The sequence below is a fragment of the Tenrec ecaudatus genome, chromosome 3 (assembly GCF_050624435.1).
Source record: "Tenrec ecaudatus isolate mTenEca1 chromosome 3, mTenEca1.hap1, whole genome shotgun sequence".
In the NCBI taxonomy this organism is placed as follows: Eukaryota; Metazoa; Chordata; class Mammalia; order Afrosoricida; family Tenrecidae; genus Tenrec; species Tenrec ecaudatus.
Genome location: NC_134532.1, coordinates 154738595 through 154882773, shown reverse-complemented (window position 1 = coordinate 154882773; position 144179 = coordinate 154738595). Strand labels below are relative to the sequence as shown.

At 40.4% G+C, this 144179-nt stretch overlaps 1 protein-coding gene, 1 non-coding gene and 2 pseudogenes across 3 annotated transcripts; 3 read left to right on the top strand and 1 right to left on the bottom strand.

Annotated features, from left to right (window-relative positions):
- Positions 1–7528: 7528 nt before the first annotated feature.
- Positions 7529–7663, top strand: LOC142444076 (U8 small nucleolar RNA). The gene has a single exon (XR_012783751.1). It is a non-coding gene; the product is annotated as a U8 small nucleolar RNA (small nucleolar RNA).
- A 32710-nt stretch (positions 7664–40373) lies between these two features.
- LOC142443631 (UDP-glucuronosyltransferase 2A1) lies at positions 40374–138919 on the bottom strand. 2 transcript variants are annotated; one of them, XM_075544938.1, is made up of 8 exons: positions 138748–138919; positions 86845–87609; positions 77263–77892; positions 52523–52671; positions 51581–51712; positions 49936–50023; positions 49000–49219; positions 40374–41400 (listed from the first exon to the last, which is right to left on the bottom strand). In XM_075544938.1, the coding sequence occupies exons 2-8, from the start codon at positions 87560–87562 to the stop codon at positions 41121–41123; spliced, it is 2217 nt and encodes a 738-aa protein (XP_075401053.1). In that variant the 5' UTR covers positions 87563–87609; positions 138748–138919; the 3' UTR covers positions 40374–41120. The 2 variants fall into 2 exon arrangements, with proteins under 2 accessions (XP_075401053.1, XP_075401055.1); XM_075544940.1 differs by lacking the exon at positions 77263–77892.
- LOC142443089 (proteasome subunit alpha type-1 pseudogene) lies at positions 54725–57614 on the top strand (annotated as a pseudogene).
- On the top strand, positions 73910–74596 carry LOC142443088 (proteasome activator complex subunit 1 pseudogene; annotated as a pseudogene).
- Positions 138920–144179: the final 5260 nt, after the last annotated feature.

Sequence of the window (144179 nt, the reverse complement as noted above, 5' to 3'; positions counted from 1 at the left end):
ACTTCTCCAGATGGAACACAAAGAAAATAAATTGACTACAACAGTGGGATGTGATGATGGAGAAACTCAATATCAGCAGCTGAAGCAAGGGCAGGAGCTGATTGTGGAACAGACCATCAATTGTTCTTATGTAAGTTCAGGTTGACGCTAAAGAAAATGAAAACAAATCCACGAGAGCCAAAATGCAACCTTGAGTTTATCCCACCTGAATTTCAAGAATTCAACTAAAAACAGATTTGATGCATTGAACATTAATGATAAAATACCTAATGAGCTGTGGAAGACATCAAGAATATCATTCATGAAGACAGCAAAAGGCCATTAAAAAGACAGGTATGTTAGGCAGGGTTGACTAGAGAAACCAATACAGGGACACTCATATATTTATAAGAAAGAAATACTCCAAGCCTGCTACCTAACAGGATGCTATCCCCACTCTTCTGGCTGTCCATGTGCATTTCATTCCTCTCTCCCTGGTGACTCACCGGCGCTCAGGTGCTACCAGCTCACAGGCAGTCCATGTGTGTGTTTTCCCCCATGCTGGGAGAAGGCCCAGCATAGACAATTCCTTTAGGGTACCACAAGGATGTCCGTGTGGCCTTTTGGAGGTTCTGGATGCTGGAGACCCCTCTAGTCATCAGATCTTGACCCCTATTTGGATAGTCCCAGTGCCTACCTCCTGCACATCCCTCTAATCACAGGGCAGAGCTAGTCCTGCCAGATAGATAACTCCAGCTTTCTAGGGAGAGACCCAGCCCCAGTGTCAATAGAATCACCTTAAAACCACGGAGTCACTTGCTACAGGTAGCTCTTACATTTATTAACCTTTGAGATAAAAACCACAGGGATTTTCCCCTGTGTTGTATACACCACATGAAATATACTACGCCCCAGCTCCACCGAAAGGCCACACAGACTATAAACAACAGCAGCAGTTACTACACTAAATCAAGAGAAACTAATTGCAATACCTGAAGAGGATCTGAACCTAGCAACATACATAGTAGAAGCAGACTTTGAACTACCACAAAAAAGAAGTCTTCAGAATTCTGTTTAGAGTAATACAGGATATGGGGGATTCAGTACAGAAGAATGATGAAAACTAGAGAGGATAGAGTTCACATACTGAAGGGAAATACGAGTTAAGGGACTATGCATCTGAATAAAAAAATGTTAAGAAACCTCATGAATAGGTAGGAAGAAATGGAGAACCATATCAGTGACCTCAAAGATATCCAAGCAGAAGTCAGCAAATGTGAAAAAAAATCAAACAAGATAATTATAGAAGCTTCAGGAAACTTGAGAATATTGAGTTATGGTATGAAGAAAAACAATATCTGAATAATTGGAATACCAGAGCAAGATAATGAAGAAACCAACAGCCATAATAGTGAAGGAATTCCTGAAATAAAACTTCCCCAATATAATAAAAGTGGATTTGATAATCATCCAGGAAACAGAGAGGCACCAATCAGACTGAATCCCAGGAGGAACACACCAAGACATTTATTTGTCAAATTATCTAACTTTGAGGAAAAGGAGAAAATCATAAGAGCAGCTAGAGCAAAAAATGTCACCTGTAAGGGTAAACAGATAAGAGTATGCTCAGATTTATCAGCAGAAACAATGAAGAAGAGGCAAGAGTGAAGTAGCATCTTCAGAGAGTTGAAGGAGAGTAATTGCAGCTGAAGAATCTTCTACCCCATGAAACCTCCATCCAAATAGAAGGGCAGATTAGAGTTTTCTTGGATAAGGAGCACTTTATAAATTATGCAGAAGACACCACCCAGCACTACGAAGATCACTTTCCAATTCACTTTGGAGAAAAGATCAACATCCAGTGAACACAAACATAGACCAACACATACTATCCAGAAGTCATTTCACTGAATGCAATGCCCAACAATATTTTGACCCAATGGAGGAGAAAAGGCAAGTATGAATCCTCCACACATACATAACATACAGCTAAGGAGGGAGATAAGAAAATGCCTAACACAAAAGGTCCAAGATGACAGCAAGGAATTCACAGATGGATGTAATTGCTCTGAATGTCAATGGCATGAATTCAACCTTTAAAACAAAAGCTAGCAGACTAGACTAGGAAACAAAAGATAGGAAGGAGCAGTCCTCAATATCCAGGATGAGGGATAAAACAGGGGACATTACAACATAGTATTACAAAAGACTATACTCTAATAAATTTAACAACTTGGAGGACATGGACAAATACCTGAAAAACAAGCCCTTCTCCAAATTATCTCATATGGATCTCAAGATCTTGAATAGACCTATAGCAAAAGAAGGAAAAAACAAGGTTATTAAAGAGCTCCCAACTCAAAAAAGCCCCGGCCTAGAAGGCTTTACAGGAGAATTCTACCAAGAATTCAGGGAAGAGCTGACACCAATGCTACACAAGCTCTTCCAGAACATAGAGAAGGATGGCGAACTCCAAAACTCATTCTGTGAAGCTTACACTCACATACCAAAGCCAGGCAAGGATCCCAAAAGAATATAGAACAGTGGTTCTCAACTTTCCTATTGCCGTAACCCTTTAATAGTTTCTCATGTTGTGGTGACCACCCCCAACCATAAAGTTATTTTTGTTGCTACATCATAACTGTAATTTTCTACAGTTATGAATCGGGTGACCCCTGTAAAAGGGTCGGCCGACCCCCAAAGGGGTTGTGACCCACGAGTTGAGAACCACTGATATGGAATGACAGGCCAATTTCTTTAATGTACATAGATGCAAAAAATCCTCAACAAAATTTTGGCCAATAGAATACAAAGTATATAAAAATCCACCATGACCAAGTGGGGTTCATACCAGGGATTCCGGGATTGTTCCGCATTTGAAAAAGCATCAATATTGTCCACCAAATTAACAAGAAAAAGGACAAGAACCACATGACAATATGAATAGATGCAGAAAAAGCATTTGATAACATTCAATACCCATTCCTAATTAAGACACTCAGGAAGATAGGACTAGAAAGAAATTACCTCAATATAATAAAAGCTTTATATAAAAAATAAAAAGCCACCATACATTAGTGGAGAAAAGACAAAACCATTACAACTGAAAAGGGGGACCTAACAAGGATGTCCCGTATTCTCATTTCTATTCACAATCATCTTGGAGGTCTTAGCTAATAATATAAGGTAGCGGAAGGATATTAAAGGTATACATATAGGGAAAGAAGTTAAATTATCATTATTTGCAGACCATATGGTTTTATATATTGAAAACTCTAATTTCTCCATGTAGGATTGCTGCAAGCAATAGGGAAACAGTAGAGTGGCAGGATATAAAATCAACAAGAAGAGGTCAATTGGGTTGCTATATACCGCTGATGGTATTACAGAAATAGAGATCAAGAAGGTGTTAGTCTGTGTTAGTCTGGGTTGACTAAAGAAACAAATTCATAGATCCGCATATGTGAATAGGAAAGAGCTTTATATAAAAGAGTAATTGTATATTGAGGAAACATCCCAGCTCTGTCCAGATCAAGTCCATCAGTCCAATATTAGTCTCTAAATTCCTCTTCAGACTCATGCAACACATGCAATGATGCTGAATGCAGGAAGATCACAAGCCAGTTGGTGCAAAGTCTTGTAGATCCAGTGGTGGTGGAAGCATCTCAGCACTGGCATGGGTCTCCACATGGTTCCTTTAGCGCCAAGGCTCTGCTGCCATCAGCAGAGCTCCATGTGGCTAGTCAACATGAAGGTGAAGCAGAGAGAGTCTGGTGACCAGAGTGCTATTTATCTCTTTACTGCCTCTAAATGAAGTCATCAAGCTGTGACCTGATTGACAGGCTAGACTCAACCCCTTCACTAAAGTTGACAGGAGATTATGTAACTGCCACACCTACACAATAGCCAAGTATAAATTGAAAAGGATATACCTTACCAAAAAAAAAAAAAGATCTGTACAAGGAAAAGTACAGAACATTTTAATAAGAAATCAAAAGCGACCTTCAAAAGTGGAAGAATATCTCATGCTCATGGATCTGAAAAATCAATATTGTAAAGATGTCAATCCTACCTAATTTCAACACAATCCGATACAAATTCCATCATCATTTTTTCAAAGAAATGGAAAAACTGATTACCAACTTCATATGGAGGAGGAAAGAGCCCAGGATTGGCAAAGAACTCAAGAAGAACAAAGTGGGAGGGTTTGCACTACCTCATTTTAAAACTTAATTGTACAGCCACAGTTGTCAAAACAGCATGGTACTGCTACAATGAAAGATCATTGAACTAATGAATAACAACAGAAAATCCAGAAATAAAAACAGCAGCATACAGACAACTGACTTTTGAAAAAGGACAAAAAAAATATCAGATGGGAAGCAGATGCGCTTTCAAACAAATGGTGTTTGAAAAACTGGATGTCAGTGGTGCAGAAGAATGAGAAAAAGATGCTATTTACCTCCGTTTTACCCTACTCCCCCTTAAGGATATTCCCTCATGCTCCTAGGTTCTACGACTCACTGCACTGTCCTACAGAAAATAACTAATATTTGAGGAAATGTCCCACGTTGGTGGTGGGTGCTGTTCAGCCCCACATCCAAGAGGCAGTATTGAGCCAAATGCAGGGTTCAGAGCCAGGAAGCCAAAATGTCCAAATTCCAGAGTAGATATTCTTGATTCTACCAAATCTTGGTCACGTAACAGTCTGGCTTTCCATGTGAGATGATGTGTGTAGAAATGTATGGTGACACCACTATATATTCAAGGAAAACAAATGGTGTGGCCTGGTTCACACCCATTACTAAAGCGAGATCTTAAATAAGCCTTCAAGGAAACATAGGATGTGGCTCAGCCTACGTCCTCCATCAATATCAGGTCACCATCCCACCACACTCCTATAAGCATAGCAAAGAATGCCCTGCAAAATGGAATAATAGTCACAGGCATCTAAAATCTGGAGTCATAATAGACCACAAAAGGAGCCATGGCTAGAAGGGCCCCATTAATTGATAATAGCTCAAAAGACACCAGAAAGTAATGTAAAGTTATACATAATCTTAATTAAAGACAGATTTATGTTGCAGATGTATGATCGATGTTTTAGTTTTCTTGTGAAGCTCTGGTAGTTATGCATTGGGCTGCTGTATTAAGTCAACAGTTGGAACCATCAGCGCTTTCTCGGAAGAATGACGGCGCTTTCTACTACTGTAAAGACCTAGTTTTAGAAACTCCTATAGGATCACAAAAAATCAGCATCAACTTGATGGCAGTGAGTTTAAGGACTTTTTTAGTGCTTCGGTAACAAATGTCAAACGTCGGTGGTCTTAAAGAACAAACGTTTATTTTCTCACAATTCAGGAGCCTAGAAATTGACATCAGGTACGAACTATAGGAGAAGCCTCTTTCTCTGACAGCTCTAAGGGAAAGACCTTGTCACTGTCAGCTTCTATAGCCCCAATAGGCCACAGTTTTGTTTTTGACTCCTGTGTGATCTTTAAATGGCATCTTGCCTTGGTTGTAGTGATTGGTTTTTTATGGTGCTGCTGACTACAAGATCCCGGCTCTAATTTAGCAGCCACTCTAGAGAAAGATGAGGCTGTCTACTTCCATGAAGATTTACAGCCTTCGGAGCTCACAGTGGCAGCTTTCTTTGTCCTATAGGGCTGTTATGTTGAAATGAACTCAATGACAGTGAGGTGTTTGGTTTGGTTTTGTATTTTGCCCCTTTATTTCATTTATTTCTATCTCTAATCTGCTCTTTTTATAACCCTGAAAAGTTTATGTGTAGGATATACCCTAACCTGAAGTAGTTTTTTGTAATGTAAAAAAGAAACTCTTATTCCCAAATAGATTATATTTATGGAGATATAGGGGTTATGATAGAATTCAATTTATAACAACAAACTTTTAGGCATATTTTCTTGGTAATTATAATTTTATGTACTTTATTTTAATAGTAAATGCATAAACTTAAGCATAAATTTATCTTAAAAAGTGTAAAATGGGGTGAAGATCACATCTGAGGTCCTCTGATTACGCAAAGGAGATAATAGTAAACTCAACATCAGTCCAAGGATGATTCTTAAGGGTTCAAACATAACAATTGTTAAGGTGGTGCAGGGCAGGGTAGTGTTTCTTTCTGTTATGTATAGGTTCACTGAGAATCAGAGCCAACTTTGTAGCATCTAATAACAAAACTGATACAATAGTATATATGGACCAATGGAATTGAATTGAGAGTCTGAAAATAAACCTATACATTTGTAATCAGTTAATTTTTAATCAGGGTGTAAAGTTCATCCAATGAGGAAATGATTGTCTAATATATGGTGTTAAGACACCTGAATTTCTACCAAAAAACAAAAAGAAAAAAAGAATAAACTTGGGCCACACATGAAAACTGACACAAGATAGGAGATTTAATTTTGAGACCTAAATCAATTTATAGCAATAAGATTTTGGTTTTATTTACTTGATAATTACAATTTTTATGTTCTTCATTTTTATAGTAACAAATACACAAATTAAGTATAAATGAATGTTACGGAGTGTAAAATGGGTGAGGCTCAAAAATGAACTCCTCTGATTTCAGTTCAGAAATGAAAATGAAATGAAACCATAAAACTATGAGGAGAAAACAGAGGTGATGCTTGGGAACCAAGTCGACTCATTTTTTAAATCAGTTTTATTGGCTTATCTATCTATCTATTTATTAATGGTTTTATTGGGGGCTCATACAACTCTTATCACAATCCATACATGCATCAGTTGTATAAAGCACATTTGTACATTCATTGCCCTCATTCTTAAAACATTTGCTCTCCACTTAAGCCCCTGGCATCAGGTCCTCATTTTTCCCCCTCCCTCCCTGCTCCCCCCTCCCTCATGAACCCTTGATAATTTATAAATTATTATTTTGTCATATCTTCCCCTGTCTGATGTCTCCCTTCACCCACTTTTCTGTTGTCTGTCCCTCAGGGAGGAGGTCACGTGTAGATCCTTGTAATCAGTTCCCCCTTTCCAACCAACCCTCCCTCTACCTCCCAGTATCGCCACTCACACTACTGGTCCTGAAGGGATCATCCACCATGGATTCCTTGTGCTTCCAGTTCCTATCTATACCAGTGTACATCCTCTGGTCTATCCAGACTGGCAAGTAATTTATATATATCATATAATTCAATAGTTCAATCATATCAAGAAGAATTGTACAATCACCCTGACATCATGTTTTTAGAAAATTCCCTACTCCCCTAGTTACCATAAATCGCTTTCCAGATGAGTTATGCAATTACAATCAATTCTAATTCTCCCTCCCCTTCCTGGTCTTCACCCTTTACCCTTACCCTCCCCATCATCCCTTACCCTCCCCGTCATCCTTACCCTCCCCATCATCCTCCCCACTCCTGTATTCCCTATAAGTCCTTTCATCAGTTATTCTAATTATTCATTCACTCCTCCTGTGGTTCACAGATAGGAGACCCAACCAAACCAAAGCAAACCGAACTAAATTACGCTAAGGTGCTAAGGATAAAATATAATAGTATCGTCAGTAAAGTTAATCCTTACCTGTTCCTCCTCTTGGAGAACAGAGATAAAATGATGATCGGAGCTCTCATGATATGTGATTAGCGTCTCCTTGTGAGCAGGACTCGCAGCGTCCTGTTTGCTCCTGTCTGATTTAAAAAAATATATATAGTATACAGACAAATACACAAATAATGCATAGAAAGGACAGACCCCCAACAACATTCACAAAGCCAGGGAAGAAATTTCTGTAATTGGACATCTAAGAGATATTTGCACCTAGAACAAATTTAGGTAGTGTCTATAGGGTGGTTTACTGGCCAGGTGTCAAGGTTGATTGAGCATAAACAAGAAAAAATTGGTCTCTGCCTGATAGTAAGGCTATTTGAGAATCTTGTCTGTGGCTAGAGTGGATCTGCCAGTGGCTCAGTTGGACCAGATACTCTGCTGATGGGTTTTGAGCTCTCACTGTCCCCTTACCCCTCCCCAAATTCGGTGTTTATAATATTTGCTCTGATGCCTTTCTCCTCACCATATTTGAATTTATGATTGACATCTCTGGATCACACAAACTGGAGTCCTTCTTCTGTGTGGACTGAGTTGATTCCTTGCTTAGATGGCTGCTTGTTTGAATACAAGTTTAAGGCCCCAGACACTATTCTTATCGATAGTTGGGCACTATCCACTTTCTTCACTATACTTTGATGTAATACCCTTATCTTCAGTGACCATTTCATGAAGGTAAGTATGGAGCAGGACCATGATATGGGAAGTAATTATTCTTAAGTTGGAGCTAGAATTTAGTGCAAACCCCAAACTCACTCCTAGATCTATGCCCTTTAAAAAAAAATACGGTAACTTGGGAGCCAATACATACATCATATATTCCATAACCCAATCATGTCAAACATAATTGTGAAATTTCTTCCATAATTTTACATACATTCAAAAACATAGTGTTAGCCCAGGTTGACTAGAGAAACAAATCCATAAACAATCATATATATGTAAGAGATAATTTTATATCAAGAAGTAATTATACATCAATAAAATATCCCAGCCCAGTCCAGATCAAGTTCATGCATTCGATGTTAGCCCAATGAATTCCTTTTCAGACTCATGCAGCACATGCAATGATGATGAATGCAGAAATATCACAGGCCAGTGGGAGGAAACTCCTGGGGGGCAAAGGCGGTGGATGCATTTCCAGGGCTCTGGCTACCATCAGTGTTACTCTGTGTGGCTTGTCAACAGGAATATGAAGCAGAGAATGTGTCCTGCTTCCAGGGAGGCAGAGAATAAGTCCCAGAATCCTCATTAGATGGCCACACCCACAAGGAGGGATCACCATGCTGTGACCTGATTGACAGGCTAGACTATACCCCTTCAATCTTATTTATCAAATTAACGTGAAATTGTGTAACTATCACACATACTTTCCCTTCCTGGACTTCTTGACCTCATTCCTTTCTTACCTCCTCCTTTATATTCCCCTTACCTCCAACTCCTGTTATAGTTATTTCCCTTCAGGCTCAACATCCCTGGGTTTCATTTACCAAAAAACAAGGCAACAAATCACACAACTTCCATTGGGGTCACCGTCTTGGAGTTGTATTACTTGTTTCTCTGTTTTTCGATGAATGACAGCAGGGACATTGAGCCTATAGAAAAAGAACCCATGGGGGAGGGGCGATAAGGAGGGGTGGTCGAGATAAGAGGGAAATGACAACAAGAAGTCCATAAAGGAAAAGTATGTCTGGAGACTGATTATGGAAGAAATTGCATATTTTGAAAGAAATGACATTTATAAAATTCTAATATGGTGAAAAGAAAAGTATCAGAGCTAAAATTATGAACACCCAACTTGGAGAAGACTGTGGAGGACAGTAGAGGCAGAGAGTGTCGTCAGACTGAGCTGCTGGAAGATCCAAAGGCAAGAGTCCAGAACAGGCTTACTATCAGAGAGGGACCAATGTAATTCTTTTTATGATAGAAATGGGAGCCAGGCCAGTTGTTCTCCTTATAGACAAGACCTGCTTTAGTACTGGGTGCAAGTATCTCTTAGATGCTTCATAACAGAAATTTCTTCCCTGGCTTTTTGAATGTTGATAGGGGTCTTCTCCCTTTTACAAATCATTTCTAATTTTGCTTTTATACTTATATGATCTTATCCTTATCACCTTAGTGTGATTTGTCTTGCACTATTTTCTGTTAGGTTTCCCAGCTGGGAAGCACAGGAGGAATGGATGTATGGTTATAATAACTGATACAAGGTCTTGTAGGGAATAAAGGGGTTGGGGTGGGCAATGGGGAAGGAAGGGGGATTTTAGGAGTGAACAGTGAGGATGGGAGGGGAGAAGGAGCACTAGAACTGATAGTGATTGTAAAGTGCAGTTGGAAGGTGATATGACCACGGGGGCTACGGGGGGGGAGGGGGGGGCGGGGAGGTAGGGGAGGAGCGGTGGAAGGGCTCTCTGATAGATGTGGTGGTGATTGTACAACTCCCCTTGATGTGATTGAACAACTATCCTGAATGTGATTGAATGATTGAACAGTTCAACTGTATGATATGTGAATTACATGCCAATAGAACTGTTGGGAAAAACAACAACAGCAACAACAAAACCATAGCTTCAAGAGGGTAAACCCCGAGAGATGACGCACCTCCAAGATACACCCTAATGTAATGAGCAGAGACAGGATATAACAGAATGGCACCGGTCTAGCTCTTTTCCAAGTTGTGTGGCCCCCCACCAGAAGACTGGATGGCATGCAAGCTTGAGCTTGTGTTCATGCTACTGCTTGCTCCTACTGCAGTGAACTCATAGTATTTGCCCTTTTGTGCTTGACTAACCTCACTCAGCATAATGTCTGCCAGAGCCCTCCGCTTGATGAGGTGTTTCACGATTTCTAAAAATCCAATGGCAAGGCTGTTTGCAGTTCTCAGCCAGCTTTGATCCTCTGCTATTTGTTTGTAAACAAATCCATGCTCCCTATCTCACAGCCTGCAGACGTGAGTGTCCACCAGGGGTGCAGAAAGATCCAACAAGAAAGATGCACATGAGCCCTCCTGTCTAAAAGAGTTGTAGACATCCCAAAGACTTAAATCCCCGAGATCATCCTTTGTTCTCTCTTGCTATAAAGCTCGCTCTCTTGCTGTCCTTTGCTCTCACCCTGCAGGCCCTCTGAGATACCCCCTACCCCCCTCTCTCTGTTTCTTTATCTGCTGCTATCTCCTAGTTGACGGCAGGCAGTGACAGCAGCCAGGGAAGACCCCATTTACTCCTTCTTCACCAAACTCTATTGTAGCTTGCTAGTGAGTCTGTATTAAAACCCGTTTCTCTCCTTTTCTGTGCTACTGAAGTTCTTGTAGCCTTTATACCTTATAGGCCAGGTGTCTCCTTTTCAACCTCCCTCAACTACCCGAATCCCTTAATCTCATTCCCTTTGATTTCTGTAATTCCCATGATCCCTAAATAAAACTTATTAACCAATACTCGTGTTTTGTCTTTCAAATCTCATCCCTTGTGCCTGAAACTTTACATACATTGGTACCAAAACCTGGGAAGAATGTTTATGGCCAGAACTCTGCAGCACTAATCTCTCTTAAGCCACTTCCCTGGCTGCCTGTTCCCAGTCTCTTTGGAGGGAACTTTTTTTCATTTTGTCTGCTTTAAAACTGCTTCTTTTTAAAAAATCCTTTTATTGGGGGCTCGTAGGACTCATCACAATCCATCCATCCTTGGTGTCAAGCACATTTGTTGTCAGCATCATTTTCAAAACATTTTCTTTCTACTTGAGCCCTTGGTATCAGCTCCTTATCTATCCCCCCTTTTGTCCCCCATGTCCCTCCCTCATGAACCCTTGATAACTTATAAATTATTATCATTTTTCATGTCTTACACTGATTTCTTAAAGAGACATCTACATATGAGATTAAGACCTTGCTTCCACACTTCGATGAAAAGCTGGGTGAGTAAATAGTGAAGTCCTATCTCTGGGTCATTCTCTTCTTTTCGGCCTTAATTGACCCTCTTCTCAAAAATCCTAAGTACTAAGGTCTGACGACTCTCACCCTTTGGGTTTGGTGGGGGGCAATCAGGAAGGGACGCCTTACTATTTTTTGCTATCCCTACTTCTCCCTTCAAGGGACTTGGGTTAACAGATTTAAAGGGAGTGCTCTTTGAAATATGTCTACCTCTTTGGAAACATAAATACTTACCTTCAGCGATGGGTTATAATACATCTAAATCACCTGTTAGTTTGGGTTGACTAGAGAAACAAATTCACAGACACTTATATGTGTATAAGAAAGAGCTTTCTATAAAGACGAATTGTATATTAAGAAAACATCACAGGCCAGTCCAGAACAAGTCCATAAATCTCATATTAGCCTATATGTCTGATAGCAGTCTGTAAATTCCTCTTCAGATTTACATAACACATACAATGATGCAGAATGCAGGAAGATCACAGGCCAGTGGGTGGAAAGTCTTGTGGATCCAGTGGTAGTGGAAGCATCTCAGCTATGGCGTGGGTTTCTACGTGGCTCCTCCAGCTCCAGGGCTATGGCTCTATCAGCATAGATCCATGTGGCTGTCAACAGGAATATGAAGCAGAGTGTGTGTCTGGCCTCCAGTGAACTATTTATCTCCATCGTGCCTCCAAATAAGGTCATCAAGAGGTGGCCTAATTGACAGGCTAGACTCCACTTTTTCTCAAGTTGACAAGAGATTATGTAACTGCCACACTGCCCAAAGATACTTCACTCATGCAATGTTTAATTACAAATCTAAAACTTGGTATCCAATTTATCATAGAGAAAAAGAGACTGGTTTACCTATGTACCGAGATCTGGCCTAAATAAAAATTGGACAATAATTCAATATGGGCTAGTGATGGTTCACTTGATTTAAAAATTCTTCAAGACTTACAGAAGGGTCACAAAGAAGAGATGAACCAAACATACAACTTTCCTCTAGTTCAGTGGTTGTCAACCTTCCTAATGCTGAGACCCTTTAATATAGTTCCTCATGTTGTGGTGACCCCCCAACCATAAAATTATTTTAGTTGCTACATTATAAACTGTAATTTTGCTACTGTTATGAATTGGGTGACCCCTATGAAAGAGTTGGTTGACTCCCAAAGGGGTCGGGACCCACAGGTAGAGAACTGCTGGTCTAGTTCTCTAATTCTCCCGCACCCCCCCTATCATGACCCCCATTCTACCTTAAATATCCGGCTAGATCATAGCATGTACACGGGTACAGATAAGAGCTGGAAACACAGGAAATGCAGAATAGATAAACCCCTTAGGACCAATAATGAGAATAGCGATACCAGGAGGGTATGGGGAAGGTGGTAGGAGAAAGGGGGAACTGATCACAATAATCTGCATATAATCCCCTCCCCAGGGGGACAGACAACAGAAAAGTGGGTGAAGGGAGAGATTGGTCAGTGTAAGACATGAAAACAAATGATAAATTATCAAGGGTTCATAAGTGAGGGAGGGTGGGTAAGGGAGGGAGGGAAAAAATGAAGAGCAGATACCAAGGGCTCAAGTAGAAATAAAATGTTTTGCAAATGATGATGGCAACAAATGCACAAATGGACTTGACACAATGGATGTATGTATGGATTGTGATAAGAACTGTATGAGCTCCCAATAAAATGATCTAAACAAATTCTTCAAGATCTCAATAATTTTTGCAGGCGAGAAAATTTATTCTTTGAGATACCATACCTACAAGTCTCTCTATCTCCTTCGTTTCTGTCTACACCTCAGTCAAGGTTGCTCTATTCCTCAATGCTTACAAACCCTGGAAAAAATTCCCCTTTTAGAGAAAAGAAAATTCCTTAAGTCCTTCAGACCACTCCAAGTCTTCAGCAACTTCAGTCCCCCTAGGCTCCGCTCAAATTTCTTCTTCATAGTTTTCATCCTCTCCTCCTTACAAACTTCCTCATCTTTGTTCAAAACCCCTCCCACTTTTCCTTCATCACCAACCCTTCTCCCAGAAAGACCCTCTTCCAAGATATCCTTACCACTTCCTCGCACTCCAGTCTGGTCTCAACCTGCTCCCACCACCTCTCCTACAAGCTGTAATCGGATACCCTCTACGCTGTTAAGTCTTACAGCTTCTACCCAAACTCCTCCCTCTCGCTAATGATTAGTGTCCACTCTGTCAACAGTTTCCCACCCACTGCCGGCCAAGTCTAAGAAATCTGACACCTCTCCCCCGCTGCCAGCACCATTTCCTCCTGAAGTTTCGCAGCAGTTCTGCACAAAGGCAGCTCCTTCAAACCTGAAAGATCCAGTCTCAGGTCCTGCCCTCCTTCTCTGTGAAGTCTCCTGAGCTGAGGAGCTGGGCTAGCAAAGGTTCACATCCCTTTTTTCTTTAATTGATTTATCAGTTAAAAAAAAGCCTCAGATGTTATTCATTTGACCCAGACCCTTATATTAAATCATTTAAATAACTCACTCACCTGACCTTACCTGGCATGATGTCTATAGAATTTTAATAACTACCTTGACCCCCGAAGATAGGGAGAGAGTCTTTACAGCTGTAACAGCAGAGAGGACATGTCGTGAATGTCCCAACCAAGAGAAACCCGGGGCTTCCACACAGTCCCCAGACACATCCCTAATTGGAATGATCTGACAGGTCATGGGGACTGCATTCTTGCAGATAAGATTTTGAATTTCGTTGGGGGTTTTCAGAAAGCTGCAAATAAGGCAGTCAATTATGACAAAATATTAGGGAGACCATTCAGAAACCACATGAAAATCCTGCCAAATTTCTATCACATCTTTCAGAAGGTTTGCTTAACTATTCCAAGATAGACCCCACAACACCAGAAGGGATCATTGTACTTCCCTCAAATTTCATCTCACAATCAGCGCCTCCCTTTAAAAGAAAATGTCAGATTAGAACATGGTCCCTCAGACTTCACAGCAAGATCTTCACAATGTAGCATTCAAAGTTTTCAACAACAGGTAAAATCAGGAAAGGTTTTACAAGCTGCAAAGAGATAAGGCTAAATGCCAAATGTTTGCAAGTGTCTTCCAGGTGGGATGGGTATGTTTAAATCAGTTAATATTGGACCACAATTGGGTGAGCCCCAGAATCCTGCTTTAAATGTTCCCAAATGGGACATTGGGCAAAAAAAATGCCCCATCCTCGCCCCTGCCTAGGCCATGCCCTTATTGCGAACACGGGCACTGGAAAGCAGATTGCCCAATCGGATGGAGAGCAAATGGAACAGTTTATCCCACTGGACCTCTGGAACAACCTGCACAAGAGGCATCGTTGTCAGGGTTACTTGGTTTGGTGATGGAAATCTGATGGCGCTCAGATTAAGCGACCCCATCGGAGGAAGACACCCATCTCAAGCCCAGGGTAACTAGTGTAACCTCAGGTAAGCTCACTTTTTCTCTATAGGCCCAGGGCCTGCATATATTCTATACTCCTTAAACCTTCCAAATAGAGTTCTTCAGCACCCATCACTATTGTGGGAGTCACAGGCATGCTGTCACAATCACTCATTACACATTAACTCTTGGGTAGTCATTACAAAGTACAGTTTACACATTAGTCTCTAGTCACCCCAAGGTGCCTCGTGCCTTTACTAAACTAAGAAAGTCTTACTAGATTCAAAACAGTAATATGCATACTATTGACAGTAGGCTCAAAGCCTCCAAACCTATTATCTTTCATGCAGGTTCACCAGACACTCTACCTGTCTTCATTTGTCCCCAAGGTAACTTCGATATCCTAGCAATCCCCACCAACTCCCTTCCTTTACCACCTGTTCTGATTAATATGTTTGCTGTAATTCATATTTCTGTGCTTTGGACCCTGTTTATTTTTCTGTTAGGAGAACATAACCTTGTGCCAAGTAAGATAAAAAAAAAGAATTTACTTAATCCGATTGAATGATTCTACTTCAATCTCTACCAGAGAGATGAGAGCCCTATTCATAAGAAAGAAATTCCTACATGAAGAAAAAAGTGTTAAATTACACTCCAACTACTCCCTACCACCACCAGCTGGGGACAGGTAAAAATTGATAAAGCACAGGACTCATAGGCTTCTGACAATAATTAAGAAATGATACTGTCACAATCATTGATTTGGGGCCCCATGATAAGTTTCTAACAAATTGTTCTGAAGAGTCTGGCTCTATCTCATGTGACTATGTCAGCAATAGCAAATGGCACAAAACCTCTAATGATTTCCTCTTCACTGAGTCACAGTTAATGGCTGGGTGTGAAGCTGGTGTAGTGCCCCCAGGTCCTCATTTTTTTTAAGACCCAAAGAGGGTCCTGAGAAGTGGGACTTACAGAAAGTACTCCTCGATACCAAACTTTAGTAGGGTATGTAGGAAACTTTAGTATTTTTGGTAATTATTGGTCTATCTACTCCTTTAGGAGCAAAATATGATCCATAGATTCCTGTGTAAAAATGCCCCATGTATTCGCTGTTGGAAATACTGCAATGGATGAGACCACACATTGCCACATGTTCTAATTGTAAACTATATGCATGCCTTAACCATACTTTGCCTATAAACTTCTCTAGAGACAGTGTTCTCATTCAAACAATTGACTGGGAGTATGGATCCCAGTTCAAATGAATAGCAGATGGGCAAGCAGTCCTGAGGCATCCTTAGTGTTCCAGGGAATGTCAGAAATGTTCAAAAGACCTCACAGGTTCATAGGTGTGATCATTGCAGCCATCATTGACCTCAAAGCGACAGAATCACAGCAAGCTGTCCTTTGGCTTGGAGATCAAATAATGAACTTGCAACATCACGTAATGTTGCAATGCAACTGGAATATAACTGTTTTTGTATAACTCCTTTTCCTTATAATGTAACCATACACGATTGGGCTTTGGTCAGAAATCATCTGCAGGAATTTAAGGGGAATTTTTCCTTAGATATCATTCAGCTTGAAAAGGAAAATGTCCGTGCACTTCAGAATAAGTTAGAGGTATCCCCTAGCTCTACTGGGGTTGGTTTTAGTCTAACTGTTTTGCTTTTGCTCATAATCCTTGCTCTTGTCCTTACATGCTGTTTCTATAGGAAGCGAAGGAGTATAAAAAGAACAATTTAACCTCAACAGTGTTGCATATGGCTGGATTCCAACCTGTAAAGCGCTCGCCGGACTCTGCAGGAATAGGACAATTTTAGGTTGTTCATTGCCCCTGTCCAGCAAGAAGTAATTTCATAAGATGAGACCTCAGCCCCTATTCCATATATTATCAAAGGCAGGAATAAAGAGCCCAATAGTGAGACTGTTGGCAGCTTGCAGTCACCTTTAAGCCTCCGCTATTCGTTCACAAACAAATCCGTGCTCCCTATCTCAACAGCGCAGTCTTCTGGCAAAACGACACCATCACAGCCTGCAGATATGTGTCCACCAGGGGGCGCAGAACAATTCAAACAGAAAGATGTGCTCCTGGGCCCTCTGAAATCTCTCTTTCTCTCTCTCGCTCTCTCTCTCTCTCTCTCTCTCTCTCTCTCTCTCTCTCTCTCTCTCTCTCTCTCTCTCTCTCTCTCTCTCTCTCTCTCTCTCTCTCTCTCTCCCTCCTTCTCTTCCCTCCCTCCCCTTTTCTCTGCTGCTATCTGCTAGTTCCTCCTCCCCCCTCCCCCCTAGGTTCCCTGTAATAGTTGCTCTCTGCTATAAAAATGGCAGGCAGTGACAGCAGCCAAGGAAGACCCCATTAACTCCTTCTTCACCAAACTCTATTGTAGCTTACTAGGGAGTCTGTATTAAAACCTGTTTCTCTCTTTTTCTGTGCAACTGAGGTTCTTGTAGGCTCTATACCACAAAGGCCAGGTGTCTCCTTTTCTTTCATTCGACTCCAACCTCCCTTGACTACCCTAATCCCTTTTATCTCATTCTCTTTGATTTCCGTAACTCCCAGGATCCCTAAATAAAACTTATTAACTGATACTCATGTTTTGTCTCCCTTTCCCCTTCTTTATGTTGGACTCACATGTACCGCCCGGGTGTGGTCTGCCCTTCCCCCTACTACCTATGCTTCCACCGATTTACTGCGAGATAGGTGTCTATTCTTCTATTCCTGTCATGCTGAATGTACTTACCTCAGGGAACTCATGTTATACCTGTCCTTTTGAGACTGGCCTACCTTGCTTAACATGATTTCTTCCAACTCTTCCCATGAAATGATGTGTTTTATGTGATTGTCCGTGCTTTTCAATGCTGCATAGTACTCCATTGTGTGTATGTGCCAGAGTTTAATAATCCATTGTTCTACTGATGGAAACTTAGGCTGCTTTCAATTCTTTGCGATTGTGAATTGCACCACAATAAACACTGGAGCACAGATGACTGGTCTTGTTTTGTTACCTCCTCAGGGAATATGCCCTGTAGAGGGATGGTTGGGTCATAAGGTAGATCAATTTCCATTTTATTTAAGTATCTCCAGATTGCTTTCCACAGTAGCTGTACAAATCTACATGACCACTAGCAGTGGAGAGGGTTCTTATATCACCACAACCCTCCAAAACTTATAGCTCTCTGATTTGCGCTAGCCTCAGGGGTGTTAGATGGTATCTCATGGTTGTTTTAATTTTCATTTCTCTTATGGCTAATGACCAGGAACACTTTCTCATATGCTTGTTGGCCATATGGGTCTCCTCCCTAGTCAAAGTTCCTTTCAGTTCTTTTGCCCACTTCCTTCGGGGGTTAACTGTTTTCCTCTTTTTGCAGGTGATGAGGGTGTTATAGATTTTAGTAATGAGCCCTTTATCCGATGTATCATTAAAAAAAACCCTCTCCCAGTCTGTGGTTTGTCTTGTTACCCTATTGGTGAAGTCTTTTGAGGTGCACAGGTGCTTTATTCTTATTAAATCCCATTTGTCGATTTCCAGTTCACCTGTGTGTGTACACTTCCCTATTGCAGTGAGCCTGTGAATTTTCTGGGCCAATGATCTTAAGTTTGTCCTGATTCCCTTCTTGATGTTCCTGATGGCTTGGGGTTTTGCTTCTAGATCTGTGTTCCACCTTGAGTTTGTTCTTGTGCATGGGGTGAGGTAAACTTTTTGTTTCATTTTTCTATATGTGGATATCCATTATTTGCAGCACCACTTTTTAAAAAGGGCATCCGCTTTCCACTTGATGATTTTGGGACCCTTGTCGAAGATTAGTTGTCTATGTACTGATGGTTTTATTCCTGGGATTCTTATGCTTTTCCACTGGTCAGAGTATGTCATTGTGCCAGTACCACGCAGTTTTTGACCACTGTAGCAGTGTATTAGGCATTAAAATTGGGTAAGGCGAGTCCTCCAATATCGTCCATCTTGAGGAGTTCTCTGCGAATTCCCTCTCCATATGAAATTGGTGATCAGTTTTTCCAATTCTTTGAAGAAGGTTGTTGGTATTTGAATAGGAAAAACATTAAACTTGTAAAGTGCTTTGGGTAAAATTGTCATCTTTACTATGTTAAACCTTCCAATCCATGAGCATGGGATATTCTTCCATTTGTGGAGGTTGCTTTTGGTTTACTGTAGTAGGGTCTTGTAGTTTTCACTGTATAGGTCTTCAGTTTTTTGGTTAAATATATTCATAGTTTTTCAGTTTGTTTCTAGCTACTGTGAAGGGTACTTCCTTCTTGATCTCTTCTTCCATGGTCCTGTATGATGTGTAAACCTACCAACTTCTGCTTGTTGATCTTGTATCCTGCCACTCTTCCATATTCCTCTCTCGCTGTAAGTACTCCTGTTGTGGAGCTTTGGGAGGTTTCAATGTATAGGATCATATCACCTGCAAATAGCGATAGTTTCCCCTCCTCCCCTCCCATTTGGATCCCTTTGATGTTCTTCCACTGTCTTATGTTGTTTGCTAGAACATCCAGTATGATATTGAATAGAAGTGGGTATAAGGGGCATCCTTATCTTGTACCCTTTTTCAATGGGATTGTTTCTGCCTTTTCTCCATTAACTGTGATGCCGTTTCTTCATTGGCATTTTGTAGATAGCTTGTATCAGCTTGAGGAATTTACCTTCTATTCCTATCTTCATGACTGTCTTAATTAGGAATGGGTGTTAATGCTGTCAAATACTTTTTCTGCATCTATAGATATTATCATATGGTTATTATCCTTTTTCTCATTGATGTATTTATTGATGGATTTTTCAGGTGTTAAAACATCCCTGCATCCTTGGGATGAATCCTACCTGGTTGTGGTGGAAGATATGTTTTATATACTTTTGTATTCTATTGGCCAATATTTTATTAAGGATTTTTGCATGTATGTTCATTAGAGATATTGGTCTTTAATTCTCTATACCTGTGGGGGTCTTTGCTCTGTTTGGGTATCAAAGTTTTGCTGGCTTTGTAGAATGAGTTTTGGGGTTTGCCATCCTTTTCTATGCTATGGAATGCTTTGTGGAGGATCAGGATCAACTCTTCCCTGAATGCTTGGTAGAATTCTGCTGTGAAGCCATCTGGCCTGGGGGCTTTTTCTGTTGTTAGTTTCTTGGTGACCCTCTCTATTTCTTTCACTATGGGTTTGTTGAGGTTCTTTGACCTCTGTCTGAGATAATCTAGGGAGGAACTTTTTCCCAAGTATTTATGTCTTCCACATCTTTGAATTATTCCACGTCTCTGAATTCATGTCTTCCACGTCTTCTGAATTCATTAGAATACAGACCTTCATTGTATTTTGTAAATATTCTTTTAATCTCATTGGGGTCTGTTGTAATTACCCCTGTTTCATCCCTCATCCTGCTATGAAGGTTTGCTCCTTCCTATCCTTGGTCAGATTTGCCAATGGTATATCAATTTTGTTGATCCTTTCATAGAACCAGCTTTTGGCTGCACTTATCATTAGCATCCTTTTTTTGTCTTCCCGCTCGTTTAACTCTGCCCTGATTTTTATTATTTCTTTTCTCTTGCTATTGGAGGTGTTGTTCTGCGGACTCTGTTCTAGTTGTTGGAGGTTTTGTGATAACGTGTCTTTCATAAGCCTCTCTTCTTTTTCATATATGCATTTAATGATATAAAGCTACCTCTGATAACTGCCTTCACAGTATACCATAAGTTTTGATACGTTGCATTCTCATTAGCTTATAGAAATGTCCTAATATCCTCTCTAAAATGGGCCTGTACCCATTCATGTCACAGGAGATCATTGTTCATCCTCCAATTGAATGCCCATACTTTTCTGGACATCCTATTATTAATCTCCAGCTTTATGGCCTGGTGATCTGAGAAAGATATCTGAATAATTTCTATGTGTTTGAATTTACTCGGGCTTGACTTGTCCCAGCATGTGGTCTACTCTTGAAAACGATCCATGTGGGCTTGAGAAGAATGTGAATTTTATTGTGTTTGGCTTCAAAGCTCTATGAAAATTTATCAGGTCTAGTTGCCTAATTACATTGTCTAGCTCTATTGCCTCTTTGTTGAACTTCTTTCTCAGTGATCTGTCTTTGTCTGATAGCAGAGTGTTGAAATCACCTACTATGATCGTTGAATCCATGATTTCTTTTTTCATCTATTTAATAATTTATTTGATGAAATTCACCGCTCCATTGTTGGGGCCGTAAATATTCAATATGCTAACTGGTTCTTGGTTTACCAAGCCTTTGAGCATTATGTAGTGCCATTCTTTCCTCTTTTTATGGTTTGAACTTTGAGGTCCATTTTGTCGGAGATTAACATTGCCACGGCTGCTTTTTTAAGTTGCCATTTGCTTGGTATACTTTCTGCCAGCCTTTTATTCTTAGCTTATTTTTGTCTGTGTGCTTAAGATGTGTCTCTTGCAGGCAACAGATTGATGGATTATGTTTTCTGAGCCAGTCCTCTAGCCTTGTATGGATTGAGTCAATTGGAATTCAGAGTTATTATCACAATCTGTGGATTCATAGTTGCCATACCCTCTCTTGTATTTTGGGTGTTTTCCTATCTCCCTTCATATCAGCATGTTGTGTTTGAGTGGGGAGTGTCTGTATTGTCTTCTTTTCCCTCTGAGACCCTGTTGTCCAGGTAGTTATTGCTAGCACATTGGCTTCTATATGGAGATGGGCCATATGGTGATTTCCTATTTGTTCTTGGTGGAGGTTGATCCTCTGGCCATAGTAAGTCAGCCAGTATCTTCTGCAGGGTTGGGTATCTTGCAGCATATTCATTGAGGCTTTCCTTGTCCTGGAAGACCCTTATCTCCAAGTGTATATAAATGGATAACTTGGCAGGGTAAAGGATTCTTCGGGAGGAGTTTTTTTCTTTCAGATTTTGGGAGATGTTCCATTCTCCCCTCCTCTTCATGGTATCTGCTAATAGGTCTGAGCATATTCTCACCTGAGCTCCTTTGTATGTTACTCTCTTCCTTTTTCTTGTTGCTCTTAAATTTTTCTCTTTCTTCTCAAAGTTGGATATTTTTACAATTATGTCTTGGAGAGTTCTTCTTGGGGTCTAGTCTAGCTGGTGCCCTTTCTACTTCCTGTATGAGCACCTGGTTCTCACTCATTAGGGTGGGAAAGTTTTCTTCCAGAAATTCCTTCACTATCTTGGCTGTTGACTTGTGTGGTGTGCTCCTGTAGGCCAATTATTCGAATATTATTCCTCTTCATAACATCTGTCATTGATCTCAGGTTATTTTCTGCTTCTTTAATTTTCCTATCTGACTGTCTTTTCCACTTGCTTAGGTCTGTTTGAGTGTCTTTGAGATCACTAATACGGTTGTCTGCTTCCTCAAGCCTAATGATAAGTTTTGTAACCTCGTGTGTGGCTTCTGCTACCTCATCTGTTAGCACCTGTATTCCCCTTTGGTATGTGGACTTCATCCCCTCTATAGTGGACTTCATCTCCTCTCTCATTTCATCCTTAGTCTGCATTGCTTCCTTCAGCTCCTGTATTCCCCCCAGAAGAGTCCTGAAGATTTCCTTCTGAGACAGATCTGTGTCTGATTCTTTTATGAGAGTTGATAACTCTGCTACTGTGTTTTGTCTCTCTGATATTTTTTGTTGGGAATGATTTTTCTTCGATCTTATCATAGGCCTCATGTTTCTGGGAGACCAAGGTGCCCTTAAGACCTTCTCTGTGTTATTATTAAGGATGCTTTCAGGGGGTTGCCTATGACCTACTATAGAGATGGGTCAGACTGCCGTGTTGTCAGAGTTCCTTGATGGTTTAGTGGCCAACAGTGATTAGGAGTTTCAGTGACTGGAATGGGGGCTGGAGCATAAATGAATGCCCCTCGGCTGCTTTGACCTGCTCTGTCAGGGCACACTTAGCAGCCTTTTTTTATTGTTTAATATAAAAATGTTAGGATGAAAAAAAGAGAGAAAAGAGGAGACAAAAGAAGTAATAATAATAATGAAAATGGAAAAAGAAAAAAAAGAGAGAGAAAAAAAATTTTTCCCTTTCCCTCCAATTTTTAGAGATGAGTAATAGAAGTTAGAAGTGGGGGAGGCCTCACTGCTACGGTAAGTGGTGTTGGTCTAGGGCTCCAGAGTCAGGCTATGTGATGGGTAAAATGCTCTTCAGATTGAGCATGCACTCCCCAGGTCCTTGCAGACCTGTAATGTTAAGCTGGTAGACAGACAGAGGCTATACTGGTGGGAGACACACCTCAGCAGCGAGCCTCCTGTACCGGCCAGAAGAGAATGGGGCAGCAAGGGGTGCTCCGGGAGATGCCAGCTGAGCGCCCGCCTCCAATGCCACCAGGAAAGGGATGGGGCAGGCAGGCTTAGAGCTAATGCTGCTGGCTCTAGGGTCCCCGGAGGGCACTGCCGTGGCACGAACCAGCCAGAGTAGACAGAGACGGCTCTGGCAGGAAATGCAAAGCTGTGTCATTAGCTTTCTTAGCAGGCAGGAACCCGTTTGGGCTGCCTGTGCTGTGAGCGGCGCAGGGCTCTGCAGTTGCGTGGGCTGAGCTGGGAATGGATAGCGGCGGGGGGGGGGGGGGGGGGGGGGGAACAGAGGGCAATGATCCCCACCCTCTGTACTGGGAGAAACAGGCTGCTGGCAGACAGGCTTAGTGCTCAGAGCTGCCAGTGCTGGGAACTCCGCAGTGCACTGCCGTGGCATGGGCCTGCCTGAAGTGTCTCTGGCAGAAATTCAGGGCTGAGAGTAGACGTGGGATGGGCCCCAGCAAGGGTGCGCGCTGGCGGGAAGTGCCCAGTGCTGGCAGCTGAGAAAGTGTGCCACAGCGCGGCCTCCCAGGCAGGGAGCAGGAGCGGGAGTGAAGCTGACAGAAGTGGGCGGGCAAACAGGGATGCCGGTGACTAGGTCCCAGGCAGCAATGTGCGTAGATCATCCACAGTGCAGGTCACCCAGCCAGCCACCAGTAGATTTCAGGTTAGTTATGGGGGCCCTGGGTCAATGGAGGGAGGGACCTGGGCCCAAGGGTGGATGGCTGCCATGTGGGGAGAGGGTGACAGCAGGAAAGGAAAACTTCTCTCCAGGTGGGGTCCCACGAGTGGGCAGCTGCTGCAGGAGGTCCCGCCACAGCTGCCCATGTCTCGGCCTTGCAGCCAAGCAACTCCTGGTGCGAAAGCCCGGTCTGGGGGTAGCGTGGGTCTATCACTGATAGTAGCAGCAGAGGAAGAGCGCGCTGGAGTCGCTCAGCCTGATGAGCTGAAATGACCCAAGAAGTGGATCCTGGATCATTGAGGCCCTAGCTCAGGACAAATGCATGGGGTTGGGTGCTGTCCCAGGGGGAGCTTTCACTCACCAGAATCCTTCCACTCGGCTACGAGGACACTAAATCCACCTTGTTCTAAAGAGACCCCAGAATGTGTGGCTCACCTGGTCCACCATCTTGACTCCTCTCAAAGTTTCATTTCTTTACTCAATCCTGGATATTTTGCCTTTGTCTTATGGCATTGACTAGGACTTCCATCACAATGTTGAACAGAAGTGAGGATAGAGGGCATCCTTATTGGGTTTCCTTGTTCAGTGGAAATGTTTTCAGCTTTTCTCCATTGAGTGTAATATTAGTGACTGTTTTTTTCATATATGGCTTATATTATATTGAGGATTTTTCCTTTTAATCTTGTCTTCTTGTGGGTCTTTATTGGGAATGCATATTGGATATTATCAAATGTTTTTCTGCATCAATTGATATGATCATATGGTTCTTGTCCTTTTTCTTGTTAATGTGGTGGATTACATTGTGTTTCACATGTTGAACCATCCCTATATCCCTGGTATAACTCCCACTTGGTCATAAGGTTCTATTTTTTTGATATGTTCTTGGGTTCTATTGACCAGGATTTTGTTGAGAATTTTTGCATTTTTGTTATGAGAGGTATCTGTCTATAGTTCTCTATCCTTGTGAGGTTTTTGCCTGGTTTTGTTATCAGGGTTATCCTGTCTTCAGGCTTCATAGAATGAGTTTGGGAGTTTGCTATCCTTTTCTGTGTTCTGGAAGAATTATATAGCATTGGTGTCAACTCCTCTTTGAATGCTTGGTAGAATTCTCTTGTAAAGTCATCGGGACTTGGGATTTTTTTCAGTTTGGAGTTTCTTAATGACCTTGTCTATTTCTGATTTTGCTATTGGTCTATTCAATTTCTTAATGTCTATCTGCATTTATTTGGGGGAGAGAATGAACCTCCAGGTATTTGTCCATGTCCTCCAAATTATTGAATTTGTTGGAAAGTAGTACTTGGTAATTAATCTTTTTACTTCATTTGGAGAGTGTTGTGACTTCCCTTGTTTAATCCCTGATTCTAGATATTGACATCTGGTCCTGCTTCCCCCTTGTTATTGCTAGTGGTTTTTGTAGATGTTGTTTATCCTTTCAACTTTTTGCTCTGTTGATTCTTTCTATTATTCATCTGCTTTCCAGTTCATTTATCTCCACTCTAAGTTTTATCCTTTCGGTTGTTTTTTGGCTGTTCTTTATGCTGTTGGCTCTGTTCTAGCTGCTGGAGGTGTTGTGCTAAGGTGCTGACCATGCTTTTCTCCTATTTTTCATGTATGCATTTTTTGCAATAAAGTGAACTCTGATAACTGCGTTTGCTGTGTCCCATAAGATTTGGTATGGTGTACTGTCATTCTCATTGGTATCTAAGAACTTCCTAATTTTCTCTCTAATAAGGGGTAATATCCACTGGTTTTGGAGAGACATGTTGTTAAGTCTCCAAGTGTTTGTCTTTTTTTGTTCGTTCTTTCTATCATTAATTCCAAAATTTTTGGTGCCATGGTCAGAGAAAGTGGTCTGAATGACCTCTATGTGTTTGAATTTTCTCAAGCTTGCCTTGTGCAACAGCATGTGGTCCCTTTTTGAGTATGGGTTGTGTGAACTGGCAAAAAACGTGTATTTTTTATGTTGGTTGAAGAACTCTGAAAATGTCTATCAGGTCAAGTTGTTTAATTGTGTTGGGCAGGCCTTCATTTCCTTTATAGAGTTTCAAACTTGTTGCCCTATTTTTCTTTGAGAGTGGGGTCTTGAAATCACCTACTATAATTGTAGATCCAGTGATTTCTCTTTTCATCTCTTGAGAATTTGGTTGATGAATTTCAAGGGTCTTTTGTTGGGCACATATATATGTATAATGTTAATGCGTTCTTGGTCTATAGATCACTTGAGCATTATGTAATGTCTATTCTTATTTCTTGTTATGTCATGCACCTTGAAGCCTATTCTGTCTAAGATTTGTATTGCCACCACTACTTTTTTGCTTGTTTGTTTGTTTGCCATTTGCTTGGTAAATGTTTCATCATCCTTTGACTCTCAGTCTATTTTTGTCTTTGAGTTTGAGATGTGTCTCTTGAAGGCAGCTGATTGATGGATTTGTTGTCTAATCTTGTGTGCTACTTTTTGTCTTTTATTTTTTTACCTTTTGTCTTTTAATATATGTATTTAAAACATTAAAATTCAATGTAATTAAATCTAAATGGAGATTAGTTGCTATCATCTCATACTATTTGTGTTGGGGTTTTTTCATTTCTTCTCCTGTGTGTGTGTGTATGGAGAGTTTATTCTTGTCTTTGTTTCTCCATTGGATCTGCATTATTTTGGGTTCTGCTTTCAGTGTGTTGGCTTCTGTGTGGTCCCACTCCCTGTGGTGGTCCCATGTTTGTTGGTTTTCTGCCCATAAAGAACTGGAACATATTTTTTTTGTAATGCAGGTTTTGTTTTTAACAAATCCTCTGAATGCTCCCTTATCAGAGAAAACTTTAATATCGGTTTCAAATTTGATGGAGAGCTTTGTTGGATAAAGGATTTTTGGATTGCAGTTGTGGTCTTTCAACTTTTGGAACATGTTGCTCCAATTTGTTCTTTCCTGACTGCATGGTCTCTGCAGAGAGGTCTGTGCTTATTCTTATCTGTTTATCTTTATATGTGACAGCTTTTTCCCCCTCTGAGGCTGTTCTTTTGAAATTGGATAATTTGATTAGTATATGTCTTAAGTTTTCTTTTTGCCACGTTGGCAGGCGGGGGGGTGGGGTGGGGGGAGGAAATCTAGGTATTCTCTCTGCTTCCTGAATTGTTATTGTCTCCTCCTTTGTGGCATTGGGAAATTTTTCTTTCAAGAATTCCCTTACTATTGTAACTGTAGGTTTATGTCTTTCTTCATGCTCTGGGACTCCAACAATTCAAACATTGTTTTGTTTCATGGAATCCCACACCTTTCACAGGCTTTCTTCAGATTCTTTTGTTTTTCTGTTTGACTGTTTCTCTTGTTTGCTGAATTCTGCCTGATTATCCTTGTGATTGCTATTTGATTCTCCATTTCTGCCACCCTACTGTCTATATCCGTCACCTTTTAATCTATTTCTTCCATGTTATTCCTTAATTCCTGGACTTCTCTTTGGTGTGAGAATTTGTTTTCATGATTGCTCCTTTAATTTCCTTTATGACCCTGAGCAATATTCTCAACAATTCTTTCACTGGGAGTTCAAGGCTGCTGCTTTTAGGTAAACCATCGGGTATGGGTAATTTTTTAATTTTATTTTTAATCATTTTTAGGGGCTCATACAACTTTTATCACAATCCATACATACATCAATTGTGTAAAGCACATTTGTATATTCATTGCCCTCATCATTTTCAAAACATTTTCTCTCCACTTAAGCCCCTTGCATAAGTTCCTCATTTTTCCTGTCCCTCCCCACTTCCCCCATCCTTCTGAACACTTGATAATTTATAAATTATTATTTTGTCATATCTTGCCCTGTCTGACATCTCCCTTTACCCACTTTTCTGTTGTCTGTCCCCCAGGGAGGAGGTCACATGCAGGTCCTTGTAATCGGCTCCTCCTTCCCAACCCACCCTCTTTCTATCCTCCCAGCATCACCAATCACAGCACTGATCCTGAAAGGATCATCTGCCCTGGATGACCTGTGTTTCTGGTTCCTATATGTACCAGTGTACATCCTCTGGTATAGCCAGACTTGCAAGGTAGAATTGGGATCATGATAGTGAGCGGGGGGCGGTGGTGAGGAAGCAATTAGGAACTAGAGGAAAGTTGTATTTTTCTTCTTTGCTACATCGCACCCTGACTGGCTCATCTCCACCCTGATACCCTTCTGTAAGGGGATGTCCAGTGGCCTACAAATGGGTTTTGGGTCTCCACCCTGCACTCCCCCCTCATTCACTAAGATAAGAATTTTTTCCTGATGATGCCTAATACCTGATCCCTTCAACACCTCATGATCACACAGACTGGTGTGATTTTCCATGTGTGCTTCGTTGTTTCTGAGCTAGATGACTGCTTGTTTATCGTCAAGTCTTTAAGACCCCAGACGCTATATCTTTTGATAGCCAGGCACCATCAGCTTTCTTCACCACATTTGCGTATGTACATTTTTCTTCAGCGATCATATCATGGAGGTAAGCACACAGGGTCATCTTTATTAATTGACTTTTTTTTCCTAGTTGGTTTTTTTTTTGTGGTAGCTGCAGACGTTGGCTGCTGCCTGCATCACATCATGGGTGATCCGATAATAGAGGTAGGCTTTTGGGATGTAAGGAGAGACTGGCTCTTTAGGTTAGGGGGGGATCACATAGGTGCTGGAGAATGTATTGTGTGTATATGACAAGGGGGTACTAGTTGGGTGAATAGAGGAATGGAATATGGATGCTTGGGAGTAGGTTTTATTTTGTGGTATTAATCATAGCAAGCATTCCTTGGTAAGTTGAAGGAGAGAGTGTTATTGACGTGGAGGAAGCAGAGTCCAGAGGTTGTCGTGGTTCGTGTATGTGAGGAGTTTATCGACTCTACCAGAGTCATTTATTAACTGTGTAAATTATGTAAGGAGAGCATAGTCCTTCACTTTATTTGTATTATAACAGAAGGCCCCATCATAATACCTTACTGCCCAACTTAGAAATCTCTACTCCTTACTAAGATCCCAGGGTGAAAATAGGTTTGGGAAGGGCAGGGAGTTCTTAAGCACACTCCAATGGAGGAAATCAGAGGGAGTGGGGGTGAGGTGGGGTGGGGAGGGTGTCCTACTAAATGCATGACTAAGAACTGGAGCTTGTAGAGACAGAGCCAAGGACTCTGCTCTGAGTTTTGGCAGCAGAACTTAGGGAGGGAAATCTGCCTAATCACTGACTGCTAAGCTGGTAATAGCAGGGACACAGTCATAGACTCTGCTGTGGGTTTGTGAGGTAAAAGCAGATTCTTAAGTATGGTAATGAAAGCACAAAAAGCACAATAACAACAACAACCAAAACAAAGCAAAAACCAAAAAAACAAACAGAAGAAACAATAGCACTTCATAAAAAGTATAGCCCTTTGATCTTCAAATGACTTTAACAAGAAAATGAAGAGACAACTTAACAAATTGTTTGCTGTTATAAGCTCTGATTCAAAATTTTCCTCCATGCTCTGTGAGTGTTCAGTTATTTTGGAGCTGGAAATCGAGTGTGGACAGTCTGGCTTGCTCTGTAACAGGAGGAGGAGCGTGGGTCATCAGGCTTTCAATAGCACTGGCAGGAAGTGATGGGCATGCTTCGAACTGACCTTCAGAATGACCTGTAATGTTGATTTCAGAGCTGTAGTTTAGGGCAAAAAAGAGGAAGTCCCTCAACTCGATGGATTGACACAGTGAGTGCTACACAATGGGGCCAAACATAAAAGCAACTATGGAAAATATTGTACAGGATCATGAAGTATTTTGCTCTGTTGTCTATAATTTGATTATGAGTCAATGACACCTAATAGCAAGAACAACATATATTGGAATCATAATGTATGTTCCCATTTGTGCAGCAGTTCTTTGTTATTTTCACTGCCATGTTATTTCATTGTAAGATAAGATCATAATTTATCCAAATTATTGGGAAGAAATGAAGTTTTCAAGGATTTAATCTTGCTTGGATTCATAATCACTGCTCATGGAAGCAGCAGTTAAGAGATAAAGTAATGAATTTCACTGGGCAAATGTTGAAGAAGAAGAACATTGCTTTGAGTGCTAAGGTGAGCATGACCCAGGCTACGGTATTTGCAGGTGCCTTTTATGCATATGGGAGTTGGGCACTAAATTAGGAAAGACAAAGGAAAATGGACGGATTCTGTGTTCCCATGTAATCCTAGCCCCAATCCAAGAACACTTTTTTCTTATAACATGGCTTTGCTCAATATTCTTCATGGATACTCTTCATGGATATAAGGGTGCCAGGGAAACGTATGGTGAAGAAAGCAGATAGTGCCCAGTTATTAATTGGAATAGTGTCTGGGGTCTTAAATATTTGTATTTAAACAAGCAACCATGTAAATGAGGCATTAACTACGTCCACATCAAAGAGGCATACCAGCCTGTGTGTTCCAACAAAATCCAAATATAATGAAGGAAAGGTATCAGAGCTTAAAGTGCGAGTACTCAATTTGTAGAAGTCTACGGAAGAACGCGGAGTCCAAAATTCACCCCAGCGTATCTAGTCAGATTCAGCCTCTGCCAGATTTTCTCTGGCCACAGGTGAGGGACTCAAACAGCTTTACTCTCAGACAGAGATGATTGTAAATTTTATCATGGTGGATAGAACTATGGCATATAGGATGATACTTAGTAAGTTGATCCCCCCTCTTGACTCAACTTTAATTTGCTCTATGCTCAAATATTCCTCGCTTGTTCCACAACAGAAATTTCTTCTCGGGCTTTTAAAATATTGTTGGTGGTCTGTTCCTTCCCGATCTTTATTTTTACCTTTATATTATTATTTTCTTCTTTCTGTTTTGTTTTTGTTCTTTATTTCTGTTAGATTTCCCACTTTAGGAAGAACAGGGGTGGATGCATAGAGATAATTGATGCAATGGTTTATTGGGGATGAAGGTGGGGAAGGAGAGGGGAATTGAGGGCAACAGTGAATGTGGGAGTGAGGAGCATCACTAGAATTGATAGTGATGATGTGTATACAACTTTTTAAATAAGCGACTTAACTATGGAAGCATAGGGTATGTGATTATTATATCAAGAAAACTACAAGAAAAGAAAGAAGAAGAAGAAGAAGAAGAAGAAGAAGAAGAAAAGAAATAAACCTAAGTGTGGAAGAAGCTAGCTCCCTCATCCTGCTGGACTTGGATCTTGCATCTGGTTCATTAATCTGCTATTTTGCCTGCCAGTTTCAAGAGTCCTTAACAGAGTGATGTCCTTAGATTTTTTCAGCCACTCTCAAATTTATTAATCCACCATCCATGTGCCTCTAGGCTTCCTTTTTCATCTTCTTGCCTCCTGTTTGCCAGCCCTACAGCTACAGTAGCTAGAAGACTTCAGCTTACCTCTGACCCACAGACTTTCAGAGGACTGAACTTATTTTTACAAAGGTGTGAGTGCTTTCCATTTTTTAAAAAAGTTTTATTGACATACCATTCATGTACCATACAATGTGATGGTTTGAATATATTAAAAAAAAACTTGTGCAATCATCATCACGATCAAATTTAGAACATTTTCTTCATCTCTGTACTCTTATTAGTGCCCCGTTTACTCCCAGTCTCCATTGCCATAATCCTAAGAAACTATTAATCTAGTAATTGTCTTTATAGATTTTGATATCCTATCTTGGATTTCATATAAGAAAATTAAATGAACAAAGAAAATTATACAGAACAAAAGAAAATGCTGAACAATATCAAAATAAAGCAAAGCAAAACCTTAATCCAAAAGAAAGCAGAAAAGATGTTAAAATTTAACCTAACTTTATCTGCATTAATTCCTGTCTGATGCACCCTGTCTGAAGCAACACTATTTGCATCCCTGGTCACTTGTTCAAGGAAATTGGAATGGAGGCTGTGCTAGTCTGGGTTGACTAGAGAAACAAATTCATAGATATTCATATATGTATAAGAAAGAGCCTTATATAAAGAACAATTATATATTAAGAAAACACTCCAGCCCAGTCCAGCTCAAGTCCATAAATCCGACATTAGCCCACATATCTAATACCAATCTACAAATTCCTCTTCAGACTCATACAATACATGCAATAATGCCAAATGCAGGAAGATCACAGACCAGTGGGTACAAAGTCTTGTGGATCCAGTGGCAGTGGAAGCATCTCAACACTGGCAGGAGTCTCCATGTGGTTCCTCCAGATCCAGAGCTGCAGCGTAGTTCCATGTGTCTTGTCATCAGGAAAATGAAGCAGAGAGTATCTCTTCCACTTCTAGGGAAGAAGACAGGTGTTCCCAGAATCCTCAGGAGAAGGCCATGCCCACAAAGAGGCCACACAGAGGCCAGACTCCACTCCTTTGCAAGTTGACAGATTATGTAACCGCCATAGAGGCTTAATTCACATGTGGACTCTGCAAATAACTTTTGGGTTTTCATTGTTGTGTCAGTCACCTAATCTGGTGTCAATTCAGGATTAAGAGTGTAGGGGTGGAGTCTAGCCTGTCAATCTGGAGATAGCCAATGAGACTTCTGGGTGGGCATGGCCTTCTGAGAATTCTGGGAAATCTGGGACTTCCTTCTTAGAGGCGGAAGACTTCTCTCTCGGCTACTCCCTGAGAGACATTGCAGAAGACAAGCCACATGGATGCAACCAGACTTCAGAAGCCAGAGAAGCCACAGAGAGACCCCTGCCAGCGCTGAGATGTTTCCAATGACACTGGATCCAAAGACTTTCTACCCACTGGCCTGTGATCTTCTGCATTCAGCATCATTGCATGTGTTCTCTAAGTCTGAAGAGGACTTTATAGATTGATATCAGATGTATGGGATAATTTCGGACTTATGGACTTGATCTGGAGTGGGCTGGGATGTTTTTTCAATGTTCAGTTGCTCTTGTATATAAATCTCTTTCTTATACACATATGTGTGTCCATGGATTTGTTTCTCTAGGTTACCCAGACTAACACAATTGTCATTGATAGCATTCTGTGAAAGGTGCTCAATTTAAGCTCTCATACAATTCCCTCTGCTGATCTTGGATTTTATTATTTACAATCCTTGGGTCACACAGGCTGGTGTGCTTCTGCTATGTGCATTTAGCTGACACTTAGATGATTGATTCCTTCCCCCCCTCAAGACTTTGCTATAGCACCCATATCTTCAGTGATCTCATCATGAGTGTAAATATTGAGCAGGGGTACATTATAGGAACCAATTGTTATTAGCTTAGGGTGCCATTTCTTGATAAAAATAACTATATAATAATACAAGTGTCATTGGTTTTGCTTCTGTAGAGAACCCAGACTAATACAAGAGGGAACTAAGGAAAGTGAATTAAGCACGTAGTTTCAATTGACTCATAATGATAACTGAAATTGTTTTCTTAGATACAAAGTGATATAAAATGTTTTCCCAGTCTGTGGTCTCTCTATTACTCTTTTGGTGAATTCTTTTGATGTACACAAGTGTTTTATCTTCAGTATATCCTTCTTGTCAATTTGTTCCTCCTCTGTGTTTGTGTCCTTCCCTATTTCTAATAGACGGTATATTCCCTGAGTCAAAGTTCTCAGATTTGTCCCAATTCCCTCATTGATGGTCCTGATAGTTTGGAGTTTTAGGTCTAAGTCTGTGATTCACCTTGAATTTATTCTTGTGCATGGAGTGAGGTAAGGGTCTTGCTTTATATTCCTGCAGATATATATCCATATTTTCCCAGCACCACTTCTTGAAGAGGACATCTGTTTCCCATTTGATATTTTTTGGGGCCTTTATTGAAGATCCGTTGTCTGTGTGCTGATGATTTTATTTCTGGCATTTCAATCATTTTCCAGTGGTCTGAGTGTCTGTCATTATACGAGTACCACACTGTTTTGACCACTGTGACTGTATAATATGTGCTAAAGTCGGGTAAAGCAAGCCCTCCCACTTTGTCCTTCTTCTTGAGGAGTTCTCTGCCTATTCTGGGCTTCTTTCCTTTAAATATGAAGTTGGTAATCAGTTTTTTTCCAATTCTTTGAAGAAAGATGATGGTCCACCCCTATACTTTCATATATCTTCAAATTAATATAAAATTAACTTATCACACCACTCAATCATTTGGTGGGAATTACAAAGTTGATGGAAGAGAGAAAAGTAAGTAATTTCACTTCACATATAGAGACTGAAGTTCTCATAGCTTTCATTTTATTTGAATTCACAATCAATGATCAAGAAATCAAACTGCACATTGTATTGGCCAAATCTCTGCAAGTGGTGTATTTAAACTGTTCAAGAGCAAAGATGTCACTTTGAGGACAAAGGTATGCCTAGTCTAAGCCACAGTATTTCTAACCACTTGGTATGTATGTGAAAATTGTACAATAAATAAGAAATACCAAAGAAGAACCAATGCCTTTGAAATAGGGTGCCTATAAATTATATTAAGTATAGAGTGGAATTGCATAAGAACAAACATATCTGTGTTGAAAGAAGTAGAGCCAGAATGCATCTTAGAACGGAGGATAATGAGGCTTGGTTGCATGTACTTTGGACATGTCTTCAGGAAGGACTGATGCCTTGTTTTTGGTGATGGAGAAGGCCAGTGAGAAGGAGAAGAAGGACCGAATGATAAGATTGGACACAGTGGCTGCAACAGTGGGTCTCAGATACAGTATGATGGTGACGATGGTGCGCGGGCCCAGGCAGTGCTTCATTCTACTGTACATACGGTCATTAATGACTCAAACTTGACGCGACAGCACATAATAACAGGAGTATCAATAGTATAATATCTTTCCTTTTTTGGAGAGTTTATAATAACAGCAGTAGCAATAAAATAATATCTTTCCTTTTAGGAGGGTAGCAACTTATCTTCCATTGTTTATTTTCATAAGTATGCCAACATTTGTCAGAAGTCACATTCTATGGTCTCTTCAGTTGAATTATCTTTGATAAATACTTTTTCTGCCCCATCTTTTCTAAATATATGATCTTACCCAGTCCTATGGTTATACTGAGTTAGATATTAGCCCTCAAGGTTTGCTTTCTAACCCAGAGCTTTTCATTTAATTCTATACCTGATATTTCAACCTGGACGTCGAAATATTAAAAATATAATGCATAATATGGTTACCTTAAAAAACTTCTCTAGTCTAGTGTTAATTTGTGGCCAGAATGGAATGTCACATGAGATCAATTTGAATGTAATTGCAGTGAATATTGAAAGAGCCTTGAGATGCAGTGTTATATACTTAACCAAAAATTAGCTGTTTGAATGCACTAACGCACTGCAGTAGAACATGTAGTGGTCTGCTTCTGTCAGGGTGGTAGTTATACAATCTGGTGTCAGTTTGAGACTTAAGAGTGAAAGGGTGGTGTGCAGGTTGTCAGTCAGATCACAGCTTGATGACCTCATTCAGAGGCGCTAAGGAGATAAATAGCTCGCTGGAGGTGGGATACACACACACACACACACACACACACACACACACACACACACACTCCCTGAGAGACATTCCAGTTGACAACCACAAGGAGACAGGCTGATGGCAGCCAAAGCCTTGGCGTTGGAGGAGCTATGTGGAGACCCATGCAAGCATTGAGATGTTTCTGTCACCACTGGATCCACAAGATTTTCCACCCACTGCATTCCTGCATTCAGTGTCATTGCATGTATTTTGTGAGTCTAAAGAGGAATTTATGTACTGCTATTGAAATATCAGGTAATATTGGACTTATGGACTTGATCTGGACTAGGCTGGGATGTCTTATATCAAGGAGCAATGTACAATTGCTCTTACCAAAGAACAATGTACAATTGCTCTTTGATGTACAACTCTCTCTTATATACATATGAGTGTCTGAATTTGTTTCTCTAGTCTATCCAGACTAACACAGTCATGAAACTGTGTCCCCCCAAATTACATACTGAATTGAATTGGCCATGATTCTCAGTGGCTTGGCAGCTATGGAATTATTCCCCACGATGTGATCTACTGTGATCAATTGATCATTTGTCAAGGGATGAGGGTGGGACGCAGCGCCTTTATTCAGGTCACAGCCCTGAGTCTACCTAAGGGTAATTTCTCTAGATGTGGCCAATATCACCTTTTCCCACAAAGAGGTAAAAGGGCAGATGAATGAGCAGAGAAACAGGGACCTTAGAATAGTTAGGTTTTGAAATGGTTTTCCTCAGGTCTTGCTTCTCTCTGCAGGAAGAATGCTTCTCTATGCAGGAGCACGATTGCATGCTAATGGGAACCTTTCTGAGTGGAAGTAAAGCTTTTGCTAGTACATGCACACAGACAAAAATAGGCTATCTCTGGAAAGCTGAGAGGGCTGTGTGGAGAAACTATGAAAGGAGGGGCAGTGGAACTGATAGAGGGAGAGTAGGTGCCATCTCAGGAAAGGGGGAGAGACTAGAGAAGGGGTGAGAGGAGGTGGAACCAGATAAAGAGGGTTCAGGTTGTGCCTCCGCTTTTATGCACCCTCTCCATGACTGGTCTCCTCCCACAACCACTAGGACGGTGTGGTTGTGTATATTGCTGGACTCTTAGTGGATGCATTCAGACATGTGTGTGATGTATAGCCCTATAGCATTGCGGGCTCTTACTGCATATGCCCAAGCTTCGAGTGGGTATGCATAAGGATGCGTATGACATGACTGGTCCTTTTCTACATAGATCAAAGCTTTGGGTCCTTTACTGAGTATGTCTCTTCCCATTGCATTCGAAGGTGTGCCTGATTTATTTTTTGAAGGACGCCTTCATTTATGGGCATGGCCAACTAATCTTTGCTGATTAGGTCTTTAGAGGACAGCTCTCTTTCCCCTAAGCTTCCTGCCTATCAGAACCTTTAAAAACAAAATTACCCGGAGGGAAGCATGTCCTTTGAACCCGGGTTTCTTATACTAAAAATCTCGTACATTCAGGGGGCAATTGGTGTCAACAAACATGGAGATTTCAAAGGGCGCACAGGCACACAAATGCTAAAATGAGACAAGAGACTCTCCAGAGATGATAGAAAAAGAAAGCCTTCCTGTAGAGATAGCCTCTTGAATGTGCAATTCTAGTCTCCAAACCGAAGGAATAAATTTCTGTTTGTTAAAATCACAGCTTTAAGACATATATAGCAGAACTATATAGCAAAGACAGAATGTACTGCCAGTAGTGGGATTATGCTCTAAGAGGCACCTAAAATGTGGAAGTAGTTTTTGAATTGAGTAATGGGCAGAAGCCTGAAGAGTTATAAGATGCCTAACAATAGTAACAATGTAGACTGCCTTGAGCAGGATGTTGGTGGAATGTGGCCATCCAAGGAGATTCTGATGAAGATTCAGCAGGAGTAAGGCATGTTGCAACACCAAAAACATGGTGCAGATGGTGAGAAGCAGCAGCAGATTAATGGTGGCAGCAGAACCAAGAGACCGGCATAGGACCGTGAGGAGGCCAATGCACAGAGCTAGAAAGCTCAGTGCCTCTGATCTCGGGCTTATTAGTGCAATGAGGTGTCTCAGGGTATTTGTCAGTAAAGCTAAAGAGCTTCATAACACTTGATCAAGCAGGCAGAGTCCAGCCTGGCTCAGGAGCCACGGGTATGAGGGTCAAAGGTCTAGGAACAGGGAAGCAGAAACTGAAGAAACAAAGAGCATGAGAAGCAGAGTCCCTCAGTCTTTAAAGGTGGGCCTTTGACCTCTGGGGTGTCTGAGAATGACGACATGGCCTATGGAGTTTTGGAAAGTGAGATCACAAACATCCATAGTTAAAATAGGCAGACCTTCACCAAGAGTTTAGGGCTGCCATTCATTAGTATCTGGGCGATCGGGGGGAACACTCAGCCCAAAGTTGACTGAGTGCGAATGCATGCCAAAGGACAGAAGAATGAGACCTTTTATGGCCTGGGAGCTGGGCGTTCCACTCAGCTGGATTGAAAGACTGGGTCTACTCAAGTCCAGGAAGCAGATTTGTTATCCCAGTGGGCTTGGGACACCCAGTTTACGCCTAGACCTGAGAGGTCTCCACCCCAAATCCAGAATATGGCCAACACCCAGAGTCTGAATGACAGGATTTGGCCAGAGGACCCCAAGAATACAGAGATCGTTTCAAGTCTTGGGAGCTTATGGAAATTGTTCTGCAGGGGTTTGGACTTGCCTTATATTTCTTATCCCTTCTTTCTTCTAGTTTCTCCCATTTATAAGGGGAAGGTCTACCACGTGCCTGATCTACTCTTATACTTTGGAAGCAGATAAGGTAACATGCATTCTAGATTCACAAATGAAGAGGAATTTTGCCTCAGGATGGAATTTTGGACTTGGAGTTGATTCAAGATTTTTGGGATTACATGATGTGGTGGGAGTGTTTCGCATGTGGCGAGAGCATGGATTTGGGGGTCCCAAATTTGGGGGGGCAAAGTGTGAAAACTCATAATTTGATATTTATATCCCCTAAATATGTGTCATCCTGTTTGGGTCATGAATTTTAGTGTAATGATGTAATTAATTAGTCCCATAAGGTGATTTGAGCTGATGAGCTAATCAGTTGTAAAAGGTTAGAGTCCAATGTTCCCTTTACTCAGTTCCTCTCCCTGATCTGATGGAAGAGGGTCTTGGAGTCTTGGAGCTGAGGACTTCCTAGACCCAGGCGAAGATTTCTGGCAAGGCATAGAGCGAACACCAATGAGTGATTGCCACAGATATTGAAAGGAGACAAGATTCTTCTCCTAGAGACAATGGAAGGAGCCTTCCCCTAGAGCTGACATCCTGAATTGGGTATCTAGCCTTCAAAATTTCCTAAATGGAAAATCAATTTCCATTTGTTAAAACAAATATAGCATTTTTGACACAGAAGTTCTAGAAAACTAGGATAGCTTCTGTTAAAAATTATAGCGTTAGAAACCCTATAGAGAAATTCTACTTTGTCATATAGGGTTGCTGTAAGTTGCTATGAGATGAAATTTGGAATACAGCTACCTTGACAACTGACTGGAAGAGATCCATATTTGTACTCATTCCAAAATGAAGGTGACACAATAAAATATATAATTGTAGAATAATATCATTGATATAATGTACAAGTAAAATTTTATTGAAGATTAATCAACAACAGTTGCAGCAGTACATTGACAGGGAGCTGCCATAGGTTCATGCTAGATTCAGAAGAGGAGGTGGAATAAAGGGAATCGTTAATGATGTCAGATCGATCTTGGTTGGAAGCAGAGAATACTAGAAAGATGTTTACTTGTGTTTTATTGACTGTGCCAAGGCATTCAGCTCTGTGTACCATAATAAACTATGGCTAGTCTTGAGAAGAATGAGGATTTCAGGACACTTCTGTGTGCTGTATGTGAATCAACAGGCAGTTGTGTGAACAGAATAAGTGAATATTGCATGGTTTAACATCAAGGAAGGTGAGTCACCATATTTATTCAATCTGTACATTGAAAAAATCACCAGAGAAGTTGGAGTGTATGAAGAAGAATGTGGCATCAGGATTACAGGAAGACATGTAAACCACCCGCGATGTGCAGGTGACATAAGCTTCTTTTCTGAAAGTGAAGAGGGCTTGAAGCCTTTGTTGATATGAATCGAAGACTGCAGATTTCGGTACAGATCACAATATAATGTGAAGAAAGAAAAATTTCTCACAACTGGACCACAAAGTAATATTGCAACAATTGCAGAAAATATTGAAGTTATCAAGGATGTTATCTTGCTTGAATCCAGAATCCACGCTCATGGAAACACCAGTGAAAGATCAAAAGACACCTTGTTTGGGGCAAATCTGCTGCACGAGACCTCTTTAAAGGGTTGAAGAGCTGAGATGGTACCTGAAGGGCTGCAGTGTGCCTGACTCAAGCCATGGTATGTTCCATTGCCTCCTATGCATGTGGAAGTTGCACACGGACGCAGGAAGAAAGACCACAGAAGAAGCATGTATGTGAATTATGGTGCTGGTGAAGAATGTTGAAAGTGCCATGGACTGGGACAAGAACAAAAAACTCGGTCTTGGAAGAAGTACAACCAGAATACTCCTTAGAAACGAGGATGGTTAGAATTCATCTGAAGTACTTTGTGCATGAGAATAAGAGAGGTCAGTCACATTATAGGTGGTAAAATAGGCTACAAAAAAGTGGAAGACACTTGACATGACAAATTGACAGTGGATGCAACAATGGGCTTAAACAGAACAATTGTGAGGATGGCATAGATCTGGTAGTGTTGGTGGTGTAAACTTGGATATATTTGTTAACTTAATGTAGATCTTATTAATGTATGAATAAATAAATATTACAAAATTTTTCCATGATAAACAGTTGACTATATTATTGGGTAAGTATGTCTTCTAATAGCTTATAGATTTATAGCATATAATTAATTTATGAATAGACTGTATAGAATACATAGACTGGCAAACAGTAGATTAATTATTTATTTTCCCACAGTAAATTTTATTATTGATCATAATTTTACCATTGACTATAGAGAATATACATTGAGAATTTTAGTTATTGGTATACACAATGAATTGAACTGATATCTAGATTTATGATTATAATTGGACGGGTAATAAAAATTTTGTAAAATTAATAAAGTACTTTTATGGTTCAGCTTTAACATATTGCTGAGGAAACTATAAGAAGAAAACGACTCCATTTATTCATGCTATTGTTTGAAGCCACTGCCTAGAACTGTCATTTGTACAAAAAAGGTTTGAAAGGATATAAATTGCTTTACTAAAGGTGAAATTGTATGTTATGGTTATCAAAATAAATTTTATAAAATTATTTTAACCTTTCCAAATGTAATATCCTATAAAAAGTAGTTGCAATAACATCGGGCAAATAGAACATTTCACCTTATTGTAAAAAGGAAATATTTGCTTGTCTCACAGCAAACACAGTTCTGATGCTGGGTTTCGCTTGGATGATCTATGGAGAACTGTGAATTTTACTCATGAATTTCCTACATCCACCAAATTCAGCCCACATTTTGTGCTCTCCTCAGAAGTCACCATACTCTTACTTAGCATATCATTTAAGGTTAAGAAAGGAAAATATTGGTGTTGTTAATAGAACATATTATTAATGTCCCTATCAGGAAAGGAGAATAGGGTAAATCCTGGGAAAAGGTGAACGTAGAATGGGACAGAGTTTATGATCTTTCTGATTTTTAAACCATGTAGTTTGGTTATGTTAGTTCAGTGAGTATTCTACAATATAGAGGTGATACTTTCTTTTTTATTTTTTATTAAGTTTCCTGTGGCTAAAATGAACAGAAATTTCTAAGCGCAAATATTTGCCATATTGCACTAATCTATTCCCTCTTTTTCTTTTTCCCCCCTTTCCCAAGTTTTTTACAAGAAAATAAACAACATTTTGTGACTAAGAATAGAGCAGTTGCCACACAGACCAGTAGAAACCCAATGACGTCGAAGGAATGATACTGGAACCAGGTGAGGTCGTGAGCAGCTGGGCGAAGGTGCTTGGCTCCTTTATGGCGCATGACAAACTCAATCCAGAAGACAGCTCGATCTAGGGGCTTCACAGGTTGATCGTGATGAATGGCTGATAATCTCATAGCGTTCCTTTTATAACTGGAAGAAAACACATAGACAAAAAGGAGAGATGATGTTTTAATATTAAAGTTAAGAATGTGACACATGTTATATGTATTACGTGTCCAAAGTAATACAAACCAAAGCTCTTATAATATTAAAGAAAATCTTAATTATTACTGTAATATTAGCATTGAATAGGATTTTATCAAGTATAAAGGGGAGAGTGAGGAACATGTATATTCTTAGTAGCGTGCACTCAAGTGCTAGTACAAAATTGTAATATACATAAAGGTATATAAATGTCTAAAAATGCAGTAAGTATAACAAAAAATGTAATGTGCCACCTGTGAGTATGTAGCCTATCTTCTAAGAACAAGCCGACAATATTTGAAGTATAGTTTCTAAGACATTCGAAGACTAAAATGAAGAATGATCCCCAAAAGTTAGAAATCTCTATTAAACGTGTGACCTCTAATATTAGACTAGTGGATAATGCCTGACACCGAAACAATGTTGTTAGTTGGCCTTGGAATTGTCTCTGACTGATGGAAACCCCGTGTAAAACAGAGCACAACATCGCCCAGTCCCAAGGTCAGCAGTGAGAAACGACTAGCTGCTGCACCAGCAGTTGGACAGATGAGGCATTCTATTCCTGTACAGGAAAAGAGTGTGTTAATATTGTTTGCCAGCATCACAATTCAAATACACCCATTCTTCTTCGGTCTTCCTCATTCAACGCCCAACTTTACAAGCCTATGAGGTAATTGAAAGCAACATGGGTTTGGGAGAGGGGCACCATAATCCTCACAGTACATCATTGGTCTTCAAACTTGTTCAGATGATTTGCCCACTGCAATATGTCCTTTGATTTATTGACTGCTGCGTCCATGAGCATGGATTATGGGTCCAAGCAAGATAAAATCCTTGACAATTTCAATGTTTTCTCTGCTTATCATGATTTTCTCTATTGACCTGCACATCACAAGTTGTTAATGACCCTTCTTCCAATCCTGATGCTGTATTGCTGTTCACATGGTCCAGCTTCTTGGATTATTTGCTCAGTATACAGAACGAATACGTATCGTGAAAGGATACTGCTCTACTGCATACATTCCCTTATTTTAAATCGCACAGGATTCCTTTATTCTGTTCAAAGGAATCTCTTGGTCCATAGATTCCATAGAAGCACACTGGAGGCTCTGGATTTCCCATTATTTCCAGTGCTATCCATAGTTTATTACGAACAACACAGCCAAATGCTTTGGTGCAGTCAAAAAAACACAAGTAAGCATCCGTATAGTGTTCTATTGTACAGTCATCATTCAAGCCCATTCAGCACCGTCAGGTAGATCCCAACTCATAGCGACCCAATAGGACAAATATAAACCACTTCTGTGGGGTTTTGAGACTATAAATCTTTACAGGACTAAAAAGCCTCCCTTCTCCTGTATGGAGCACTGGTGGTGTCGTGCGATTTGTACCGCTTTGCACTGTGATCTGTATGGTCAGCTGTTCAAAACCACCTGCAGCTCCATGGGTTTCTACGCCCATGGACAGTCACAGTCTCAGAAACCCACGGGGATCGCAATGAGTCAGCACCATGGACAGTCACAGTCTCAGAAACCCACGGGGATCGCTATGAGTCAGCACCATGGACAGTCACAGTCTCAGAAACCCACGGGGATCGCTATGAGTCAGCACTGACTCAGTGGCAGAGCTTGTTCTCCCATCGTTTTCACTGGGTTGCTGAAAACCAAAAAATTTCTCGTGAATAAGCCACTGGCTGTTTTTGCCGAATCCTATCCTTAGATCTCTTCATTATTCCTGTCACCACAGCCACGTTTCATGACTATCGTTTATTCTTTGTCGTGACTCCCTCCCCCGACCCAACCCCCCTGCTACTACATTCAGATTCAATTGCACATCGATCAAATTCAGACTGCAGCCATTTTAAACTCTTACATTTTATTTTTGCCATTCATAGCGGTGTGTACATTTAACTGCTAATGTTAACGGGTCTTCTCTGTAGCTCTCTGGCCCGTAACTTATATAGCAATGTACTGCGGGATAGATTATGAAATGTTATTTTAGACAATTAATGTAATGTTTTTCTTCAATGTGTCATTCCCAGCATAATACCCTATACAATTATGTGATTCACGATGATCAATATTAGCTCATTTCCACTCACTGATGTCTAGGAGTGTGACTTGCAAGCATTCTATTTCATGTGTGATGATTTCCTATTTTCCTTGATTCATTATTCCTATATTTCATATTTTGGTTACTAATGGGTGAATTACTTTTCCAGGATCTAAGATTTTAGCATTTTGGTTATTTTGATTTTTTACACACTTGTTAATTTCTGGTTCAAGGACAATTATATGCAATATGAAGATTGAATGATGATATGTCTATTTTAAGAGATAACATATCCAAATGTAAATATTTCATCAAAATTAAAAAATTAAAAATGAGCATTTTATGACACGGATTAAAATATATTTATATTTCATACATTTCTCTATTCTAATATTTATTAAAATGAACCAAATTATCAGCAACTAATTTTCCCTCCCAAAACAACAACAATAATAACAAATCCCACTAGGCCAAAACAACCTACTTCTGTAGAGTCTGTTCTGACTCATAGTGACCCTATAGGACAGAGTAGAACTGCTTGCTAGGCTTCCAAGTTTGTAAATTTTTAGGGATGCAAACTGCCTCATCTTTCTCAGATGAGTGGCCAATGGATTCAAAAACACTGGACTTTTAGTTAACACTTAACCCACAGCTCTGCCTGAGTTTCTTTCCAACCCTGGGTCTAGAACTAGTCCAATAAATAAGAGACCAAGGTCAACATTTACAAAAAAGCATTGAAGCAAAGCTAGATGTGACTCCTACGCCCTTATCCAGTTCTTACATTTACGATTTTTATTCTAATCCAAGGGTCAGCTAACAAGAGGAAGACCCTTGATGAGACAGATTCACGTATTGACTGGAATAATGGGCCAAACAAAACCAACTAAACTCAGTGCCACAGAGCATAGAATAAGGGGTTTTGAGTCATTAAATCTTTGCAGAAGCAGAAACCCCACTTTTCCCCCCACTGAAAGGCTGGTGGTTTGTAACTGCTGGACTTGTGGTTAGCAGCCCAACACGTAATCTCCTATGTGAGTAGGTTCTCAATGGGCAAACCGAGTCACTATTATGATAATGGGCCAGGATCAGGGAGCGTTTTGTTCTGTTGTCCATAAAGTTGCAAATCCAAAGCGGAACCAATGGTATTTTAAACAACAGAGCATTCTGAAAATTATTATTTATATATGAGCTTTAATAACTCAATCGATGCAATGTGTGTAAGCAGGGAAAATGAGCAAGGCAGTCAGGCTGATCCTTTAGGATGGATACAAGGCAAATACAAAGTGTCTGCCCTGTGAATACGCATTTGGGGAGGAGTGCCTAGAAAATCCCACAAAAAGGGAAATTTTACAGAGGTTTGATACAGCCTAATGGAAATAACTGAACACCTTACTATTGAGCTCCTTCTAACACATGACAATAGAGTAGAACTGTTTTATAGAGTTTTCTTTGGCTGAAATCTTCTCAAAAGTAAATCATCAGGCCTTTCTCTTGTATTGCTTCTGCGTAGGTTGAAAGGTTACCACCCAATATCAAACTGCTTGTAACACCTGGGGATATTTATAAAGCCTGGTTTCACTAAAATGAGCTGCACCTAATTCCATCTAAATTCACCTTCGTCCTTATCGGTGAATGAACCTTTCACATTTAGTCTGAATTATTTGAGTCTGAAACAATGTTGAGAGCAATTCAGCTACATAATACCCGTGCAATTAATATATATACAGCATTAATATATATAGCTTATCAAAGAGAAGATTTGAGGTTGTGAAGTAGTGAATAAAGAAATAAAAATTATATATGAAAACAACAGGTATAAAAAATGAGGATTGGTAAGCTATTGAAGTAAATTCCACTATAAAAACTTCATAAAGAGTTTAAAAATAGCAGGCAGCACTCAGGATGAAAACTCGATTATTAATTTGAAGACATATTCAAGGCAATCAGTGATTAAGAACCATTGATCTCTAAGAGGACAACAAAGTCAAGTAACCTAATATAATTCACAAATGCAGGGGTCTACCTCCTTCTTTGGTGAGTAGCGATCAGGATCTTAAACCTTTTTGAGTGGACAACTAAGGTGCAACTAGTGGCCTCTCACTTTCCAGGGGAAAGAAAGAAGAGCGATGCAACTCAAAAGACACATACAGCAATGAGCCCCATGGACAGAGGAGCCATGCAAAAGGAACAGAAGCCTCAGAACAGAAACACTGGATCCCTGGGCACCACTAGTGATTGCTCTGAAATGGATCACATTCGAAGATCTTGGATAGAGTGGGAGAAACATGCAGAACAAACTCCAACATACAAAAGATCAGGCTTATTCATCAGCACAGAGAGAGACTGGTGAGGTCCCTAAGACTAGGATCTTTAGTTTCCTCTCAGGTTTGGAATTGAACTCACACTCGTGTGATAAAAATCAACCATTTAAGATTAGTAGGCCAGTTCTTCCCAAAGACAATGTCCAGGGGGTTAGGAATGAAAGAGGAATGGAAACAGGAAGCCTGGGAGGAACCGGGATAAATAATGATTCATCAGCAGGAATAAATGGATGAGTTACAAAATACGTCTGAGTTGTTGAATGAAAAACTGCTCTGCAAATCTTTTACCCAATACACAATAAAATATTATTTTAAAAAGTCTATCTCTTAGAATATACAGAAGGTAATAGAGAAAGAGAACAAATTAACAAAAAAATTCAAGAAAACGAAAACCAGATGTCCCGGATGGAGACATAAAAAAGGAACAAAAATGCATTAGAATAAATGACAAACAGTGGAGAGCAAATGCTTTGAGAATGATTGGGGCAGGGAATGTACGGATGTGCTTTATACAATTGATGTATGCATATGTATGGATTGTGATAAGAGTCGTATGAGCCCCTAATAAAATGTAAAAAAAAAAAAAGAATAAATGACAAACAACTAGGATTGTCTGAAATGAACTAGTTTTGTTTTTGTCTGGGACATACAGTGCTTTAAGTCTCCACGCAAACACACACACACAGAGAAAATAACTCTAAGGACACATTGTTATGTTTCAGAATTTAAAAACAAAGGGAGCATTTTAGGAAGCTCATAAAATAATATGGAAGGCTCAGAAATCCTATAGCCACATTACAATCAGAAGATTGTAATAATTCACACTGTTGTGACGATGAAAGGAAAAACATCTAAGTGTATGTACAGAGAGAGTTATTCTAAAGGTAGTAAAGGAACTCTGCCAAATCTGATCTCAGGCAATTCAATACCATGGGTCCTTATTGAGAAAATAATTGAATATTTTTGAAAAACAAAAACAAAGCCCTTTGCTGTTTACTGAACTTCAATTCATAGAGACCCTTCAGGACAGAGTCAAACTGCTCTGAATGGCTTTCAAGGCTGCAAATCTTCAGGGAAGCAGACTGCCTCTTCCTTCTCACTGGAGCAGCGGATGGGTTTGAACCACTAGTCTTTCAACAGGCAACCCAACACTTAACCCACTCTGCCTCTAGAGGGCTGATTCAGTCAAAAAACCAATCCAAAATATTTTGGAATAAAGAATTTTAATCGGAAGGTTGATGGTGAGCATCAAATCCACCACAATCTCACAAAAATAAATAAAAAAAATATGAAGAAATAACTGTTTAAAATGCTGACAATCAGAAATAATAAGGGATAGAGTCTATATACTTTTCAAATTATGGGTTATACAAATTGATATGAGGAACCCTGGTGGAGTAGTGAGCAATGTGTTGGGCTGCTAACCACAAGATCAGTAGTAGTGCAAACCCACAAGCTACTCTGTGGGAGAAAGAGGAAGGTTCTGCTCCTGTGATATTTAAAGCCTCAGAAACCAATAGCGACAGTTCTACTCTACAGGGTTTATTTTGAGGTAGAATTGACTCAGTAGCAGGGAGTTTATTTGAGTTACAATGTATTATTTCTGATCCTTTGTGAGCTCTTTTAAAGGGGAAAAACTGTTCATGGATTAATATCTAAAAATCAGTAAAGCTTATATTTTAATTTCATTTGCTTTTTCGAGTAAATAAAGGAAAATTATATCTAGTGAATACACAAATTAATGATGAATATTTATAAAATTATTGATTTATCAACATCTCTTCTATATGCATATTACAAATGAATGTTAGATACTCAGTGAAAATGTACGATTATCATTTCCACATTTGTCATTAATAAAAAGTTTAAATCTTCAGGTTGAATTGGACTCCACCTCAGGCACACTTGTAATCCAAGAACTTAGGTTGGACAATACACGGTGTCTGAGGAGGTGGAAACAGCTGAACCAAGATTGTTGAACTGTGGGTAGACGGAAAACATGGTCTTGATACATCAACGTCCTGTATTAAGATATCTATTACTCCAGCAAACCTGTGATGGACATTCCGTTTTATTTTATTTTTGTTTGTTCATATTTGGGTGTGTTTCAGAAGTTGTATTATATGTTTTCCTGCTTTTTGGTAAATGAAACCCAGGACTGATAAACTTATAGGGACAGCAAGTGGAACAAGGGTTTCAGGGTTGGGGGGTGGGGTGGGGCACACAGGGATGGTGGGGAAGTGAAAGGGAGAAGATGTTGAAGGAGTCCAAAAGAAAAGTATGTTTGGGAACCAATTGTGGGAGCAATTGTTTAATTCTGCTTGATGTGATTGAACTAGGGAATGATATTTGTATTAACTCCTAATTAATAATGAATTAAAACAACAAAAAAACAAAAAATAACCAAAACATAGATTCAGGAATGGCTTTTGGGCTCACACTAATTCCTAGCTCCAACTTAAGAGCAATTAGTTCTTACATCATGGCCCTGCTTGACACTCATCCTCAGAAAGGGCACACCAAACATATGGGTGCTATAGCAAAATGGGGGGAAGAACTTAGATGGTGCCCGGCTATCAGATAGAATAGCATCTGGGGTCAGCCAGCTACATGAGAGGTCAACTAGGTCCACCTGGAAGAAGCACACCATCATCGCTCACCGAAGAACGGTAAACCAAAGCATATAAACCAAAGTCAAAAGAGGGATTAATATCAGAGCCGAAATGGTGACAATATGGTTTATAGAAGGCTATGGATGACAGACAGTTTTCTCTGCAGATTATCACCCAATTCACCGCCCCCTCCCCACAAACACAAATAAAAAAGGGAGAAAAAAGACGTGCAGCTCTGGAAATGGCGCCGGCTGCTTTACTTACTCTCCTTCAGGGCTGTGACGGAACCATATCACAGCAATGAGCATGATTTTGATTTCACAGACTTGTTAATGACATCGTTTTTCAAAATAGAATATATGAAATGGTCATTTCCCCCAGTTTTGGTAAGGTGCTTCATTCAGGAAATGAAATAAAAGAGTGGTCATGATATTTGTGGCAATGGCTAGAGTTGTGCTGCTATTATAGTGACTACTAGACATCCACCAATCAAAGAAACATGTCCTACTAGGATGCCTAGCACAATCAATGGTGGCCCCGTAGAAAGCAGGCATACTTACGAAGGGTCATTAATGACTGTTTTCAAAGCATCGAGCAGATCCGCACTTGTCATTGTGTTCATGTTCACATCCACAGCGGCTCCTTTGGCCTTCATGTGAGCGATGTTGTCAGGCTGGTCAGCAAACATGGGGACGCCCACCATAGGGATCCCATGATAAATAGCTTCATAGAGTCCGTTTGTTCCACCATGGGTGATGAAAGCTTTTGTTTTGGGGTGACCTAGTTTGAGGGTCGGGAAAAAAGCGGGTGAGGATTTCATGATAAATCTTAACATGGTTTCAGAGGGAAAAGGGAATCAAGAGAATAACTCACTGAGGAATGCAACATTTCTATGAGAGCTGAGTATGGTTGGCCCTCCCTCTGTGGGTTATACATCTGCAGATGTAGCTGGAAAAGACACTAGGGTGCAGGGTGGTCTTGAGAAAAGATGGCTCCTATAAAGCAACTTAGTGATCAAAGCAATCCCTGTAAGCTAAGAAGGAGCATAAAGTGCGATTTTCATAGTGTTTACATTGTATTCAGTTTTACAAGGAGTCTAGAGATGGCTTAAAATATATGGGTGGATGTGTGCGTTTTATATAAAGGACTTGAGCATTTAGGGATTTTGGCATCCGCCTCAGTCTGGAACCAATCTCCCCTGTGGACACGAAGGAATGATGAAAGACAATCACTGCTAGCTGAGAAAGCTTCAGTCCTAGGAGAGGGAGGAATCAACTAGTTTCCTATTGCATGGGAACTCTTACTTAAGAGATGTGGCCTTCATTGAGCTAACATCGGCAAAGGCATGAGATGCTTCACTGAAAATTTATGTTTACCATAGGAAACGTAATTGTAAAATCAATGGTTATTTATTTCACTGTGTATCTTCTAAGCCTGAGAGCAAATTGTGAAAGTCTCAGATTTGAGTGTTTGTTCAATGAATTATTAAACATTACCAAGAAGATCATTCTGGGGTATCCAATCATAGAGTCGAGTATTGGCTCCTAATGTAGCTGGTTTTTGTCCTTTGTATCGCCATAAGACCTGTGCAAAGAAACACATTTATTTCACAGGTAAAAACGGAGAATGTACTTTGCAATGTCAAATGTAAAATTGAAATCCTAGTTTGAAGTTGTTTGTAAACATTGGAAGAATAAAGTTATTTACATGCACTTAACATTTATTTCTACTGAGCTATAATTGACGTACCATTCAAGTCCGTAGCTCAAGAATGAAGAAGGATTGTGCAGTCATCACCACCATCAACTTTAAAACACTTTCTCCCTTCTTGGACCCATTGCTGTTGACCTCCCACTTGCCCTTCCCGCCTCTTTCATGCCCCAGGCCATTCATTATTGCAGCACATGAACTTTTCACATAAAGGGTGTGTTCTAATAGTCTTTGCAGCATACTGCGATTTTGACAATTATTTAAAACTTCTTTTGAATGAGATTAAAAGTGAAGAATTAGAAATGAAAGTTATGTGTGAGTCATTCATCAGAGGATGAGTTTAGACATCATTTAAAAACATGACTTCAGTGTAAGCGTGTGTATGTATGTAATCCTGGGCCATGTTAGCTTAACTTGTTCAATTTTAGTGTTTTACACAAATATAATTTGCTTTAATTTAGGTGCATCTGTTATTTTTATAACAGGTAAATTTTCATCCTCCTTACATTTTCCCTGCATCCTTCCTTTTACATTTCCTTCTTGATTTTGGGGGGCAAGGTAAGATAGGGTATCTGTGTATAAAACCTTTTTTAAAGGAAATATTTGTTATGTAACCATGCCATGCTTTCTCTCTGGGACATCTGTAAGACAGATTTTAGGTGATTCACTAAAAGATGTCTTAGATGCTCAAGCCTCTAACACAAAAGGCTAGAAAAAGAAATCCACTTTCAACATATCCAATTACAAACTTGTTTTATAATGCTTCATGCATTTTACTAAGTATGGAATATAAAAACATCTTGTAGCTATTTCATGAATAGGAGTATTCAAGAGTTGAAATCAGGAGTAAACAAGTAACTAAAATCTAGAGTTGTAATGGCCACCAAATTAAGATGAACTGAATATTATAAATTGAATATATGTGATTCCTACTATTTGGATTTTTAATTAATTTTAAATGGTTTGCCAAACCCTATTTAGGAAACTTAAATAATATAGACTTCTACTTCTACCCCAACTCCACTTGGGTAACGTCCCAAGATATTCTAGAGATGTGCACATTCTTGAGCATGATTTGCTCCATTCTTTGTCACATCAGTTCTCCCCTTTCCTGTACCTTGGAGATAAAATGCTTAAGAACTTTGAGATGTGTTCATATCTCAAATAATATGAGGTCAATGGGAGTGAAAAATGTTTTACTCTGTAATTCATGACAAATAAATGAATAGAAACAGGATGCATATCCATATACATGTTGAAGATGCTCAATGTGATGCAACACATAAATTTACTCTTTTGAGACTTTTACTTAAAACCCTTGGTAATAAAGCTAGTTGTATAATAAGATTCAACCTTCATCTAGAAAGAGTACTCTTGGCAAAATTCTCTAACTGATAAAGTAACATTTCATCAGCGTGGAGTAGTACTGACCTTCTGCGGAATCTGAGCAAGAGCAGAAGCAATAAGATTGGCCTTTTCTTCTGTGAGGTTTTTGACCATTGACCCAAGAGAAAACACCACAATACCATGTTCACCTGAGCTCTGGACAAATTCTTCCATTTCCTATAGAGATAAAATTCCCTGTATTATAAAATTGCAGTGTCACAGGAAAAAATAACGTTATAATGCTAAACTTGAAGAATGAAGTGGAGTTAAAAGGCATTGCTAGACCAGTGCCGAATTCTGAGATATATATATATATATATATATATATATATATATATATATATATATATATATATATATATATATATATATATATATAATCACTTAGAATTGTTAGTGGGAAATGTAAGTCTGAAAGGTATGGGTAAAAATGATAATAGGCATTTAATACTAAAGGCACATGTTGTAGTTAGATAATTTCATGTCAACTTGATAAATAGGTCACAGAGGTGGAGTCTAGCCTGTCAATCAGGTCACAGCCTGACTGATGGCTCCTTGTGAGCATGGCCTTCTCTTGAGAATTCTGGGAGCTTCCTCTCTTCTTCCCTGGAGCCAGGCTACATTCTCTCTCTGCTTTACTTCCCTGTGGACAAGCCACACGGGGCCACGCTGAGGGGAGCCAGAGCCTTGGAAGTGCGTCCACCACCATTGGATCCACAGGGCTTTCCACCCAGTGACCTGTGATCTTCCTGGATTTGGCATCATGGCATGTGCTGCTGAAGTATAAAGAAGAATTTATGGACTAGTATTGGACATGTGGGCTAATATCGGAATTATGGACTTGATTTGGACTGGGCTGGCATGTTTTCTCAGTATACCATTGTTCTGTGATATAAAGTTCTTTTCTATACATATCTGAGTCTACCCAGACTAACACAGCGTGGAATTAAACCACTACACAAAGGGTTAGGTACGAAAGAGTGCTACCTTAGGTAGAGGTTTGGCAGGTTTGCAGTGCAAGCCTCCAACAAATTCAAAGTTAGGTAAGTATGGCCGAGGGAATTCAAAATCCCAGTATGTTCGGATTAGCCAAATTTCAGCTTTCCCCATTGTCTCACATAACGTAGTGGGTTTTCCTGGAGGAAATAAAGAAAGGTGGGTAAAAGGTATAGGCATATTCGTTAAATGGAATTTTTTACATGGAAAATTTTAAAGGAAAAATTGACTTTAGACATAAAGAAAACAAAAATCCTCCCATATTGAAGTTTTCAAAATTCCAGTTTACTTGAATCCATGGAAGTAGTGAAACTCAAACAGCGTTGTATCGGGCATATCTGTTGCAAAAACCCTTTTAGGATGCAGATGCATCTGACCTAAGCAATGGAGTTTTCAGTTGCCTCATGTACATGCAAGCACTAGGTTAATGACAGATACATAGACTAATGGAAGAGAATTTAGAACCCCCGAACCAATCCATCCATCCATGGCAACTGATTTTCAACAAGAGGACAAAGGTTGTTCTGTGGATCAAAACACCATTTCTAAAGCAGCTGGAAAATTGGATATCCCCCTGGAGAAAAATGAAACAGCATTCATATACCTAACACAATACTCACAAATGAGCTCAAAGTGGATCCAAGATCTAAATATTAAATCTAAAACCATAAAGCTCTTATAAAAAGGGCACCAGAGTAACAAAACTATGGGATTTAAGTTTTTAAAATAAAGTTTGCCAACCACGACAATAAATACATGAGCAGCCGAAAGCTAGTTAGATATCTAGGACTTGCTAAAAGTTAAATACTTGTTCTCATCAAAAAAAAAATTATGAAATGAGTAAAGAGACAACCCGCAAACTGACAACATGAGAATTACATATCTGAGAATTTCATCTCTAAAATATATAGAAAATTTCAACAATTAGAGAACAAAATGATAGCCCAAGTTAAAATAGGTAAAAACCAAAGAAATACTTCACAAAATATTTCACCAAAGGGGACATGTTAGTGACCCAAAACACATGAAAGATTATCACTATCATTAGCAATTCAAAAGTAAACAAAACCCAAGCACTGCCATTGTGTAAATTCTGACTCACATCCATGCTACAGGGCAAACAGAGCTGCCCTGCCTGCAAGGTTCTGAGATCCTTAATCTCTAGGAGGTAGAAAGCCTTACCGTGTTCCTCTGCAGTGGCCGGTGGTTCTCAAGCGCTAACCTTTCTGTTAGTAACCCAACATACAACCCACTATGCCACCAGGGCTACTTCCATTAGAGACATACAATCAAAACTAGAGCGAGGAGACATCTCACCCTTGAAAAAAATTGCACAGATTGAAAAACAAAAACAGAGTACAAAATGCTGTAGAGAATAATGGAAGATTGTAACTTTTCCCCATATCTAGTGGAATTGTAAAATTCTATACAAACCTGTTGTGCTTCCTCTGATAACTGGAAAGAGATCTGTTAGGGAGGTAAAAGCAGGACTGGGGGCTGTCCCTCTGCAAGCCTGTCTCCCCTCTTACAGGAAGCTGGAAGCTGTGTAAGGCTAGGGGGGCAGGCTCACATTCAGGTCTTTGAGACAGGAGGCCAATAGACCTCATCTAGGCCAGGTGGTCTTCATTCAGTCAATAGAGTCAAACAGTATCATTGACCACGACTCCCAACGTGGTGGGGTGGGCCTGAAAAAGCCAGAAACGGAGACCACGATGGCTCTCTCCCAGTGGCTCCTACACAGTTCAGCACAAGCGAATGGGCCGCAGTCCTGGGCATAATTGGAAAAGCATAAGGGCAGCAAAACAGAGGCAGGCCCTCGAGATGAATTGACCCAGGGGCTGCAGCAGCAGGCTCAAGCATAGTATCAATTGTAAGGACGGTACAGGACCCTGCAGTGTTTCATTCTGTTGTGCACAGGTGTGCACTGGGGTGGAACCTACTTGATGGCACCCAGCAGCAACAACAACAACAACATGGTCTAGCAATCCTACTACTAGTTATACACCCAAAGGATGTAAGGGATGAAACAAACAGATGTATACACATCTGTGTTCATTGTAGAACTAAAAACAAAACAAGTAAACATATGGAACCCAGTGCTCATTAGTGGTCACCAGGAATGGTGACCTTACACAGTTTATACAATGCCACCGGGATTCCTTTTTATATATACATAGAGAAGTTTATAAGGAAATGGATTACATAATTTTAGAGGTGGACAAGTTCCAAGTGCTTGGATCAGATGTAAGACTGGAGGCGCCTCCTGACTCATGCGTTTACCAGGGCTAATGAACACAAGATCAGCTGGTTTGCCAATAGACTGTTGCCTACAGAGGCAAGTTAGCCCAATGTAAAGGCAAATTAGTCTGATATGATGGAAGGCTACTGATTACTTCTAGGATCAGGGGGCAATTTTTAGGCCTCTGACTAAGTCCAAGGAGCTTGAGGTCAGATGGTGAGCCAACTGCAAGATCCAGACCCAATGGCAAACAAACAGGCTTTTTCACAGCTTCCACACATATTGAGAAAACTTCCTTTTAACTGACTGGCTGCTCATAGCCAATCTCATCATGGAGGTGATTATATTATAGTAGATCACGTGATGGGGAAGATATCTTAAGTGCCAAACCATTGAGAAATGTGCCCTAGTCAAGGTGAAACACACCACTAACTCACACTTCTCAATATAAAAGTTGTAATAAACGAATTTACTGTAGAAATGGAAATACATTTAAAGAAGATATTGTGAACAATTGTGGTTTAAGGTAGGAAAAATGGTTATGTAAAGTTTTATAAATCATGAATATAATTTTTTGTTATTAAAGAAAAAATGAAACAGGAACATCTTAAGCAATAAAAATATAAGGGCACACATTTATTCAGAATTTAAAAAACTATTAGCCAATTAGGATTAGACAATAGCTCTCTCATTCTAATAAAAGTCAAATATCAAAACCCCTCATCAAACATCATCCTTTTAATATTGAGATTATTCCCATTAAGATAAACACAAGTTAATGAAATGTGAAAATGAAAACCTTAATTACACTTTGCTTTAAATGGAATCTATATTTATATTTCGAGATGATATGACTGTCATTTTAAATTTTGTGTCAGTCTTAAAGGCTTGAAGTTAAACAAGTGTCCATCTAGCAGGCAAGCAACAAAAGCCCCCATGGAAGAAGCACACCAAACTGTGTGATCACGAAGTGTCGACGGGATTAGGGATCAGGCATCAGAAGACCCAAAATGTTTGTTGTTCATATCATATTGATATGAATGAGGGGGACTGGATGGAGTGGAGACCAAAGCCCCATCTATAGACAATTGGATATCCCTTGACAGAAGTGTCACAAGTAAGGGACAAGTCACCCAAGGTACAGTGTAACACTGATGAAACACACAAGAATCCTCTGGTTCCCTCCACCCCGCCAGCTACCACCCCATCATGACCCCAGGTCTATCTTACATATCCACCTAGACTGAAGCATGTACACTGTTTCAGATAAGAGGTCTTGACATACAGAATCTAGGACAGATAAGCCCCTTAGGAACAGTAATGGGAGTAGGGATACAATGAGAATAAGACGAAGGTGGGGGTACAGAGAGAAGAAAGGAAGAACTGATCACAATGATAGACATATAACACCACCCCTTCCCAGGGGGCAAGCAACAGAAGCAGGGGTGAAGGCAGACAGTGGACAGTATAAGATATGAAAATAATAATAATTTATAATTTATTAAGCGTTCACAGGGTAGGAAGGTGGGGAAGGGAAGGGAAAAATGAGAAGCTGATACCAAGGGCTCAAGTAGAAAGCAAATGTTTTGACAATGATGATGGCAACAAATGTACACGTGTACTTGACACAATGGATGGATGTATGGATTGTGATAAGAGTTGTACAAGCCCTCAATAAAATGGCTAAAAACAAACAAAATGATTTATTAAAAATGTGTTAGTATGCTGATTATCACATATGAAATAATACTGATAGTGAATTCAGATTTCCTATTAAGATCATGACAAAATTCAGGAATGAAAAAATCAATAATAGTACTTATGATCAGAGGAAAACCTAATCAAGATGATCAAGTTTCAGCAGTGAAGCCATGTGGACCTCACTTCTTGGTCTGCAGCTTTGTCAGAGGCTGCAGCGAAGCCTGAAGCCCCAGCGGGAACCACGTCTTGAAATCAGTATGACAATGATGTCACTGCTTAGAGCCTGTAGGGAAGGATCCATCAAATAGAATATTCAATGGAAGCCATTAAACAAGGTTCAGCCACAGTTGATCTGAAATAAAAAATCCATGTAGTATCTGTTATCCGCATCGAAGAGGGCACAGTCAGAAGATGGTGCTTATCAGAAAAAAAATTTCTTCATGTTGACAGCCGTATTGGTATTTCAAATGCGGGGCTTACTGTGATGCTAGACTGTTCGGTAACTTCATGCGCCAGGAGTGTCTTGATTCAAGGTTTGTATTTGACAGATCCCTTCCTGTGTCTAGTCTTCTGACCCTAATTGGAAGCAAAACCCAGGCATCAACTCAATGAGATGGCCGATGCTTATGGTGTAGGTAGGTGTAGGTAGGGTGATTATGGTGTAGGTAGGGTGCTCATTGGTTATGATGATCTGGGCCTTCACGTTTTCCATCCCGTCCATCTGCTAGCTATTTGGACTGCAGAGCTCTGCCCATTGGTGTTCGGCCTCAATCAGCTTGCATTTACTTGGAGAGAAATGTCTGGGTTTGTGGAGTGCCATTTGAATTGACTGGTTAACAATGATCTGTGTGCCTTAAGAGAAGCCCTTCCTGCCGAGCAGAGCCTAATAACAAAGAATGTCTACAATGGAATTGTTGGCACAGACTTGGAATTTACAATCTGTGATGATGATGATTCTCCATTCCTAGAGGGTGTTGAAGAAGACCACAGAGAAAGGCCTCAACTGTTCAGCCTCCTGATGAACCTGCAGAAAAGGCTGGTGAACCAACGGAGCACTACGTGACCGATGAATCCATACATATGGAATCAAATGTTCAAGAACGCAGGAGCAAATTGCTGAATGACAGCACTCTGTACTCTTAGAGTACCTGTAACCTAACAATCAAAAGATGCAGCGTGGGAGAATGATGTGTTTTAGGCACCAGTCCACATGTGATTATTTTTCCTTCCTCAAGGCAACCTAATTGAAACCACATAATAGATTTTTTTTCTAGAAAAGATCCATATAATTATTTTCTAGAAAGTAAGGGTTTCTGGACCTTGAACTACTAGCAATTTTTCTTTTAATATTTGCTATCTTTTTGCTTAGTCTTTTAAAATTTGTTTTGTTTTTTACCGTGTAAATTTTGTATGTTAGTGGCTTTTCTGCTTATCAGCGTGTCGATGTTGCTTCTGTCAAAGCCATGTTCTTATGGGCCACTTGGGTACAGTCAAAGTCATATCCATTTGTATGTACATATTACTATATCAGCAGGTCCACCTAGACAAGATAGGGTGGACAAATAATGAGAGAAGAAAACAACAGGACCAATGGTCCTGGAGGGACATGAGAGCATGGGAGGTAGGGGAAGGGAGGAGGTGTCGCCCAACACAGAAACAAGGGAACAGCGAATGGTTCTAAACCAGAGGAGGGAGGGGAGGGGAGGACTGGAAGGGAGCGACCAAGAGCAAGGTAACTGAGAGGAACTACTGAATCCAGAATGAAGGCCAAACATGGTAATGGGTTGGGAGGAAAGCGAAAGGAAATAGAGGAAAGGAGTAGGAGGCAAAGTGCATACAGAGAAGCCTAAATACAGACATGTACATATGTAAATATATTGATGTTTATGGGGGCAATAGATTTATATGCATATATTTATAGGTGCAGTAGTAGGGTAGCAGATGGACATTGGGCCTCCTCATGCATAATCCCCCAATACAATAGCACCTCGCCCTGCTAAGCAGCCATTGCAGGATACCCATCTTCCCGACATGATCACTGAACACAGCCGTGTGTGTAAGCAAATGTGGTGAAGAAAGCTGATGGTGCCCGGCTATCAAAAAAAGATATAGCGTCTGGAGTCTTAAAGGCTTGAAGGCAAATAAGCGGCCATCTAGCTCAGAAGTAACAAAGCCTACAGAGAAGAAGCACACGGCCTAAGCGAACACAAGGTGTTGAATGGACCATGTAGCAGATACAAAGGAACAAAAACAATCATTGTGTGATCACCTTCCTCACATAATGGCTGAAGATGAAAGTGTGCATAAGCAAGTGTGGTGAAGAAGGCGGATGGTGCCCGGCTACTGAGAGATATAGCGTCTGGGGACTTAAAGGCTTGAAAGCAAACAAGCGGCCATCTAGCCCAGAAGCAACCGAGCCCACACGGAAGCAGCACACCAACATAGGTGACCATGAAGGACAGAGGAGACCAGGTCTCCAACATCAAAGGTGGGATGGTGGTGAGAATCACTTCACCATGAAAGAGGGGGAGTGTATGATGGGGACCCAATGCCCACCTGTAGAGAGCTGAACACCCCTTCCAGAGGGGTAGTGAGGAGGAGATGGGCCACACAGGGTTCAGTGTAACAACAATGAAACTCAAAACCTTCCTCTAGTTCCTGAACGCTTCCTCCCCTCCCAATCATCATGACCCCAATCCTACCTTGCCTTGCGGACCTGGTTGTACCAGAGGATGTACAGCGGTGCAGTGGGGATCTGGAGGCACAGGGAATCTAGGACAGACGAACCCTTCAACACCAGCGGTGGGAGAGGCGACACCAGGAGGGAAGGGCATGTAGAAAGGGAGAACCGATCTCGGAGATCTATGTGTAACCTCCTCTCTGGGAGATTGTCAAGGGGGAGGCGGGTGAGGGGAGACGCCGGGTGGTGTAAGATAAGATATAATAATTATTTATAAACTATCAAGGGACCAGGGGTGGGATCGGGGAGGGAGGGGGATGGGGAAAAAAAAAAGGGAAACCGAGCTGATTCCAGGAACCCAAGTGGAAGGTGAATTATGAGAGTGACGAGTGCAGCGAATGTATGGGGGTGCTTTGCTCATTTGATGTATGCACAGATTGTGATAAGAGCCTTATGAGCCCCAATAAAAAGATTAAAAAAAAAAGAAAGAAAGAAAATGATTAGGGCAAAGAATGTACGGATGTGCTTTATACAATTGATGTATGTATATGTATATGTATGGATTGTGATAAGAGTTGTATGAGCCCCTAATAAAATGTAAATAAATAAATAAATTTTAAAAAAAAGAAAGTAAGGGTTTCTGTACTACTGTTTTATAAAGAACAAAGTGTTTTTGTGGTTTGAAAGACAACTGAAATAAAATTGTTTCACCATATGGAAAAAAAAAGAATGTAGAGTTACAAAATTTTCATGTATCTTAAGGGCTGCATTTAATCCATGTGTTTATATCTACATTGAGGAACAAGTCAATCCATATCCAGTCCATTCCACCCGTTTGCCTCACAAAAATCATGTCCTTCCACATGTGAAGCACATTCATCCCGAAGGTCCTAAAGCAGCCGCAAGTCCAAAAGTTCATCTTCTGAAATATTGAAATCACATATAGATGAGATTTTAGGCTCATTCCATCCTGGGACAAAAGTCCTGTTTCTTTGTGAACCTGGATGAGACAAGGGCCCGAGAGCACGCAGGATCTACTAGAAGGCTTAATTTCTTGAGACAATAATATATCAGACACTGGCTTCAGTCCAAAGAACTGGAGGGTGGAAGATGAGCTAGATGCAGGATCCAGATCCAACATAAAGCAATCACGTTTTTCTATCACACCCAGTCCCCTTTGAATGGAAACAGGCCATCCCCTGAGGAAATGTTCTTTCAGTGGATTGGATCAGGATTGTGATCTGAGTAAGATCCACCCCAATCTCCCTAACACTGATTAGTGGCTCACTAGCAGATCCCATTATGGGACTGATTCCACTGGGAAAAATCATGCCATCAGGGGTTCCTAGGACTCAACTGCCAAGGGGCTGAGAATCCTGACCCAGCTAAATTGACTGAAAACCTTACCTGTGACCTTCAGTAACACCTCCCACCCCACGGTCCCCATGAGTTGGAATGGCCTCAATGGCAGTGGGTTTTTGGAATAGATTGATATCTCATGCTCAGGTTTGTAATTCTTTTGCCTTTCCAAATATCTTTTATATTCCAAAGAGATTGATTTAAAATATATCCAACACTAATTTAGTCTTATTGACATAACAAAGACAATCTATTCTCTAGTGAGACTACGTATAAGCACAGAAAGTAGGATAAACAACACACACTTCATAGGGACACAATTCAATCTAGAACACAGGGCACTTATGCAGTCATGTTACGAAGCTATTGGCTTGGAATCCTATTAGACCTTACCTAATAATCCCATTAGGGTTTACCTTGGAATCTTCAGTTAACTTCATAAAAGATATCCAGAAACTTCAATTTAAACTTGCTAGGTCTATGACAAATAAAATGCTCCCCAACTTGAGGAGAAAAATTTAGTGAACTACCATGAGGAAGAAAGATTTTTTTTAATCAATGAAATCATAAAAAGCCCCTGCTATCTAAATGATGTGACTTTATGACCAACCCCCCCCCCCCAAAACAAAGACATCGAACCGGAACCAGGCCAGGTTAAGGAGAGAAAAACACATGTTAAGTTTTCCGCTATTTATATAGCCTTTGTGCTACTAACACTTGTATTTATTTTTCACTTAATGACGCAGCTTAAGGAATTTTTTTCACTGTTTTTCAAGAATTTCTTAGGAATGCAAAATCAACCCCAGTATTTCCTACGAAGTTTTCATTTGTATGTGTCAGATAACCTGATCCTCCAGGAGATGCATCGTTTCACAGAATGGAAGCTAAGAAGTTTTGAAAGGAGTTTCTTTAAACAAAGGTTCTCAGAAACAACTAACAAGTGAGCTAGTATTTTTAGTGCTTAATATGATGACTTATTTGTTAATTTATATTTCTGCATACTTCCAAAGATAGGCAAAACGGAAGCCCGCTTGATTTGACAGATTCAGATGATAAGCGGATGTATACAAACAGTAAAATGAGACCACATTTTGGCAAAAACTTTAAGAAGTGGAATATGCATCAATCCCTAGAAGAAGCGCTCTAGTATTTTAACGCCTCAAGAACCAGAGTCTTTTTAAGTTGTCTAATTAGCTTCTGAGTTTTCTGCATAAAACTTTTTCAAGAAATACAGTTTCAGTGACTATCTGTGAGGCTAGATCCCCAATGGAGTTTTTCAACTTTCATCTCAAAAAGTATGGGAGGGAAAAGGTGTCCACGCCCAACAGGAATGTTATAAAATTGAGTCTTTAAAATTTTGTGAAGCAACATTCAGGTTAAGTAAATACCAACTTTGATGTCACTGTTAACCTTTGGTTATTTCAGTTTGATACTGGTGCCAGGAAAGAAAAGATTGTATTTTTAAAACAAATAGCACACACCCTTAACGAACTGAAAACTCACCAGACTGGCTTATTTGTGACCCCTTCACCTGGCAAAACAATACATCTTTCATTGAATTCATGAATATTGTTCTATGTTGGTGTGGGTATGTATTACAGCAATCTATCAAGCATCAAGTTACTGTAAATAAAAAATAATTAAAGTAAAAGATATCTTGCCTTCTTTTCCTGGATAGTCATTAATAATCAGTAAATTACTATTATAGTTTTATGTGAAGTAAAGATTTTAAAAAATGATTTCGTTTCATGTATCTAGATTCTACATGTTTAAAAAGGTCTCCCATGCATCTTTCGGTAGCTAGTTGAGAACAAAAAGCAGAATCGCTTACCTAGTACTTCACTATAATACTGGTCCCAAAACTGAAAATAATTCTGCTGGAGCCAGATATCAACGAAAAGGGAGAACATTACATTTTCCACTCTTTCCAGAAAGGTCATTTTATCTGATAGTACCAGCATGGGAGTAGGTACGTAGGAAAGCGGAGCTGGAAGTTGCCCACAGTATTTCTCCACTGTGCCGCCCGTGGAGATCCTCAGCGTGTACACGAAAGGGATGCCAAGCACTTCCGCGATCAGTTCTCCGCAGGGCAGCACAGGGTCTATAACCATCACATCGTAGTTGCCCTCCTCCAACTTCTTCATGAATGTCTGATTGTAGATCGCACTGTCACACAGCTGTTTCATATATGGAATAGTTTGAACAAAAAACTCATGCAGTTTTATGGTTGATTGCCAGGATGGCAAGCTTGGCATAACATTAACAGCTAAATCCAAAAATTCATTTAGAGAACTTAGAGCGTTATGTGGGTTGCTTTCCTCAGGAATCAATTCGAAGTTCAGTGTAGAAGATTTTCTGTCAATGAGAAAAGTATTTGGAGAAAACAACACTGTCACCTCATGTCCCTTTTCTGTGAGTTTCTCCAGAATGGTCTTCAGGTTGAGCCAATGACTCATGTCGCAGGGCCACACAAGGATCTTCCCACAGTTCCCACAGCCAGCCCAGCACAGCTGCAGCAGGAGAAACGCAGCAACCCACTTCTGAGACACCATGACAGCGACTTCTTCAGACACTGCCCTACAGATGTTTGAGTTTTTGTTGGGCATGAACAGAAATTGAAACACAGATAAGGAAAAAAGTAATGATTAACTTTTAGAGATGTGAAAGGGCCTTTAACGCAGAGAACTTTGATACGACTGCTGACTGGGCGCAGCACTGCATGATATTTTTTTTGAAAACAAGAAAAAATATTTTAAACTTATGAAGAAAATGGTCCTAGCATTCTCATAAAGCTGTTCTAAATTTGTTAAGAAATAGGATATTTTTAATTTGATAATTTCTAAACACAACTGATGGAACAATTTAAATTTATTAAGTCATTGAACAGTGTGATGCATTTTGCTGAACATGAAACAAATTCCTATTGCCATAAATTGATTTAAACTCATAGCAAACATGTATTGAACATAGTTATTGATAAAACAAAAAGGCACCATTCTATGTAAGACACATACATACATCACACAAAAAATAGGATGAATATTGTAAGTACAATAGAAAATAAGACAGTGTTTTAGGACAAAAGACACATCCTGTCACTCTCCTGTAACAGGGGTTAGAAAATATTCTTGAATAGAGGAAAGGAGTAGGAGGCAAAGTGCATACAGAGAAGCCTAAATACAGACATGTACATATGTAAGTATATTTATGATTATGGGGCAGTAGACTTATGTGCATATATTCATAGGTTCAGTAGTAGGGTAGCAGATGGACATTGGGCCTCCTCATGCATAATCCCCCAATACAATAGCACCTTGCCCTGCTAAACGGTCATTGCATGATACCAACCTTCCCGACATGATCACTGAAGACAGACGTGTGTGTAAGCAAATGTGGTGAAGAAAGCTGATGGTGCCCGGCTATCAAAAAGATATAGTGTCTGGGGTCTTAAAGCTTGAAGGCAAATAAGCGGCCATCTAGCTCAGAAGCAACAAAGCCCACAGAGAAGAAGCACACGGCCTAAGCGAATACAAGGTGTTGAATGGACCATGTAGCAGACATCAAGGAACAAAAACAATCATTGTGTGATCACCTTCCTCACATAATCGCTGAAGATGAAAGTGTGCATAAGCAAGTGTGGTGAAGAAGGCTGATGGTGCCCGGCTACTGAGAGATGTAGCATCTGGGGACTTAAAGGCTTGAATGCAAACAAGCGGCCATCTAGCCCAGAAGCAACAAAGCCCACACGGAAGCAGCACACCAACATGGGTGATCGTGAAGGACAGAGGAGACCAGGTCTCAAACAACAAAGGTGGGGTGGTGGTGAGAATCACATCAATGTGAATGAAGGGGAGTGCGTGATGGGGACCCAATGCCCATCTGTAGACAGCTGGACATCCCTTCCAGAGGGGTAGTGGGGAGGAGATGAGTCACTCAGGGTTCAGTGTAGCAACAATGAAACTCAAAACCTTCCTCTAGTTCCTGAACGCTTCCTCCCCTCCCAATTATCATGACCCCAATTCTACCTTGCGGACCTGGTTATACCAGAGGATGCACACAGCGGTGCAGTAGGGATCTGGAAACACAGGGAATCTAGGACAGACGAACCCCTTCAACACCCGCGGTAGGAGTGGTGACACCAGGAGGGAAGGGGGTGTAGAAAGGGAGAACCGATCTTGGAGATCTATGTGCAACCTCCTCTCTGGGAGATAGGCAAGGGGGAGGTGGTGAGGGGAGATGCCGGGGAGTGTAAGATAAGATATAATAATTATTTATAAACTATCAAGGGACCAGGGGGAAGGGGGCAGTGGGGAGGGAGGGGGAGGAGGAGAAATAGGGAAACCGAGCTGATTCCAGGAACCCAAGTGGAAGGTGAATTATGAGAATGATGAGTGCAACGAATGTTTAAGGGTGCTTTGCTCAATTGATGTATGTACGGATTGTGATAAGAGTTGTATGAGCCCCAATTAAAAGATTTATTAATTAAAAAAAGAAAATATTCTTGAATAAGTAAGGCACTTTAGGTGAATCTAAAAGCAAAATTAGCAAAAGAAAGATCATGAAAGTGAATGTAAGAACATGATATAAAGACTGAAAATAAGGACATCATCGTCATGTAAGTGGACAGTCATCAATTTAATATGCATGTAGCAGGAACATAGGACTGGTGCATAAAAGAGAAATTTTAATTAGAATAGCAGGATTAGTAGAATCTCAAATGTTTTCACTGGGCTCAAATTTAACCTTTATAAACACATATCTGTATAACTTGTCAACTCATTTTCAGAAGACCATTTTTTTCTTCAATAAAACTATTCTGATATCTTATTCTGGCATATATATATATGTATGTATATATATACATACATATGTATATATATACATACATATATACTGAATTGTAGAGAAAGTAAAGCAAAAGTAGGGGATATTAGAACAGGATTTAGTGTCATCAATAATATAATTTTGGTTGGGACTAGAAATTCCATAAGATCCAACAAGACCTCTTCTCGGGCTGTATTCTAAAGAACTAAGAGTCATAACACAGACATATGCACACACCTATTTATTGCAGCACTGGATACAGTAGAAAGATGGAATCAACCTAAATTCCCATCAGTAGCAGAATGGATGAAGAAGCTCTGGTGCTTTCACACAGTGGAACACTATGCATTTCTAAACTACAAACCACACAGTACCGCATGGCATGGATGGATGAGGCAAACATAAGTTCAACTGGATGAAATTAGCCAATCGTAAAAGGACAAATGTTATATGAGACCACTGATATAAGGGAAAACAACAGCAAATAACACAAGATAAAGATTTCATACCAAGACATTGGAGACTGTCAAGCAGTGGGGGAGGGCAAGGAAGGAAAGATAAACCAATGGATTAGACTGCTGATGGGTGTTAAGTTGGGTGAAATCAAAGGTAATAGCTACTTGAGGGTAATGATTGTATGCCGCTTCTTGATGTGATTGGACTCTTGATATGTGAATTATATGCCAATCAAACTGTTGGGGAAAAAAATTAGTCCATAAGAGGGAGAAGATAAACAAGGAACTGTTGAATGGTGAACTATTGGGGAGTTTGATTAATAGGCTAAACTGTTGAATACAAAGCTGATGAGCTGATATGTAAATTTCCACCTAATTAACAAGAGATCACTCTTTTAAAAAGGCCAGAAAGTTGGTCTTGAGAGAAAAGATAAAATTTTTATGACTTATGAGAAATCAGAGGTAATTATAGTGTTTCACTTCATGTTTGAGCAACCAGAGCATGATTGTGTCTCTGGCAGAAACAGGAAACACAAAGAGGTGCAGCACAAAATCATGACTATAGTCATTGTCGTCGTCAAGCTGGTGTGACTCATATCTGAACTATGCACAAGAGAAGGATATATTGTCCAGCCCTGCCCTCTCCTCAGAATTGTTCTTATGCCTGAGCCCATTGTTGTAGCTACTTTTAAAATGCGTCTTATTGAGGGCCTTCCTCTTTTTCAACATCGTCCCCCCTCCCCACACTTTACTCAGTATGATGTCCTTCTCTAGAGACTCATCTCTCCTGACAATATGTCCAAAGTATGTAAGACAAGCACTTACCATCCTTGCTTCTAAGTACACTCTGGTCATACTTCTTCCAAGATAGATCAATTTGTCCTTTTAGCAGGCCGTCGAACTTTCAATATTCTTTTCCAGTTCCATGATTCAAGCTCATCAATTCTTGGTATTCTTTATTCAATGTCCAACTATCACATATTTACAAAGCAATTGAAAATACTATGGCTTGGGTCAGGTGCACCATAGTACTCTATATAGGTCATTGGCAGCAGATTGACCTAATATAACATGCCTTTGATCTATTGACTGTTTAATGAACACTTATCGTGAATCCAAGCAAGACAAAATCCTTGAAAACTTCAACCTTTTCTCCATTTATCATAATATTACCTAATGGTCTAGCTGTGAAGATTTAGGTCTTGTTTACATTAAGTCATAGTCCATACAGAAGGCTGTAATCCTTGATTTGGAATCTTGAAGCAAGTGCTTCAAGCCCTTCTCAACTTCAGAAAGCAAGATTATGTTATCTGCTTATTGAAGGCGTTAATAAGTCTTCCTTCAATCCTGATGCTACATTCTTCTTCATATAACCTAGTTTCTCTGTTTATTTGCTCTGCAAACAGATGGAATATGTATGAGCGGATAAAACACTGACACACACTTTCCTTGATTTTAAAAAATTAATCAATTAAAATCATTTGATTAGGGGATTATACAACTCTTATCACTATCCATACATGCATCAATTGTGTAAAGCACATTTGTACATTCATTGCCCTCATCATTCTCAAAATATTTGCTCTCCACCTAAGCCCCTGGCATCAGCTCCTTATTCTCCCCCTTCTTCTCTCTGCCCCATCCCTCATGAATCCTTGATAATTTATCAATTATTTTGTCATATCTTGCCCTGTTCAATATCTCCCTTCACCCACTTTTCTGTTGTCCATCCCCCATGGAGGAGGTCACATGTAGATCCTTGTAATCGGTTTCCCCTTTCCAGCCCACCCTCCCTCTACCCTCCCAGTATCACCCCTCATACCACTGGTCCTGAAGGGATCATCCACCTTGGATTCCATGCATTTCCAGTTCCTATCTGTACCAGTGTACATCCTCTGGTCTAGCCAGACTTGCAAGGTAGAATTGGGATCATGATAGTCTGGGGTGGGGGGAAGAAGCATTTAGGAACTAGAGGAAAGTTCTATGCAACCCACATGGAAGAAGCACAACAGCCTGTGTGATTATGAGGTGTGGAAAGGATCAGTTATCAGGCATCAAAGAGCGAAAAATCATATCATTGTGTGCTCACCTCCCTGATACAATCACTGAAGACAAATGGGTACATAAGCAAATGTGGCGAAGAAAGCTGACGGTGCCTGGCTATCAAAAGATATAGCATCTGGGGTCTTAAAGGCTTGAAGATAAACAAGTGGCCATCTAGCTCAGAAGCAACAAAGCCCAAATGGAAGAAGCACACCAGCCTGTGAGATCACAAGGTGTCGAAGGGATCAGGTATCAGGCATCATTAGAACAAAAAATCTTATCATAGTGAATGAGGAGGCGAGTGTGGAGTGGAGACCCAAAGCCCATTTGTAGGCCACAGGTCATCCCCTTACAGAAGGGTTTCTGGGAGGAGAGGAGACGAGCGAGTCAGGGTGTGAGGTAGCAACGATGAAACATACAACTTTCCTTGATTTTAAACCAGGCAGCAGTATTTCCTTGTTCGGTTTGCACAACTGCCCCTTGTAAAAGTTCCAGAGGAGCACAACAGAGTGTTCTGGAATTCCCCCTCTTCTCAAGGTTATCCACAGGTTGTTATGGTCCACGTAGTCAAATACCTTGGCATACATAGTCAATAAAACACAAATAAATATCTTTCTGGTATTCTCTGTTTTCAGCCTAGATCTATTTGACATCAGCAATGACATCTCTTGTTCCACAGCCTATTCTGAATCTGGCTCAAACTTCTGACCACTTCCTGTCAATGAACTGTTACAACTGTTGTTGGAATATTTTCAGCAAGATTTTACTTGCATGTGATATCAATGATATTGCTTTGTAGTTGGAAGACTCTGTTGGGTCTTTTTTTGGAATGAGTATAAATATGGGGACCACTTCCAGTCAGTTGGCCACACAGCTGTTCTTCAAATTTCCTGGCACGACAAGTGAATGCTTCCAGTGCTTCATCAGAGTGCTGAAACACTTCAATTGTTAGTCCATCAATTCCTGGAACCTTATTTTAGGCTCACCCTTTCAGTGCAGCTTGAGCTTTTCCTTGAGCACCACTGGTTCTTGCTCAGAGGATAACTCCTGAAATGGTAGAATGTTGACTATTTTTGGTAGAGTGACTCTGGATATTTCCATTTTCTCAGAATGCTCCCTGCATCAGTCAATATTTTCCCTATTTCCAACCTCACTATTGACACTTATGGCTTGAATTTTTCCAGTTTCAGATATGCTGCACATGTTCTTCCTGTTTGGTTTTTCTAACTCTAGGTCTTTGCAGATTTCATTATAGTGTTTTACTTGGTCTTCTCATGTTGCCCTTTGATATTTTGTATTCTGTTTTCTTACTTCATCATTTCTCCCATTTTCTTTAGTGACTATGATTAACAGCAAGTTTCAGAGTCTCTTCTGACATCCAAACTGATGGTCCTTCCCCCTATATTTTAATGGCCTTTAACTTTCTTCATGAATGATATTCTTGATTTTTTTCATGGCTTATCAGGTCTTCTGTCTTTAGTCTTCATATCTGTTTTTGAGATATTCTGAAAATTCAGGTGGCATTGACTCAAGTTGTATTTCGGCTCTTGTAGGCTTGTTTTAATTTTCTTCCTTTCCACCCTGAATTTGCATATGAGCTGAGGGGAGTGGTTATGTACTGGGCTGCTCACCTCCAGGCCAGCAGCTTGGAATCCCCAGGGGTTCTGAGGAAGAAAAACTGGGTTTTCAGTTCCACTAACAAGTTACTCAGAACCTCTCAGGGGACACTTTTGCACTGTCCCACAGCGTCACTATGAGTCGCCATGACTCGGTTGCAGTGAATTTTTTTTTTACATTTGAACAATTGATGGGCTGTTCCACTGTCAGCCCCTTGGCTGTCAGCCACCACTGCTCTGTGCGTCTGTCACACTGTGGTGACTTGTGTGCGCTGTGATGCTGGAAGCGATGTCACTGGTATTTCAAATGTCAGCAGGTTACCCAAAGTGAATAGGTGTTAGTTGAATTTCCATACTAAGAAGAGACAATGAAGGATTCAGCTGCCCACCTCAGAGGAAGCAGTGTCAGAACACTGTAAGATACTGGATGCAGAACATTGTCAGAAATAGTGTCACAAGATAGGCCCCTGGGGTCAGAGGACACTCAACATATGAGTGAGGAGTGGCTGCTTTCTTGGAGGGGAGTCAGCCAGCGTGCCGTGAGTGGGGTAAAGACTTCAGGAGCTTCATTTTCTGATGGGGCAAGACTCAAAGTACTAAGGAAAAACTGCAAAAATCTTTTAATGATTGGAGTCTGGTGTGTTTGAAGTATGAATCTAGGAAAACTGGAAGTCATCCAAAATGAAATGGAAAGCATCTAGACTGATATCCTAGGCATCAGTGAGCTGAAAAGGACTGGTATTAGGCCTTGTGAATGAGAAAAATCATGATTTAGAATCCTGGGAATAACACAATCAACAGGTATGGGTTACATTCAATGTCAAAAAGGACATTTTCTTCATTTTGCATTTTCTAATTCTAGGTCCTTGCATATCGTATAATATTTGATCTTGCCTTCTCAAGTTGCCCTTTGGAATTTTTTATTCATCTCCTTTACGTCATCCTTTTCTCCTTCTGATTTAGCTACTCAAGAACTAACAGCAAGTTTCAGAGACTCTTCTGACGTCCACATTGTTCTTATCTTTCTTTCCTGTCTTCTTAATGGCATTTTGCTTTCTTCATGGCCAATGGTCTTTTATTTCCTCAACAGTTTTATTGGTAAGTGATTTATATATTATGTAATTCAATAGTTCAAACATTCAATCATATCAAAAGGAATTGTACAACCACCCCGACATCCATGGTTAAATATCCACTAGATGAGTTATATAATCACAATCCATTCTATTGCTCACTCTCCCTTCCTACCTTCATTTTTTTACCCCTGAAATCACCTTACCCTCCCTATCATCTACACCCCTCTCTCCCGCCGTATCCCTTCGTATCAGTTATTCTCATTATGTACCCACCCCTCCTGTGCTTCACAGCTGGGAGACCCAATAGAAATAACATCCAGCTAAGGAGGTGAGGATAAAAACATAAGATACAGACAAAAATGCAAATGATATACAAGAAGGGAAAGACCACTGATAACATTCAAAAAGCCAAGGAAGCAATTTCCGTCATAGGACCGGTAAGAGATACTGGCCCTCAGAGAAAATTCAGGTAGAGTCCATAGGGTGGTCAACAGGCCGGGTATCAAGGTCCTGAGAAGCAAGGATGGCAAGACTTCATCTTGCATATTTTGGTCATATTGTCAGAAGAGGTCAGATGGTGGAGAAGGACATCATATTTTGTACAGCAGAAGGGCGGCGAAACAAGAGATGCCCTGGATGAGACGACTTGACTCAGTGGTTGAATCAATAGGCATAGACATAAGGAACAATTGTGAGAATGGGTCAGGAAAGTTTCGTTCTGTTGGACATAGGATCACAATGAGCCATTGCTGACTCGCTGGCACCAAACAATATTTGGCATTTTGTCTTGCCTCTTGAAAAACAGCAAGAGATTTCCCCCTAAGCTGGAAGGAATGACCTTTACACTAGTTTTCTATCGCAAAGGATTTGTGACTTTTGTGAACTGACACTGAGTAGTTTTAGTATCCAGATATTTTCTGCCCTGGGATTGTGTGTCCCTCGCCTAGAAGTGCTCAATAGACAAAGCAAGAGAAGTGTCTGCATCCTACCATGAAAACGCAGTGACTGTTACCCACTACGAAGAGGTCGGTCCCTTTGTGCTGCTTACTCCCACCCCCTTGGAGGGGCCATGCCTTGAGAGTGGCAAGGAGTTGTTTGTATGTGCAACCAGGGCTACACAGTTGCTTTTTTCAGACAAAAAGAGAAGCAGCAGGAAGAATGAAAAGAGAAGAAGCAGGAGAGAGGAGGCAAGACATCTGAAAGAACACAGCTGGTCCAATGACTGGAACGCTGAGGACAGCAAGAGACCTGTCAGGGCCTTGCTGCAGGGCCAGCAGTGGCAGGCTCAGGAGAGCCTCACAGGAGCCTGGTAGCGTGAAGAAGACCCGAGAGAGCCGTCTAACTTCGCTGACCTCCTCCATGTTCGCCTGTTGATCCCGATTCTAAGTTGTATCCTGTGTCAGGCGCTGCTTATTAAAGCAAGCAAGCAAACAAGCAAACAAACAAAGACCCTGAACTCTCCGACTCTTAGTGACCTTTTAGGACAGGGTAGAACTGCCCCTGTGATTTTATGAGACTATAACTCTTGACAGGAGTAAAAAGCCTTGTCTTTCTCCCTGGTTATTATTTCCTTAATAAACTGTGTAAGGGTGTGGGGAAGTATCCGCTTTAAAAGCAAATATGAGCACGTGCTGCAACATCCATTGTAATTTTGAACAGGTCTCCTCAGCCAGCACAGCGAGCCCAGGACAAGCCATTAAAGCCCGAAGGATCGCCAGGAAGGATTGCCAGAGGAGCACCGTTATTTTCAAATGCTGTAATTGTTCATTTGAAACGCAAAAGAATCTACAACCAACAACTACCGTCAAGTTGCAGCAGTTCTGAACCGAGTGAAAGTAGCTTTCAATTCCTTTAGTTTTTAGTCCGGAAACTGATGCCAAGTAGATGAAATCAATAATGTATAACTCACCCCCATGCTCCTCAGGGGGACAAATAACAGTAACATGGGCAAAGGGAGACAGCATGCAGAGCAAGATATGAAAACAACAATAATTCGTAATTTATCAGGGGTCCAGGAAAGTGGGAGGGTGGGGGAGGGAGGGCAAAAAGAGGAGCTGATACCAAGGGCTCAAACAGAAAGAATTTTGAAAATGATGATGGCAACATATGTACAAATATGCTCGATACAATTGATGCATGTGCTGTTATAGGAGCTGTAAGAACTCCCTCCAAAATGATATATTAAATAAAGAAAAGAAAAGGAAGAGACAGAAATAACCTCTGGGAGCTCAGAGGAAGGCTCATTCTAAAGACGTTCAGGGAAGTGTTCACTAAGGAAGCCTCAGTTTCTCACAGACTTTTTTCATAACTCGATGTTCTGTCTAAGAAGAGTAATTTTGTTATCCTAAAAGTTGCTATACATATGAAAATAAGCAAAACCATTTTCTTACTTCATAAACATCAACTCCAGAAGAATTAGGGGTGTCAATAATACAAGTCTTCTCTTTAATCTATTTCATAAGGCGTTGTCTTAGACTGGGTTCTCTAGAGGAGTCAAGCTATAGAGCTCTAGAGCCAATATCTCCACAAAGCCTATAGATATATATAAATAGGTGAATAGACTAAACTTTATACCTAAATGGGACATCTTTTTACTGGCACTTGGCAATTCTCAGGCGGTATAAATAGTTAACCTGCTCAAATGCTCATCGAAATGGCCAGTGACCCCGGGGTAGCTCAGAAGGGAAGTGTGGAGACTGACTTCTCAGCAAGCCCAGCCTTGAATACCCCCTGGGGTCCAGTAGTCCTGGGTCACACAGGAGGTCACGAGGGTTTGTGACATGCTCTGGGGCCACTGGGTTTCTTGATAACAAAACCTGTCTTTTTATGAGCATTTGCAGCCATTGCCTTGCTCCTTTCATCTCATCCAAGTATTAGTATTGGGGGTGGGGAGGTTTCGACCATATTTCCACATCATTTTATTCTCACCTATTTTCCCCACCCAGGACTGAAGGAGAGTTCTTGTAATGAAAACACTGTACACAGTCAGTACAAGGAAGATATCTGCCCCATTGCGATATGAGTTTACAGTTCCTAATACTTTATGTAATTGCAAACAAAAGATGGATTTTACCAGCTCTTTTTAATAATATATCTCAAGCTGAGATATTACTTGTTCAGATATGTTTAGTAACACGAAGGGTGTAAAAGGTCTAAGTAAAGAAAATACTTAATTTCTCAAGACGTTGGATTTCTGTAACTCAATAATTATCCGGTAAGGATTAGAAGTTGAGAATTTTCTTGTTTACAAAAGCTTTCCCACACATTACATAATCTGTCACGGCTTCCTTTAAAAAGAAAATTTAAAGGGAGACATCGGTCAGTGTAAGACATGAAAAAATAGCTCTTTGTTCCTTTGGGCCGCATAAGGGCTTCCTCCCCAGCCATGACCACGCTCAGGGTCCAGCCAAGGTGGATGTGTTCCAGGAAAGAAAACCTGCCGGGGAGCTATATCCCCCAAATTTCTGAGTTGGATGCATTTTTTAAAGGAGCCACCTCTCAATGAAGCCAACCTGAGCCAACTCAAGGCTCCATTGGACATCCCAGTGCCTGATCCAGGCAAGGAGAGGGAGGAGGAGGAGGAGGAAACAGCAGGGGAAGGAAGATAAGGAGGAAAAGAAGAAAGGGGAAGATGAAGATAAAGGTCCTTCCCTGGTCTCAGTGAACTGCAGGAAGATCACGGGCTCCTGGAGCTCCTGAGCCTGAGGTCAAAGATGTCATTGACCAGTTCAACCTGGTCACCACCTGGTTGCCACCACAGAAATCTCGGATTGAGGATGGCAACAACTTGGGAGTCGCTGTTCAGGATAAGGTGTTGCCTTCACACCAAGTTGGAAGGCTCCTACACTCAAATCTCCAGGTATTTTCCGGAGCGGAGCGATGCAGTGGCCATGGCGGCCAAGCAGCCCCACGTGGCTGACTACCGGCAGCTGATGCATGAGCTGGATGAGGCAGAGTACCGAGATATCCAGCTGATGGTCATGGATATCCGGAACGCTTATGTGTGCTGTATGGCATCATCCGGAAGAACTTCGCAAAGCTGAAGAAGCCGAGGGGAGAGGCGGAGGGGTAGATTTGTTGAGGGCCTCTGCTCTCATTCTGTGCTGGGGACAGCAGAAACTCTCCTGCCTTTATTGGGGACGTGCCTCCTATGTTTTTCCTATTGGGGTTTCCCCTTACCTTGCCGCCAGGAGCAATAAATATAGTCACACCATTACAAAAAAAGACATGAAAAATAATAATAATTTATAAATTACCAAGGGTTCATGAGGGAGGGGAGAGCGGGGAGGGAGGGAAAAATGAGAAGCTGATACCAAGGGCTTAAGTAGAAAGAAAATGTTTTAAAATGATGATGGCAACATATGTACAAATGTGCCTGACACAATGAATGGATGTATGGACGATGATAAGAACTGTGTGAGCCTCCAATAAGATGATTAAAAATAATAAAAAAAGAAAAAGGAAATTTCGTGTTTGCAACAACTATTTATTTCCAGCAGACATTAATGTACTACTTTTTCATACAGAGCTTTATGGTAGTGTAATGAGTGTTTTGTCATTGCAGGTATCTGTGCATTTTGGTGCAACTAATATTCCAGAAAAGTATAATTCTTGACAATGCACAGAGTATTTCTTCATGTGCAACTTTGCCACCATCCTAATTCCATGAAATCATTTACCTCCTTTTTAAAAGGTAGAAGAACTGTGGTTCAAAAATGTACAGTTCTTGCTTGAGAGCACATAGCTGGCAAGTGGCATTTGAACCCAGAAACTTTGTGCTGGCCAATACCCGCAGCCGTGGTCCTTTCTGTAATCCCTCATTTGAGGAATATAGCTTGTTCGTATTCAATCCATGCACGAGTCAGTGTGTAAGACATATTTGAGCTGTGATTATGACCATCGAACTTATTTGAAATGTCTGGAGATGGATTCATGTGTATAATATCAATACCTTAAGGGAAACCAAGTTTTGAGACACATAGAATTTGCAATGGTGAAAAAAGAAAACACAATCAAGTCACACTATTGAAATGTAAAACCCCAGAGTATGGCTTTCAAAATTCTAATTGCCATACCTTCAAAGGTACATGGAAATTTTAATTTCCTTGCATATATTTTATTTATCTGTGTGATATGTTCAATATCTTCCCTCTAGATCAAGTGTATGAAAAAGATTAGGAGTTTAAGTGGGAGAAAATTGAAGGGAAAATTCCTATATAAGGGTAAGAAACTGTCACCCAAATTTTCTTTACAAGTATAGAGACCCAAGGTCTTTGTACTTGTTTTCTCCTTTACCTAATTTTCTTTTCTTTTTGAGGTTGGATTAGTTCTAACTTCCACTTTTCTCAGATCTTTTCTTAAATAAGACCTTCCTTATTAATTGAGCTAGTCAATGGAATCGATCCTCCTTTCGGACTCTCTGTTTTATTATTTTGCCACATCCCATATGTAGCTGTCTAACATTTTGCAAATGCTGTGTGCTCCTTCTCACTGGGATGCAAGGTTCACGAGGGTCCTATATCGGCAGTTGGGTCTGCACAGAGGAATGTGACAGGCACGGAGGGGTGCTCATGAAATACTTTTCAAGCAAATAAAGCAACACGGAAAGAGGGCAGGGAGAAAGGGAGGAAGGAAGGGATCAGAGAAATAAAACGGAAGCACTAAAAGAAGACAGAAAGGAAGCAGCCAAGAGAGGAGGAAACTCGAAAGGAAGGAAGGAAGGGAGTAGTTTACACAGGAGCCATAATAGCCGTCGACAGTTCACATTGTTCGGTGTGGTCCTAAGAAGTGGTGAGGCGAGGCAGCCAAGTCTAATCAAAGGACAGAGAAAATAAGCGCAAGAGAACGGGATGCACTGCCAGTCCAAGGGCCCAGAGAGGCCTAAAGATGAAGCGACAGGAGGCAGGGTAGACTCAAGGTTTTTTTTTTAAACACCCGAGACTATGCCTTTTAATAAAGGTGTAGTAGTCACTTGTTGGATCAGCAGTTCAAAACCACTCTGCAGGATAAAGACGGACTTTCTACTCCTGGAAACGGTTACTGTCCTGGAAACTCACAGGGGGAATTCTAGTCTGTCCTGTGAGGTCACTATGTATGTATGCGTTGATATAGACTGGATGGCAATGAGCTTGCTTGTTTTGGAAAACAAAGGGAACCAAACTGACTGCCATCAAGTCAAAGCTGACTCACAGTGACCCCCGTGGGTTTATGAGACTGTAACTGTTTACGGGAGTAGAAAGCTCAGGCTAGTTTTGAACTATGGACCACTTCACAGTGCAACCCATGACCACTAGGTCACCAGATTTCCGATCTTGAATCCGGTAATAGAACAGGTCTTTTCCAGGGGTTATTCAGTTTTGTTGTTCACAAATACACATACACACTCATGGGCATGATTTATTATTATTTTGAGGGGAAGATGGCTGTGGACACTATAATAATTATCCTTTTAAAGGTAATTTCATTAAAATTAAAGACTTATTTACACATGAAGTACCATTTTCTATATAGGCACAAGATAAATTGAGTTAAGGGACTATCGCAAACATACATCACCATTTCATTTTTAAGAATGTCTCACAAAAAATTGATCAAGGAACTTTGTAGAACTAAAGTACAATTAATTAGCTTCAGTTTGGTGCATACCATGGCCTGAAATATTTTACCGCATGAATAATAAGAATAAATACATGTATGATAGCCAAAGTCATAAAAAATTAAGAAATTGTGTAGACTTACCTAGAACTTTGCTGTAGTACGAATTCCATTCTCCCCAGTAGGATTGAAATATATAATCTTGCAGAGGATAGGATAAGGTGTTTTTAACCCTTTCACCAAAGGTCATCTGGTCCGTGAGCTCTGATAGGGCTGCTGGCACGTAGGATGTGGGCGCTGGGATTTTCCCACAGTGTCTCTCCACTGTGGAGGCTGGAGAGAACCTCAGTGTGTACATAAATGGAATTCCTAATTTCAGAGCAACCAGATCACCACAGATTGTCACTGGGTCTGCTACCAACACATCAAAGCCACCTTTCTGAAGTTTTGCCATTAACTTGGGGTTGTTCAATACGCCCTCACAGATTTGGATATTAATTTGGAAGAATGCATCTAGGAGTTTCCCTAATTCTTTGTAGAAAGCCCAGAGTGTGAGGGGAGTTGGTCTGTGGTCTATCCATAGCAGTATCATGTGTTCGATTAAAGCATCTATGTGCCTCTTTTTGAAGGCAACAGGTATGACCTCAAAATTCACAGGAGAATCCATTTTGGAGTTGATGAACAGAGTAGCTGATGAAGCCAGTACAGTCACACTGTGGTTCCTTTTAATTAATTCTTCTAGAATGATCTTAATATTTAACCAGTGGCTACCATCTGTAGGCCAAATTAACACATTTCCACTTAGAACAGTTTTAGTCAGAATCCAATTATAAAGCAGTAACTGGAAAAACTTCTTAGGCATGGTGATATTCAAGATGGAAACCATCTTACTGTAAATCTTTTAAAATGAAAACAAAAGCAAAATTTTTGACAGTGAATATAGATTATTTTTCAAATTAACCAAAATTTAGTATAATACTCATTCATAGTTCAACTTATTGATAGATTAAAAAGAAAACAAAAGGAAAATTCTTAAGTATACTAATATTTTTATTGCTGCGATAGAAATAAAATCTGGTCCTATTTTAAAAGAAAACAAAGAGAGGCACTCTATAATGCTGATATATATATGCACACTGCTATAATTACTATCATTTATAAAATGTGTATTCAGTTTAATATATATTTTCAACATGCATTAACATAAAAATAACAGCTATTTTCTGCTAAAGTAATTTTGTCAAAAATACTTAGCACCATCAAATTAGATGTTTTAATTCACAAGGCATTTTTATGTCCATTGTTTATTTATAATAACTCAGTGTAGCAGAAATTATTTGATTCATTTCATGGATAATGAAACCAATGTTGAGTTACACACCCAACATATGACAAAGTAGTCCAATTGGGTGAATCAATCATGATGCTTTACAGGTTGTCTGTAGTATGTCCCATCTCTATACATTTTAGGAACTTTGATAACTCACAAGGACTAGCATTATTATTATCTTCTTATGGCTCAAATTAGGAAGAAAATAAATAAAATGTTCATTTGTATATTAAAGACCAAAGGAGCTGAAGAATGAACATTTAGTTGAAGATCTATTCCTACCCTGATAAAGCAAAAGATTTTTGTTTCTAACCCCATAATAGAAGCATTAGAGAACTCACTCTCTCAACTATAACACAGTTGAGGAGATGCGGTCTCAGGTTCTGAAGCAACCAGTAGTTTTATTCAGGGTTGAGTTAAATTAGGTGGGTCCTGAAATTTAATAGTCTCAGATTCACAGACTGATGTTTTACAGACATTGTGACTCTGAAGAGTTACATAGACTCTCCTAATTGCACAGGTCTCATCTGTAAAGAAGATGATGAAGCTCGTTTGATACGTGGCTTTGTAGATTAGCAATAACGTAGGTAGAACCGCAAAGAAGACTACTTGGTTTCAAGCAAGAGTTTAGTAACATTAGCAGATTTTACTAAATTAGCTGAAGTACTGGCCAGAAAATCAGTGAACTATTGCTACAAGGTTGACTAGATATGAATATGGATATAATTGGTATTCTTATAGTGCATCCAAATGAAACCAAAGTGCCTATATAAAATGCTACTTGGAAGTTAAAGTCATTAGGAGCTGCTCACAAAAATGGTACAGAAGAAATGATGTAGTTAAAAAGATAGAACATAGGAATTCGAAATGCAAATTAATACATGGATTTACAGAAGTGAGCAGTATTGAGAATCACGCATATTTCACAGCCAACCCCTACTGGCTGCAGTCCACTGATGCAGCTTGTGGCTGTGGTCTGTCTGCCTTTGGGTTCTGGTGAAAGAAAATGACGCTGCGAGACAGCCATGTGACAGATCCTAATAATGGAGATTAATTTACCATTTTATAAACAGAAGAGAAGAGGAAGAGAAGCTATAAAAAAACCTATTTAGGAAAAATAAAAAGAAAGGGTCAACACTAAATTTATTAAGTCTTTTAGGGAAAAGACTTTAAGCTTTGAAAAAAAATGCTTTAAATTGGCTATGAGAAATGAAACCCTGCAGTGATACACCATCAAAAGAGCTCTATTTCTTACACTTCGTAACACTCTTCCCAGCGCTTGGTCGGCACCTTGTTCATGCTAAGGATGGATTATTCTAGCTTTTCTTTTTAAAGATGGGTGATTTTCCCATTCAATACTAATGTATGATATTTGCAAGTTATGCTAATTTTACTTTTGATGCATACATTCTTAGAGATTATTCTCCTATTTCTTTGTTAGTTTGTTCCCCTCCCACTTTTTTTCAGTGTGGCCACATGATAAGAGAATATTGGTAACAATATATAATCTTGATACATTCTAAAAATTTTATTATCACTAAAATGTTTGTGTCCTCTCCTTAAATGTGCCAATAATTTTGGTGGTTTTTTTCATGTTGTTGTTAGTATAAATATAAAAATTAAATTTACCTGCTTCAATTTTAAATAAACATATTGAAATCTGCAGAAACTTTTTCTTATTTTCTGTTAGATGTTGCTTATGAAGTAGTCTGATGTTAGAGCCTGAAAGAAATTCTCAGGCAACCCAGCAAGACAACAGAATCACATAGAGACGTAGGCCTCAAGGAATAACAGGTTACCTAGTGATGGCCTGGCCTAATTAAAAGCCTTTCAGCAAATAAAAAAAAGGCTACAGGTAGAATTACAAAAGCTGCAGACCATGTACACTTGTGCATACGTTGAGTTTCTCAGCACATCTTAAAATGCAGTTTTTGTGGTAAAATTAGGTGCCTTGGCTGCTATTTGGGTTGGCTTATACTTCAACATATATGGTACATTGAAAAAAGAAGTAGAATGTACCCAAAGAAGTTTAACTCTACATTAACTGCTGCAATCTCAATTGAAAATTTAAAAAGGAGACATTGTTGTTGCTTCTTTCCCTAGAACGACGATTATTGCAGGAAATCTTGGTGTAAAGGGAATAGTAGTTACATCAATTTTAAAGATGTAATTCTTGATATTTCCCAGCTTTAATACTGTCATCAGTAAAATGATGACAGAAGTATTTTCTTGACAAGTTCGCAGCAAGCACTGAGAAATAAAATATATGTGAAGCAAGTACCACCATGTCTAACACATCGAATGAGGTCAATAAATGCTACCTGCCATTACTGCTGTGGAAGCCATGGATTTGAACCAAATACTGACGACCTGAAATAAAGTAATTTTGACAACATAATATGCAATCCCTAGCAATTAGCAGAGATTAGGGATTCATTGTGAGGTTCTTACTGAATTCCACTGTCAAGAAGTAACCTTAGAGAACACTGTCCTACTTATTTACTCAGGTGTGCCAATCTGACCCACGAGAGGACGAAGGTCATACGGACTGCTTGCAACACCATTGATTAGAGCAAGATAAATGCAAATCATAAGTGGTACAGAGGTTGTGTCCCCCAAATAAAGTCCCTTCAGACTCACTTATTGATCTACATCCAAAAGACTTCCACAACTGTGAATTTCTCTGTTATATCGGTACATTTCTTTCTTACCTGATCTTTTGAATATGAGTGTTCGTGTCTCTGGGCATCAAAAAGAATATTCTGTTTTAGTAAAGGCAAACTTAAATAGTCATCCTGAGTCAGAAAAGTGATTAGAAACATTATATTATCAGAATTAAAAGGTAATACCATCTTTCTAAATCTTCATTACTTTCCCAGGAACAAATTGTTCGGGAAGATTAGTCTCATGTTTTCAGACTCAAGAATAGGGTGATTTTATTACCAGTATTAATTTACAGGCACAATCCAATGGAATACAAGATTTGGAAACCATCAGCCTGGGCAGAAGGAAATGAAGGGTGACTTGCCAATGTGTATCAGGAGCACTTCATCCTAAGAATTATTATTCTAACATGGAAAACAACTGAAAACAAACAAACAAACAAACAAAACCAACCTCACAGCCACCGACTCAATACCGACCGACTCATGGAGATCCTTCACGACTGAGTAGAACTTTCCTTTGGGATAGCTAAGACTTTAATTCTTTATGGGAGTACAGACTCCTTTTAAAATTAAAAAAATTTTTTTTACCATGCTGTTGTTGGTTGGTTTGAACCACGGATCATATACTTAGTAGATGAATGCTTAGTCCCCTATGCCACCAATGCTTCTTGGTAAAACACAAGTGATGAGAAAAAAATACACACACGTTGGATCACGGAACCTTCCATGTCCTTCCATTTCACTCTGACATTGCCTAAGATGTCACACGTACTCAGCTGTCACAGCTAGTTTAGTACCTGCCTGAAGAGAGGGACCGTGCTTTCTCAGGTTATGCCAGCTTCATTACTTCTGTTTCAACGGAAGTCCATTTCTTCTGGCACAGTCAGCAAGATCCAGTTTTAACCTCATGATGTTGCCTGTCCACTTGTCTCTTCGTAGGACCCTGCAAGGCTGTCTATAATCCTGACAGTGACACGTGTTCTCTGGAGATGACAGAACAAGTAGGTCTTCCTTAATGGCCCAAGAGATAAACATTTACTCTTGAGGTTTGAAGGCAGCGGGTGGCGCAGCGGTTAAGGCGTTTGGCAGCACATCATGAGGTCGGTTGGGCAATACTACCCGAGGCGTCACAGGAACCAGATGTAGCACTCTGATCGCACCTGCTTCTATACAGGTGCGCGGTCTTGGAAGGCCCCGGAGGCAAGTCTACTCTGTCCTGCAGTGTCACTCCGAGTTGTAGTCGGCTAGATGGTAGCGGTTTTATTTGTTTATGGGCAACTAGCTGATAAAGTCTGAGGAGCCTATTGCTTTTTGCAGATGATCAGTGTTAGTTACAATTGCTGGACTAGCTTTTGGTCATTCTCACCACACTTCACAATCCACTCTCCTCCACGCAGTAACCTAACATACCTGATATTTGTTGATATTATACCGTATAACTGTTTTCAAACAGAGCTTGGAGGCATGAAGGGAATATGTCGACAACTATCACGACAGAGACGCCGCAGGTCCTCTCTGCGCAGCGCATGCTGCCCAGTGCTTCACACCGTGTGCTTGGTCGTCTGGAAGTCACTTCCGCTTCCAGGAAGCTTTCCACTCATCAGCTCCTCCTTATTTCTAGGTCTCACACGTTTTCCATAGGAACCATTACAATGTGTGCACAATAATGCACCCTTCTTTAAACAGTCTTTGACTCTTGGCTTTTTAATTTTGTTAAAAATAAGTGAAAGAAAAAAATCAACGTGTTGATGCTAATGATGGTGATAGTGATGGAAACATAATTCTTCTCAGAAATTAAAATGTCAAATACATCGCATCTAAGGCTCGGGGACAACTAGGAGCTCGAAGTGACCGAGAAGCACTTTTAGTTGTCCGAGAGGAGAATCACACTTAAAACTTGTCAGTAGATTGACTTTAAATTATTTTATCTTTTACAATCTCAGGGATACCTTATATACGAAAGCAGAAGAATAGAAACTAGCTTGCATGTAAGAGAAAAAAATAACAGAAAAGTTATATTTTACTGTCAGAAAGGCAAAAGTACATACTATCTTCAAGTATACAATGCCTAAATCTCTAGTTCAAATCCATGACAATCCATCTGAGATCTAACCTCAAATATCTAACCGCGTTGTTACCAAGTATTTCCAAAAGCAATTCATACACCCAAGTCTAAATTTCAATGCATTGTTCCCACCCTAAAATCTATTCTCTCTTATTCATTAAATTCACTGGTTTTGTCATTTCTCTGTTTACTGAAGTAAAAAAAAAATCAAACTATTTTAATTTTCCTTGTGTGTATTCCTGGTTCTTAAAAGCCAGTCACTGACTTCTATTAATTGCATTTAGTAGATATCAAACACTTATTAAATATTTACTATGTACCAGAGACTACACTAGAATTATTTCAGATTTTAACCAATTCAGTGCTTTGAGCAATCCTGTTAGATTTGTACAGGTCAGACTCTAATAAGCAGAAAGCGTACATCAAGAGCCTGCTGCCCTAATTGTGTTAGCATGTAGACTCATACATGTGTTCTCACGCTGCATTAGTTCTCTTCATTCATAGCAACTTTCTGAGCACATGTTCTTACTGCCTCTTTGTTTGAGCTACAGAAGGCAGTCTCCAGGATACAACTGCGATCATTTCCCTCGGTATCTTCAGTAATGTGTAGGTAAGTCAGGACAAGTGCTTAGAGTTTTTATTAGCCTTACTTTACCACAAGAACTGCTAAAAGCCTCTTCAGGGATTTACACAGTCCCCAGTGCCGCGCACTATCCCTGTCACATCATGACTACCTCTGTCACATATTCCATGGTCCCATGTCACTTACATTGTAAAGATTAGCTTTATGTCTGATTTCTATGTTTGTGAAATTATTAAAGACAAGGATATCATCTTAGTTTTTATTATCATCACAGGAGTTGTTAACATTTTAAATTCTAAATCTCCTTCTGCAATCCCTCTTTCTACTCTTAAAATAAAGGTGCTTTCCTACACTTCTCTTTGCTTCTATTCTCTGAGCCGTCTTCTCAACCTGCTTATCTTGAAGTTGCACTTCCCTAACTACTTCTTTTGTGTCACCTCTCCTCGTTTGCATCTCTTTGGAGCTAATCTCTCTATCTCCAGCTTTGGCTTGCTTGCTTATTTTACAATCTCTGGTATTTCTTACACTAAATTCCAGCAGGGGAGCAGATGCTTTTACTGTGTCCCCTTCTCAGGCTTAGTTCTTTCAGCTCAGCCTAAAATCTTCTCATCTGCCTGAAACCCATTCTGACCCCTTTTCACCTGATTTAAGTTTGGGCATCTTAGACGTTCCTCACTACTCTGCTGCTCTAGTTTCTTTGCTTTCGAAAGCATGGGAGTTTCCTTGGATTGTTTAATAGCCTTGCTTTGGGTCTTGCAATCCACTGCATCTAGTACTTTATCACCTTTAAACCTTTGGAGGCTGCAGTCCCCCGAGGGCATATAGGCTTTGGCCACCAGGTTCCATTTAGAATCAGAGGCCTTAGATAACTAATCAATCCCTGCTTTTTCAGTTTCTCCTAAAGTTTCATCACCTAATTCATACTCATTCTCAGGCACTTTAGCTTGCTTTTCTAAATTTAAATAGCTCTCACAAGACTTCTCACTAGACTGATAATCCTCATTCTCTTCCTCCTGAAAAAGTTTTAAAACCATCTTACTACTTTCAGAAAACATTGCATCTTTTTCTTCATTATTTTTACACCATGTCTTTTAAGGAAGTAGATGAGCATAGTACCATAAGTTTCAGGTTTACTTTTACCTTGTCCCATTGTCCTCTTTAAAATACTCATTCACTATTTCCACTACTTATCGACCAATCCCCACACCGGATTCTCACTTCACACAGTTTTCTGATTCACTCTACATTCCGGTGTGGCCGTACAATTGTTACATGGGATATAACTCATATTGCCACGCGATGGGCACCATTTGTCAGGGGAAGCCAGCCCCTAACACTTCATTACGGGTCCGGTAGACGCAATTGTACAGCGATAATAAGTAAAGATCATAGTAAAGTTATAGAGAGCATGAGAGATAGAAGAGAAGTATTGAAACAAAGGGAGTCAGACCCAATTCATGTTAGCATGCTCACCTCAACCCCTCTTGGTGGTCCACATAGAAGAAGAGAAGCCCCCTAATTACAGGTGAAGACATACGTCACAGGAAGGGATTGTGCTATAGGTAATACAGTAATGGGAGGGGGTGAGCTAGGGGTATCCATGTAATAGGAAGAGGAGGGATTGGGGGTATTCATATGGAAAAATGGGCAGATCCTAGATTTAGGATGGCAACTTAACTTTGGATGTCACAGAGCCAGTTTTGTCTGTTACCTGGCTCAACTGATAGAGACCATTATTGGTAGGGTGTGAACACTTGGTCACAGGCCTCAGGGAGAAATAGTTTATTGTCCCCAGCAGCAGGGAGAGAGGCCTACCCTGTAGTCTGGTGACTAACTGCCCGCAGGGAGGATGTCTGTAAGCGTCTGACCTCCCCCCACAAAACATGAATTCAAGATGGACTAAAGACCTAAATGTAAACCTAGAATTATAAAGATAATGAAAAAAACAGCAACAAACCTATGAACCCCAATCGAAGGCACAAACACACCAGCAACAACGAAACACACCCGCACAACAAAAACAAATCGATGACTAGGGCCTCCTGTAAGGAAGACCCTGATGTGCATCAAAGGACTTAATCAAAGAGTTAAAGCAAAAACCACAGAAGAGAAACTTTGGTAATGATAACTGGAAAAAGGAGTAATCTCTAAAATATACAGACAATTGCAACACCTTAACAAAATACAAATAACCCAATTTAAATATGGGCAGAAGACATAATCAGACAGTTCACCAAAGACGACATACAGGTGGCCAACAATCATCTGAAGAAATGCTCACATCAACTAGTCCTTTGGGAGATGAAAATAAAAAACAATGAGATACTACACAGCAGCATCGATAGCAAAGTTATAATAACAATTCTGGAAGGGGCGCAACGAGACTGGAACCCTCATGCCCTGCTGGAGGGATTGTCAAACCACAACCACTGTGGCAGACAGTCTGGAGCTTCTCAAACCACTGGGGATGGAAACGCGGTATGAGCCAGCAATCCCTCCACTCTGTATGCACCCTGAAGACACAGGAAGCAAAGCATGACTAGATCCATGCAGAGCCATGTCGTTCACAACCCTGTTCACAAGAGCAAATAGATGGAAACCACCCAAATGCACACCACGGGAAGAAAGGATAAATAAACTTGGGTACATACACACAATGGACTACTACGCATCACTCAAGAATAACGATGAAACTATACGAGGCTTCCCGACATTGTTGCATTTGGAGGACATTGTGCTGAGTGAAGTTAGACACACAATTGAACAATATTGCACAACATCACGGCCATAAACATTTAAGATAAAAGTTATTATATAGAACAAACAGACTTTCATGCTTTCCAGGAGTGGATGGTAGTGGGAGTGGGGGTGGGGGAGACAGGGTAGATGGACAACATGATAGACAGGTGTCGATTTGGTGAAGAGGAGGATAATCTGTGACAAAAGGAGGACAGAAAAAAAAGGTGGGGGTAGGAGAGGGAGGATTGAAAACCTGAGAAAGTTGTAGTATACAAAAGCCATGATGTGAGACGTAAACCCCCATGTAGTTTACAATAAAAAGTTTTCAAAAATTGTTACGTACCCAAAGCCTTACTATAGTATGAATCCCATGAGCTCCAAAGTGCATCAAACATGTAGTCCTGGAGATGGTAGGATATGAAATTTCTTATTCTGTCTGCGAAAGACATCTGATCAGTGAGTTCGGATAAAACAGCTGGAACGTAGGAAGGAGGGTACGGCACCTTCCCACAGTGCTTCTCTACTGTCGAGGCTGGAGAAAACCGCAAGGAGTACATGAACGGAATGCCCAGTTTCAAAGCGATGATGTCACCACAGGGAAACACTGGATCGGATATGAGGACCTCGAAGTTGCCTTTGTCCAGTCTTTCCATCAGCTTTTGGTTTTGCAGGACACTGTCACAGATTTCCCTGCAGACCATGTGGAAGTCCTGGATGACAACGGCCATTTCTCGATAGAATCTCCAAATGGTAGCAGGGGATGGTCTATGTGTTAGCCACGTCAGAACAAAGTTCTTGATCACCTCTTCTATTCTATTTTTGCCAAAGGGGACCTTATAGATTTCAAATGTCAGAGATGATTTGGAAGTTGGGGTGATGAAGAGCGCACCAGAAGCAACTAACACAGTCACATTATGCTCTTTTCTAATCAGCTCGTCTATAATTATCTGGATATTTAGCCAGTGGCTGCCTTCCATTGGCCATATCAGAATTTTCCCACCATGAACGGTTCCTAGGATGCTTATCTGAAGAGACAGCAGCAGGGAAATCTTGTTTAGCATGTTGCTTGAAGTAGAAGTTTTGATGAGATGTGAATGAATGAAATCTTCTGCTTTCAAATAAAAGAAAAGACAAAAATATTTCTCAGCTTTGATGCAATACACAGATGTCTTAAGAGTGTTTAACTTTATCAAAGAGAGATGTAACTTTATCAAACAGTGTTACGTAGAGTAACTCCATTGGCTTCATTATGCTTCTGTTTCCTGATCCTTCTTTTGAGCTTAACCCTCAGCGCTTCCTTTGCTTTGCACATTGCTTTATACCATGGCCTGTTAAATTCTTACCATTAAATGGTTTGAAGACATGGAGTTGAGTATGTGAGGCATGAGTCCGATAAGCCCGAGCTAGAACTCAGAAAAGCACTAATGCTAATGTTAAAGATTCATTCAACATTTTCTATATTTTATACAGTGTTTTTGCAACAACTGTGCATTATTAAAATATGTATTAAACTAGAAGAAATTATCATAATGATACCATTTATAAAAATACAAGCACAGCCAGAATGCTCTTTATAGGCAAGAATGGTGATGCTTTGTTTGCTGTACTTTGGACATACAGTTAGGAGAGACTAGTCCCTGGAGAAGGACATCATTTTTAAAAAAAATTAAATACTTTTATTAGGGGGCTCTTCCATCTCTTATCACAATCCACACATTCCTCCAGTGTGTCAAGCACATTTCCTGCCATCATCATTTTCAAAGCATTCTCTTCCGACTGGAGCCCCTGAAATCAGCTCCCCATTTTTCTCCTACCCTCCCCTGCCTGCCCTCTCTCATGAATCCTTGATAAGTTATAGATTATTATTTTCATACTTCACATAAGTCTTCAATCGCTGCTTACACACTTTTCCATTGTTAGTCCCCCTGGGAGGGGGTTATAGGTTGATCCTTGTGATCAATTTCCTCTTTCTCCCTTCAACCTTCCCCTAATCCTCCTGGTACCTCTACTCTCATTGTTGGCCCTGAGGGGTTTATCTATCCTGGATTCCCTGTTGCCGGCACTTATCTGCAGCAGTGTGCATGCTCTGGTCTAATCCGATTTGTGAGGTAGAATTAAGGTCATGATAGTGGGGTGAAGGAAGCACCAAAGAACTAGAGGAAAGTTGTGTGTTTCATTGGTGCTGTACTGCACCCTGACTGGCTCATCTCTTCCCTGTGACCCTCTGTGAGGGGATGAAAGACATAATTCTTGGGAAATCCAAAGAGGAATTGATGTATTTGAATGGTATTGTTTTTGTGGGTAATAATTAATATTCTATGGACTGCCAGAACGAAAAAATCTTTGAAGAGGTACAGCCAGGATGGTGCGTAGGAAAGAAAGGTTACCTCATAACAATAAACAGGTTTTTAGTAGGCACCAATTCCTGTAGAGGGACAGTAGGTTTGGCGAGGTGGATGGTCCGTGAGCAAGAAAAGGCCCTCAGCAGAGGGCCTGACACAACCACTGCAGGCCCAAATTTAAAGTCAGCAACGGTTCTGAGGATGGCGTAACACGAGGCAGTGCTTGCACGGGACGGCACTTGGGGTCTTGTGAGTCAGAACTGACTCAGTGGCATCTAACAACCACAGTATTTAATAAATGAACAACGGTACAGGGAGAGCTTTATATTATTGTATAGCGACATGTAAATAAGTATACATTCAAATGAAGAAAAGGATGTTTTAAAGCCATACGGCTAGTGTCTCTAGTAAAAGAGACCTGTTCTCTCATTTCATCCTTTTCCTCTCTGAACCCGAGAAAGTGACAATTGCTCCCAGATGAAATGCAGAGAGAAACACTCTCAGAATTCTGAGGAGTAGCGAGGGCTTCCAGATGTTTTTGTAGAGGGGCCAGTTGGTTAGGTGGAGAATGTTCATAATAACATCTTCCTGAGAGCTGTGGTGTTTGATACTCATCCTGGAGCCTGGAGGACACAGACACATGTGACCCTGGGAAAAGCACTCAGGAGGTGACAATGTGCCCAATGGCAACACACACACTTTGTAAATGAGCTTATGGGATTTACCAAAAAAAAAAAAAAAAAAAAAAAGCAGCAGCGTTCTTTTATAACACATTTTGAGGAATATGACCAGAATAAAGAAATCTCATCTTTTAGGACAAACTAGTGAGGCTACGTTTCACATGGCTGCATGTTCTGGATTCCAATTCAAAAATAAAACAAAGACAATCTATTGACTCGGGGGTGCAAAACGGTTACCAACAACATAGTCTGTGCTTTTAATTATCCCGATCTTAAGGTCACTGAACAGCTAAGGTATTATTTTCATTAAAGTATCTGAATGAGATTATAGTAAAGAATGTGATTTTCTTATGTTTGTAAAAGCAGATGAATCAAAAGATATTTGAAGGCAATGTAAGATTCACAAACCCATGTGTGTTTATCCTCTACGACGACAGTAAAAGTGTCCTTTGCTGATGGCACAAAATAGGCGCACACACATCGACATCCCAAACTTGATCCGTAGGTTTATGATAGAATTTTCCAGAAAGCAATTTTAAGAAAATCTACAGAAATTTTAACACAAAGCTGCTAGGCCTCATCTGTATACATTTATAAAATTCACAAATATACATGTGTATTTATCCTCTATGCACGACTATATGTAAATACAAGCAGATATAGATCCCAATATTTCTATATAAAGGAAACCTAGTAGTGCAGTGAGTTAAACATCAGGTTCTTTACCATAAAATCCGCAGTTCCCATCAGCTGGGGAGATGAGGGTGTCTGCTCCTCTTCTTGTTCCCGGAAACCCCACTGAACAGTTCTAGTCTGAACTATAGGTTTGCAATGAGTGAAATCAACTCAACAGCAACGGATAGATCCATATTTGTGTGCAAAAAAATAGAAACATATTTTAAAACCCATTACCAAGGAGCCCTGGTGGCATGAAGTTTGAGCACTCGGCTGCAACACAAAAGGTTGTAGGTTCAAACCTATCCGGGGGCTCTTTGAGAAAACCCAATTACCAAATAGTAATGAAAATAAAAGGTCCACCATAGGATGATATCCTGCATCTTAAGGTGCATGGTATCTAAAAACAAGTATTTTAAGGATCATCCTTGCTTTCACCATACATCAGTATAATTTTAAAACCGGTCACATCGTCTGTGTGGAGTCGAAAAGGAGCAGATGAACCCTGCCTTGTTGTCAATGCCCTTCCGAAGACGCCAACGAGCTCACATTTACACACGACTCTCAACTTACTGCTTTACAACAGTCTCCTCTGCTGATGTGTGATTGTTCTGCAGAGAAAATACCTGGGGAAAGCTCGAACTATGTAAACATAGAACTGAAAATGTTTACAAGGGAAATAATTATATAAACGAAACTGAAGCCACAATCTTCTAAAGACTGATACATTTTTAGAAGAGACTATAAAATAAGTACAATTTTACAAACTTTATCATGCAAACTTTCCAATTTCTTACCTGAAACTCCCAGCTGAAAATTTAATATCTCTTTTGTCACTGGGAAGAAGTTGAATTTAAATAAATGCCACTGGGCAAGAGTAATCTGATGAGAAATGTGATCTGGTGTGAAGAAAGGATTATACGGATTTGCTTACGTTTAGTATTCTCTACCTCTGTCCCTGTAAAGCAGTTTAATCTTTCGTTAAAGGTGCATTAGTCTACTGGCTCAGTGGTTCTCAACCTTTCTAATGCTATGACCCTTTAATACAATTCCCCATGTTGTGGCGACCCCAACCGTAAAACTATTTTCATTGCTATTTCATAACTGCAATTTTGCTACTGTTATGAATGGGGCGACCCCTGTGAAAGGGTCATTGGATGCCCCCAAAGGGGTCGCGACCCACAGGTTGAGAACTGCTGTACTAATTTTCCTTGCAACGATTTATATTGAATACTGCTTTTGCTAGCATGATTTTTCTCTCATCAACTTCCAATTCATGAACTTCTCTCATGAACTTCCAATTCAGTAGGCTTGGCAGTATCTGAAATAACAGTAAAGAATACTAATCTCAGGATACTGTTCAGGATAGTTGTTAGGGGCAATCAAGTCGGTTTCAACCCATAGTGACCCCGTACATGACACAACAAAACACTGTCTGTCTGGTGCTCTCCTCAGAATTGTTCCTGAGTCCATTGAGGCAGCCATTGTGCCACACCGTCCACTGGAGGGCCTCCTTTTCTTTTGCTGGCCCTCGTCCTTACCAGCAGGAAGCAGGTAAGGTACACCAAGGACTCGACTCTCTTGACCACATGCCCAAAGTAAGCCAGATGAAGTTTTGCTGTCTTAACCTCTAAGGAGCCCTCTGGCGTACTTCTTCAAAGATGGATCTATTTGTCCTTTTAGCAGTCCACAGTACTTTCAATTTCCTGCTCCAGCACCAACAATCAAACACATCAATTCTTCTTCAGGCTCCTTATTCACTGTACAACTTTCACATACCTAAGAGGTGATGGAAAATACCATGGCCTGGTGAGACGCACCTTAGTCTTCAAAGCACACCCTTGCTTTTCAATTCTCGTGCAGCAGATGTACCCAGTGCAATACATCTTTTGACCTCTTGACTGTTGCTTCCAGGAGCAGTGATTGTGAATCCACGAAAGACGAAATCCTTGACAGCTGCAACCTTTTCTCCATTGATCATGATGTCACCTAGTGGCCAATTTGTAAGGATTTTGGTCTTCTTTACAATGAGTCCTCATCCATACCAGCAAGTGCTTCCACTCCTGCTCACTTTCAGCAAGCAAGGTTGTGTCATCTGCATATCACAAGTTGTTAATAAGCCTTCCCCCAAACATGATGCAGTACTCTTCTTCATCTAATCCAGCTTCCCTGATTATTTGTTCAGCATACAGTTTATAAGAAGATACAGGCCTGCTACACTCCTTTCTCAAGTTTAAACCACACTGCATTCCCTTGTCGTCACAACTGCCTCTTGATCCTTGTACAAGTACCGAAGGCGCACCATGGTTTGTTCTGGAATTCCCATTTTTATCTGGGTTGTCCACAGTTTGTTATGGTCTCTACAGTTTAATGCCGTAGTGTCGTAAGCAACACACAAGCTGACCTTGTCCTGCTGTTCTTTGTTTGAACCAAGATCCACCTGACATCAGCGATGATGCCCCTTGTTCTGCATCTTCTTCTTCCTCCAGCTGGGACTTCGGCCGCTCCCCATCAAGGCACTGCTGGACCCACGGCTGGATGACCTTAACATTCTTTACTTGCATCTGATATCAATGATGTTGTTCTATAGTTTGAACATTCTTTTGGGTCACTTTTCTTTGGGATGGGTATAGATATGGATCTCTTCAAGTCAACTGGCCAACGGCTGTCTTCCAAATTTGCTGGCGTAGGTGAATGAGTGCTTCCAGTGCTTCATCACGTTGTTGAAACATTTCAACGGGTAGTCCACCAACCCTTGGGGCTCTGTTTTTGGCTAATTCTTTCAGTGCAGCTTGAACTTCTTCAACACCCTTACGTCTTTTTAATATGCTCCCTCCTGAAATGGTGGACTGTTGTCTCGTTCTTTTGCACAATCTGTGTGTTCTTTCTGCCTTCTTTGGATGCTTCCTGCATTATTCAATATTTTGTCCATACAATCCTTTAATATTTCAACTTGACATTTTTCTTGAGTTCATTTAGATTAAAATATTCTAAGCTTGTTATTCCCATTCAGTTTTCTAACTCTAGGTATTTGCACATTTCATCATAATGTTTACCTTTATCTTTTTGAGTTATCCTTTGATATTTTATTTTTTTATATAAATAATTTTATTGGGGGCTCTTACAGCTCTTAAAACAGTTCATATAACCTTCATCTATCAGTTCATATATCCTTCATCTTCATCAACAAGTGCTTCAGTTTTTTTCTCATAGTCAGCAAGCAAGGTTGTCCATCTGCATACCACAGGCTCTTAATATTCTTGATGCCACATTCTTCTTCATATAATCCAGTTTCTCTGATTATTTGCTCAGCATGCAGAGTGAACAAGTGTGGTGAGAAGATACAGCCTGACACACACCTTTAGTAATCTGAAACAATGTAGTGTTCCCTTGTCTGTTTGTACAACCGCCTCTTGATCCCTGTCCAAGTTCAAAATGAGCACAAGGAAGTGATCTGGAATTCCCATTCTTTTCAAGGTAATTCACAGTTCATTATGGCCCACATAGTCGAATATCTTTGCCTAATCTCTAAAATACAAGGAAACATCTTTCTGGTATTCTCTGTGTTGAGCCAAGATCCATCTGACATCATAAATGATCTCCCTTGTTCCACATCCTCTTCTGAATCAGTCCTGTCAATGTACTTTTGTGGGATGCTCTTAAGTAAAAATTTACTGGTGGGTGATATCAGTGCTATTGCTCTGTAGTTTGAGCACTCTGTTGGGTCACTTTTCTTTGCAATGGGTACAAATAGGGATCTCTTCTTGTCACTTGGCTGCCTTCCCAACTTTATGGCATGGACAAGTGAGTGCAATTGATCTAGTCAATGGTACCAAAGGAAGAATGGAAGCACTAGGCAAAAACAAGCCTCCAGGAATTGATGGAATACCAATGGAAATGTTTCAGTAAGCTGAAGAAGTACTGGAAGCTCTCACTCATCAATGCCAGAACATTTGGAAGACAGATTCTTGGCGAACTGACTGGAAGAGATTCACATTTTTACCCATTCCAAAGAAAATTGTGCAACAGAATTCTCAAGTTACAGAATAATACCATTAATACCATATGCAAGTAAACTTTTAGTGAACTAAAGATTATCCGATAAAGGTTGCAGCAATATATTGACAGAGAGCTACCAGAGGTTCAGGTCTGATTCAAAAGTGGATGTGGAACAGGGATGTCATTGTTGAAGTCAGATGAATCTTGGCTGAAAGCAAAGGATACACAAAATATGTTTATCTGCATTCTATTGACTATGCTAAGGTATTTACCTATGTGCACCATAAAAAATAACTAGAAGGCAAAGGCATTTATAGAACTATAGATATAGGCAGGCACATATGTAAATATATTAATAAATAACAATAGAGACATTGGTCAATGTACATATATTTAAATGTTAAATATTTAGGTAGCAGATGGACATTGGGTGTCTACTCAAGTACTCCCTCAAGGCAGGAACACTTTTTCCTAATAACCAGACATTTTGTGATACTCTCCTTCCTGACACTATCACTGAAGACAAAATGGGTGCATAAGCAAATGTGGTGAAGAAAGCAGATGGTGCCTGGTTATGAAAAGATATAGCATCTGGGGTGTTATAGGCTTAGAAAAAAAGCAGCTGGCCATCTAGCAGGGAAGCAACAAAGCCCACATGGAAGAAACATACCAGCCTGTGTGATTATGGGGTGTTGCCAGGATCAGGTATCAGATGTCAAATACCCAGAAGAAACAAATGTACTGATGCAAGTGATGGGAGTTGGAGTGGAGACCTAAAGCCCATCTGTAGACAATTGGACATCCTTCACAGAAAGGTCACAAGGAAAGAATGGGAACCAGGGTGCAGCAAGCACCGATGGAAAACTAGCATTCTTCTAGTTTTTTAATGCTCCCCTGCCCTCCAATATCACTACCCAGTTTTACCTGGTACAGGTAAGAGCTCTTGACACAAGGAATCCAGGACAGATAAACCCCTCAGGAACAGCAAATGGGAGTAGTGATGCCATGAGGGTAGGGGAAAGGAGGGGGGGAGTAGAGGGAGAAATGGGGAGTTGACAACAATGACTAACATTTAATTGCCCACCCCCTCCCAGGGAGATGAACAACAGAAATGTGGGAGAAGGGAGACAGCGGATGGTGTAAGACATGAAGATAACAATTTATAATTTATCAGGGGTCCACATGTGTGGGAAGGTGGGGGAAGGAGGTGATACCAAGGACTCAAGCAGAAAGAAAATGTTTTGAAAATGTTGATGGCAACATATGTAAAAGTATGTTTGATACAATTGATGCATGGATTGTAATAAAAGCTGCAAGCACCCCCAATAAAATGATTTATTAATAATAAACAAAACTATGGATAACTGAGAAAAATGAGAATCCCAGAATATTGCATTTGTGCTCATGCAAACCTGCACCTGGATCAAGTGGCTGTTGTGTGAACAGAACACTGACACACTGCGTGTTTCAAAATAAGGAAAAGAGCACATCTGGGTTCGCCCTCTCACCAAACTTGTTCGATCTGTATGCTGAGCAAATCCTCAAAGGAGGTGGACCAAGGAGGACTGAAACACCGGCTGATGAGGATCAAGAATTCCAGCCTTCAGAATGAATTACAACCCAATGCAAAGAAGACCCAATCAGCTGATACCAAGGGCTCAAGTAGAAAGCAAATCTTTTGTGAGTGGTGATGGCAACAAATGTACAAATGTGCTTGACACAATGGATGGATGTATAAATTGTGATGAGTTCTATAAGCCCCCAACAAAATGATTAAAAAAAAAGAAGAAGACCAAATCTTCACAACTGGCCAGTAGGTAACATCATGGGAAATGGAGAAAACATTGAAGTTGTGAAGGATTTTGTCTTTTTTGGATCCACAATCAGAGCCCATCAGTCAAGTGATCAAAAGATGTCTGCTGCACAAGATCTCTATGGAGTACTGAAAAGCAGGGATGTTACTTTGAGGACTAAGGTGTACCTGACTCAAGCCATGATGTTTTTATTTGCCTTGTATGCATGTGAAAATGGGACATTGAATAAGGAAGACTGAAGAAGGATGGATACATTTGATGGATACAGTGTAAGTACCATGAACTGTGAAAAGAGCATCATATCTGTCTGGGAAGAAGTACAACCAGAATGCCTCTCGGAGGCACGGCCGAGAAGACTCAGAGTCATGCTTTGGGTACGTTGTCAGGAGAGAGTGGTCCCTGAACAAAGACAAAGTAGCGAGGTGGTGTAAAAGAGGCAAACCCTCCACTAGATGGAGTGACACAGCGGCTGTGCAGATGACTCAAACGTAAGAACAGCAGTGAGGAGGGTGTAGGACGGTGCAACGTTTCATCCTGTTGTTCACCTAACAACAAAATATACTTTATATTATATTTGTATTCCTATAGTTATTATAAAACGGTTTTACACTTTTCTAGATAGCAAAATAACTAATAAATACATACACTCCTAGGTGAACTCTGTTTATTCCGTCAGTCAAACTAAAAATCCACTTCCTTTATTTAATTTCAGCACTGGTGGTGTAATGATGATGACAACTGTGCTGCGACTTGTGTGGTTGGCAATTTGAAACCACCAGTAGCTCTGTGGTGAAAGAATGGGCCGTCAGCTCCCTGAAACAGTTCACAGTCTCGGAACCCCACAAGGGGATCTTTCAAAGTCATCATTGATTCCGTGGCAGTTTGGTTTTAGAGGGGTTTTCTAGTTGCACTTTCAACTGATAACCACATGGTGGCAGCATATCCAAATCTCAGATTAGCAAAAAAATAAAAGAATTTATCCAGAAACCTGGCTTTAACCTAACATTTAATAATTCAAAACGGCAAATCACCACAATTAGGTTATGATTTCTGTTTTTATTGGTAACTTCCATCCCAGCTCGATGGACGGATTTGTAGCTTTCACTTTTCTGTTTTTATTCCCTTAAAAAACGGTTTCAGGATCCATTCTGATTATGAAGTCATACATTTTCTAGTTTCATTTCTTTCCTAAAATTTTGAGTAGGGCATGCTAGTGGATTTCTAGGAAATTGTAAACTATAATTCCAAATTTTTGAATAAGGTGTGTTCTTTATGCTTCTGAGAATTTTTTGCCTGCTTGTGTTAATGTTCTTTCTATTTTAAAAATATTTCTTTATAAAGATATTATGTGTTATAAAGTCAGTAAATTTCACTAATAAAATAAAGATCATAATTATTGCCAAATTATTAATGAAAAGATGCCTTAAAAAGAAAAGAGGCCTTAATATATTAAAATTATTGTTTTCTAATTAATCTGGGAAGATTTTTCTATGGGTCCCCACGTTTGGGATGTAATTTACAAATCATATAATAGAAAATAAAGAACCCCTTTCTATTATTAAGATGTTTATTATGTAATTTTCTTTTTTACATTTTTTTCTTCTGTAGAAAATCATAGCTAGCAGTTGAATCATATTTCTTATACCCGCTTCCCCCTCCACCCCTACCTTTGGGGAAAAATCAACTGAGCATGAAATGGTTAAAGACTTATGGAAAGCGTAGTACTGAGAGATTAATACTGTGAAATTTAGATACTTTAAAAGCAAACCAATCTCAGAAGAAAGAGCTTCTTTATTTGTTCAGTTTCATGGTGAGTAATTTGGTTTTCATGGACAGAGCTCAGTTTCTACCACCTGAACATAAAATGCAATGTGGACTACTTCTAATTTGGAATATAGTTATGTTCCATTTTATTCTTTCTGGATACTCAATTTGGTCCTGGGGGCTACAGATCAAAATGCCACAGCGACTGTATAACAAATTGTTCATCAGTCACCTTGTAAGGCACATTAAATTTATTATTAAGATCTCCAATATCCATTTTAATATGGTTGTATATGTCACACAATATTTTTAGATTCTTAAAATGTTATGATTATGTTTTCTGTATGAATTGTATCTCCTACCATTGAAAATTCTCATTTTATCTGTTGTTAATATTGTTGCCATCTTATAAAAATTTTTTTAAAGATCATTTCATTGGGGCTCTTATAACAATCCATATATTAGTTGTATCAAGCACACTTGTACATATGTTGCCACCATCACTTCTGAACATTTGCTTTCTACCTGAGCCTTTGGTATCAGCTCCTCTTGATTCCCTCCTTTCCCTACACTCCCACCTCTGTGAAACCTTGATACATTATAAATTATTGTTACTTTTATATCTTGCACCGACCGCTGTCTCCCTTCACCCACATTTCTGTTGTTCTTCCCCCAGGTGGTGGGGTGGGGTGTGTTATATGGGAATCAGTGTGATTGGTTTGTCCTTCCTCCTCTCCTCCCCCCGGCCCCTTCCTCCTACCCTCCTGGTATCTCTACTCCCATTTCTGTTCCTGATGGGTTTATCTGACCTGGATTTGAGTGTCCTGAAATCTTATCTGTAGCAGTGTGTGATTGGTTTGTCCTTCCTCCTCTCCTCCCCCCCCCCCTTCCTCCTACCCTCCTGGTATCTCTACTCCCATTTCTGTTCCTGATGGGTTTATCTGACCTGGATTTGAGTGTCCTGAAATCTTATCTGTAGCAGTGTATGTGCTCCGGGCTAGCCAGAACCAAAAGGCAGGACTGGGTTCATGATAGTGGGGGGTGAGGAAGCCTCAAGGAACCAGAGGAATATTGTGCTTCATCGATGCCAAACTGCACCCTGGTTGACTCATCTCTTCCTTGTGACCCTTCTGTAAGGAGATGCCCTATTTTCTCAGATGGGTGTTGGGTCTCTGCTCTGACCCCTTTTTTCTCAACAATATGGTTTTTAAAAAAAATTCTGGGTCTTCTACATATATGTACATAGGCCATTGCCTCTTATATTTACATAAGTGCACACCTATGGTTATACTTCTATCCATAGTTTTGCTTCCTAGAGATTTCCTCTTTTCTCTTTCCCCTTGTGCTTTCCCACCATCTTGCTCACCCTTCTTCCTTTTAGTAATACCTCTCCACTAGATTGCTGTTGCTCCAATTTCAATTCCCTAGTTGTTCCCCTGTATATGGCATTGTTTGCTCACTACACCCTTCCCCAGTCTCCTCCTCTAAAATCTGTACTTTTCTCTCCCTTTCTCTTCATTTCTCTTCTTCTTTCTACCTGTTTCATTTTCTCCTTATCTTACTAATTTTTCAATATTAACTTTTAAAATTTAGCTTTAAATATTTTTTGCTACCCCAGATTATCTAAAACTTTGTTTTATAGATTCATTTACATATTAGGTGATGCCAAATATATATCTATATTTCTCTAAGATACATAATTCTATACACCAAATAATTACTTTTTACAAGACAAAATCTTGTATAATGTTTTTTTTACACTTCATGTGTGTATCTGTGTGTCTACATAGAGAGACAACATATAGTATATACATGATTTGTTGAGATTGCTGTAATCTGTGACACATTTTCAGTAAAAAGTTACATTGTGTACATGAATCTTGAGCAAGAAAAAGCTAAGCCTGACAATATCAGCTGGTAGTTGATCTGGCACTGGTACCTTTGCCACAGTGCTCCTGAGTTAACTGAACACTTCTCCTAACACCCGAATCCGACGGGGTCACCTACAGATGACACACATGCTCATTTCCCTAATCAGGCCCAAGAACAACAGCTAAAGTCACACTGTGCGCAAGTCAGGCCAGCTGTGGCTGCATCCTGCAACCGCAAGGACGGGCATTTGAACTGATAGCAATGATTAGTTTAGCCTCATTCCATTCCTTGCAAGAAAATCCCTACTTAAAATCGTGAAACAACCAGGGAACAGCTTCCTTTTCCGACTTCCCCATCTAGGGAAAATCTCAGTTTCCTTGAACTAGTTTCCAGATCACCCAAGGAAACTATTTGACAGGTGGCTTTTGACATTCAACATGTACATAAGTACAGCACATTAGGTGATATCAAATAATGCATATATAATATAATGTATAGCATTGTACATGATGTAATCGGTGTATCTGCAGTATAAACTTTGTGTTCGTCCTGGTCGGCTAGAGAAACAAATCCAGGAATGCTAATGTGTGTGTAAGAAAGAGCTTCATATCAAAGAGCTATTGTATATTAAGAAAACATTCCAGCCTAGTCCATATCAAGTCCATAAGTTCAACATTAGCCCATGAGTTCCTCTTCAGATTTACACAGCGCATGCAAGGATGCCGAATGCTGGAAGAGCACAGGTCGGTGGGTGGAAAGTCCTCTGCGTCCAATGTCAGTGAACACACCTCCCAGACCTGGTGATCATCAGTGTGACTCTATATGGCTTGTCAGCAGGCATGTGAAGAGAGACAGAGTGTGTCCTGCCTCCAGGGAGGCAGAGAGAGAGAGTTCCCAGAAGCCTCATGAGAAGGTCACATTCACAAGGAGGGATCAGGCTGTGACCTGATTGATAGGCTAGACTCCACTCCTTCATTCTTATTTATCAGGTTGACATGAAATTGTGTAACTACCACAAACTTACCATAATTTACTCCCTCATATCTGTGTTGTTGAACCATAAACTTATCTACCTCATTACCACTGGAAATAATGCAGCAATGAGCATATGCTGCTGTTTTTATTTTAGAGAAGAGATTTCCAATAGTAGAGTCTCTGGGATAAAAAAAATATTATTTTTAGTTGTAGGAACTGTTTTCAGAGAGCTTTATACATTTTTGTGATTATATTTCCACTAGCAATAATAGATGTTACAATAATTTTCTTTGTTATTTTGTTAGTTCAAATAGTATTTTATTTTAGCCTCAATGATACCTACCACTAGTGTAGAAGCCCTGGTGGGGTGGTAGGTTAGTGGCGAACTGCTAACCACATGGTTGGCAGTTTGAAACCCCAGTTGCTCTATGGGAAGAAAGCTGAGATTTTCTCCTCCCATAAAGAATTACTTCCTTGGACACCCACCAGGACAGTTCTCTGTTCTATAAGGCCACTATGAATTGCAATCAACTGGATGGCAGTGAATGAACTATTAGTATGGTTGACGGAGAATTTTCAAAAGTATATTAATTCATTGAATGATTTTGAGTAACTGCTGTTCACTCTGCTATATGGTGGACCAATGAAAGCCCTGGTTTCATAGAGCTTAAATTGTTGTGGAGAAAGATTGCAAACCATAATAAAATATATAAGTTACATGCTGGTAAGTGATGTGGGGAACAATAAAATATGGTAAGGGGGAACAATTTGGAAAGCGGACTGTAAGGCTTTATAGGGTGGTCAGGGAAAACCTCTCGAACAATGAAACGAAGCAATGGAAAGCACTGGGGTGCCAGGGGAGAGTTTTACCGGCACATTGACGACCTCTAGCCCTGAGACAGGATCATGGCTACCCATGTTTAAATAACACTAGTCATCTGGCAAGGCTGGCAGTGAGAACAGTGGGGTGGGGTAGAAAGAAAACTCGATCACATGTTATAGTCTTGTCGGCAACAGTAACAGCACTGGCTTTTACTCTGAATGGGCTGGGGATCAGCTAGAGCTTTGGCCAAGGGCGGACACCAGCTTGCCCTTCTTAAGTACAGTCTGTTTCTTGAGTTGAAAGCGGACAGTAGAAGGTTTGGCCCAAATATAGAGTTAATATCAAGAGTTCATTTTTGACACATTAAGTCTGCAATACTTCTCATACTTTCATCTGGACATGCTGAGTGTTATTTTTGGAAAAAAGCCAGGATGGAAGTATAAAAATGTTTTCTGGAGATTTTAAAAGCAATTCAACTGGATAGGTTTGCCTGTGGAGTTGGGGTGGGGAAGGAAGACGAGGACTAAGGTGTGGAAGACTGCAGGTTGAGCAGATGAGGGACCAGCTGGAAAGGAAACTCAGGAGGAGCAGACAGAATGCGTCCGAGGAGAAGCATGCAGAGACACACGAGAAGCAGGAAGGAGGAGTTCCCCGGAAGGCCTATTATTTTTTCAAGGGTAAAAGAGTAATTAACTGTGTCCATGCTGATGAGAAACCAACCAATATTTGCCATATAATTTAACAACTTCATGAACTCGACAAGACCAATTTGAGGAAGTGGTAGAGATGACAGCCTCACCCTAGTAGGTTCACGTAGAAAACCACCCAACACTCTCAGAGCTTTGTGTGAAAGGAGCCAAAGCAAGGCTACAGTGTCTGGGGGTAAAGAGGTTTTGGTCATGTTTCATGTTTAATATGAGATGAAACAGTCACGCACTGAGGGAATAATAATATAAGAAAGGAGATTGCTGGTGGAGTGACATGGTCTTGAAAGGTGAGAGACTCACTGGGCTGGAGATCGAGTGTCGTTCCAGGGGGATTTTTTATCTTTTACAACAAACTTGAGTGGATCATCCATAAAACAGGTAGAAGACTGAGCATATGGGTCCAGATACAAAGACTGAGCATATGGGTTCAGATACAAAGTGGTCTGTGGACAGTTTTAGAGGAAGGTCGGACACTCAAATCCACCAGCTGCTCCTTGGGAGAAAGTTGAGGCCATTGGCCATCTTATGGTCTTGGAGAAGTTCTATAGGGTCACTATGAGTCAGAATCAACTTTATGGCTCTGGGATGGGAATTTATAGAGATCTGTTTCATATTGTCTCATTCATGTGAAAGGAGAAGTTTCTAGAGGCTGAAGAGAAAGTATGACATACTTTAATAAAACTTGTTGTTGGAGAAATCAGTTTGACTTAAATCCCAAAGCAGGTTAAATTGATAAAAATCTGGAAGACCCTAAGTCTAGACTATAACAGTCATTTTGTAACGGGTTAATAATGTTTGCTTTTGCATACCTATTATTTTGGAAGATACATCTGTTATTAAAAATATGATTATTGTCTCTGCAAAACAACAAAAACAACCTCATTGTTGGTCAGTCAACTCCAACTCATGATGTCTTGACATTGGTCACCGGAGAATGTGGCTCTGCAGGGTTGAAAGGTTGGAGTTTTACAAGTACATGGCCAGGTCTTTCTTCCAAGTTGCGTGTAGTTGACCCCATCTTTTAGTTAACAGCCGAATGTGTTAACCACTTGTGTTACCTAGTCGTGGTGATGCTGTGGGGTAGGGGCTGAGCTGTCAACTGAAACACAGAGATTCTTAAGAAATTATAAACAGTTCCAAATAAAGAATCCCAAAGTGGCCAGATTTTCCTCTTTTTTAAAATAAAACAAATCAATGTTAGCCTATTTGTTAAAAAAGCAAAAAGCTTTTTCATAGCTCTTAAAATTTTTAAAAGTAGACTGGTCTGTGCTATTGTTGTTTAAATTCTGTTGTTAACTTATGGTACCCTTCACAACCCAAATATCGGTCCATTATTCTTCACAATAAAATGGCATCTTATTTATTTATTTAATTGTGGATTTCCGCTCATTTATTTCTCTGAGAGTCTTCTTAAACTCTCATCCATTAAGAACCAATCTTACCATTCAGATACTCTCATTCATTCTTAAATTTTTAAAATGTATAGAATAGTTCATTCATCTACTGTTTTTTTTTACATTTTATTAGGGGCTCATACATCTTTTATCACAATCCATACATATACATACATCAATTGTACAAAGCACATCTGTACATTCTTTACCCTAATCATTTTCAAAGCATTTGCTCTCCACTTAAGCCTTTGCATCAGGTCCTCTTTATTTTCCCCTCCCACCCCACTCCCCCCTCCTTCATGAGCCCTTGATAGTTTATGGATTGTTATTTTGTCATATCTTGCCCTATCTGGAGTCTCCCTTCCCCCCTTTTCTGCCATCCGTCTCCCAGGGAGGAAGTCACATGTGGATCCTTGTAATCGGTTCCCCCTTTCCAACCCACGTACCCTCGACTCTCCCAGTATCGCCCCTCACCCAACTGGTCCTGAAGGTATCATCCACCCTGGATTCCCTGTGCCTCCAGCTCCTACATGCACGAGTGTACAACCTCTGCCCTATCCAGTCCTGCAAGGTAGAATTCGAATCATGGTAGTTGGGGAGAGGAAGCATCCAGGATCTGGGGGAAAGCTGTGTTCTTCATCGGTACTACATTGCACCCTGACTGACCCATCTCCTCTCCTGAACCCCTCTGTGAGGGGATCTCCAGTGGCTGACAAATGGGCTTTGGTTCTCCACTCTGCACTTCCCGCTTCATTCACTATGTATGTGTGTGTGTATATATATCTATATATATATATAGATAAAGATATATAGATATATAGATATATTGCATATATATATGGCATGATGCCTTATACCTGGTCCCTTTGGCACCTCGTGATCACACTGGCTGGTGTGCTTCCTTCATGTGGGCTTTGTTGCTTCTGAGCTAGATGGTCGCTTGTTCACCTTCAAGTTTTTAAGACCCCAGACACTATCTCTTTTGATAGCCGGGCACCATCAGCTTTCTTCACCACATTTACTTGTTCACCCGCTTTGGCTTCAGCAGTTGTGTCAGGAGGGTGAGCATCGTAGAGTGCCAATTTAATAAAAGAAAGTATTCATGCAGAGGGAGTGCTTGAGTAGAGGCCCAAGGTCCTTACGCCACCTTAATATTATACCTATAAATATAGACACAGATCTATTTCCCCATCATCATATTTATATTTGCATGTGCATGTCTTTGTCTAGACCTCTATAAATGCCCTTTGACTCCTTGCTCTTTCGTCCATCTCCCTTGACTTTCCTCCTGCCCTACTACCATGCTCTGTCCCCACCTGGGTTACAGCTATACCTCTTCTTTATGTAACCTTACCCTTGATCATTCCCTACCAGGCCTGCCACTCCCCCCTCACTACCATTTTGGGTCCCATGTTGTTCCATTGTCCTTGTGTTTGTTAACACCACTTCCTTACCCCCTTCCACCTCCCCCTATCTCATATTCCCCCCGGAACTGTCGGTCCCATTGTTTTTCCTCCAGATAATTCATCCAGCCTCTCTTATTTATACAGACTATGGAGACAATAACATGAAAGAAAACAAGACAGAGGAAAACAAAGCAGCAGTATACAACCAGACAACAAAACAACAAAACAAACCACTGACAAAGAACAAAACAAAACACATCAAGAAAGAAGAGCTTGTAGTTAGTTGAAGGATCATTTGTTGGCCCTTAGGAGTGTTTTCCAGTCCAGTCTGTTGGGGCACCACGCACTGGCCCCAAAGTCCACTTTCAGCATTCCCTGGGAAACTTGCCACTCCATCCCCTTGCTGTTCCACTGCACTCCCCCAGTGCTTTGCCTCGGTGTGGTGGGATCAGGTCAGGTGCAATTCCCACACTGTGTCTCCGGTGCTGTCCCCTGTATCGCCCTTGGTCACTGAGGGGCATCATGTCTCATAGTGGGGTCAGCCATGTTGTTCTCTCTGTGGACTGGCTGCTCTACTCAGGAACATCATCCTCACGGCCTGGTGGGCCAGGCTGTGCTCCACTCTCTCCTCCTCCCCCTTCCTCTGCTCCCTTGTGCTCTGATCAAATATGTCCATCTCTGGGAGCTGCAAAATCAATGTCGTCCTTTGAAACAAATTCTTGTCGGGGGAGGGCCAGGAATCCAATTAATTTTTGGTGCTGGGGCCAGCCTCCCAGACCTCTCCACTGGTTCCCTACTTCACGCCGGGATCTTGTATTCACACCTTGCAGCACTGGGTTGAAGTCTTGTCCCACTTTTCCCTGTGGAGATATAAACAATACCCTGCCCCCGCTCCCCTTTTCTTCCTTATATTCATCCTTTTATTTTCCTTTCCCCACCTCCTCCACTGTTGTCTACCATGTGCATCGCTGGTTTTGATCTGGTCTCTGTCATACTACAGTCTTCACCCCAAAAATGTTTGTATACAGTAGCTTTTTCCCCTATGCCACTTTTGCATTTTCTTTTTTTAAATACTTACCTCAGCGGGCTCATGTTGTACTTGTCCTTTTGTGCCTGACTTACTGCGCTTAGCATGATTTCCTCCAGTTCTCCCCATGCCGCTATGTGCCTCATATGTTCATCACTGCTTTTTAGTGTTGCGTAGTACACCATTGTATGTATATACCACAGTTTTTTAATCCAATCGTCAGTTGATGGAAATTTGGGTTGCTTCCAGCTTCTTGCAATTGTGAACTGTGCCGGAATGAACATTGGAGCACAGATGTCTGGCCTTGTTTTGCTTCTTGCCTCTTCTGGGTATGTGCCCAGTAAGGGGATTGCTGGCTCATATGGTAACTCTATTTCCATCTGTTTTAGGTATCGCCAGATTGATTTCCATAGTGGCTGTACATACCTACAGGTCCACCAGCAATGGATGAGAGTTCCTGTCTCCCCACAGCCCCTCCAACACTTGTTGCTTTCTGATTTTTTGAATTGGGCTACCTTTGAGGGTGTCAGGTGGTACCTTAGTGTTGTTTTAATTTACATTTTTTTATGGCTAAAGATTGGGAACATTTTCTCATATGTTTGTTGGCCATTCGGATTTCTGTCCCTGTGAAATTTCTGTTCAAGTCCTTTGCCCACCTCTGAAGTGGGCTACTAGATTTTTTCTTTTTGGAAGCTAGCAGAGTATTGTAGATTTTAGTAATAAGGCCTTTGTCTGATGTGTCATTGCTAAAGATGTTTTCCCAGTCTGTGGACTCTCTTATTACTCTCTTGGTGAATTCTTTAGATGTACACAAGTGTTTTATCTTCAGTATATCCCATTTGTCAATTTGTGCCTCCTCTGTGTTTGTGTCCTTCCCTATTTCTGATAGCCTGTGTATTCCCTGTGCCAAAGTTCTCAAGTTGGTCCCAATTACCTAATTGAAGGCCCCAATAGTTTGGGGTTTAACTTCAAGGTCTGTGATCCACCTTGAGTTTATTCTTGTGCATGGAATGAGATAAGGGCCTTGCTTCATTTTTCTGCATGTTGATATCCATTTTTATCCAGCACCACTTGTTAAAGAGGGCATCTGCTTCCCATTTGATATTTTTGGGGCCCTTATCAAAGATGAGCTGTCTGTATACTGATGCTTTTATTTCTGGGTTTTCAGTTCTTTTCCATTGGTCTGAATACCTGTCATTGTACCAATGCCATGCAGTTTTGAGAACTGTGGCTGTATAGTATATGCCAAAGTCAGGTAAAGCAAGCCCTCCCATAGTGTCCCTCTTCTTGAGGAGTTCTCTGCTAATTCTGGGCTTCTTCCCTCTCCATATGAAATTGGTAATCAGTTTTTCCATTTCTTTGGAAAAAGATGATGGTAATTATATCGGGATGGCATTAAACTTATATAGTGCTTTTGGCAGAACTGACACCTTAACTATATTAAGTCTTCCAATCCAAGAGCATGGGATATTCTTCCATTTGTTGAGGTTGCTCTTGGTTTCTTGTAATAGTGTTCTATTGTTTTCCCTGTATAGATGTTTTGTTTTCTCAGTCAGTTGTATCCTTAGATATTTCAATTTGTGTTTGGCTATTGTGAAGGGTACCACCTTTTTGATCTCTTCTTCTGTGGTCTTATATGATGTGTATAACAGTCTGATGGACTCTTGTTTGTTGATCTTGTATCCTGCCACTCTGCCAAACTCCTCTATTGCTTCCAGTCCTGCCCTTGTGGAACTTTTGGGATTTTCCATATATAAAATCATATCATCTGCAAATAACGATAATTTCACCTCTTCCTTCCCCAGACGAATACCTTTGATGTCACTTCTTTGCCTTATCCTGTTAGCTAAAACCTCCAGCACGATGTTAAATAGGAGTGGGGACAAGGGGCATCCTTGTCTGGTCCCCTTTTTCAGTGGGATTTTGGTAGTCTTTTCTTGTATTGTTTTCCATTCCTATTTTCGCTAGTGTCTTAAACAGGAATTGGTGTTGGATGTTGTCGAATGCTTTTTCTGCGTCTATTGATATTATCATGTGATTCTTAGACTTTTTCTTGTCAATGTGACGAATAATACTAATAGTCTTTCGAATGTTGAACCATCCCTGCATCCCTGGTATGAATCCCACTAGGTCATGGTGAATTATACGTTTTATATACTTTGTATTCTGTTGGCTAGTATTTTGTTAAGGATTTTTACATCAACGTTCATTAGGGATATTGGTCTGTAGTTCTCGATTCTTGTGGGATCCTTGCCCGGTTTGGGTATCAGAGTTATACTAGCTTTATAGAAGGAGTTCGGGAGTTTGCCATCATTTTCTATGTTCTGGAAAAGTTTGTGTACGAAAGGTATTAGTTCTTCCCTGAATGCTTGGTAGAATTCTCCAGTGTAGCCATGTGGTCCAGGGGGTTTATTTGTTGGTAATCCCTTGATAACCTTTTCTATTTCTTCTATTGCTCTGGGTCTGTTGAGATTCTTGATGTGCACCGAGGATAGTCTATGGAGGGATTGTTTTTCCAGGAATTTGTCCATGTCTTCCAAATTGTTGAATTCATTGGAGTACAATCCTTCATAGTACTGTGTAACTATCCTTTTGGGTTCATTATGGTCTGTTGTAATGACCCCTCTTTCATCCCTTATTCTTGCTATTGAGATTTGTTCCCTCCTTTCTTTGGTTAGGTTTGCCAATGGTCTATCGATCCTGTTTATCCTTTCAAAGAACCAACTTTTAGTGATATTAATTTTTCCATAGTTTTCTTATTTTCCCTCTCCTGGATCTCTGCCCTGATTTTGATAATTTCTTTTCTTTTGCTATTAGTAGGATTGTCCTGCTGATTCTGCTCTAGTTTTTGAAAATTTTGTGTCAGCATATCAATCATGAGTCTCTCTTCCTTTCTTAGGTGTGCATGTTTTGCTTTGAAACTTCCTCTGCTGACTGCCTTTGCTGTGTCCCATAAGTTTTGGTACGTCGCGTGCTCATTTTTGATGGTTTCTAGAAATTTCCTGATTTCATCTCTGATCTCCACCAGTATGCACTCCTTTTGCAGTAGAGAGTTATTCGTCCTCCAATTATTTGCTCTTATTTTCTTTGTCTTCCTTTTGTTGATTTCCAGTCTTATGGCACAGTAGTCAGAGAGAGAGATCTGTATTATTTCAATGTGCTTAAATTTATGTAGATTTGCCTTATGCCCCAGCATGTGGTCTATCTTCGAATATGTGCCATGGGGACTTGAAAACAATGTGAATTTTTTTTATATTTGCATGAAAAGCTCTGTAAATATCTATCAGATCACATTGTCTAATTGTGGAGTTTAGCTCTCTATTGTCCTTGTTGAGTTTCTTTCCCTGTGATCTATATTTCTCAGTGAGTGGTGTGTTGAAGTCACCCACTATACTTGTCGCGTCTGTGATTTCTTTCTTAATCATTTGGGGTGTTTGGTTGACATATTGAGCTGGTCTCTCATTCGGGGAATAAATGTTTACAATGCTTAGTGGTTCATTGTCTATGATTCCCTTGAGCATTATGTAGTGTCCCTCCTTATCTCTTTTTATGGTTTGCACTTTGAGGTCAATTTTATCTGAGATTAGGATTGCAACCCCTGCTTTTTTTGTATTGCTGTTTGCTTGGTAGGTCCTTCTCCAGCCTTTGATTCTCAGCCTATGTTTGTCTGTACCCTTGAGATGTGTCTCCTGTAGGCAGCAGATTGATTGGTTGTGTTTTCTAAGCCATTCTGCTAGTCTTGGTCTTTTAATGCCTGAGTTCAGGCCATTGATATTCAGGGTTATCTCCATCTGCGGACTCTGTGATGTCATTTTATAGCTTTTGTGTTGGGAGTTTTCCTACTTTCCTTTCTGATTAGTGTTTGTTTTGTGTGTGTATCATTCTTGACTTCTTTCCATCCTGAAACCATTGCTATCTTGGTGTCTGTTTTCTCTTTGTTGTCCTCTGGGTGAGGTTTTTCTATGTGACGGTCTCTTATTTATGCTTGGTGAGTGTTGTTCTTCTGCCCATACTGAGTCGGTGAGGATATTTTATAAGGCTGCGTTTGTTGTAACATATTTTTTGGGTTTTTCCTTGTATGGGAAGACTTTTATTTCTCCATTGATCTTGATCAATAATTTGGCTGGGTAGAGAATTCTTGGATTTGCATTGTTTTCCTTCAATTTTTGGAATATGTTACTCCACTCTCTCCTTTTTTTTCATAGTTTCTACTGATAGGTCTGAGCATATCCTTATGTGGAAACCTTTATATGTGATTGCTTGTTTTTCCCTAGCTGCTCTCATGATTTTCTCCATTTCCTCAAAGTTGGATAGTTTAACTATTATGTGCCTTGGTGATTTCTTCTTGGGGTCCCGTCATGCTGGTGTTCTTTCAGCCTCCTTGATGGCTGCCTGGGTTTCATTCATTAGGCTGGGGAAGTTTCCTCCAAGAATTCTCTCGCTATTGCTGCAGATGACTTCTTTGTTGTGCCTTCCTCTGGTAGGCCAATACTTCTAATGTTGTTCCTCTTCATAGCATCAGACATAGCTCTTAGGTTTTCTTCAGTTTCTCTGATGCTCTTATTAGATTTTTGCTCACGTTTATTAAAGTCTGGTAGGCTGTCCTCCAAGTCACCGATGCGGTTCTCTGATTCCTGCAATAGATTCTCAGGGACCGTGATTCTGCTATTGTTTTTCGTTATCTCCTAGCTAAGCTCCTGTATCATTTCATCCTTTTCTGTATTGTTTCCCTCATATCCTGTATGGCTCCAAGCAGCATTCTGAGAATTTCTTTGTGTGCCATCTCAATGTCTGCATCTTCTATGTATGTTGTTATGTTCAGGACATCTTCTGCCTGTGCCTTTTGTTTCTCCGGTTTTTTTGTTGAGATCTTTGGGGCTGATGGCTGTTTGCATTGAGTTCTTTCAGAGGGACAAGGTGCCATTTTCTAGGCTCTCTCTGGGAGACTTATAGGAATGCTTCTTCGAACTGCCTACAGCTGGTTTTACTATGGGATTAACCTACCACTTTATCTTCCTGTGGCTTCCCTATCAGGGGAGTGCCCCAGATGGCAGGTCATCCACCTTCCCCAGTGTTGCAGAGGCTGGGCTGAAGTTCCTGCTATTGGTTTGAATGTTGATAAGTGTTGGCTGAGCTGCCTTATGTCCCCAGGTACACAGGCAGGAACTCCCCTGTGAGAAGTTGGGGGAGTATCCCCTGGAGAGAAAGCAGGCCTTTCCCTAGCCTTGGGCTATCTATGCAGGGTGGAGCTTACCTAGCAGGGTGTGGCCCAGGCACAAATGCCCTAGGGCAATGGGAGTGCCCAGTATGTCTGCAATGGAGTGTGATAATGCTGGGTAGGAATAAGGAAGAGAAAAATTAAAAAGCAAGACTGCTTAGATTGTGCAGGGGTATAGGGAAGCGAGGGAAGCAAAAGCAACTATGGAGCTGAGTCCCACTCCCTGCCTGTCGAGCTGCAAGTGCTTACTCCCTGCCCCAAACCCCAGCGGCATACTGCATCTGAGCCCAAGAAGAGTCACAAGAAAGCTGCTGAGCAGCCCCCAGAGAAGTGGGGGGACAGAGAGCAGAGATGTTAACAGAAGCCACAGTGTAGCTGAACCCTGATCCCTGCCCGTGGAGCTGTGGGGGTTTGGGTTTAGTCCCTGTTCAGAGGAAGCTGTGTGGCAAGCTGTGGCTGTGCCGTGAACCAGCCCCTGTGCAGCCCTCCAAGTCTGTGTGGGAATAGAGAACAGATATGCAAACAGAAGCAACAATGTGGCTGAACCCTGATCCCTGCCAGTGGAGCTGCAAGGATCCTGTCCCTGCCCTGAGGCAGGCAGGGGAAAACTGTGGCTGTGCTGAGACCAAGCCCCACTACAGGTTCCAAATGGTCCCGGTTCCGGCAGATAGTGGCTGAACTAAGGACAAGCCCCAGTCGGTTTGCACTGAGGTAAGCCAAAAGCCCCCAGCCCCTCAACACCCCGTGGGTCTGTGTCTACTTATCTTTATGATACACCTCCTGCGATCCAGCAGTGTTGAATTTCCCTCTAAGCAACTCTCCCTCCATCAACTGTTTGTCATCAACTTTTAAGATAACTCTACTTTAACCAGAATCTATTTCTTAAAACACATTTTATACTCCCTAAATTTTATACTCCCTAAATATTGTGCAGCAAGATAGCTTTAGAATGTGCACTAAGAATTCCAAGTGATGTGACAAGATGAGTGATTGTATTTGATTATTGAGCAGCCTGTTCCTTTCCTTCAGACTAATATGAACACATCTAAGCTCAAATAAAGCAACTCTTGTCTCTGCTGATGCAACTCATATGGAAGAAATGTATATTACACATCAGAGTGAAGAAGATGGGAAGAAGATTCTTTACCACTTAAAAAATTACATCAAAACAGTCTGGGGCATGCCCATTTTCAACGTTTAACTTTATGATGTCAAGACAAATATATAAAAGGAGGACTTGAGCCAGTTCCATCCACCACCAATAAGGATTTGACATAAAGTGTTGTGACAATCCAAGTCATAAACATAATCTGAGTACACTGCAAATTATTTGAAAAAGTCACCCTTAAGGAGCACACATGCCCACAGTAGAACTCTGCCTTTGAAAATAACTACTTGGGAAGAGACATATGCTGGCCTGATTGTGTGCTAGGAGAATACAGGCAGAGAGTTCAAGGCCTTAACAATCCTGAATAATTATCTGGAAAAGGAGAGATAGTATATGGCTTTCACTCCAGCCCCCCATCCATCTTCTAATCCCAACGCAAACAGTAGAACAAGAGAAAGACCAGAATAGGGTGCATTAAAGCTTGTCACTCTGAGAAGTTAATAACCAGAGCATGTTTCTGCCAACTGAAATAACACTCTGATGAGATGAAAAGAGCTGTAGGACCATGGATGTCCAACCTGGCAGAGAATGAGTATGTACATTTGGAAAAACAAAATATTTGTGTCATCTTATCTGCTTAATAGTGGATTCGTTTTAAGCGATGGAGGTTGTGTTAGAGTGGCAGAGGTTGTGCTAGAGTGACAGAGATTGGGTTAGAGTGACAGAGGTTGTTAGAGTGACAGAGGTTGGGTTAGAGTGACAGAGGTTGTTAGAGTGACAGAGGTTGGGTTAGAGTGACAGAGGTTGGGTTAGAGTGACAGAGGTTGGGTCAGAGTGACAGAGGTTGTGTTAGAGTTATAGAGGTTGGTCGTCTTTCACCTACTGACCAGTACATTGCCTTTTCTTTACCTATAGCAAAAATTAGCCTTTGGTTTATCTGAAGTTTTGCCATTATTGTTTTGGGTGGATAACTCCAAGGAAGTACATTTTCTTAGAGACCTACCATTTTTTGTGTGAGCACGAGGGACTCTGCGAGGTGCTTTCACTGTCCCTTCCCCTTTTCACTTGCTGGGGCTTTTCAGCCAAAACTGAGCGCTGCTGGTGCTGTGCCAGGTCCACGAACTTGGGACCCTTGTGACTCTGCAGTGAGTGGCCTATGATCTCTCTGCTTCCTGGTTCACCAGTCTGCACCTGCATCACTGCATGGGGCTATGTGAGTCTGAAGAGGGACTGAAGGGCTAACAGTGGACTTATGGACTTGAATTAGATTGGGCTGGAATGCCTTCTTGATATATAATGACTTCTTGATATAAGGCTCTTTCTTATACAGAGATGAATGTCACTGGATTTTTGTCTAGGCAAACCTGACTGAACATACTAACTTCATACGGAGAAGGAGGAGCCCAGGCTAAGCACAGAACTTAATCAGAAGAACAATTAAGTAGAAGGCCTCAAAAGTCCCTACCTCAAGTCCTACTAGACAGCTACAGTAGTAGTGAAAACAGCCTGGTGCTGGTACAATGAAAGATATAGAGATCTATGGAACCAGATAGAGGGCCCAGAAATAAATTCATCTGCCTCCAGACAATTTATCTTTGACAAAGAACAACAACAACAACAAAATTAAATGGGAAAGGGACACCCTCTTCCACAAATGGTGCTAACAAAATTAGATTTGCATTAAAGAAGAACGACACAGCACACATACCTCACTCCGTGTACCAGAACAACTCAAGGTGGATCAAAGAACAGAACTGGGAAGAGCATCAATGAGAAAATAGGGACACATTTAACGGCACTATTATAGGAATAGACAACTTATCAATGCCAACGAAGGAAACTCCCACCAGAGAAGATCAAATAGATATCTAGGACCTACTACACACAAGACAATTATGTACATCAAAATACTTCATCAGAAAATTTAAAAGAGAACCCACGGAGTGGAAAAAAACTTGGATCACGACGCAATGGGCCAGGGAGTAATAGCTACAATCTCAAGAAATTGGCAACAGCCCAATAGGAAAAACAGGAATAAACCAATTAAAAAGCAGGCAAAGGACATGAACAGATAGTTCACCAAGGGTGAGATCCAAATCACAAACAAATATAGGAAGAAAGGCTCATAATCACTAGCCATGTGGAGATGCAAATCCAAACAATGACCTATCAACTTACATCAACACGAGAACCAATTACAAAAGAAACACACAAAACAAAAAATAATAAATCTTTGAGAGGCTGTGAAGAGGTTGGAATCTCATACATTGCTGGTGGGACTCTACAGCAACAAGTTGCTACTTTAAACAACTGGGAATATAAATTCCATGTGATCTGGAAATGCTTCTGCTGAGAATGCATGCTGAAGCAGTCCGTCATTACTTGAACAGACATGTGTAGACCCAGCACTGTTCACCACAGCAAGACGACGGAAACAGCCCAAATGCTCATCAGTAGAATAATGAATAGAAAACCTCTTGTATATACATATAGTGGAAAACTATGCACCACTGAAAAGCAACGCCCAAACCATGAAACATCTCACGATATGGATGGGTACGGACAACATCATGTTTAGTGAAATTTGGCAAACTCAAAGGAAAAACACATGAGACCACCATTATAAGGGAAAACAACGGGAACAACAAAAATCAAGATAAAGACTTTCAGACCATAGGGGACAGACTTTGGAGATGGTCAAGGTAGGAATATGGCAAAGGAAGAGAAAATGAAGCACTGACTAGACTGTTGATGGGCGTTAACTTCATTTTGGTGAAATGAAAGATAGTCCTTGCCAAGAGGAATGCAAAAAAATAAAAACAAATTGTGGGTAAAGGGTAAAATACTGGGGGGTTTGATCAGTAGTATAAATTGCTGAAATCCAGGTTGATAATTTGAAATGCAAACCCTCACGTAATTTATGACAACAATTGTTATTTAAAGTGTTAATGCACAGAGACAGCAAGGAGGTGGAGTAAGTAGTCACTTCCATTTATCTTCCAGTATCTAACCCACTGAACAATGACCAAAATAAGCACATACAGAACGATCAGAACCCCAGATGGCAGTTGAGCTGTTGAACAGTTGAGGCAAACTCAGAAAAAGGGGAGCAGTGAGACAGACAAGTCTTGTGCTTAGGTGCCAGATGTGACACCATGGCACCTAACAACAACAATGTGAGTGTCTACTGAACACAGAATGGCCAGAGTAAGTGAAGGCACTGGGAAGTGCCCAAGAGGCAAAGATGACTGCAGTACACTACCGGATGGCAACAAATCCAACCAAGACTAAAACAGGAGACCCTCTTCATCACTTGCTGTTGTTAGGGGCTGAGTTGGTTCGGACTCATAGCGACCCTAACATGGATTGACACAGTGGCTGCAGCAATGGGCTCAAACACAGGACAGTTGTAAGGAGCCCATAGGACCAGGCGATGTTTCCTTCTGCTGTGCAGTTGAATTATAATGCTGGAGTGGAATACCGAAAACACCATGGGCAGACGAAAGAACCAACACATCTGTCTTGTTAGAAGTAGGGCCCAAATGGGCTGACCCTACTTCAGACATGTCGTCAGGTGAGAAGAGTCCCTGAAGAAGGACATTCTGCTTGGTACAGTAAAGGGATAGCCCCAAAGGGTATCCCTCAGGAGCTGGATGGACACGGTGGCTGCAACCACAGGCATAGAAACAATGGTGAGGAGGGTGCAGGACTGCACAGTGTTTAGTTCTGTTGTGCACAGGGTCTCTGGGGTCAGAACAGACTCATAGGAACCTAACAACAACGTATGGCAATATGTACATACGTGTACCTATATACATTTTCTTCAAATCGCTAAGCCTAAAGATAGACAATATCTGAAAACAGTGTAGAAAAAGCAAGAAAGCTATTTGCACAGTTCTTGCAATTCTGTATCAAAATGGACCAATTGCCATGAAAATTGCTGAACTCTCAAGGAATGCATATTTTAATCGTAGAGTGATACACACCTCACAGCATAGTGAAATTAAAAATTAAAGTCTAAGTAATGGGGATAATGTGGACCTGAAGTTTGGTACCGCCAGCGTCAGTGTCAATCAGTATAGCCACTTTGCAAACCTGGGGCCGTATCTCCATGCACATCCACTCCACAGCACACAGTGGATAATAATTCAACGGAAGGAAAATGCATCCCAAACTAGATCAAGATGGTGCACAGCAGTGCTGTTTATAAAAGCCTAACTACACGCTTCAAATACCAATCAAAAAGTGATGGTAAAAGAAATAAACATTGTTATATCCCACAGTTGAATACTATAGCTTTCCGTTAGTTTCCACTAGTTCAGTCTGCTATCCACCGGGTGTCCACCAGTACAACACTCCGCCTGGTTGTGTGCCTGGTTCCTCACAAGTGCTGCCGTGGTTGATTCCATTGGGCAGCCAGCTCGCTGCTGACTTTCTCTCAGGCTGCCCTTCTACTTTTCCAAGCAAGATGTCCTTTTAGTCTAAGGACCAGTGTCTTCTGGAAATATGTCCTATCAAGTATGTGAATACTATATAGCAGTGGAAATGAAAGAACTATTGCTTGAACAACTGCTACTTGGACAATTTGTCGATCTTTCAAATATAGTAAAACCGGTGGAGCAGGGGCGGGGTGGAGGGAGGTGGTGGCTAAATGTATGTAATATAGAAACCTGTCAGAGAGAGTGCAAATACTTCACTAAAATAGAAAAATGGTAAGGATTTACTCCATCCAAAGTGGAGATTTTGGATAATATGGAAAAATAAGCCACTCCTGTAAAGTTCCATGTCTTACCCCTTTTCATTGAATGATGGTAAGGGAAAGACATCAGAAATGTAAAAAAGGTGAAAAACTCTATGTTGCCAGAAATCAAGATTGTGGTTATTATCATGGGGGATATTGATTAGAGCAGGACCTGATGAGTGTTGACATAGTGATTTGATTATCCAGATATGTTTACTTGGGAAGTTTTATTGGAATACTTATGAGTTGTATATTCTGCTATATAAAAATTGTTAGTTTTTTTACAGTAAATTGAGCTGACCATAGAAAATTCTGAAATTGGAACAGCACTTACCATTCTTATTGCTCAATTTCTGTCCATTGGATTAGCTGACTGGTTTTACCAGATTTCACTTTCCTGCATTTTAATCACTGATTTCCCTTACTAGTTTTGACTGCTGCAGAGATCTGACTATGTTTCCAGTCCAAGATCCCAAAAGATAAAAATGAGACTCACTTTGGCAAAGCATTGTAAGAATATAGTTTTCTCATATGTGAAATCTATTTAAAAACATAGGTATTATACAATGGAAGGAAGTAAACAAAAACCCAGGAAATGAACAAAACCCCAATCAATCCATACTCTGTCTACATTAATGCATAGTTCACACACTGAGAGAAGTATACTAGGAAATGACTCATAATTTTTATTTTAAACAGAGAAAATATTTGGCAAAAGGCCCAGGGTGGAACTGTATAGTTTAACTTCCTTCTTTTAAATTCATTTAAAGCTGTTGGTTTTAAATTTTGTTCACTTATGGGTTTTTTTTGGTCATTTCCAAACAGGAATGCAATTGTATGAAAATAGTGTTTTGGTAGCTGTTTTATGTATCTACCTCTCTATCTGGAAGCTGCTTAAAAAATAATATCTCTTCAACACTTAGAAATCGCACCAGTCATTATAGACAGAAGAAGGAATTGGCTGCCGACTGAGGAAGAAGGAGCCACTGAAAACCTTTGGAAGAGCACGGCAGTGTCGTCAGTCCTGAAGGCAGTGCGTGGAAGGGGACCATTGTAACAGAGAGTGCAGGAAGGTGGGCCCCGTGGGTCAGAGGCACTGGAAATACGGCAGAGGAGCTGCCTTTTCACAGGAGAGTGGACCACAGCGACGTGAATGGAGGAAGCCTGTGGGAGCAGAGCCCATGGGGTTCTTCATTAGCTGCTGGAGCACAACACAAGGTGAGAGGAAACAGCTGCAAAAATCTGCTAATTCCTGGAACTTAGAATGTACAAAATGAAACTGGAAAACTGGAAGGTGTAAAAATGAAACGGAATACAGAAAGATTGATATCCTAGGCATTAGAGAGCTGAAATGGACTGGCACTGGCCATTTAGAATCTGAAAATGATATGGTTTACTATGTCAGGGATGAGGCAATCAAGAGGAATAACTTTGAATTCATTGTGAAAAAGGACATTTCAAGATCTGTCATGAAGTACAATGCAGTACTTTCCTTGTTAAGGAAATTCAATCAATATAACTATTATTCAAATGTATGCACCAACCCCAAAAGCTAGTGATGAAGACATGGAAGAATTCTACCTTTACTCTAAAAGATCAAACATGGAATCAAAATGCATTTATAATTATTGGTGATTGGAATCCAAAAGTTGGAGGCAAAGAGGAAGGAATAGTTATTGGAAAATACCATCATGGTGATAGAGATAAAGCTGGACATCTCATGATAGGATTTTGCAAGCCCAGCAACTTTTTCATTATAAATATCTTTTTTTCAACAACCCAAAAGGCAACCCCCAATACACGTGGACTTCTCCAGATGGAATACAAAGAAATCAAGTGGGAAGAGACAAAGGAGACACTCCATATCAGCAAAAAAAAAAATCAGGCCAGGGCCCACTGTGGAACAGACCATCAATTGGTCATATGTAAGTTCAGGTAGAAGCAGAAGAAAGTTAAAATAAGTCCAAGAGAGCAAACAAGCCCTTAAGTTTATCCTACCTGAATTCCAACAACAGATTTGGTGCATTGAAAACTAACGACAAAAGACCCTCTGAGCTGCAGTCAGACATCAAGAACAACATTCAGGAGCAAAGAGGTCCTCCAAAAGAGGAAAGACATGAAAGATCAAAATGGACTGCAGAAGAACCCCTGAAACTTGCTCTTAATTGTAGAGTAGCTAAGACAAATGGAAGAAAAGATGGAGTCAAAGAGCTGAACAGATCATTCATGGGGCAGTCCAAGAAGAGACAGTAAAATATTATAATGAAAAGTGCAAAGACGTAAGTTAGAACACTAAAGAGGAAGAACACACTCAGAATATTTTAACGGGAAAGAACTGAAAAGTTCAAGTTGAGTTGAGTTGCAGTATTGAAAGATTCTCTGGGGAAGTGAAAGAATGATGAAGGAAGCTTCAAAAGAAGATGGAAAGAACACACAGTCACCATACCGAAAAGAAGTAGTCAACACTCCATTTCAGGAAAAAGAACCAATGGTGCTGAAGGAAGAAGTCCAGGCAGCTCCGGAGGCACTATCCAAAAACAAAGATCCAGGAACTGATGGAAGACCAATGGAAATGTTTCCACATGCGATGACTTGGTTGCAATCCTCTCAATGTGAAGACACTTTTTCCAATTACTTCCACCCACACAACCTCCGTATCCCCTGTTTATATTCAAACGTTGGGGGCAAACACTACCTTATATATTTTGTGTGATTGAAGAGTATCCTCCGCATAGTGCTGTTTGTTTTATAGGTCTGACTACTGTGTGGCTTAAAGGGGATCCCCGGTGTAGCCTCAGTCCCAGATTTGAAAGGCATCTAATGGCCATAGTCTTAAGGGTTCCACCAGTGTCTATCAGACTAGTAAGTCTGGTTTAAAAAAAATGAATTTATAGTTTGGCCTTGACTTTTCTCTCACCCTGTCTATGAATTTCTATTGTGATCTAGATCAAAGCGATCAGTAGTGGTATCCCCGCATCATCTAGTTCTTCTAGTCTCAGGATATTGGAGGCTGTAGTTTGTGGGGTGTAATTCTTTGGACTTAGTAATAGTGTCCTTGAGTCTTTAACTTTCTTCATACTTTTTTGCTCAGGATCGGGAGGAGCCAACAGTTCCATCTTTGATGACTTTTGAGGTCCCAGTTGTTACACACCATAGTTGGGTATAAAACATATATATATTTATGTCCACAGTCCTGGACATTTTGTTTCAAATATGTTATGTCCATGTTCCTGGCAAAAATATGAAAGTACCATGGACTGTATGTTAGGGTTGAATAGAGAAACAAATCCAGAGAGATTTATATATGCGTAAGAGAGAGCTTTACATGAAGATATAATCATATATGAAGAAGCATACATCCCAACCCGGTCCACGCCAAACCACAGTGGGTTTGAGCCACCTACTTTGTGGTTTTTAGTCCAATGTTTACCCAATAGCACCACAAAGTATTCTTAAACTTGTTTATATTGGTGCATACATTGCCCATATAACATCTGTTCAGCTTGCATGTCTAGTTATATATCCTGGTAAATTATAATGCTTTATTATTGCAGGATTATGTATGTAAAATTATTTATCACTGTTGAATTTTACTTTTTCGCACTGTCTACTGTCTTCCTTTGCCTGGTTCATGTTATGTTTATTGCTACATTTCCCCCACTTCCATTCAACACATGCATCCAGGTGGTCACACAATGGGAGTATACTAGTCTGTTCATTGGATCTCTTTAACTTTCAGGCCCAGAAGTAGGGTTTCATCTGTGGACACAGACTTTCCAGCCTTGATTCATCCAAAGGCAAACTGCTTATGAGTCAGTAACTTGAAGACTTGAAAGAAAGGAGACTTGAATGAAAGGAGAAGTTACCTTGTGACAGGGCTGTAAGGGACGCCTTCATAAAGATAAAATTAGATAAAATAATCCAGGGAACTAGAAATGCGTCATTTTGTATGCTTGTGGCAATGAATTGTGAGGAAAGGGCATAATGTGAACAAAAGTGCAGGTGCAGGAAATTCAATACAAGGAACTGGTGAGAACCAAGGAAGCAAACATGATCACAGGATTTTAGCAGATGGAAGAAATACAATCCAATTAGTACATTTTACAAAAGCAATCTTAGATGAAGCAGAACAAGAATGCCTCTCAGAAGATTGTCTTACTTATTTATTTTTTAATCTTGCTTACTTTTAAAAGAATAGTTTTATTGACATATGATTCATATATGATACAATTAAATGGTTAAAATACATCCAAAAGGGTCGTTCAGTAATCACCACAATCAATTTTAGAAAATTTTCTTAATTTTTGTACCTATTGCTATAAGCTCCCCATTACTCCCCAACCTCACCTGCCCTAACTCCAAGGATAAATTAATGTAGTTACTGCTTTTAGTGATTTACATATCCTGGATTTCATATACGAAAAATCATACAGAAAACATCGCCCACAACAACAAAATAAAACACAGGAAAACTAACCTCACTTCAAGAGAAAACAGATAATAGAAAGAACAAATTGAAAATGGGTCAAAAGGGAAAAATGATAATATGCTAACTTTTAACTCGACTGTAGCTGCAGTGATCCACTTTCAAATGCAAGTCTATTCACAGTCCTGGTCAATGGTCCAAGGTTATTCAATGGAGACTTAATCTGTATGAGGGCGCTGCAGATGGATTTTGGACTTTCATTGCCATTCATATCATTCTGTAAACCAGGTTATCAGAATTTAAGCTCTAATGTAATTCCCGCCTCTGGTCTTAGATTTTATTATTTACAATCCTTGAATCACATGGGCTGGTGTGCTCCTTCCACGTGGACTTAGCTAACACCTCACTTAGATGGCTGCCTTTAAGACTCCAGATGCTATTCTTCCTTCGTCCCTTCCTTCCTTTCTTATTTTTTCAGTTGACTTAACCATGTTTAATCCCCCAACAGTTTTATTGACATATAATTCACATATCATACAGTTCAATAATTCAATATCATCAAAGAAGAGTTGTACAATGACCACCACAAACAGTTCTTCATTCTTATACTCATTGTTATTAGATCCCTATTTCGCCATGTGGCAGTTACATAATCTCCTGTCAATTTGAGTGAAGGGGTGGCATCTAGCCTGTCAATCAGGTCATAGACAATCATGCCTCTGTGTGGACATGACTTTCTCCTGAGGATTCGGAGAACTCCTATTTTCCTCACTGGACATACACATGTTCCTCATGAAAAGTCAAATTGAATTACACTGATGGAGCCAAAGCCCTGGAGCTGAAAGAGTCACATGGAGATCCCCACCAGCACTGAGCTGCTTCCACTGCCACTGGATCCACAAAACTTTCCCACTGGCCTGTGATCTTCCTGTATTTGTTGTCATTGCACGAGTTGTGTGAGTCTGAAGACATATGGGATAATATAGGACTTATGGAATTGATCTGAACTGGGCTGGGGTGTTTCCTCACTATAAAATTTCTCTTTTATATAAAATTCTTTCTCACACACATATGTCTATGAATTTTTTCCTCTAGTCAACCTGGACTAACACACCCTGCCAACCTCCCTTGCCATAACCCTTAGTAAACTATTAGTCCAGTTACTGTCTCTATAAATTTACCTATCCTGGATTTCATATACATAAAAATGGTAAACAAACAAACAAGGAAAACAGGGAAACAGATAACAACCTCAATAAAAAGGAAACAGAAAATAATAAAAAATAATTGAAGCTAATTCAAATGGGTGATAAGGGAAATGAAATGGTAGGGTGATAAATTTTAACATAATTGCATTCGCAACAATTCAGTTTACAGAGCTTTCTGCATGTTCACAAGGCCCTTCACATCTCTAACCCTAATCAGAGGGTATTCACCAGGGACTTAATTTACGTGTGGCTCCCCTTCACTTAAAAAAAAATTGAAACAGCTTGAAAATGGGTCCAAAGGGAGCTCAAATGGTAAGATATTACATTTTGACTCAACTACATCGGCCATAGTTGACTTTGCAAGGCTTTCTGAGTGATAATAAGGCTGTTCACATCTCAATTAAGATCAGCGGGAATTCACTGGAGGTTTAATCCATGTGTGGACTCTGAACATGGAGTTTGATCTTTCCTTGTCACCTATAGCCTTCTATAAACTGAGTATTCACAATTTAAGCTCCGATGCCAGTTCCTCCTTTAAATTTAGATTATATTATTTACAATTCTTTGATGCCAAAATCTGGTGTGCTTCTTCCTTGTGGATTAGTTGCCATCTAGCTTTTATGGTTGCTTGTGTGAAAGCAAGCTTTTAAGACCCTATATGCGATGCTTTCTGACAGCTGGGCACCCCCTAGTTTATTCACCACACTTTGCTATAGATGGGTATCTTCAATGACCTCTTCGTGAGGGCTGGCATCAAGCAGAGCCATGTCATATGAATTAATATTTCTTAGATAGGGGCTAGAATTATCCATTAATCCTCATCCTTTTAGACTGCCTCGCTCCCTTAGCAAGCATGATGTCCTTGTTCCAGGACCACTCTCTCCTGACAACATAACCAAAGTATGAGGCTAAATCTTGACATCCTTGTCTCTATGGTGCATTCTGACTGTACTTTTTCCAAGACAGATTTGCTTGTTCTTTTGAAAGCTTATTGTACTTGCAATATTTTTATCCAGCACCATAATTCAAATGTATTGATCCTCCAGTTTTCCTTGTTTGATGTTCAACTTTCATATGCATATGAGGCAATTAAAAATAGTGTGGCTTAGCTCAGTCACACCTTAGTACTCAGTGTAAAAATCTATGCTTTTCAGTATTCCAAAGAGATCTTGGGAATTTTTGATCTCTTGATTGCTGATTCAATTAGCATTGATTGTGGATTCATGCAAGACAAAATCCATTCCTTCATCTATGGCTTATGTATGCTAGAGACATCATTGTCATTTTATGTTAGAGAACATTACCAGTATCCCCCTGGGTCATCACTTCCACTGTCATCAAGTCAATGTTGACTTATAGTGACCCTATAAGGCAGGGTAGAACATCCCTGTGAGTCTCTGAGCCTAAAAAATCTTCATAGGAGTAGAAAACCCTATCCTTTCCCCGCAGAACTGGCTTTGGTTTCAAACTGCTGACCTTGCGATTAGCAGCCCAATGTGTACCACTATGCATTGACGGTGTCAGTTTATCCAATGGTATAGAATTTAAGGCACTATCGTGAAAAAGAAATTACACAAAGATAAGCCAACTATGCATAAGATTTGCAGCAACTTTCTCCTCCAAAGAGGGGATTGCCGTCCTTCTTTGGGGAACTGTCTTCAGGGAAGTGTGGGAAGTTCAGGCCAGATCCAGAAGAGGTCATGGAACAAGGGTGATCATTGATGATGTCAGATGGGTCTTGCCTCAAAGCAGAGAATACCAGAAAGATGTTTATTCAGTTTCATTGACCATAAGACTTTCAACTGTGTGGATCATAATAAACTGCGGTTAACCATAAGAAGAATGGAAATTCTGGAACACATCCTATGTTCATTAAGAAACATGTACGGGGATCACAAGGGAATACTACAAGGTTTAAAATTACTAAAGGTTTGCGTCAGGTTGTATCTTCTCACCACACTTGTTCAATCTGCATGCTGAGCAAATAATCAGAGAAGCTAGAGTATATAAAGAAGAATGTGGCAACAGGATTATTAAGAGTCTGTGGTATGCAGATGACACAACCTTGCTTGCTGACAGTAAGAAAAAAATTGAAGCGCTTGTTGATGAAGGATTTTAGGCTTCAGTATGGATTAAACCTCAATGTAAGGAAGTCAAAAATCCTCACAACTGGATCAATAGATATGATGATAAATGAAGAAAAGTTGAAGTTGTCAAATATTTTGTCTTACTTGGGTCCACAGTCAAATGTTCATGGGAGCAGCAGTCAAGAGATCAAAAGATGTATTGAATTAAGCAGTTCTGCTATAGACGTCCTCTTTAGAGGATTGAAAAACAAGGATGTTACTTTGAGGTCTGAGGTGTGCCTGTTCTAAGTCATGGTGTTCTTCAGAGCATCACATGCATGTGAAAGTTAACATTGAAGAAGGAAAACTGTAGAAGAAGAGATGCATTTGAATTGTGTGCTGGAGAAGAATATTGAGTGTACCATGAACTGCTAAGAGAGCAAACTGATCTGTCGTGGAAGAAGAAAGGCCAGAGTGCTCCTTAGTGGCAAGGATGGCAAGACTTCAGCTTACTTTGGGCATATTGTCAGGAGAGACTAGTCCCTGGAGGAAGAACAGCACATTTGGTAAAGTGGAGGGACAATGAAATAGAGGAAGGCTCTGGATGAGATGGGTTGACACAGTGGCTGCGTCAATGGACTCAGACATGGGGACAATTGTGATGATGGTAGAGGATCATGCAGTGTTTCATTCTGTTGTGCATAAGATTGCTATGGGTTAGAGCTGACTCAGTGGGATCGAATACCAGGACAGCTATGAATCACAATTCATGACTTATTGACTTGTACAAATTAAACTCTTAAGTGACTTGACACTATTTATGTAAACAACAGGGCTTGGTAATAATATTCATTCACATCAGCAGAAATATGCCTACCAGATTAATAAATGTCAAAGCAAGTAGGGAATGAAAATAGTAAATATGTAGTTGTTCCATTGAGCACCCTCAAGGCAAGAACTTTGAACCAAAGTCCAGCGTCTGCTAGCTCTATTCCCTTGGGTTAAGAGTCATCTGCTTCTTCACACAGTAGGGAGTTTCAGCCTTAAGTCCTATGGTTGTACGTTAAAGCCCAATTTACTTAGTAGGGTATGAATATTACGTCCCGATGTGGCCTATGAAGGACATTGTGAGTCTTGAAAGACAGAGTCTTTCCTGTGTACATATGTGCTTGACACAATGGATGGATGGATGGATTGTGATAAGAATTGTAGGAGCCCTAATAAATGATTTTAAAAAAAGTCAGAGTCTAAAGTCCCAGAAGTGTCCAGTGTATGGACTGTCACCAGGGGCTATGTAAAAACTCCACTAAAAATGTCCAATTAGGAAATTTGTACCAGGTATATCCCACCACGTATCTGTCAGTTTGTCACACTGCATCGACTTGTGTGTGGCGGTGATGCTATAAGTGATGTCGCTGGTGTTTCCTATGCCAGCAGAGTCACTCCAAGTACACCGTTTTAGAGGAATTCCAGACTAAGACCAGACAATGAAGAAGGAGTCAGCTCCCCTCTTAGGAAGAAGTAGCCACTGACCACCTTGTGTACAGCTTAGAAACACTGTCAGACCCCGAAGACCAAGCAGATATTTTCAGATGCCCGAATATGAGTCTGTTGGGTCGGAGGGCACTCGGAATGTGAATGTGGAAGAGTTAATTCCACAGAGTGCAGTTGATCATGTGACATGAATTGAATAAGGGCTTTGGGAGTGCTCCTTTGAGATTTTAGTCTGTTTATGGGGAGTGATTCCAGGTCAAGAGCAACAGCTGCAAAATTCTGCAAATGATCAAAACTCAGAATGTGCGCAGTATGAATCTAAGAAAATCAGAAGTCATAAAAATGAACTGGAATGAATTAAGAGGATTGATATCCTAGGCATTAGTGAGCTGAAATGGACTGGTATTGGCCACTTTAAGTAAGGAAACCACATGCTTTGCTATGCCAGGAGTAAGACCAAAAAAGAACAATGGCATGGCATTCCTTGTCAAAGGGGCACTGAAAAAATCGATCATGAAGTATAATGCTCAGACGTATTCTTTCTGATAACTGGGCACCATCTGATTTCTTCACCACAATTTACTATAGCACCCATGTCTTTAGGGATCATGTCCTGACAGCAAGTATTGAGCTGGACCATAACATAAGAATCAGTTGTTCTTAGATGAGTGTGTACAATTAAGTGAGAGCTCAAATGCATTCAGAGATCTCAAGTTTATATAGATTTCTGGTCCACTGTGGAACAGCATTTTCAGCTGCTTGAGAAATAACTTAAGTGTCCTCCATGAGACATTTGTTAATTCTAGTAATAATATCCTTAATCTAGCCAATGATATAGAATTTAAAGTACTATTAAGCAAAAGAAAATATACACATGTAGGAAAGCTTTTCCTACTAAAAAGCATGAATTGTTTGTTCACTTATATGGTCGGGCAAGTACTAGAGATTCAACTAGCTAGTCTCCCTTACACACTAAACTGGGAAAGTTTTAGCAGCGTGTACGATTTTATCTGTAGCCCCCCAAAGCTACTAAGAAAACAAAATCTGTCAGGCACAAGATAAAGTAACTCAGCTTCCCAATGATGGCAAGATTGTGGCAATACACAATTTTCATGAATTGGGAGAGTTCAGAGGGGTCAGCTGTGACTTGGGAGTGTATGCTTCAGGAAACACGTTCCAACCCTGAAAACACACAGAATCCCAGTCCCCAAGGAGGAGTCCTAACGAGATGAATGCTCTTAGAGAAGGGGAGATTAAAGGACGTATAGAAACCACATTCCAAAATCTGAATCACATGCTCTGTGACACAAGCCAGAGCCAGATGATTTATGACTTAAGGGCTGGCTGGAAATCTGGGAAACAGCAGTGGAACACAGTGTTCTGGGGAAGATTTGTGTCAAGGTCCTTGGGGCAGTAATAGCGAATATAGCCTCGATCTGAACAGCATTCCTTGAGTCATGTTACTAGAGAGGGATATTTGATTCTGTGCCTTAATATTTGGGCAACTGAATGCAATGGGGACTTTCTCCTTAAACAGAGCTAGTCCAGGAGGAGACAGGAACAGTCTCCTCTGGAGAGGCAATGACTGGCCTTAGTCTTGGCGCATTTGGAAACTCAGTCAGAAGAACAAACTTGGGGTCTGATGAAGGAAATCAGGAAAAAAACTTTAAATAGTATAATTTCTCCTTTATAAACTCGTTTTATTGCCCAGCAAATCCTAACAGTCCCTGTCTCAGCAAACGTCAAGCTATCTGTTCTTTATGCCCTTTAAATTTCTGTGTGGCCCAATAAAATGATGTTAAAAAAAAGAAAAAGAAAAAGCCTCACCCATTTCCTATTGCATAAGTGAGAAGCTTATGAGGAACGGCATTTTACCAATGAACTTGCAAAATAAATATTAGAATAAGTACATTTCTCTGTGGAACTGAGCTTTAGTTCCAGACATTTTCTTCTTACAAATGATTTCAAATTTCTCATTTTAGGCCATGGTGAAATAATTAATCCAGTTACCTACAAGTTATAAAATATAATCAATAACAACAAAAAGAAGAGTAAATTATTTCCAACGTAAAGGAAAAGTTTTATGCAGAGATGAAAAGTATAAAAGAAGACTTTCCTTGTATATGAAAATTTAGATTTCCATCTCATACTCACTGGTAATTTCTCCTATCTGGAAGTGTGGTTTATAGTAAACACAAACTTGGGATTTGGCATACCTTCTGAAAAGGGTTAATTTTCTCTTCCAAATTTTGGAGCTGTTCAGTCATTTCTTGAGAAAGATTCTTTTTAGTTTTAAGCTATTCTAAGTTACAGTGTTACCACTAAACAGAATGGATACATCATTAAGGCATGTTTTATTTTAGAATTGTAGAGCCTATAAAACTGGAGAGATGTACTGGAGTAAAATGGAGAACATCATGGGGTATCTTCTTAAAATTGTTCTAAGGTGCCATTGAGTCACCTCCAACCCACAGAGACCCTATACACAACAGAATGCATGATCCTGCACCATCTGTACAATTGTTTGTATGCGATCTTATTGTTGTCTTACTAAAGAGCTTGGGTTATTCCTTTTAAACTTTGTTGTTAGGTGCAATTAAGTAGGTTAAAGCCCATAGCTACCCTATACACAGCAAAAACACTGCAATTGGTTCTGCACCATTGTTACAATTGTTGCCGTGCTTGAGCCCATTGTTGCAGCCAGGGTGTAAATCCATCTCACTGAGGGCTTTTATCTTCTTCACTGAACTGCATCTTACCAAGCATGATGTCCTTCTCCAGGGTCTGGTCCCTGTTGACAATATGCCCGAAGTATGTAAGTCTTGCCATCCTTGCCTCCATGGAGTACTCTGGCTGTGCTTCTTCCAAGACAGATTGCTTTGTCGTTTTACCATAATTCAAATCTATTCTCCGTTGGTCTTCTTCATTCAACGTCCAACTTTCACATGGATATGAGGCAATTGAAAATACCATGGCTTGGATCAGGTACACCTTAGTGCTAAAAGTGACATCCTTGCTTTCCAATACCTTAACGAGATCTTGTGCAGCAGATTTACCAAAGACAGCATGCATTTTGATCTCTTGATTGCTGCTTCCATAAACATTGATTATAACTGCAAGCAAGACAAAATTCTTAATGGCCTCAACCTTTTCTCCGTTTATCCAGTGGTGAAGACCTTGGTCTTCCTTACATTGAAATGTAATCCGTACCGAGGGCTTCAATCCTTGTTCTTCATCAACAAGTGCTTCAGGTCTTTCTCATTTTCAGCAAGCAACATTGTATCATCTGCATATAGCAGATAGTTCATAGGCCTTCCTCCAGCTTTGATGCCACATTCTTTTACCTATAGGCCAACTTCTCTGATGATTTGCTCTGCATACAGATTGAACAAACATGGTAAGAGGATACAACCCTGACACACACCTTTCTTGATTTTTGAACCATCCAATATTTCCTTGTTTGGTTCACATAATTGTCTCTTGATTGATGTACAAGTTTTTTATGAGCAAAATGAAGTGTTCTCGAATTTCCATTCTTTCCAAGGTTATCCATAGTTTTTTATGGTCCACACAGTCAAATGCCTTGGCATAGTCAAGAAAATATTTTTTCTGGTATTCTCTGTGCCAAGGCCCATCTGACATCAGCAATGAAAACCCTTGTTCCACATCCTCTTCTGAATCTGAACCTCTGGCAGCTCCCTGTCAATGTACAGCTGCAATTGTTGTTGGTGGGTGGTCTTCAGCAACATTTTCCTTGCGTATGATATCAACGATACTGGCTAGGCCTTCTGTTGGGTCACCTTTCTTTGGAATGGGAACAAACATGGATCTCTTCCAGTCATTTGGACAAGTGGCTGTCTTTTAAATTGCCTGGAATAGGTAAGTGAGTGCTTCTAGTATTTCCTCATCTTGTTGAACCATTTAAATTAGTATTCCGTCAATTTCTGGAAACTTGTTTTTGCCTAATGAATTCAGTGCCCTTTGAACTTCTTCCTTCACCATCATTGGTTCTTGATTGTTTGCTACCTTCTGACATGGTGCACCATCAACAAATTCTTTTTGGTACCTTCTTTTATATAGTAAGTGTGTTAGGCAGGATTCTCTAGAGAAACGTAATCAGGCCACTTAGGATTTTTTATATATCTAAGAGGATAGGTTTATACACTGAGAATGAATATGACAGCTAATTAGTTCACACAGCAGTACAGAGGGTTCAGTTAATCTTGCTTGCATGGAACAATTAATACACTGGAAGTTCTACAACTCACGTGGGATGCCAGATCCAAGGTCAAGGAAGCAGACAGCAGAGTCCCGGGGTAAGGCAAGCAGAGTCTGCCACAGGCAGCAAGCAGCAGGGTGGGTCACCAACAGTCAGTAGCTCAGGAGCTTAGCGAAGCTGACCCAAATGGTATATTAAACCCTTGCAATGCAAGTATTAATCCACCAGCCTCAAGCTCAAGCGATGTGCGTACCAGCAGCACAGCAAAGTAGGTCTCAAAAGAACCTCAAGCTCTAGTGACACAATTGGCCTGGCCCACAGGTAGTGTAGCTCACAGGCTGAGGCAGAGAACTAGCTACAGCAGCAGCAGCAGCATACATCCTCTGGCATGTTCTGACCACCAGAGAGTGTGAATTGTTGAAGAGATGGACAGGCCTTGTAGAGCCATTTATCTATTTTCCCTGATTAATCCCAAAGGTTCCTATTGGCCAGGTTGGCACAATAAACCTACCTATCACAGTAAGAAAGAAACCACATAAAAAATTAAGGTGCCTGTACATGTATGTGTAAAAATGCACATATATATACATGTATGTACATGTTTATGTTTTTGCAGGGAGTACCTTCTGGAACAGGGGTGGGGACCATCTGGTCTTTGGGTTGTATCAGGCCCGTAAAATCAATCCTAGCTATAACCTCACAAAGAGAATTAGTTCCAGCCATCACATTCTCACTGCCGTGGAATAAATTCTGACACAAAGTGACCCTATAGGAATGTGGGGAACCAGCCCCCACATCGAATGGGCCTAAGGGCGCTTGCATAATTGAGGAGTAAATTAAAGAAACTCCAGACAAGATAAAGCATGCAAGGGCTCACCTTTAAGGGCATGATTTCAGGAGCCAGATCCATTCAGAGAGAGAGAGAATATATTTACAATCAAGGCTTATGGGGCATGCAAACTCCCTAATTACAGGTAACCGGGTACGTAACACAGTGTGCCCCAACCCTAAAGGTCCCTGAGTACCTTGGAGGAGTAACGGAATACCAGTGCTGGGGGCAGGTAAGGGGGAGTGGCTGCCTTCAGAGCGTAGAGAGCAATAGCCTCTGTCTGCCTCTATAGTTAAAGCTGCTGGCTAGAGAGCAATCAGCCATTGCTTATCAGAAATAACTTTAAGGTAGCATGATTTCGGGAGGATATAGTGGGGAACAATATTAATTATAAGAATGTGATTGGGGGTGTTCTACAACTCACAGGGGTGAAGGCCTCCTTGCACCCCAGCAACCCAGTCTTCCAGGCTTCTTAATAGATGAGAATAAAGGATTTGTCTGTATACACTCTCTTCCCATTCTCTGCTTCCCACATAGGACAGACTAGTTTGGCCCCTGTGGATTTCCAAGACTATAAATATTTATGGGAATAAAAAATATCATCTTTGTCCTGAGCCATCACATTAGGGGTGGGCTAATGAAATGTTTGGCTTAATATACCAGGCTAGTTTTTAAGTTGGCAATTTTGTGTGGCCTGTGAATGATGTTCCAAGTGTACAAGTGGACTTTGGCAGAAAAAGTTTTCTCCACCTGTGTTCTAAGAGAATTTTTTATATCAGACTTCTGTTGAACAAGAATGAAGTAGCTATTAAGGATTGCCTCTATTAGAATAATTAAAAGGGATAAAATTAGGTTGGTGGAGAAAGGCCCAAAGAAAAGGTTATTTTTGTTTTAGGGAAGTCCAGACAGATGGAAAAATAGAACAGGATTTCCTTTAAAGAACCAAATTATTTGGAGGATAAAAAGCCACTTCCAAGATACCTACAGAGAAATTAGTCTATAGACCACTAGAAGATGAAACAGAGATTTTGACTCCTAATGATTCTTCACTTTAAAAAATAATTTTTTAATGATTGAGAATGCATGTACATACTTATAAGACTGAAGCAGCTTTTTAGACTTTTTCCAAATTTGTTTTTGATATATAATCTGTAGTTTTCTTATATTGATTTTTCTTGTCTGCATATTTGCTTGTTGCTGATGTATTAAATACTTATTTAATAAGACATGTCTGTTCAGTATGATGTATGCAGCAGGATTGAGTGTGTTTCCAAGTACCTAGATAATTATATGAAATTGATTGGAAAGATAAAAATAAGTAAAAATTTATATGAACAAGGAATACTGGCTAAATTTAGAGAGAAATACATTTATAGCACATCATGTGGGACATTGCATGACAGCAGACCCAGAAATTGAATAGCAGCCCATCACAGAAAATTGATTTCTCTGTCATGTGGAGGAAAGGAACCATGGTTAGATATGAAATAACTTCTTTCATGAGGCAAATAAGTATTGTTCTTAGTCCAGTAAAAATAAGAGATGTAGAGGGCTGTGTGTTGGACTGCTAGCTATGAGGTCATTGATTCAAACACACCAGCCTTTCCACAGGTGAAAGATGAGACTTACTGCTTCCATAGAACGTTAGTCTTAGAAACACACAGGAGCTGTTCTCTATAGGATCGCCATGAATTGAAATTGACACTAGAGGTGTGTGTGTGTGTGTACGTGTGTGCACATGTGTGTTGAGGATGATACAGATGAGGGGTCATTTCCTCTCTTAGAAGATCCACAATTCCATTTGGGCTCATCACTGCTATTTAAATGTGTTCCATAAAAGGCACAGTTGCAGTTTCAGGATTATTAGTTGTTAGGTGCCCCCAGTCAGGAACGTCAGATATGGGATCTGGATTCTTTTTTTTGTAAACATTTTATTAGGGGTTCATACAACTCTTATCACAATCCACACCTATACATATATCAATTGTATAAAGTACATCAGTACATTCTTTGCCCTAATCATTTTCAAAGCAATTGCTCTCCACTTAAGCCCTTTGCATCAGGGCCTCTTTTTCCCCTTCCCTCCCTCCCCGCTACCTTCTCCCTCATGAGCCCTTGATAATTTATAGATTATTATTTTGTCATATCTTGTTCTGTCTGGCGTCTCCCTTCACCCCATTCTCCGTTTTCCGTTGTCACCCAGGGAGGAGGTCACATATAGATCCTTGTAGTCAGTTCCCCCTTTCAAAACCACTCACCCTCTACTCTCCCAGTATCACCCCTCACCTCCTGGTTCTGAAGGTATCATCCACCCTGGATTCCCTGTGCGTCCAGCTCTTATATGCACCAGTGTACAACCTCTGCTCTATCCAGACTTGCAAGGTAGAATTCGGATCATGGTAGTTGGGGGGGGGGGGGGAGGAAGCATCCAGGATCTGGGGGAAAAGCTGTATTCTTCATCTGTGCTACATCGCACTCTGACTGCTACATCACACTCCTCCCCTAGTACCCTCTGTGAGGGGGTCTCCAGTGGCCACCAAATAGGCTTTGGGTCTCCATTCTGCACTTCCCCCTTCATTCACTATGGTAAGATTTTATTTTTTGATGATGCCTTATCCCTGATCCCTTTGGCACCTCGTGATCGCACAGGCTGGTGTGCTTCTTCCATGTGGGCTTTGTTGCTTCTGAGCTAGATGGCTGCTTGTTCACCTTCAAGCCTTTAAGACCCCAGACACTATCTCTTTCGATAGCCGGGCACCATCAGCTTTCTTCGCCACATTTGCTTATGCATCCGTTTGTCTTCGGCGATCGTATCATGGAGGTGTGCAGCCAATGATATGATTTTTTGTTTTTTGATGCCTGATAACTGATCCCTTCGGGAACACGTGATCACCCAGGCTGGTGTGTTCTTCCATGTGGGCTTTGTTGCTTCTGAGCTAGATGGCCGCTTGTTTATCTTCAAGCCTTTAAGACCCCAGACACTGTCTCTTTTGATAGCTGGGCACCATCAGCTTTCTTCACCATATTTACTTATTCATCCGCTTTGGCTTCAACAGTTATGTCAGGAGGGTGAGCATCATATAATGCCAATTTAATAAAAGAAAGTATTCATGCATTGAGGGAGTGCTTGAGTAGAGGCCCAAGGTCCTTCCGCCACCTTAATACTAAACCTATAAATATAGACACATAGATGTATTTCCCCATCCATATATATATATATATTTGCATGTACATGTCTTTGTCTAGACCTCTATAAATGCCCTTTGTCTCTTAGCTCTTTTCTCTATTTCCCTCGACTTTCCTCCTACCCCACTATCATGCTCCGTCCCCACCTGGGTTACAGCTATACCTCTTCTTTACATAACCTTACCCTGGATCATTCCGTACCAGGCCTGCCACTCCCCCCTCACCACCAATTTGGATCCCATGTTGTTCCCTTGTGCCTGGGTTTGTTAGCACCACTTCCTTACCACCCCCCCCCCACCTCCCCCTATCCCAAGTCCTCCCGAACTGTCGGTCCCATTGTTTTCCTCCAGATAGTTCATCCAGCCTGTCTTATTTAGACAGACCTGTGCAGATAATAACATGCACAAAAACAAGACAGAGGAAAACAAAGCAACAGTATACAACCAGACAACAAAACAGCAACAACAAACCACTGACAAAGAACAAAACAAAACACAACAAGAAAGAAAAGCTTGTAGGTAGTTCAAGGATCGTTTGTTGGCCTTTAGGAGTGTTTTCCAGTCCAGTCTGTTGGGGCACCACGCCCTGGCCCCAAAGTCCACTTTCAGCATTCCGTGGGGACCTTGCTGCTCCATTCCTTTGCTGTTCTGCCGCACTCCCCCAGTGCTTTGCTTCGGTGTGGTGTGATCAGGGCAGGTGCAATTCGCAGACCGTGTTTCCTGTGCTGTCCCCTGTAGCGCCATTGGTCACTGAGGGGCATCTTGTCTCGTAGTGGGGCCAGCCATGTTGTCCTCTCTGTGGACTGGCTGCTCTAATCAGGAACATCATCCTCACGGCCCGGTGGGCCAGGCCGTGCTCCACTGTCTCCTCCTCCCCCTTCATCTGCCCCCATGTGCTCTGGGGATCTGGATTCTACGTACAACAGAACCCTCGTTGCCCATTGTTCCTGTCACTGTGCCAGTCCATCTCACCGAGGGTCTGCTGATTTACTGACCTCCTTTATGCTTGTTCTGCAAGTTCATGGTAATTTCAATATCCTTTGTAGCATGGTAAGTAAAATTCATCAATTCTTTTCATTTTGCACAATGCTTGATCTCTTGACTGCTGCTTCCTTGAGCACTGATTGTGAATCCAAGTACAATGATCTCCTTGACAATTTCAACCTTTTCCCATTCACCATGGTGTTGTCTATTGGTCTAGTCGGGAGAATTTGTGTTTACATTGAGTTGCAGTCTTCATTAGTAAGTGTTTCAAGTATCCTTTGCTTTCAGCAAACAAGGTTTTATCATTTGCCTATCACAGTTTGTTAATGAGCCTTCATCAAATCCTGATGCTGTGTTATTCTTCATATTGTTCATTTTCTCAGTGTACCAACTGAGTAAGTATGACACAAGGGTACAGCCCCGATACATAGCTTTGTTGACTTTGAAACAATGCAGTATCCCTTTGTTCTGTTTGAAGGATGGCCTCTTGATCTATGGAGTTTTCTTATGAACACATCTTGTTTGATACCCATTATTCACAATCTCATCTCTATTTTGTTGGTATCTAAAATATTGAATGATTCCACATAGTCAGAACCTTTTGCATAATCCGTCAGTACAAGCAGACATCTGTGTAACAATATCTCCTTTCAACTAACATCCCCTTGACTTCATCGATGATATCGTTCATTCTGCATTCTCTTCTGAAATTGGCTTGTATTCCTGGCAGGTCACCGTTGATTTACTGCTGTAGCAATTTTTGCAAAATTTCTATCCTGTCATATTGGACTACTGAGTCAGCATAGACTCAATGGCAGTAAGTTTGGGCTTGTGTGTGTGTGTGAGAGAGAGAGAGAATACTATTATGTGCTATAATGTAGTGTACACTCAGTCCCTAAATTATGAATGTTCAATTAACAGACAACTTTTATTTGCTCTTTAATATTATATAAATTTTCACTTCATGTGAAACCATTTAACCAATAAATTCTTCATCACCATCACCTTCCCTTGCAACATATGTAGCTTTTAAATAATTGAGAGACTCTTCTTGTACGGAGTTGAGATTTTAGGAGAGGCCCAAAGTCCATATGCTTCCTTGCTGTATTTACATATATAAAAAGCATACCTGAATTTATATATTTAAATATTTACATATATACATACTTACCTATATATAAATATGTTTTCTTTTTTCTTCTTTCCTCTTTTTTCTTTCCTCCTACCCTACTACATATTTACTCATCATTCACCTCTCAGTAATTTCTCTCAGATAACATTTTGATTGATCCCAAACAACCATAAGTGTTACACCCCTAATCAGTCCCTTACAGAAGGTCAACAGGAAGGGATGATATATCCAGGGTCCAATATAGCACTGATGAAACACATAACTATCCTCTAGTTCTTTAACATTTCCTCCCTCTACTGTTATGGTTTCAGTTTTGCCTCATTAACCTTGTTATACTTATGTACTGTCATTGGTAAAATTAAGATCATTTGATGCAGAAAGCCAACGTAGTTAACCCCCCAAGAAAAAGTAACTGGAGTAACTGTTTCCTGTGGGTATGGATGAGATGGGGGAGAGGCAAAGAGGGACCTGATAGCAATGATGACTGTATACTCCACTTGAGGGGAGTGAACAACATAATTTTAAGTGAATGGATATATTAGATAGTATAAGATATGGCTACATATATATAATATTCATGGGGGAGAAGGAGGGAGGGAAGGAATAAAGGGGAGTGGATATCAAGGAGGTCAAGAAGAAAAAAAAATTGAAACTGATTGTGGTAACAAGTGTACAATACTGCTTGATGTGACGAACCTATGGAAAGATATCTATAAGAGCTCCCAATAAAATGATAATAAAAGAGTAATTGAAAAAGTCTACAAGCCTTTTCTTGTACAAATCTATGCCAAACCAAACCAAACCAACCCTTTTGGAGTCAATTCCAAGTCAGTAACCACATAGGAAGTAGTCGAATGCTCTCTAAGGTTTCTAAGGCTGTAAATCTTTACAAAAGAGACTGCCTCATCTTTCTCCAGGGCACAGTTGGTGGATTCATAGGGCTGAGTTTTTCAGTTAGAAGCCCAGTACTTAACCTACTGAGTCTTGAGAGTGTATTTCTTGCACGAAAGTAGGGGCACAATAACTGCAAGCACCTGTTCTGAATTACCCACCGGTTCTTCAAAGACACAGTAGGAACTGATATGCATGGTTTGCAGGCTGCCTGTAATATAATATCATGAGCTCACATGTAATGGAATTACTTCCCATAACGCGATCTAATAAAATGTAATTGATCAGTCAGTTGAAAAGGAGTTTTCTTACTCCAAATTGAAAATATTTTTATTGTCAGTACTCTCACTTAACTGCTTTCTTTCTGTTACCTGATCTATAAATCTTAGGGTGCAAGGCTAAAGCATTGTATATGTGATATACGACGGGGCTTCAGAAAGGTTATAGAAAAATCCACAAACTTTCAATTCCATTTTGGCATGAACTTTTCCAGCTTCCTTCACACACACACACACACACACACACACACACACACACACACACACACACGCCTACTTAAAAGTTCGAATAGCAAGACTTCGTCTCAAGTTTGTTGGATATGTTATCAGGAGAAAACAGTCTGTGGAAAAGGATATCATGTTTATAAAGTTAATTTGTGTTTTAATAGCAACATGATGGAAATATAGGGTTACGTGAGACTATTAACTTGTCTTCAACCATTAGAACCAGAGACCAACTTTTTGTGTTTCAGTTGTTGCCACGGAAATGGTTTCTAATGGCAGTAATTTTAGTCAAAGAATAGGCACTTTAGACTGCAGTTGTGCCTAAACAAAAGACGAAACCTAGATCCTCCACAAAGCCATTTATTTTGTCATTCTGGATAACAAAATAAGCATTCTTGTTAAAGTAGAAGATTAATGAAAAAGAGGACTGACAGTGACTACAAAAATGGGCTCAATCATTTTTGTTATGTTTTTCAGTAAATGAAACCCAGGAATGACGAACTGATAGGGACAGCAAGTAGAATGAGGGTTTCGGGGGGGGCGGGGAGGTGGGAGGAAAAAAGGAAGCAGATATCAAGGCGTTCAGGAAAGAAAAGAATGCTTTGAAACTAATTGTGGTAGCAATTGTACAATACTTTTTTTTTTTTTTTAGGGTAGTTTCAGCTGGGTTTTTAACCTTTTATTGTGAATTAGGCGAGGTTTACGGAGCAGATAGATGATCAGTCTTACATTCAATGATTCATATACGTGTTATTTAAACTCACCCAGACGGCAATCCTCTCAGGGTACCCACTTCTGTTCCTCCTCCTTTTCTAAGCCTATGAACTCTGTCCGTGGGGCACTGCTAAGGACGTTTTTATCCTAAATGCTTTATTAGTCTAATGAGGGCTGCGGTCTGTTTCAGACCAGAAAGTTGCCCGAGGAACGCAGTTTTGCACCGATCTCTATCCAGCCAGTAAGCCTGGTCTTGGTATGCTTTTGCTCCACAATCACCCCAGCACTCCCTTCCCTAGGAACTCCTAATATGCTCCTTTTTAGAACAGCTGGGCACCATCTAGTCTGGTCTTTGGGTGGCAGAGACTGGTGTCTGCAGGGTCCATTATTCCAACAGACTAATTGTTCGAATATGTCTTGTTTTATTTTTATCACTCTCTTCTGTTCTCTGGAGAGCGAGACTGGTTGCAAAGAAGGGTGTGGAAAACGGTCTTTGTGATCGGTTCTACCAACTGACTTTCCTGTAGCTTGACACCATCAGCCATTAACTCTTCGTAAGCCTTTAAGCCACAGACTCTTTCTCCTGTCCTTCCAGGACACCCATGATAGGAAGGGCAGTTATTTTCTTCTAGTTCCACAGATCCTGGAGGCGCTGTTCTCTCCCTACCACAGTCTATTTTTTTCCTTGGATTAAAATTTTTTTTCTCTCTTTCAGTTACAGGATTCTTTTCTCTGCCTCCCCATGATTCTGCTGACCCCACCCCGAGTCTTCCATTTTGGCCATTCTATTTTTTGGTTGTAAGATTCCTTTTGCTTCTTCTTTATAGGTTCTTTTTAATGGAAATTTCCTATTTATTTGTGAGGATTATTCATTTGTTTCTAGTATTTTGAAGTTGCGCACTGCACATTCTTCACGTGCTTTAAAATGTGTGTCAGATAATTCAAGAATCTCTGACACCTTGGTATTATCTATATACTGGTCTGTTTTTGTTTTTTTTTTTTCACTCAGTTTCCTGGTTCTTGGTGTGAATGATATTTCAGGGAAACCCGGACAGTTCTGTACTAAGTGTACTAGGTTATGAGACTCTGGGTCTTACTGGAACCTTCTGTTTGAACTAGATTCCTCTTTTCCTTTCTAGCAGGGCACAGCCCCATTACTGCCAGGTGGAGACACAAGTCCACATTCCCCATTTAGCTTCTGTGGACACACCTCACAGGGGGGCTTCTTGTTTCTGCTGGCCAAGTATGGGGATTTCGGCTCTCCGTTTTATAGTCTCCACTGATATTATGGTGGAGATTATATAGTTACTAGTTAGTAGGGATGGAAGAGTTAGCTTCCTCCTTGACCTCCTCTGTTACCATGGGGACAGAGATTTGGGGAGCAGTTTAGTAAAGCCTAGTAAAATGGTGCTCTGGGGTGTAGTAGTGACACAGGGCTCTGTGATCCACAGAGGCAGCAGTTTGAAGCCAGCAGCAGCTCCGAGGGAAAGAGACGGGGCTTTCTGTTTGTGCAAACAGTCAGTCTTGGAAACCCACGGGGCACACGCGGACTCAGCACTGACTCCACGGCAGTGAGCTTGGTTTGGTGAGAATGGAAATCTGAGTTCATTACTGGGACTTGCTGGCATATGGCACAAGGTCAGCCTGGATTTGGCTATTGTCTAAAATTTTCAGTCATGGTAAACTGCCGTTTCCCGACCCTTTGACTACAGAAAGGGCTTTTGTTGGGGCTTTGTCTATACCTGTTGTCACCTCTGGGTGGTGAGATTCTTCAGCTCCAAATTGGAGATAAACAAACAGTCCCCAACTTTTGATAGCGCTCCCTCCTGATGACTGAATAAGCCAGTTATAATTTAAGTCGATTCCTCCTTTTTTCATTTTTATTAGGACTTGGCGTTTAGTGGCAGTATTCTGACCACTTCCTTCATTATTTGCCTCTGGGAGTTGGAGCTCAGGGAACTCACCACACTTTCGTTCATTGTGCCCCCAGATCTCTGGTGTCTGCCTTCTTCTCTCTACTTTGCAGAATCTTCGGCGTTTTTGTTTTGTTTTTCAATATGTGAGCACGCTGTTTTCAGTTGTCGTGAGTGGGAAGAATGGTAAGGTGCGTGTCTCTTCCATCTTTATTCTCATTCTCTCAGAAGTGTGCAGTGGAGTTTTCCAGAAGCTACATGACATATCCCATCACAACAAACTGAATGGGGCTGTCTTCTGTTGGTCATCCCCGCCGCTACGCCCAACATCTTCCCGCAGCCCCGGGCCCGTCCCGCGTGCCTCCGGCTGCGAACTCCGCTCCCTCAGGCCGCTCCAACTTCGTCCTTCGTCCTGTCCCCCCTGCGGGCGCGTGCGGAGCGTGGGCGGACCCTGTACAATACTTCTTGATGGGGTTGAACATGAAATGATATATGGACTATCTCCCAATAAAATGGTTTTGAAAAAAAAAAAGGAAGGATGACACAGGGAAAGTCCCTGATGACATGGATTGACACATGACTGCTACAATGGACTCAAGGACAGGGACAACTGTGCGGACGACACAAGACCAGACACTGTTCCCGTCTGTGGTGACAAAGGTGCCATGGGTCAGAATCCGTTCAATAGCGCCTAGCGACGACCTAAGCAAGAGTTGAGTTAGAAGTCATGAATGAACTACTCATGTCATTTTCCCAATATTAAATAGAAGCATAAATTACGTTTAGGCATAAATATCAACCATATTTCCACAGCCTACAGTTTGGATATGATTCAGGGTGCATTTCTATAATCTTACCTCTTACATCAGGAATCTTGGTGGTGTAGTTGTTTCATGTTGGGCTCTGTGATCCAGGAAGTCCACAGTTTGAAACCATCAACTGCACTGCATGAGAAAAAGCAGGGTTTTCTACTCCCGTAGAGGAACAACATTGGAAACCCACAGAGACGGTTCTACCTTTCCTATAGGAGCGGTTCTCAACCTGTGGTTCGTGAACGACCCTTTCACCAGGGGGTCAAACGACCCTCGCCTAAAACCATCGGAAAACATGTTTCCGATGGTCTTAGGAACCGAGACTCCACTCCTCTGGGCGTCTCCAGGCGGGTCTGCCCACATGCAGATATGTCCACATACAGTATCCGGCATGAAGATTGTTACTCATGGTACACCATGCTTCAAGACAAAATTTCATTTCTTTGTAACTAGAAATAAATATTTCACAATATATAATTACATATTTTGTGATTAATCACTATGCTTTAATTATGTTCAATTTGTAACAAGGAAAATATATCCTGCATATCAGGTATTTACATTACAATTTATAACAGTAGCAAAATTACAGTTATGTAGTAACAATGAAAATAATTTAATGGCTGGGGGTCACCATACCATGAGAACTGTATTAAAGGGTCACGGCATTGGGAAGGTTGAGAACCATTGTCCTATAGGGTCACCATGAGTTGGCATTGCCACAATGGCACTGAATTTGGTTTTGGCATTTTGGATCTCTTTCATATTTTCATAGTGTAAGAAAGTTATTGGACATTCTTTTTCCTTCTGTCACCTCTTAACACTATTGTACCAGGAACTCACAGGCCACTAAAACAGAGAAACTGTTTATTTCCATAAGTACTTATTCAATTGATTTATTTATAAATAATAAGTAAAAATTTACAGACATTTTCTGAGATTTAAAAATCAAGGGAGTTGGTAACATCAAATTAATTTATGTTTTAAAAATGATTGGTTTTGATGGATTAAAAAATTCCAAATCTAATCCAATTCTTTTAAAAAAATGTAAAGTACAAAGGAAATATTTCAGAAAAATGTGTTCTTTTCCAGTTTGTGACAATTAGTTTCACACAATAGTGCACTGTTCTCTTAGAAAATACTCATAAGGAGCAATTATCCAATTATTGTAAGTATAACATACTTAAATTTAAGTAACTGAGGGCCATTTTCTAATTTGATAACACATTTAGGTGAGTTAAATTCAAGCAGAAACACACCATAGGCTTTTAGAAAATAAAAGAAATTTCAGGGAACTTTTTTTTACCTAAATGATTACACCTGATTTATAAATTGAACATCCTAGTAAAAAAATAGATTTATTTGGTTTAATATCCTAAATTATATTTTAGTAGTTTTGTCATTGTCTTCAAAAATAAGATGAGAAAAAGGATATCATTAGTGGTTCATGGCATTAATAAAGATTAAAATAAGCTGTCAGTTTTAAGTTAGGACCTAATGATCTCCCCCCAACAGTTATACAATTCTTTAGATACTAGTATCACTGGGGACCTGGGAAAGGGTTTATACTGTTCTGTAAGTCAACATCCTGGGCATTTTGAGTCAGACAAATAAATCATCTTCAGGGAATAGAAGTAAAAAAAATCAAATGGAAGATATTTTTTACTGGATGTAGGGAAAAAACACCCAAAAGTAATTAAAATAACAAAGTACTTTTCAGCAGAATTATGAATTTTAAGCCTGTTCTATCAGCACTTCAACTATTAGTCCAATTTAAGTCATTTTTTATTAGGACTTTTAAAAATCATTTTATTTGGGGCTCATACAATTCTTATCACAATCCATACATATATCCATTGTGTTAAGCACATTTTTACATATGTTAACACCGTCATTTTCAAAATATATTTTTTCTACTTGAGCCCTTGGTATCCGCCTTTCATTTTACCCCTCCTTCCCCCATTAACCCTTGACAATTTATAAATTATTATTTTTTCATGTTTTACACTGACCGGTTTCCCCTTACCCACTTTTCTGCTGTCTGCCTCCCTGGGAGGGGGTTATATGTATATCATTGTGATTGGTTCCTCCTTTCTTCCCCCACCTCTCCCTTCCCTTCCTGGTATTGCTACTCTTATTATTGGTCCTGAGGGGTTTATCTGTCTTGAACGCCCTGTGTTTCCAGCTCTTATCTTTACCAATGTACATGCTCTGGTCTAGCCGGATTTGTAAGGTAGAATTGGGGTCATGATGGTGGGGGAGAGGAAGAATTAAAGAACTAGAGGTAAGTTGTATGTTTCAGCAGTGCTGGTTGACTCACTTCCTTGTGACCCTTCTATGAGGGATGTCCCATTGTCTACAGATAGGTTTTGGGTCGCTTCTCAGATACCCCTTGTTTTCAAAAGTGTTTGTTTGGTTTAGGTCTTCTGATGCCTTTTAACTAATCCCATCAACACTTCATGATGGCACGGGTTGGTGTGCTTCTTCCATGTGAGCTTGTTGCTTTTTAGCTAGATGGCCACTTTTTTAACTTCAAGCATTCAAGACCCCAGACACTATATCGTTTGATAGTCGGGCACCATCTACTTTGTTCACCACATTTGCTTATGCATCTATTTTGTCTTCAGTGATCAGGCCAGGAGGATAAGCAACACAGAATGCCAGGTTGTTTGAGCAAAGTATTCTTATGTTGAGGGAGGGCTTGAACAGAGGACCAGGCCCAAAGTCCATCTACTACCCCAGTGTATTGTCATATAA

Excerpts from the sequence above, each read along its gene's own strand:
- LOC142443631 (XM_075544938.1), bottom strand. The coding sequence starts at position 87,562 with ATGCTAAACAAGATTTCCCTGCTGCTGTCTCTTCAGATAAGCATCCTA. Across the intron at positions 50,024-51,580 it reads TTGCTCAGATTCCGCAGAAG|GTCTTATGGCGATACAAAGG; the intron begins GTCAGTACTACT and ends TTCTTTGCACAG. Across the intron at positions 49,220-49,935 it reads ACCCCAGAATGATCTTCTTG|GTCACCCCAAAACAAAAGCT; the intron begins GTAATGTTTAAT and ends CCCTCAAACTAG.